The following is a 144,179-nucleotide window of genomic DNA, read 5'->3' on the forward strand; positions in this document are numbered from 1 at the left end:
AGGGGACTTTCTCAACTTGGTAAAGAACATCTACAAGTAACCTACAGCTAATGTTATACTTAATGGTGAAAAACAGAATGCCATTCTCCTAAGATATAATGTTGGTAAAAAGAATCCAGCTGCAAAAGAGCACACACTATAAGATGCCAATTACAAGAACTGCAAAATTAGGCAAAATTGGCCCATAATATTAGATGTCAGGATAGTAGTTACCCTTCTAAGATGCCAGTAGGAATTGGGGGTGGAGCTCATAAGTGGCTTCTGATTTGAATATAGTGTTCTGCTTTGTGAGCTGGTTGCTGATTACACAGGTGTGTTCACTTAATAAAAATAGGTGATGGGGTTGAGGAGTGCACTTGTTGTGATGAGCACCAGCTGATGTATGGAATTGTTGAATCACTATATATTGTATACCTGAAACTATTACACTGTTAACTAACTGGAATTTAAATAAAAACTTCAAAAAAATTCATTGAGCTGTGCTCCTATGATTTGTATGCTTTTCTATGTGTATACGACAATTCAAGAAAATTTACCAAAAGAACCCTATAAAAAGAAAGTCTGAATGAATGGAAATCTGTATCATGTTCAGGATACATTATTGAGGCATTATTTTGTGCTGGAAAACTTTAGAAACTTGAGTTCAAATAGCTAAAATACTGAGTAGAAAGCATTCTTAGTTTGAATTCCTAATAGTGATATTCAGCTAAGAGAATGGATGTGTGTTAATTCTGGAAACATCTAAGAATGAAAACCATTTGTAGCAATATGCACTTGTGAAATATTATTGTTTACTTCCTCTCCTTATGTTTCTTTCTCCCCTTTCCCCTTTTCCAGTAAGAAGCTTCGGTGGGGTGTTGTGGCAGAAATGCTTGCAGTCGTTGAGTCATCCTATTGTCTGTAACTCATTGAATAACTTAAGTGTCCCTGGATGGCATGGGAAAATCTCGGAGGATACTCTTCCATCTCAAGACCTGGGGGTGGCTCCAGGTGGGTCTAGGCAAGCTGGGAAGCCAATTTTGCCAATGATTCACCAACCTAGAGTGTGGGATTGAAAGAATAGAGTCACATAACCAAAAGACATTATACCAGCCAGGGCAATGCTCATCTCTTCTCTAAACTAAACTATGTGGAAAAGATAATTGATAACTGCAGGTGAAGGTACAGGATTTGGTGCTAGATAAACCCAATAATAATGACTCAGATAAGATAGCCTCCAGCTTGGCAGGAATGAGTCTCAGACTTTTTTCAGTTCATTTGAAAGCCTTCTCTTATTGCTTTGACCCCTACAATATGGAATCAAAATATATTTCCCTTTGTTTTTCCACAGCATTTCACTTATTGCTATAGAGGATAGGGTGTATTTCCTACTGTGTGGCTAAGGACCCATTAAACAGCATATGAGTATGTGTACACCATAGTGTGCTGTGTGCTGTGTTTGTGTATGTGTGTGTGTGTGAGAGAGAGAGAAATGTAAATGAATAAATGTTTTAGACTCTATCCTTTTAGGGTTTAAGTGGAAAGGTAAAGGAAGCCAAACAAGTTTAAAATTCTTATAAAATGTTGGTACATTTATATTAATAAATATTTATATCTTTATGTATTAGCATTTCTATTTTATCAATAAACTAATGGTAATGCACATAAATTTTGTCATTCAGTTCTGTTTTATTCCAATAGAGGGTGTTACTGAACCCAGGTTCAGCTGTCTGTCTCTTGAAAGACCGTTACTCAGGGCACCTGGGTGGCTCAGTCGGGGAAGGTCTGCCTTCGGCTCAGATCATGATTCCGGAGTCCTGGGATCAAGCCCCATGTCTGGCTCCCAGCTCAGCGGGGAGTCTGCCTCTCCCTCTCCCTTTGTCCCTACCCTCACTTGTGCTTGCTCTCTCACTCACTCTCTCTCTCAAATAAATAACTAAAATCTTAAAAAAAGAAAGACCATTACTCAAAGGATGAATTTTTGATTGGAAAGGAATCTGAGCTTTATTCAAAGGCCAGCAACCTGGAGAGAAGGTGGATTCTTGTCCAAAAGCCAACTCTGAGGTTTCTGCCTGGCCCGAGGGTTTTTAGAGGAGTTTAGGGTAGTTAATTTGCAAAGGGAGTGCAGGGGCCTGCAACATTTCTTGATTTCATGCAGACTCGATGATGCCAGCTACAAATGTGATCTCAGTGCTCTGGGCTTGTGTGAGGGGGTCCAATTCTTGTTTCATGATGCACAGGAGTACTCTGTTCTTTCTGCAAAGAATGGCAGAGTCTACAAATGCACAAAGGGTGGTTAGTAAAATCATTTGTGTGACCTAAAAAAAGAAAAACATTTAAAAAATATTTTATTTATTTATTCCAGAGAGAGAGAGTGAGTGGGTGGGGGAGGAGCAGAGGGAGAGGAACAAGCAGACTCCGTGCTGAGTGTGGAGCCCAACACAGAACTGGATCTCAGGACCCTGAGATCATGACCTGAGCTGAAACCAAGAGTCAGACACTTAACTGACTGAGCCACCCAGGTGCCCCAGAAAAACATTTTGCTAAAAAATTGCTGGGCTAATCAGAAAGCCAAGGAGGCTTCAAACAGGCTTGCTGGACTCTGTGGCCTGAGAAAATTCTGGTTCTTCACTTCTCAGGCCAGTGGCCTGTAAATCTCAAAAAATGTAAATTAGCTCTATTACAGATCAAGGTCTTAGGTCAGCAAGGAGTGTGTTATCTGGGAGCAAGTTAACCCTTAAGACTGGCTGGAGCACTATTACAAGGGTAAGGTATTGAGAGGGATCGAACACAACATATTCTGATGATTGAGAGTAATACATGGTGTTGCCCTGTTTTACAGATGAGGACAGCAATGGGGGAAAGACCCCAATTCCCAGAGCCTGTGAGAGTTTAGGCACTAGCACCCAAATCTCCTGATTCCCATGCAATAGTTTGTTTGACCAGAAGCTCAATTATTATGCTCGATTCTTTCACACGAACTTCTCATCCAGGTACTTTTGTCTTCTAGGGGCTCAAAGTTATTTATATACACACAGTTTAGTACTTTCTGATGCCAACCTAAAACACAAAATAAATCGGATAGGAAAATACAATGCTTAAATGGTAGGATTACTGAGCAGCATATCAGGAAAAATCACAAAAGTGGTTTCTGCTTTGGATCCACTTCTTTCTTTTGAAAGAAATGGACATTCTTTTGGCTACTAACTAATCTAGCCTCCCTGAACTTGGATTCATTATCTTAAACTGAAGTGGATCAGATAACCTCTGAAACCATTACATTTCTTACAATCATAAAGCAGATGAAGGACCTGGCTACTAAGAAGCTTTTGTCATCTATAAGATAACTGAAAATTTCTTGGTGCTAACAGAGAAGGAACGTTTTGCACTACATATTTGAAGAGATTTGAGGCCTGATTTGACCCTGTAAACTTTCACAATATGGCTCCAGCATTAGCCATGGGCATTTAATCATTTAGACACAGTAAATATAGATGTGTACTAATCATTCATCTAGTCTTAATATGAGAAGGAAGGTGTGAAGTGAGGGGAGAAATGACATCAGTTGAAAGGCCCATGTGGCAAATGCTGTATTGGTCACTTTAAATTGGTTATTTCTTTAGCTACTCATAATAATTCTGATAAAAATCAATGCTCACATTTTACAAATGAGCAAATAGGTACAGAGAGCTTAAGGACATTTTTAAGGCAGCAGGATTAATAAAAGACATAATAGGAATTCTAACTCATGTTTGTCTGACACCCAAGCCAAAACTGTCCCTCTACTGCCCTGTCTCATAGAGTTCATGCAATTAAAATGATTACAAAACTGCTTTTCTCAAGACAATCATCCTACTTTGATACATACCAAAAGCGCTTTATGTTTACTTATTTTATCACACAGGACATAAAAATACATGTTCTCAATAATTGAGCTCTAATAAAGTTAATTTCAGCTACTTTATAGAGGATAGTCTTAAATGAGGTTTGTTGTTGTTTTGCTGAGTATGAGCAGTTGAAGAACTAATGAATGCCAATACAGTTTGGTGCCACGGCTTTGCTTCACACTCAGGTGAGCATCTTTATGATCATTACTTTAAACTTTTTATCAGGCATATTTCTTATCCCTATTTAATTTAGTTATTTTTCTGAGATTTTGTCTTGTTCTTTCCTTTGGAGAATATTCATCTGTCTCCTCATTTTGCTTGACTTTTTCTTCTTTTTTTTTTTTTCCTATGGATTAGGTGGAACAGCTACTGCTCCTAAAGGAGCAGTCTTGTGTATGTTTTACTGTTCCTTGAAGGAACAGTCTTGTGTATGTTCATCCCCTATGTAGACTGTGTGTGCTTGGTGACTTTTGCTGGCTGTCTGGAGCTACGATTGGCATGGCCTCGGCATCATGGGCACTCTGCGCTAGGGCTTCCCTGATGGGATAGCCAGAGATGAAGTGGGCATGAGCTGGGGTGGTCCTGAGGCTCTCTGCGGAGGGCGTACACAACTGAAGTGGGCACAGGTCAGTGTAGTCCCTGGGCTCTCCATGCAGTGATGCCCTGGCAAGACAGATAAAGCTGAAGTGGGTGCATGTTGGTTGTCCCAGTCTTTGCACAGAGGGCACATTGGCAGGGCAGCTGAAGCTGAAGTAGGTGAAAGTCAGGGTTTCCTGGGGCTCTCCATGTAGTAGGCACCCTGTTAGGACAGCTAAAGCTGAAGTGAGTATAGGCCAGTGTGATTCCAGGGTTCTACATGCTGAGGGCACCCTGGCAGGACAGTTGAAGCTGAAGTGGATGCAAGCTGGAAGGTCTCAGGGTTCTATGCACAGAGGACAACTTGGAAGGGTAGCTGAAGCTAAAGTGGGTACAAATCAGGGTGTTCCAGGACTGTCTGCACAGACGGTGCCCTAGGGGGCAGCTGAAGCTGAAGCAAAATAAAGGCTGGGGGTTCCTGGGGTACTCTGTGGAGGGGGTACCTGGCAGGACAGGTATAGCTGAAGTGGGCATGGGCCCGTGTGGTCCCTGGGTTCTCTGCATAAAGTGTGCCCTGCAGGATATCTAAAGCTGAAATGGATGTAAGCCAGGGTATCCTGTGGTTCTCCACACTGAGACACCCTGGAAGGACAGCTGAAGCTGAAGCGGATGAAAGCCAGAGTGTCCTGGTGTGCTCAGTACAGGGGTACCCTCAGGCTACTGGAACTGAGGCTGGTATGGGCAGGGGTGTTCCAAGGTGCTCCATGCAGGGGGTGCCCTTGTAGAATGGCTAGAACCAATGTAGGCAAGGCGTGTGGGTTCCTGGGGCGTTCTGCCCAGGAGGCACTCTGGCAGAATGGCTGGATCTGAAGCAGGTGTCAGCCGGGAGGTCCTGGAACACTCTACATCAGGAGTGCCCTAGCAAACCATCTGAAGTCAAAGTGATGTTGATGCAGGCAGCCCAGGTCCAAGGACCCAGAGGGAGTCCTGCTGGACAAGCCAAGAGGGTCCCTGGCACCACGCAGGATAGAAATCAAATGCAAGCCAGCAGGAGGTGAGAGCAGAGTTTATTGAAAGTGTGGAGAGAGTGCAGGTACAGACAGAGTGTCTGGGAGACTCAGAAAGGAAAGGAGAGAGAGTCTCATCTTTGCTCATGACCTGGGGTTTTCCTGAGCATTGTGGCCTGGTGTACATGTCCTCTCAGGCATCTAGGAACTGGTTAGAAAAAGGACAAGGGGCCAGGTATCCTTTATAAGTCAATTATTCTTTGGAGCTGGGGGTCTTGGCCTCAAGATGTCTAGTATCGGTGGTCTGGAATGGGCATGTGATGACTACGTCTGGCTATTCTCACCTTGTCCTTCCTTAGATGTTATCTATTGTGCTGGGAGACTCCAAAGAAATCATTAACTCCTTATCACTTACAAGGAGCGCATATACTATTTGCACTATGAGACATGTGTAAAGTGGGGGTGCAGGTTCTAGCAAGAATAGAAGCAGGAAAAGAAGCAAAAGCAGATTTGTGTGGAGTCCTTCAGTTACCCTATCTCAGTGTGGGCCTGGAGTGTTTCAAGGTGCTTTGTGCCTGTGTCATCTTGGTGCAAAAGCTGGAGCAAGGTGAGCACTGACTAGAGGTGTCCCTGTGTGCACTGCCCTGTGGCCACCTTGGTGGGACTACTGGGGCTGGTGCGGGCTAGGGGCCCAAGGCTTACTGAGGTGGTAGGCCAGTTAGAGGGTCTAGACTCTGTTCTTATTCATGTTATTAAGGTAGACGGGGAGCATAAATCACGTCTGCCAGCCCCTCCCACCTGAAGAGAATTCTAGCAGCTCCCCAACCTCTGCCTTTTGGCTGAGTTCTAAGACAGACCCTTTTATATACTAGCTGTTCCTTTAAATTGTGGTTTTTTTTTTTCTGTGCCCCAGGACATATGGGGCTTGTGTGGGCTAGGGACCCAGGACTTGCTGAAGTGGCAAACCGTCTATGGTGTCTGGACCCACTCTGGTTTGCTCTTTCAAGATGGAGAGTGAGTGTAAACCATGTCGCTCACCAGCCCCTCTGACCCAGGGGGAGTTCTAGCAGCTCCCCCACCATCTGGCAGAGTTGTAGGGCTGGATCTTTTATAAACTAGTTGCTCTTTTAAACCGTGGCTTTTTTTTCTGTGCTCAAGGACAGACGGATCTGTTCCTAGTCCCTTGGTACTATCTGGGAACTGCAGTTCCCAGCATCTGGGGTGGGAGTTCCCTTTGTTACTATGTCTATTCAGTCAGTCCTTAGTTCTTCTTCAAGAGGAATTGTTCTGTATAAACAGGTGTAACTTGGTGTGTTCCATGGTACCGAGGTGAATTCAGGGTCTTCCTACACCATCTTGGAACCTGATAGCTCTATTTTCAGATCTTGTTTTTGATGTCATGATTAACAACTAACTCCTTGCCTAAGGGTGACTTGGTAGCTTAGTTGGTTAAGCATCCAACTCTTGATTTCCGCTCAGATCATGCTCTTAGGGTTGTGAGATTGAGCCCCATGTTGGGCTCCATGCTGGGCTTGATGCCTGCTTAAGATTCTCTCTCTCCCTCTGCTCCTCCTCCTCTTTCTCCCCCCACCTAAAAAAAAAAAAAAAAAAAAACAGAAAACAAAAGATAAAAAAAACCAACTCTGTGCCTAGACCTAGATCCCAAAGATTTTTCTACTATATTTTTTCTACAAGTTTTATAATTTTAAATTTTATAATTAAGGTTTTGATTCATTATAATTAATTTTTGTATAAAGCTTGAAGTTTAATTAAAGGTTTGTCTTTCATTTATTTTTGCCTATGGATGCCTGATTCCTCCAGTACCATTTGTTGAAATGGCTATCTTTCCTCCATTGAATTGCCTTTGTACCTTAATGAAAAATAAGTTGGACATATTTGTTGTATCTATTTCTGGGTTCTCTCTTCTCTTCAATTGATCTATTTGTCAAACCCTCTGCCGATACCACACTCTTGACTACTGAAGAGTAATCTCAAGGTTTAATTATGTAATTATAACAATATTGACCATGGTTAACTTTCTTGTATAAACACATTGACTTGTTATTCTACCACAGTGATGGAGATTGATGATAACAATAGATTTTTTTTTTTCAAATTGCTGACTCTACAAGAATACTAGTAGTAGACCACTCAGTTTGTGATGCATGCCTTTCTTTTGGAATGTACCCATCAATAATGCTAAAGATTTACTTCATTATTCACAGATTACTAAAGGTTTTTAAATAAAAAATATTACATATTAGCAAATGCATTTTTAGGAACTAGTGAGATTACTTTAATATTTTTTTGGCATGACTTAATATGGTTAGTCACATGTATAGATTTCCTAATATGGAGCCATCCTTGACTTCTTGAGGAGGAAGTCCAGATGCAGATAAGCTACTTAGAGACAAACAGAAACCAAAGGAGGTACTAATTGCTGACAAAGCACTAAAATCTAAGATAAAAACAAAGGGTTTAGAATCTATTAATAATACTGATCAGTTAAAGAGACAAAGACATATAATTTAGCATCATTATGTCCCTAAGTATAGATCTGTTGCTGAAAATATGAGTTAAAAATTTCCTTCCATATCCTCAGAAAACCACCCCCTTCCCTTCCTCTCTTTTTCGTCCACGTCTGTCATCACCATGCCCCTGCCATATTCATTGCAATAATAACAATCATTTAGAGCCTTCAGCATACAAATAAGACAAGAATAAACTGTAGATGTCATCATATATTATGGGAATCCTATTTTTGCAAATGTTGTCAACTATTGCAACTATTGCACCCATAGGGTGCAATCATGACGATGGCTGGATGCAGGAAGAAATTTCTAACATTTAGATTTCAAATGATAGAAATTAAATTAACCTGGTATTAATTTAAATAGAAAAAGAAATTAAAACTGCTTTTTATTGTCCTTCATTTCAACTTTAAGGACTCTCATCAGCATTTCTCATAAAGCAGCTTGGAACTGAATGTTACATTATCTGTTACATATTTTAAAGCATCAATAATTTTCACAATCACCATTGTTTTTGCAACTTTTGTTATCATATGGAGAATGTTTCAATTTGAAATAAACATGAAAAAATATTTAATGGCAATGCAAAGAAGAGTAAGACAACTTTTAGCACTGGAAAAATTCTAATCTCCTACATAAACCACACTCCCTGGCTTACATGGAAATGATACAAAGAACTTCTTCCTTTCCACCAATTCATCATACAATTCCTTCAAACACAGAGATATGACACTAAAGCCCACATGGAATGGAGAGTTGTACATTTCCCTACTTACTACATTTCCAAATGTTTCGCTTTGGTAGTTATGATATTTAGGATAAGTCACAGGCATTTCTTTTTATGAAGGGATTGTAGAGGGTAAGAAGGAAACTAGCATATGTTAAGTGTTTTCCTCTCTTTGCTTACTGCTATGTTGGATTTCTTCACTCCTAACCACAACCCTCTGCTGTATGCATCATCCCTTTATTTAGATAAATTTAGTCAAGCTCAGAGAGGTCAGGTGCATTTTCTAAGGTCACCCTGCTTTTAAGAAGCAGGGCAGAAATTCTAACCCACATTTCTTGGTCTTTTAAACTTGTCTTTTCTCCTGCATCTCTATCACAGCTCAATCTTACATGGTGATCTTCCAAGTTTCAGGAATTTATTGGATAAACAGGGTGTGGTGTGTGTGTGTGTGTGTGTGTGAGAGAGAGAGAGAGAGAGAGAGATCTCATACATGGATATGTGTTATTATTTTGATCCACATGGATATGTTCAGTGGCTCTGGGGCTGAAGGTTAGAAAGGAGATCTTAGAGAAATGGATTGGGGCTGGCACACAATACTCATTCAGTAAATAATTATTAAAATGGGAGAGTAAAAGAGGGGTAAAGACAGGAAGAAGAAAAGAAAATAGAAAGAAAAGAGTAAAGGAAGAAAATTCAGTCATCACCAAATGCAACTGAAGGCATTCTCAGAATTGGGGTCACACTCTGTTTCATGGTCTTCTTTTTAGTTTTTTAGTTTTTAAATTTTATTTATATATTTGAGAGAGAGTACAAGCAGGGGGAGGGGCAGTGGAACAAGCAGACACCCCGCTGAGCAAAGTGCCCAATGAGGGGGGGCAGCAGCACCCACCAATACTAGGACCCTGAGGTCATGACCGGAGCTGAAGTCAGACACTGACTGAGCCACCCAGGCGCCCCATGGCCATCTTTTTAAAAATTAAAGTTCTCTGACTTTTTTCTCTGAAAAACAAAAACTGCCTACATATTGAAATATATCTAGAGAGTTTTAAAATGTAAATAAAGAGAGTGATGTCATCAAGATAGTGGCATAGGTTGTTCTCAACTTCAGTCCCCCTCACAAGACTAACTAGCAACTATCCACAGACAAGACACAATTGTGAAAATCTGAGAACCAGGAATAAGCCTAAAGCAACTTCCTGAACCACAGAAACTGAGAAGGCCTCCATTAGAAGGGTAAGAGGAGTGGCTTCACTTTGTCTGCATTGCCCCTCCCCCAGCCAAACACAACATCCTACCCAAAAAATGCTCCTGGATTTATGGTTTGTCCAGTGGGAAAAAGAGAGACCACTGTGAATATCCAGCCCCCCAGCAATGGGATGCTTCCCAGGAGAACCAATTGGGTCTTGCCCCTTGGGGATCACTGGGAGAATTTGCAGGGCTCAACCACTGGGAATTAGATAGAGACAGAAAAGTGGGAAGGAGCTTACAGCAACCAGCACTCAGATCTTAGTGGACTGCCATTCTGCTTCCATCAGGGCACAAGCAGAGATCCCAGCCAGTGGCTCATGCCCATCTGCAGAGCTGAGTTTGTGTTCCTGTCTGGCCAGGGAGCTTGATTTGGGTCTCTAGCCAAAGGGCTGTACCAGCTGTGGAGCCCATTCTCTGGCCCTGCCTGGGCAGAGAAATTTGAAGTCCCACTCAACTGCTGAGCATAACCTTCAATCCCACCCCACTGGGAAGCCTGGACATACATGCCCAGTAGCCACAGAGCACATTCCCTCCCTCTGGCAGGGAAAAGGCAATTTTGAAGCCCTGTCCAACTGTAGAACATAGCTTCTAGTCCCAACCGATGGGAAAACCTGGCTGCAGATGCCTGGCAGTTGCAGAGCACATCCTAAATAAAGCCTGCTCAACCAGGAAAGCAAGGGATGGAAGAGGGATATGTTTGTCTGTATTGTGTGTGTGTGTGTGTGTGTGTGTGTGTGAGAGAGAGAGAGAGAGAGAGAGAGAGAAAGAGAGGGAGAAAGAGGAGGGAAGAGAGAGAGAAGGCACATTTTAGGTTGCAGACCTTGAGAATTTTAGATGAAGATGGAAAAAATAGCTATATAATAATAAACATCTCTACAATATTTTTATGAATAAATTTATTGAAAGTTTTCCACATGCTGTATTCATTTTATTACATGTAATAAATTCTGGTTATAAGACACATTTTTCGAAAGACATTCTGTTTTGTGTCACTCTCAGCCTATTGATAGTGATGGTACCAGCTAGAAACGCCTGAGGCACTCAGTTGGGGTCTACTACTTGTGGTGAGTTCCCACAGACATTTCCCTGACTGGAGCCAATGTTGTGGATAGACAAGCCCTTGTGGTTCTTATTATGATTGCAAGATGCACCCCAGCAATACCATCAGAGAGCTTTGAAAAAAAAAAACAGAATTTATTAGCAACAGGTTCTGGAAGGTATACAGCACATTCAGAGCCACACAGCAAGGTTTCAGGGAGAGAGAGAGAGAGAGAGAACCTAGGGTTCTGTCTTTATTGGAGGTGAGGGAGGGGTGCATAAGGTTTTGTGGGTTCACTATTGGTGAATTTAAAACATAAGAATGGGAATTAGAACGTGGGAAGGGAAAAGCAAGCTGTCAAAAGTTCGGTTACCTAAGTCAACCGGAGCTTTCTGAAAAGGGGAACTTCATAGGTGGGTCAGCCTGGCTCTTTATCTAGTCGTGTAGCTGGTAATGTGTTTATTTGAGATGGAGGTCTTTGAAGTGCAAGCCTCAGCAATCAAAAGTTTAATGTCAGGAACTTAACATTACAATAAAAAAGTTAATTGGTGCTTACATTACTATATAATAGATATTCGTGTTAATATTTTTCGTGATTTTTTTTTTTTTTTTTTTTTTTTTTTTTTTTTTTTTTTTTAATGAGAGACAGAGAGCATGAGAGGGAGGAGGGTCGGAGGGAGAAGCAGACTCCCTGCTGAGCAGGGAGCCTGATGTGGGACTCGATCCCGGGACTCCAGGATCATGACCTGAGCCGAAGGCAGTCGCTTAACCAACTGAGCCACCCAGGCGCCCCTCGTGTTAATATTTTTCTAGATTTATTTGCACGTGTATTTCTGTGTGTGTATATGTATATGTTATTTGAGAAATCTTTATTTTTTTTAAAGATTTTATTTATTTATTTGACAGAGAGAGACAGAGAGAGAGGGAACACAAACAGGGGGAGGGGGGAGGGAGAAGCAGGGTCCCTGCCTAGCAGGGAGCCCAGAGAAATCTTGAACAATGCAGAACCAACTCCCAATAAAATATTCAAGAGAGTATTTGCAGATTGCCTTATTTTCTCCACTACTGTCTCCTTATCATGATGTTACACTTTGACCACCATTACCAGGGCCAAGGTTCCACTGCCCTGAAGTTAGCCCCCCACCCCCGGTTGTAGCTCTGAACTGTCATTGCCCAGAAACACTGCCACTGCTCTATCTGAGCCCAGCTCACCAGGTCCCAGACAGCAGCTCTGCACCATCATTCCTGGGGCCATACCACCACTATTCTGAGCCCTGCCACGGTCCTAGATCACAGATCTGAATTGTCATTGCCTGAGAGTGCTGCCACTACTCTGACCCAAGCTCCCCAGGTCCTGACATGTGGCTTTAGTAGACTACTCTTCATGTCATGCTGCTGCTGTCCTATGACTGTCCCTAGGGCCAGTCTTGAGACCTTAACCCACCATCCCCAGGCTGTGGTGCTATGGCACCCTGCCCCCTGTGCCCAAATCACCACTGCACCTTGTCAACCCAGGGCCCATGCTGCTGCTGCAAACTTTTCTCCAGTTAGAGTCACTGTGGTAAGCCCCTGAGACCCAGGTCCCAGTTCCACAGAAGAGCAGCACACTCCCATACTTTTGACTCAAGTACTACAGTAGGTGCAAGTGCACTTGTACCTTAGGACCAAGGCACAGTGGTAGTTCCACAGGCAGGTCCACATCCAGGACCCCAGCTCTGCTACTCCTCTGAAGGCCAGCATGCCAGACCAGGCACTGAGAGGGATCCCTTTGGCTAGAACTTTCTCCTAAGGGCAAAGAAAATGGAAAACAGGAAAACCGCAACAGCCTTTGCCTTTGAGGATCCCACAGCTCTACCTTGCACTGCCACCCACAGGACATCTGCAGTCTTGCCCACAGAAAACCCCTGCAGTCTGGCTGCCATCAACCTCTGCTGATAGAGCTGCATGGAGACACACCATTGTACCTTTCCCGGCACCAAATAAGCTGCATAGCACCCAGCGAGTGCCCTCATACCATTTCCAGGTGAGTCTTTCTCCACTGAAGCCAGTCCAGAAAGACTGGAAGAGATGTCTGTGTCCTGAGATGTGCAGACACCAATGCAAAACCATTAGAAATTTAAAAAAGCAAGGAAACATGAAGCCTCCAAAGAAGCGTAGTAATTTATAATAACTGACCCCAGATAAATGCAGATATGTAGTTATCTGAAAGAGAATTCAAAATAATTATTTTCAGAGAGCACAGCAAGATTCAGATAGACAACTCAATGAACTCAGGAAAATAATACATAAACAAAACAAGAAGTTCAACAAAAAGTTAGAAATCATAAAAGAACACCAAAAAAATTGGGGGGACAGAAGAATACAATGAATGAAATGAAAAATGCAATAGAGAGTTTCAACAGCAGGCTCAATCATACAAAAGAAAAACCTGTGAGGTTGAAGGCAGATCTCTTGATATTATCCAGTCAGAGAATAAATAAATTAGAATGGAAAAAAAGTGAAGGAAGTTTACATGGATTATGAAGTACGAATAAGAGGAAAAAAAGAAAAAAGAAAGAAGAAGAAGGAAGGAGAGGAAGGAAGGAAGGAAGAAAGGAAGGAAGGAAGGAAAGAAAAAGAAAGAAGAAAGAAAGAAGAAAGAAGAAAGAAAGGAAGGAAGGAAGAAAGGAAGGAAGAAAGAAAGAAGAAAGAAAGAAAGAAAGAAAGAAAGAAAGAAAGAAAGAAAGAAAGAAAGAAAAGAAAAGAAAAAGAAATCTGCAGAATATTGGCAGTTCTAGAAGGACAAGAGGGGGAGAAAGGAAACTTTATTTAAAGATTGAAAACTTTCCAAATCTGTGGAGTGATATGACCATCCAGGTGCATGAAGCTCAAAGATCCCCAAACAGACTCAACTCAAAGAGTTCTTCACTGAGATCCATTATAATCAAGCTCTCAAAAATCAAAAATAAAGAGAATTATGAAAACAGCAAGAAAAAAAAGACTCATCACATATAAGGGATTCCTGATGAGGCTTTCAGCAGATTTCTCAGCAGAAACCTTGCAGGCCAGAAAAGAGTGGGATAATATATTCAAAGTGTTCAAAAAAACCTAAAAACCTATCAACTAAGAGTATATATTACTCAGCAAAATTGTCATTCAGAAATGAAGGAGATACAAAGACTTTCCCAGACAGACAAAAGTTGAGGGAATTTATCACCTCCAGACCTGCCCTACAAAATGCTAAAGGTAGTTCTTCAAGATGCAATAAAAGGATGCTAATTAATAACATCAAAAACATATGAAAGTATAAAATTCCCTGGTAAAGGTAAATACGTAATCAAATTCAAAATACTCTAATACTGCAGTGATGGTCTGCAAATCACTTTGAACTCCAGCATATAGATTAAGAGACAAAAGTGTTAAAAAAATAACTAAAGCTACAATATTATGTTAATGGACACACTATATAAAAAGATGTAAGTTGGTATATCAAAATAAATTGTGGAGAAGGCAGCAGATAAATCAATAGAACTTTCTTACACAACTGAATTTAAGTTTTTATCAACTTAAATGGTTATAACACAAAATGTATTATGAAAGCCTCATGCTAACCATAGAACAATAATCTATAATGGACACACAAATGATAAAGAGAAAAGAATCAAAACATACTACTACAAAATAATTATCATCTCACAAAGAAATTCAGCAAGAGAAGAAGAAAGGAACTACAAAACAACCAGAAAGCAATTAACAAAATGGTGATATAAATCCTTACCTAACAATAATTACTCTGAAAAGAAATGGTTTAAATTCTTTAATAAAAGATATAGATTCGACAAATGGATAAAAAAGCAAAACCCAAGTATATGCTGCCTACAAAAGATTTGCTTCAATTTTAAGGACACTTACAGGCTAAAAGTGAAGAGATGGAAATAGATATTCCATGCAAATGGAAACCAAAAGAGAACAGGTGTAGCTAACTTATATCAGATAAAATATTCTTTAAGTCAAAAACTGTCACAAGAGACAAAGAAGGTCATTAAATAATGATATTGGGTATAGAAAGAATCTTCCTCAACATGATAAAGGCCTTATAGGACAAGCCCACAGTTAACATCATACTCAGTGGTGAAAGTTAAAAGCTTTTCTCCCAAGATCAGGCACAAGACGAGGATTCCCCCTCTCACCATTTCTATTCAACATAGTACTGGAAGACTTAGCCATAGCAATTAGAAAACATAAATAAATAAAATGCATCTATATCAGTAAGGAAGAAGTTAAGTCATCTCTGTTTGCAGATGGGACAACCCTAGACACCACCACAAAACTCGTTGAACTAAATAAATAAATTCAGTAAAGTTGCAGGATACAGAATCCACATACAGAAATCAGTTGCATTTCTATACACTAACATGGAACTATCTGATAAAGAAATTAAGAAAGAAATCCCATTTATGATAATATTGAAAAATAAAATACTTAGGAAAAAATTTAGCCAAGGAGGTGAAAGACCTGTACACTGGAAAGTATAAGAGATTTATAAAAGAGATTGAAGAAGATACAAATAAATGGAAAGATATCTCATATTCATGGATTGGAACAATGAGTATTACAAAAGAGTCCATGGTACCCAAAGCAATCTACAGATTCAGTGCAATCCCAATCAAAATTCCAATGTCATTTTTCATATAAATAGAAAAATACTATCCTAAATTTTATTTGGAACCACAAAAGACCCTGAATAACCAAAACAATCCTGAGAAAGAGGCACAAAGCTGGAGACACCACACTAGCTAATTTTAAGCTGTATCACAAAGCTATAATAATCCAAACAGTATGGCACTGCCATGAAAACAAGCATGTAGACTAGTGGAACAGAGTAGAGCTCAGAAATAAAGCCATGCATATACTGTCAACTAATTTTTGACCCAGATGCCAAGAACACAGAATGGGGAAAATGCAGTCTCTTCAATAAATGATGCTGGCAAAACTGGATATCCACATGCAAAAGAATGAAACTGGGCCCCTATCTTACACCACACATAAAAACTACCCTATGATCCAGGAATCCCACACCTGGGTATATATCTGAAGAAACTGAAGTAAGTATTTCAAAGAGATATCTGGACATTATGTTCGTTGCAACATTATTCACAATAGCCAAGATACGGAAATAACTTAAATGCCCTTCAGTGGATGAATGGATAGAGAAAATGTGATGTGATATATATATTGAATATTACCCAGCTATAAAAGAGAAGGAAATCTTGCATTTGCAATAACATGGATGAATCTAGAGGGCGTTAGGCTAAGTGAAATCATTCAGATAGAGAAAGGCAAATACTATAAGGTATCACATATATGGGCAATCTGAAAAAAAGGCCAATTTCATAGAAACAGACTAGAATGGTACTTGACAGGGGCTAGGGGGAGAGGGAAAGAGGAAGATGTAGGACAAAGGGCACAAAGTATCAATAATAATAATAAGAAGTACAGCATGATGACTATAGTTAATAATGTGATATTGTATACTTGAAAGTTCTTAAGCATTCTCACCACAAGAAAGTTACCTGTATTAACTATGTGATGTGATGGATATGCTAATTATCTTGATCTTGGTAATCATTCTACAATGTACATGTATATCAAATCATCATGTTGTATACTTCAAATACATATAATGATATTTGTCAGTTATTACTCAGCAAAGTTTTTTAAAAGATTTATTTACTTATTTGAAAGAGAGAGAGAGAGAGACAACATGACTGGGGGGAGGGACAGAGGAAGAGGGAGAGAGAATCCTCAAGCAGACCCCCCCTGAGTGCAGAGCCCTATGTGGGGCTCATCCTACGACCCAGAGATCATGACCTGAGCGAAAATCAAGAGTCAGTCACTTAACTGACTTAGCCACCCATAGGTGCCCTTAAAGTTTTTTTTTTTAAGTAAAAGTACAGCCTCCAGACTGGGAGAAAATATTGCAAATCTTATATATAAGGAATAGTATCTGGAATATATAAATAATTCTTACAATTCAATAATAAAAAGACAATCATTTCTTATTGCTTACATAATTCACTTTAATGGTTGCCTAAAATTCCATTATTCATTTAGGTGTGCCTTAATTAATTTAAGAAATTTCCTATTCTGAATACTTAGTTTCTTTCTATAAACTCCCTGCTTTAACAATACTCTCTTAAACCTTTTTAGAATCAAGTTCTATTAAAAAGAATATGGTTTATTTGTAAGTTGAATGGGCTCAATTAAACTCTGCTTGCCTTCTCTATCCCGCTACAAAATCACGAAACAAAAATCTAATATGAAAATCCATGAATACCTTAATAACAAAAAAATGAGCAATGGACATATGAGCCTGAGCTCCTCCACTGGTGCCACTGTCAGGTGTAGGTACCAGGATATATAATGTGTGACCTCTGGCAGCTCTTAATGACAGTGCAGGTGCCTTGAATAGGGTTTCTCAACCTCTGCACTATTTACACTCTGAATTATATAATTCTTTGTTGTAGGGGCTGTCCCATGCATTGTAGAAAGTTAACAAGTGTCCCTGGCCTCTACCCACTAAATGCTCATAGCACAACTTCCATCCCCATTTGTGACAACCAGAAATGTCTCCAGACATTGCCAAATATCTCCTGGGAATGGAATAAGGATCGGCCTTTGTTTGCAGTCTTCAGTGCTATAACTGTGATTTAGAAATGGTGCCATAAGAGGGGAAGAAACTTATTCAGGTCCTCCAAATCAGTGATGGGTCAGGCACTGGGACAAACACCCCCTAACTTTCCTTCCATTGTCCTTCCCAGCAGACCTGTTATCCTTTTTGTTCTTCTGCTATAACTTATAACCCAATAGCTCAAAAGCAGTTAGAGACATCCAGTTCAGATGTATCTCTGACCTATCCTAAAAGACACGAATTAAAATAAAGTAAAAATAAAACAGGATACATGTCTTTCTCTGATTGACTTATTTCGCTCAGCATAATACCCTCCAGTTCCATTAACATCGTTGCAAAAGGCAAGATTTCACTCCTTTTGATGGCTGCATAATATTCCATTGTATATATTATGACCTCACTGATATGAGGAATTCTTAATCTCAGGAAACAAACTGAGGGTTGCTGGAGTGGTGGGGGTGGGGGAGGGATGGGTGGCTGGGGGATGGACATTGGGGAGGGTATGTGCTATGGTGAGCGCTTTGAATTGTGGTAAGACTATTGAATCACAGACCTGTACCTCTGAAACAAATAATACATGTTAAAAAAAAAAAAAGAAGAAGAAGATAGCAGGAAGGAAAAATGAAGGGGGCGGGAATCAGAGGGGGAGACGAACCATGGGAGACTATGGACTCTGAAAAACAAACCGAGGGTTCTAGAGGGGAGGGGGGTGGGGGGATGGGTTAGCCTGGTGCTGGGTATTAAAGAGGGCACGTTCTGCATGGAGCACTGGGTGTTATATGCAAACAATGAATCATGGAACACTACATCAAAAACTAATGATGTGATGTATGGTGATTAACATAACATAATAAAATAAATAAATAAATAAATAAATAAATAAATAAATAAATAAACAGGAAAGCACATAAAACAATTGGAAGGAATACATTTAATCATGAAGCCTCATGAAAATTTTTCTGGTTTGTTTTAGGTCTTAGTTTCTTCTTTTATAGATTGTGGCTAATAACCTCTGCCACACAGAAGCATTGTGAGAAATGCATGTGGTAACAAATGCAAAGTGGCTGACACAGTAAAAGTAAGTTCCCATGGTTCCTTGAGGGCAGGAATTCTCCAGTCAGATACAAATTGTTATTCAACTAAATGTAACAAATACTTACTGTAGGGGCACCTGGGTGGCTCAGTCAGTTAAGCGGCTGCCTTCAGCTCAGGTCATGGTCCCAGGGTCCTGGGATCGAGCCCCGCATCGGGCTCCCTGCTCGGCGGGAACCCTGCTTCTCCCTCTCCCACCCCCCTGCTTGTGTTCCCTCTCTTGCTGTGTCTCTCTCTGTCAGATAAATAAATTAAAAAAAAAAATACTTACTGTATTATTTGTTTCATCCAATACGGAACTTGATGATATCTGCAGTGTAAGTTAGAAAGTAATTACTTGGAAGTCACTCCTTTTTTTCCCAAGAACCCAAAGTGCTTTCCCAAATGAGATCTCATGAAGCTCCATGAACTCCTTAGATGACAAAGGAGGTCAGTAGAGGAGAAATTATACATTTGACAATAACAGTACAAAGGAGGAAGGTAGGAGCAAAACTGTTTTAGAGTAAGAAATAACAAAAAATGGTAATTCAATCCATAGGAAGAAATGAGGAGAATCAGAAATGGCAATTAAAAAGGCTAACACAACAAACTCATAAATATATATTTTTCTTTCTTCTCTCAGCTTCTTTAAAGACATAAAGTTATACAATTATGATAACTATATTGTCAGGTTTATTATATATATAGGCAATATGCATAACAATAATAACACAAAAAGTAGAGGAGGGAATATAGCAATCCAGGAGTAATGTTTCTATATCTCACTGAAATGAGTATAAATCCAAAGTAGATTCTGATAAGTTGATGTCTATTATAGGCCCTAAATTAACCACTATGTAAGCAACTAAAAAACATAATGACAAAATCATTGGAGGAATTGAAATACTCAGCTAGTGAAATATTTAAACATTGAAAGTACTAGAATACTGAAAATATTCACTTAATGCAAAATAAAACAATAAAGGAGGAAAAGAAAAACAAAAAGACATGAAACATAAATCAAAAAGTAAATTGGCAGACATAAATCCTACCATATTAATAATAACATTAATTGTGAATGGTTTAAGCAATCCAATCAAAAGGACAAGATTGTCAGAGTGGATAAAAAACACAATCCAACAATATGGTGCTTATAGGAAACACAATTCAAATTAAAAAAAAATGAATGTATGTAAGTGGGTAGATAAAGATATACCATGCAAATGGCAACCATAAGAAAGTTGAAGTTACTAGAGATAAAATGGGACATTTTATAATAAGAGGGTCAATATAAGATATAAAAATGATAAACATATGTGCACCCAACAGCAGAGTCCTACAATACATTGTCGTAGGTAGAATAATGGCTCCCCAAAGATGCCCTCATCCTAAAATCCAAAACCTGTGAATGTGTTACCTGATGTGGCAAAATGGACATTTTAGATATGATTAGTTAAGGATTCTGAGATGGGAAGATTATCCTGGATTATCCAGATGTGTCCAATGTAATCACAAGGGTTCTTATGAAAGAAAGGAGGAAAGTCAGAAAAGGAAATGTGACAACAGAAGCAAAGGTTAGAATGATGTGCCCAAAAACCAAGGAATGCGGACAGCCCCTAGAAGCTGGAAAAGGCAAGAAACAGATTCTTTCCTACAGTCCTCAAAAGGAGAAAAGCCCTACCATCACCTTGATTTTAGCCCACTGAAATTGATTTCAGTCATCTGACCTCCAAAACCATAAGATGGTAAACATGTGTTATGTAAGCCACTAAAATTGTGGTGATTTTTTACAGCAGCAGGAGGAAACTAAAACATACATGAAATAAAAATTGGCAAGAATGGGGAGAGAAATAGATAATTATACAGTGATAGTTGGAGACTTCAATACTGCATTTTCCATAATAAATAGAAAAGCTAGGCCTAAGATCAACAAGGAAATGGAGGACCTGAACACAATAATCCGAATATATCAGAAGATATATATGTAAACCTCTGGGCCCAAATAGCCCACAATTCAATAGTAAAGAGTAGGCACTTTCTCCTCATCCCAACTCCATCAGACAACTCATTCTGTAATATTCCATATCACAAAAATGCCCCTGAATCTCTTATAATGTACATTAGTGTGTTTGTTTTCCTTTTAACATTCTCAAACGCTAAGACAAAGTAGTAATATTGAGGTTAAAATAAAATCTCTCTTAGAGAAGAGAAAAGATGGAATGGGAAGAAAGCAAACATTTGCTGCCAGTCTGTATGTTTCAGGTACTCTGCTTGGTATCAGGATTTCCTTTCACAGATTATAACAGTGAGGCTCAGATAGATTACTTACATGTCCCAGGGTCATGCAACACTAACAGAAAGAGCTTGATTCAAAGGCCTTTGTTTGGAACCAGGTACTCTACCTCCTCTTTAGCTGGGCTATGTAGAACAACAGGAACTCCCATATACAACTGGTTGCATTGTGACCTAGTACATCAACTATCCAGAACAATTTGGTTATATCTAGCAGATTGTACCTATTTAATGATACTTCAAATGGACCCATAAATATATATATATGCAGAACCCTTGGCAGATGTGCCCAAGGAGACCTGCAGAAGAAAGGCCTTTGCCCCACTCTTCCAAGAGCACAAATTTGAAAACAATCCAAATGTCTATAAACAGATTTTCTGGATAAGTAGATCAGGGTACAATTTTACAGTGTATTACAATATACCAGTGAAAGTGATTGAACTAGAGCTACAGCAATTAGAATGTAGACGAATCTCAAAGCAAAATGTGTGGAGGAAACTTCAAGTTACCCAATAACACCTAGGTAAACCTATGGAAATATACTGGTAAAGTTCATTTGTTAACCTGACTATGGGGAGTGCAGTTCATTTTTATGTTTGGAATATCTAATAAATCATAATGAAAGCTTTTAGGGTTTGTATTTATGATCACAAATGTAATCCACACTCATCTTTATAAATGTTTAAGGCAGACTAAGGTCCTGAGATGAAAACATAAATCAACAATCTATAATCATTAAAAAAAATAACTGTAGATGTTTTGCTGTAAGCCCTTCTGTTATTATGTATGCTTATATGCAACTGTACTATATATACATTACATACATACTTTATGTGACTATTATCATATATATGTTGTTTTGTGTGTATATATATACATACATATATATAGTTTAGTATTTTTCTTTTGTACCATAAAATCACATAGTATGAGGAAAAAAATCTAATTTTACAGAGAAAACTTTGCAGTTCATCTAGCCCTATTTTTTAACAATAAATCTGACAGAAAACACCATCACATGCATTGCACATATATTCACAATACAGTAAATCCACCCATATTATGCTTCCTTTTGATGATTGGGAAGTCTAATAATAACAATATTGTTAAAATAAGTGAGTCTTTACTGATCATTTACAAAGTATCAGGTACCATACTGAGTCTTTTCCAAGTATTATCTCATTTAATCTTCACTACAGGTATATGGGAGTAAGTACCATATTGATCACCATTTTAGAAATGCTGATATGAGAGCTTCAAACAAAAGGAGGTCTTGCAAAATATGCCTAATGATGCCTAGGTTCAAATTCCAGTTTATTAGCCTCAAAGCCTACACCCTGATTATAGGGTTGTATTGAGTATGACTCTGTGTGAAGGCTGAGGCCAGCACAGGAGAAGCAACTCATCCAAAGTCCTGTGGCCAGTGATGGGTACACTTGGGGCTTTGGGGGCTCAGGTATTCTGACTCCAATCTTCTGTCCAGCCGACCCTTTATTGTTGTTCCCCCTGAATGTCTCTTCTATCTAGTGTTCAATGAAATTCTGCTTTTCTCACATTCAACCTACAAAGTATACAGACCAGGAAAGACACTTAACATGAGATCCACCCTCTTAACGTGCCTAAAAGATTTTTTAAAAAAAAAGAAACAAGGAAAGGATTGCACATGGAATATAAAAAGGGGGGCATAATAATTTTCCTCCATTATCTCAACTCAATCAGGGAATACATCCTAAAACACAGAAATGGCACCAAACTAATATGTGGTATAAAAGTGTGTGTGTTTGACTTCCTGGTGCTACATTCTAGTTGCTATCTATTACTTCTGTGCTTTTTGTTTGGGGTCAAAGTCATCTCTTTCATGAGAAGAAGGAGGCCGGGTGAGGAAAGGACAAGAATTAAGTCCTAGTGTATAGAGCTTAGGCTTTCTAAATTTTAACCTATTCTCTTCACAATATATCCATGAAGAAGGTAACATCATTTCTATTTTATAGATGATGAAACTCAAACTCTGAAAGGCTCATACTCTCCAGGGTCAAACATCTATGGGTGACTAGAATGGGTCTCAACCTACAGCCTACTCCAGAGAACATTCAAGAGCCACAGTTTTATGAATGGGAAGTCATCGGAGAAGGAGAAAAACCATGAGAGACTCAACTATAAGAAACAAATTGAGGGTTGCTGGAGAGGAGGTGGGTAGGGGAATGGGGTAAATGGGTGATGGGCATTAAGGAGGGCACATGATGTGATGAGCACTGGGTGTTATATACAACTGATAAATTGTTGAGCACTACATCAGAAACTAAGTATATACTATATGTTGGCTACCTGAATTTAAATTTAAAAAAAAAAAAGGAGCCACAGTTTTAGACAATGAGCATTCTGGCTTGAGGACTATTAAATTTAAATACCACATTGGTGATGAAGATGACAGTGGAGATGGAATCTTGCCATTTGGAAACATATCTAGGGCCAAGGGATTGTCTGGTTCCTGAGAAACTGTGGGGTTCAGGCACAGACAGAGGTGATGTTCTTTCCTGAAATAAAACTAGGAGAGAGAGAAAAAAGTCACAGGGCTTCTTTAAGCAAGACGTATTTTACATTTTATCTGCCTTAATCTTAACTGCTATTCACACTGCCTATGATTATTCCCATTATTCAGATCCAATTACAGGAGTAAGGAGATGGTTAAGTAAGTACGCTAATCCAGCAATTGCACTACTAGGTATTTACCCAAATAAAGCAAAAATACTAATTCAAAGGGATACATGCATCTGATGTTTATAGCAGCACTATCTACAATAGCCAAATTATGGAAACAGCTCATCAGTGTCCATAGACTGATGAATGGATAAAGAAGATGTGGTATCTATACAATGGAATATTGTTCATTCATAAAAAAGAATGAAATCTTGCCATTTCCAACGACATGGATGGAGCTAGAGAGTATTATGTTAAGTGAAATAAGTCAGTCAGAGAAAGACAAATACCATATGATTTCACTCATATGTGGAATTTAGGAAACAAAACAAACAAGCAAAGGGAAAAAATGAGAGACAAACCAAGAAACAGACTCTTAATTATAGAGAACAATCCGTTGGTTGCCAGAGGAGAGGAGAGGGGGATGGGTTAAGTAGGTGATGGGGATTAAAAAGTGCATTTGTCCAGATGAGCACTGGGTGTTGTATGGAAGTGTTGAATCACTATATTGTACACCTGTAACTAATATCACACTGTATGTTAAATAACTGGAATTTTTAAAAATTTTTTAAAGTAAATCAGGGAAACAGCCCCATAAATGCCAGTGCACGAGTTAAATTTGGAATTGCTCTAAAGCTTTCCCATTGTATTCTGAAGCTGTCAGGGCTCTGAATGCTCTAATCTCCCTGGACAATTGATAATGGCAAGGGTATTGCTCAATTTCTATTACAATGATCTGTATCGCTTTAAAATCAACAACAACAAAAAAATTAAAACACCTCTGTTTAGTAAAATAAGTAACAGTTGGCTGAGAATAGAAGAGAAAATATCTGTAAACAATGTAGAGCTAATATCCATAGTTTATAAAACGTGCTTACTATTAAAGAGAGAGAGGCAACCAGATGATATTAACAGATTATTCATGTGAAGAATAATCAATATTCATACCTAGTAAATAACTTCAAGTATTCCAAAATACATTAGCTAATAAAATGCAAATTAAAATACTGAGAAAATATGCACGAATACATATTCATGTATATGTAAATACAATATGTGAATACATATTCATGTATATGTAAATACAAATTACATTAACATGTACAGAGACAAGGAAAGACACTGGAGAAACACATACCGATCTATAGACAACGGACAACTTTAGTTCAGGAGTGGAGATCAGGCAGGTGGGGGTTACAGGATAATTTTATTTTATAAATATACTTTTCTATATTGCTTTAAATGCTGTAATTAGGAAATAATAATATTCAATAATAAAAATTCAAAACAAAAGATAAAATGCTTTAAAGAGATGTACTCATGAAGTTATTGCTTTAGAAATAAAACAGAATGGCAAAAATTGGCAAGGCAAGAAACAACAAATGTTGGAGAGGTTGTGGAGAAAGGAGAACCCTCTTACACTGTTGGTGGGAATGCAAGTTGGTACAGCCACTTTGGAAAACTGTGGAGGTGCCTCAAAAAATTAAAAATAGAGCTACCCTATGACCCAGCAATTGCACTCCTGGGTATTTACCCCAAAGACACAGATGTAGTGAAAAGAAGGGCCATATGCACCCCAGTGTTCATAGCAGCAATGTCCGAAATACCCAAACTGTGGAAAGAGCCAAGATGCCCTTCAACAGATGAATGGATAAAGAAGATGTGGTCCATATATACAATGGAATATTACTCAGCCATCAGAAAAGATGAATACCCAACTTTTACATCAACATGGATGGGACTGGAGGAGATTATGCTAAGTGAAATAAGTCAAGCAGAGAAAGTCAATTATCATATGGTTTCACTTATTTGTGGAACATAAGGAATAGCATGGAGGACATTAGGAGAAGGAAGGGAAAAAGGAAGGGGGGAAATCAGAGGGGGAGACGAACCATTAGAGACGATGGACTCTGCGAAACAAACTGAGGGTTTTAGAGGGGAAGCGGGTGGGGGGATGGGTTAGCTGGGTGATGGGTATTAAGGAGGGCACGTACTGCATGGAGCAGTGGGTGTTATGCACAAACAATGAATCATGGAACACTACATCAAAAACTAATGATGTAATGTATGGTGATTAACATAACATAATAAAAAAAAGAGGCCATAGAAAACTATCTTTAAAAAAAAAAACTAATGACGTATCATATGGTGACTAACATAACATAATAAAATAAAATTTAAAAAAGAAAGTAAATTTTATGAAGAAGCAAATTTAACAAATTTATCCGAAAACAGATATTTATGTGTGATTATTTATCTTAGTCTGTTTCTATGGTAGAAATTTATCAGTGAATCTCTGGGTGTGTGTAGGTTTCTATGTCTTAAACTGTTTCACTTCAAATATTGTCATGCTCATACATACCACTTTCTCATCAGGGCTATACTTCATGTCTGAGTGAAGTTTCCTAACATACCTTCTTTATATTCCTAAATACATATATATTTTGCTATTGAAAAATAATTGACAATGACAATTGTTATTGCTGACTGCTAAGGCGTGCCACTGCCACTTGGTGTTTTATCGTCGACAGACTCCAGAATATATGGTTTTACGATCTTCTTTTACACCTATCGGTTTTTCAGATAGAACTAGAATCATTCTGTACATAGTTTCAAAGGCTAGGTTTTAAGGGAGGGTATTGTGGGTTTTTGCTCCTTGAATAAACTTTGTAGAGAAGTGTGATGACGAAGGTACATTGTTGCCACCTCGTGACAGAAGCCTGAACTGCAGCCTGAATATCGGGTAACTGGAAGGTGGGAGGGAGGGGCTGTGGCCAAAATTCAGCCAACAGAGTTTTCTAGAAGTCTGGGTGGAAAACGGGGGGCATTGACAGTCTACAGGGATACTGACAGCCTCCAGACAGAAAGTGCAAACTCTTAACTATGCTGAAGAGAAAGCAGTATGTGATAACCAAAAGATCATTTTTATTTTTATCCTTGAGACCTATGGATAAGAAGTTAGAGACCAGGGCGCCTGGGTGGCTCAGTCGGTTAAGTGCCTGACTCCTGATTTCAGCTCAGGTCATGATCTCAGGGTTGTAACTGAGTGTTCATATATGTCCATTAGATCTGGTTGGTTTATACTGTTGTTAAAGTTCTCTATCACTGACCTTTTGTCTACTTGTTCTATCCATTATTAAGACTGGATGTTTGAAATCCTAAGCTATAGTTGTAGAATTGTCTATTTCTTCCATCAGTCCTGTCCGTTTTTAATTCTTATATTTTGGCGTTCTGTGGTTAGGTGTGTACATGTTTATAATTATTGTATCTTTTTTATGGATTGGCCCTTTTATCAGTATACAATGATCTTAGTCTCCTATAACAATTTTTTTTTTTTTTTTACTTAAAGACTACTTTGGTATTAGTATAACCGCTGAAACTCTCTTTTAGTTATTATTTGCATGGAATATCTATTTATATCCTTTCACTTTCAACTTATTTGCATCTTTGGATCTAAAGTGATTCTTATAAACCACATGTATTTGGATCATGTTTTATCAGTTCTTCCAATCTTTGTCTTTAATTGGAAAGTCTAATCCATGTACTATTAATTACTCGTAAGTATTGACTTACTTTTATCATTTTACTATTTGCTTTCAATACGTCGTGGTTTCTTTTTTGTTGTTGTTGTTCCTTGATGCTTCCATTACTGCCTTCTGTAATTAATAGATTTTGTCTAGTGTACCATTTTGATTCCCTTCTCATTTCTTTTTCTGCTTATGTTTTAGTGTTTTCCTTAGAGGTTACCTTGGGGATTACATTATCATCATTATAACATTAAAGTTTGAATTAATACCAATTGAGTTTCAACAGTATACAAAATTTCTGCTTCTTTACAGCTCAATTCCACTATTGTTATTTTAAAAAATAAATTTTTATACGTTTTGTGCCCATTAACATACTCTTATAATTATTGATTTTTGGATTCATCTTTTAAATAATACGGGGAAAATTGAAATGTTGCATCTCAAATATGTAATGCTACTGGCTTTTATGTTTACCTATGTAGTTATGTTACCATTGGTCATCATTGCTTTGTATGCTTTTCAGTTACTGCTTAGTGTTCTCTCATTTCAGTCTTGGAAGACTCCCTTCATCATTTCTTCTAAAGCAGATCTACTAGTGTTGGACTCCCTCAGCTTTTTTTTTCATCATGATAAGTGTATTCTTATTTTTTAAGTTTTTATTCAAATTCTAGTTAGTTAACATACAGTATACTATTAGTCTCAGGTATACAATAGAGAGATTCAACACTTTCATACAACACACTGTGCTCATCATGACAAGTGCCCTCCTTAATCCCCATCACCTATATAAGCCATTCCCCCACCCCTTCCCCTCTGGTAGCCATCAGATTGCTCTATAATTAACTGCCCGTTTCTTGATTTCTCTCTCTCTCTCTCTCTTATTTTTTTTCCCATTGTTTGTTTGTTCTGTTTCTTAAATTCCACATATGAGTGAAATCATATGGTACTTGTCTTTCTCTGACTGACTTATTTCACTTAGCATAATACTTTCTGGCTTGATCCAAGTGATTGCAAATGGCAAGATTTCTTTGTTTTTATGACTGAATAATATTCCATTGTACACACACATACACACACACACACACATGTTCTTTACATATTTAGGATACTAACCCTTCATTGGATATGTTGTTTGTAAATATCTTCTCCCATTTGGTAGGATGCCTTTTAGTTTTGACAGTTTCCTTCACTGTGCTGAAACTTTTTATTTTGATTAGTCTCAATAGTTTATTTTTGCTTTTATTTCCCTTGCCTCAGGAGACATATCTAGACAAATGATGCTACAGCCAATGTCAGAGACATTACTGCCTGTGCTCACTTCTAGGATTTTTATGGTTTCAAGTCTCACATTTAGGTCTTTAATCCATTTCTAGTTTGTTTTTCTGTATGGTGAAAGAAAATGGTCTACTTTTATTTTTTTTAAGTTTTTATTTAAATTCTAGTTAGTTGTGGCGCTTGGGTGACTCAGTCGGTTAAGCGTCCGACTCCTGGCTTTGGCTCAGGTCATGATCTCGCGAATGGGAGATCGAGCCACATATGGGGCTCGCACTCAGCATGGAGTCTGCTTAAGATTCTCTTGCCTTCTGACCCTCCCCCCACTCACACACTCGCGCTCTCTCTCTAAAATAAATAAATAAAATCTTTTAAAAAATAAATAAATTCTAGTTAGTTAACATATAGTGTAATATTGGTTTCAAGAGTAGAATTTAGTGGTTCATCACTTACATATAACACCCCGTGCTCATCACAACAAGTGCCCTCCTTAATTAAAGTATTGTACTTTTTTTTCTTTTGCATGTAGCTCTCCAGTTTTTCCAACACCATTTGTTGTAGAGACTTTTTACCACTATATATTCATTCTTCCTTTTTCAAAGATTAATTGATGATATAATTGTAGGTTTATTTCTGGGTTTTCTATTCTGTTCCCTTGATCCGTCTATTGTTATGCCAATACCATACTGTTTTAATTACTACCACTGTAGTATAACTTGAAATCTGGAATTGCAGTACCTCCAGCTTTGTTTTTTTTGTTTTTTTTTTTTTTTTTCAAGGTTGCTTTGGCCATTTCCCGTCTTTTGTGGTTCCATACAAATTTTAAGATTGTTTGTTCTAGTTCTGTAAAAAATGCTGTTGGTATTTTGATAAGGATTGCATTAAATCTGTAGATTGCTTTGGGTAGTATAGATGTTTAACAATATTTGTTCTTTCAACCAATGAGCATGGCATGTCTTTCCATTTCTTTGTGTCATCTTCAATTTCTTTCATCAGTGTTTTATAGTTTTCAGAGTACAGGTCTTTCACCTCTTTGGTTAAGTTTATTCCTAGAAATTTTGTTTTTGGTGCAATTGTAAATGGAATTGTTTTCTTAATTTCATTTTCTGCTGCTTCATTATTTGTGTATAGGAATGCAACAGATTTCTGTACATTGATTTTGTATATTGTGACTTTACTAAATCCATTTATCAGTTCTAGTCATATTTTGGTGGAGACTTTTGGGTTTTCTATATATATTATCATGTCATCTGCAAATAGTGAAAATTTTACTTCTTCCTTACCAATTTGATTACCTTTATTTCTTTATGTTGTCTAACTGCTCTGGCTAGGAGTTCCAGTACTATGTTGAATAGAAGTGGTGAGAGTGGACATCCTTGTCTTGTTCTTTTTTATAACTTTTTTTTTTAAAGATTTTATTTATTATTTATTTTTATTTGAGAGAGAGAGAACGAGAGAGAGCGAGTACATGAGAGGGGGAAGGGTCAGAGGGAGAAGCAGACTCCCTGCCGAGCAGGGAGCCCGATGCGGGACTCGATCCAGGGACTCCAGGATCATGACCTGAGCCGAAGGCAGTTGCTTAACCAACTGAGCCACCCAGGTGCCCGTCTTGTTCTTAACTTTAGGAGAAAAGCTCTCAGTTTTTCACCATGGAGTATGATGTTGGCTGGGGGTTTTTCATGTAAGACCTTTATATGTTGAGGTATGTTCCCTCTAGACCTACTTTCCAGAGGATTTTTATCATGGATGTTGTACTTTGTCAGATGCTTTTTCTGCATCTATCAAAATGATCATATGGCTTTTTTTTTTATCCTTTTTCTCATTGATGTGATGCATCATGTTGATTGATTTGCACATATTGAACCACTCTTGCATCCAGGGAATAAATCACATATGATCATGGTAAATGATTTTTTAAAATGTATTGTTGGATTCTGTTTGCTAGTATTTTGTTGAGGATTTTTGCATCTATGTTCATCAGAGATATTGGCCTGTAGTTCTCTTTTTGTGGTGTCTACCCTCTTTTGATATCAGGGTAATACTGGCCTAATAGAATGAACTGAAGTTTTCCTTCCTTTTCTATTTTTTGGAAAAGTTGAGAAGAATAGGTATTAACTTTTCTTTCTTTCTTTCTTTCTTTCTTTCTTTCTTTCTTTCTTTCTTTCTTTCTTTCTTTCTTACTATGTTCAACTAGCCAACATATAGTACTCTTCTTTAAATGTTTGGTTGAGTTCACCTGTGAATCTCCTGGACTTTTGTTTGTTGGAAATATTTTGATTACTGATTCAACCTCCTTTTCAATCAGTCTGTTCAAATTTTCTATTTTTTCCTGCTTTAGTTTTGGTCACTTATGTATTTCTAAGAATATCCATTGCTTCTAAGTTGTCCAATTTGTTGGCATACAGTTTTTCGTAATACTCTGTTGAAATTGTTCCTATTTCTATGCTGTTAACTGTTCTCCTTTTTCATTAATGATTTTGTTTATTTGAGTTCGTTCTCCCTCTCTGTCTGTCTCTGAATCTGGTTACAGGTATACCAATTTTGTTGATCTTCTCAAAGAACCAGCTCCTGGTTTCATTGATCTGTTCTATTGTGTTTTTTAGTTTCTATGTCATTTATTTCTATTCTAATATTTATTATTTCCTTCCTTCTGCTGGGTTTGGGTTTTGTTCTTTTTCCAGCTCCCTTGTGTGTAAGGTTAGGTTGTTTGAGATTTTTCTTGCTTCTTGAGGTAGGCCTATATTGCTAGAGATTTCCCCCCTAGAACCACTTTTCTTGTATCCCAAATGTTTTGAACCATTGTGTTTTCATTTTCATTTGTTTCCATGTAATTTTTTATTTCTTCTTTGATTTCGTGGTTGACCCATTCATTGTTTAGTAGCATGTTATTTAACCTCCATGTGTTTGTGGTCTTTCCAGATTTTTTATTGTGGTTGATTTCGAGTTTCATAGCATTGTGCTCAGAAAACATGCATGGTATGATTTTGATCTTTTTGAATTTGTTGAGACTTGTTTTGTGGACAAGTGATCCACAGATCACAATATGTGATCTATTTTGGAGAATGTTCTATGTGTACTTGAAAATAATGTGTATTCTGCTGTTTTAGAATGGAATGTTCAGAATATGTTTGTTAAATCAATCTGGTCCAGGGTGTTATTCAAAGTCACTGTGCTTCTTGAATTTCTGTTTGGATGATCTGTCCAATGATGTAAGTTGGATGGTAATGTCCCCCTACTATTATTGTATTACTATCAATAACTTCCTTTATGTTTGTTATTAGCTGCTTTATGTATTTGGATGCTCCCATGTTGGGTACATAAATATTTACAATTGTTATAACTTCTTGTTGGATTTTTCCCTTTATGATTATATAGTGTTCTTCTTTATCTCTTGTTATATTCCCCTATTATTATTGTATTACTATCAATTATTTCCATTATGTTTGTTATTAACTGTTTGGACTCTTTCAGCTCTTGTTTATCTGGTAATATCTTAATTTGTCCTGCATTTTTTAAGGGCAACTTTGCTGGGCATAGAATTCCTGGTTTACTTTTTTTTTTCTTTCAGCCCTTTAAAAATGTCTTCCCATTGACTTCTGGCAACATGACTTCTGATATGTAATTGGCTGTTAATCATATTCAGTAGCCCATATATACAAGAAGTCATTTCCCTCTTACTGATTTCAAGGTTCTTTTTCTTTTGACAATTTGACTCTAATGTACCTCAATGTGAATCTCTTTGGATTTATTCTTCTTAGGGTTTATTCAGCTTCTTGGCAATATAAATTCATATCATTCATCAAATTGGAAAGGTTTCAGCCATTATTCTTTCAATTATTCTCTCTTCCCCTATCTCTCATCTCCCTCAGATTCTCATATGTGTGCTTGATGGTGTCCCATGGGCCTCTTCAGCTCTGTTCATTTTTTTCCCATTCCTTTCTTCTTCTGCTCCTAAACCTGGATAATTTCAAATGTCATATCTTCAAGCTTGCTGATTCTTTCTTCTGACTGAAGAACTGATGAACCAATCTAGCCTTTTTTCATTTCAATCGTATTTTTCAGCTCCAGAATTGGTATTTTACTCCTTGTTGAAATTTTTGTCTTATTGTTGATATTCCCTATTTGGTGAGACATTTGGTTCCTGATTTACTTTAGTGTGTGTGTGTGTGTGTGTGTGTGTGTGTGTGTGTGTGTGTGTTTCAATTTTTTAACTTAAATTTTAGTTAGTTAACATATAGTGTAATATTCATTTCAGGAGCAAAATTCAGTGATTCCTCACTTTCATATAACATCCCATGCTTAACACAAGTGCCCTCCTTAATACCCATCACTCATTTAGCCAACACCGCCACCACCTCCCCTCCAGTAACCTTCAGTTTGTTCTTGATAGTTAAGTGTCTCTTATGGTTTCCCTCCCTCTTTTTTTCCCCTTTCCCCTATGTTCATCTGTTTTGTTTCTTAAATTTTACATATGAGTGAAATTATATGGTATTTGTCCTTCACAGACAGTTATTTCACTTACCATAATACACTCTAGCTCCATACATGTCATTGCAAATGGCAAGATTTCATTCTTTTTGAAGGCTGAGTAATATTCCACTATATATACATATAAAGGTATAGTTGTATATATGTATATACAACTTCTTTATCCATTCATCTGTCGATGAACATCTGGACTCTTTTCATATTGTGGCTAGTGTGGACATTGTTGCTATAAACAGCGAGGTGCATGTGCCCCTTCAAATCACTGTTTGTATCCTTTGGGGTAAATACCTAGTAGTGCAATTGCTGGGACATAGGGTAGCTCTATTTTTAACTTTTTGACAAACCTCCATACTGCTTTCCAGAGTGGCTGCACCAGTTTGCATCCCACCAACAATGTAAGAAGGCTCCCCTTTCTCTGCATCCTTGCCAACATCTGTTGTTTACTGACATGTTAATTTTAGCCATTCTGACCAGTGTGAGGTGGTATCTCGTTATGGTTTTGATTTGTATTCCCTTGATGCTGAGTGATGAACATTTTTTCATGTATCTGTTAACCATTTGTATGTCTTATTTGGAGAAATGTCTGTTCATGTCTTCTGCTCATTTCTTGACTGGATTTTTTTGTTTCTGTTTTTTGGGTGTTGAGTTTGATAAGTTCTTATAGATTTTGGAAACTAGCTCTTTATTGGATAAGACATTTGCAAATATCTTCTCCCAATCTGGAGGTTGCCTTTTAGTTTTGTTGACTGTTTCCTTTGCTGTGTAAAAACTTTTTTTTTTATTATGTTCTGTTAATCACCATACATTACATCATTAGTTTTTGATGTAGTGTTCCATGATTCATTGTTTGCATATAACACCCAGTGCTCCATGCAGTACATGCCCTCTTTAATAATCATCACCAGGCTAACCCATCCCCCCACCCCCCTCCCCTCTAGAACCCTCAGTTTGTTTCTCAGAGCTGTGTAAAAGCTTTTTATCTTGATGAAATCCCTATAGTTCATTTTGCTTTTGTTCCTCTGGCCTTTGGAGACGTGTCTAACAAGAACTTGCTGTTGCCTAGGTCAAAGAGGTTGCTGCCTGTGTTCTCCTCTAGGATTTTTATGGATTTCTGTCTCATATTTAGGTCTTTCATCCATTTTGAGTCTATTTTTGTGTATGGTGTAAGAAAATGGTCTAGTTTCATTCTTCTGCGTGTGGCTGTCCAATTTTCCCAACACCATTTGTGGAAGAGACGGTCTTTTTTCCATTGGATATTCTTTCCTGCTTTGTCGAAGATTAGTTGACCATAGAGTTGAGGGTCCATTTCTGGGTTCTCTGGAATTCTGTTACATTGATCTGTGTGTCTGTTTTTGTGCCAGTACCATACTGTCTTGATGATTACAGCTTTGTAATACAACTTGAAGTCCAACATTGTGATGCCACCAGGTTTGGTTTTCTTTTTCAACATTACTTTGGCTATTTGGAGTCTTTTGTGGCTCCATACAAATTGGAGGATAGTTTGCTCCAGCTCTGTAATAAATGTTGATGGTGTTTTTATATGGATTGCATTGAATGTGTAGATTGCTTTGGGTAGCATAGGCATTTTAATATTTATTCTTCAATCCATGAGCATGGAATATTTTTCCATTTCTTTGTGTCTTCCTCAATTTCTTTCATAAGTGTTTTATACTTTTCAGAGTACAAATCCTTTACGTCTTTGGTTAGGTTTATTCTTAGGTATCTCATGGTTTTTGGTGCAACTGCAAATGGGATTGATTCCTTGATTTCTCTTTCTTCTGCCTCATTGTTAGTGTATAGAAATGCAACTGACTTCTGTGCATTGATTTTATACCCTGCGACTTTGCTGAATTCCTGTATGAGTTCTAGCAATTTGGGGGTTGGGTCTTTTGGGTTTTTTACATAGTGTCATGTCATCTGTGAAGACTGAAAGTTTGATTTCTTCCTTCCGCTTTTGGATGTCTTTTATTTCTTTTTGCTCTCTGATTGCTGAGGCTAGGACTTCTAGTACTATGTTGAACAACAGTGGTGAGATTGGACATCCCTGTCATGTTCTTGACCTTAGGGGAAAAGCTCTCAGTTTTTCCCCATTGAGCATAATATTCGCTGTGGGTATTTCTTATATATGGCTTTTATGATATTGAGGCAGTTCCCTCTATCCCTACATGGTGGAGAGTGTTTATCAAGAAAGGATGCTGTATTTTGTCAAATGCTTTTTCTGCATCAATTGACGGAGAGAGAAAGAGCACAAGTAGGCAGAGCAGTAGGCAGAAGGAGAAGCAGGTTCCCTGCTGATCAGAGAGCCCTATGCGGGGCTTGATCCCAGGACCCTGGGATCATGACCTGAGCCGAAGGCAGATGCTTAACTGACTGAGCCACCCAGGCACCCCATTTCTGCAACAATTGAGAGGATCATTTGGTTCTTGTCCTTTCTTTTATTAATGTGATGTATCACTTTGATTGATTTGGAGATGTTGAACCACGCTTGCAGCCTAGGCATAAATCCCACTTGGTCGTGGTAAATAATCCATTTAATGTACTGTTGGCTCATAGCAGCTAGAAAGATTCATGCGACATTAGGGCTTCTAAGGCTTGAGCTGCTTGATATATATGGTCTTCCAGAAGTCATGACATTTTATGGGTGGCCTCTATGAATTGAGTTTGTGCTAACAAATCGTAAATACCTAGATTTGTGCCTGTTACACTAAAGATTGTAATGAGTCCCAATATAATAGGTAAAAAGATAGTTTCGTGCTTTTTTGTGTGGGAAAACTAGATAAGAAAAGTGGATTTTCTAGTTGGATGTAGGGAGACCTGAGTACTAAATATGCATACAAAAAGGTTAATTTGTATAGGGTAGGAGGGGAGGATTGGAAGAGTAGAGTATGTGGCCCTGCTGAATGAGAGTGGTACCACAGCAGAACAAGTAGCCCAAGGGGGCTTGGAGGGTAAAATTTCTGGTGGGAAAATTTAGATCAATTCAGACATGTGAGGGCCAATAGTCTTTCTTTTTTATTTTTTATTGTTATGTTAATCACCATACATCACATCATTAGTTTTTGATGTAGTGTTCCATGATTCATTGTTTGTGTATAACACCCAGTGCTCCATGCAGAACATGCCCTCTTTAATACCCATCACCAGGCCAACCCATCCTCCCACCCCCCTCCCCTCTAGAACCCTCAGTTTCTTTTTCAGAGTCCATCATCTCTCATGGTTCATCTCCCCCTCTGATTTCCCCCCCTTCATTCTTCCCCTCCTGCTATCTTCTTCTTTTTTTTTAAAGATATATTGTATTATTTGTTTCAGAGGTACAGATCTGTGATTCAACAGTCTTGCACAATTCACAGTGCTCACCATAGCACATACCCTCCCCAGTGTCTATCACCCAGCCACCCCATCCCTCCCACCCCCCACCACTCCAGCAACCCTCAGTTTGTTTCCTGAGATTAAGTATTCCTCATATCAGTGAGGTCATATGATACATGTCTTTCTCTGATTGACTTATTTCGCTCAGCATAACACCCTCCAGTTCCATCCACGTCGTTGCAAATGGCAAGATCTCATTCCTTTTGATGGCTGCATAATATTCCATTCTATATATATACCACATCTTCTTTATCCATTCATCTGTCGATGGACATCTTGTCTCTTTCCATAGTTTGGCTATTGTGGACATTGCTGCTATAAACATCAGGGTGCACATACCCCTTCAGATCCCTACATTTGTATCTTTGGGGTAAATACCCAGTAGTGCAATTGCTGGATCATAGGGTAGCTCTGTTTTTAACTTTTTGAGGAACCTCCATACTGTTTTCCAGAGAGGCTGCACCAGCTTGCATTCCCACCAACAGTGAAGGACGGTTCTCCTTTCTCTGCATCCCCATCAACATCTGTCATTTCCTGACTTGTTAATTTTAGCTATTCTGACTGGTGTGTTCCTAGACACAGCAATCAGACAACAAAGAGAAATAAAAGGCATCCAAATCGGCAAAGAAGAAGTCAAACTCTCACTCTTTGCAGATGATATGATACTTTATGTGGAAAACCCAAAAGACTCCACCCCAAAACTGCTAGAACTCATACAGGAATTCAGTAAAGTGGCAAGATATAAAATCAATGTACAGAAAATCAGTGGCACTCCTATACACCAACAACAAGACAGAAGAAAGAGAAATTAAGGAGTCGATCCCATTTACAATTGCACCCAAAACCATAAGATACCTAGGAATAAATCTAACCAAAGAGGCAAAGAATCTGTACTCAGAAAACTATAAAATACTCTTGAAAGAAATTGAGGAAGACACAAAGAAATGGAAAAACGTTCCATGCTCATGGATTGGAAGAACAAATATTGTGAAAATGTCTATGCTACCTAGAGCAATCTACACATTTAATGCAATCCCTATCAAAATACCATCCACTTTTTTCAAAGAAATAGAACAAATAATCCTAAAATTTGTATGGAATCAGAAAAGACCCCAAATAGCCAGGGGAATGTTGAAAAAGAAAAGCAAAGCTGGCGGCATCACAATTCCAGACTTCAAGCTCTATTACAAATCTGTCATCATCAAGACAGTATGGTACTGGCACAAAAACAGACACATAGATCGATGGAACAGAATAGAGAGCCCAGAAATGGACCCTCAACTGTATGGCCAACTAATCTTTGACAAAGCAGGAAAGAATGTCCAATGGAAAAAAGACAGTCTCTTCAACAAATGGTGTTGCGAAAATTGGACAGCCACATGCAGAAGAATGAAACTGGACCATTTCCTTACACCACACACAAAAATAGATTCAAAATGGTTGAAAGACCTAAATGTGAGACAGGAGTCCATCAAAATCCTAAAGGAGAACGCAGGCAGTAACCTCTTCAACCTCAGCCACAGCAACTTCTTCCTAGAAACATTGTCAAAGGCAAGGGAAGCAAGGGCAAAAATGAACTATTGCAACTTCATCAAGATAAAAAGCTTTTGCACAGCAAAGGAAACAGTCAACAAAACCAAAAGACAACTGACAGAATGGGAGAAGATGTTTGCAAATGACATATGAGATAAAGGGCTAGTATCCAAAATCTATAAAGAACTTCTTAAACTCAACACCCGAAGAACAAATGATCCAATCAAGAAATGGGCAGAAGACATGAACAGACATTTTTCCAAAGAAGACATCCAAATGGCCAACAGACACATGAAAAAGTGCTCAACATCGCTCAACATCAGGGGAATCCAAATCAAAACCTCAATGAGATATCACCTCACACCAGTCAGAGGGCCAAATAGTCTTAATGAAGGGACAAGGCTGTGTATAATATTGAATGATGGTGGGAGGCAGGAAAGGTGTGGGGTCCATGAAAAGAATGGTAATAAGGGAAAGAGAATGTTGGAAAGAGATGCAAAGATAAGAGTGGGAGAGGATGATGAGTAGTCATTTTGGATATCAAACATCTCCAAGAGGACAAGAATTAGTTGCATAAGTAGTTGTCCAGGCTGGAGCACTAGGTAGCAGGCCCACCATTGCTAGAGGTTTAGCTCTTAGGTGACATGCTATTACATAGATATTGTCCAGCAGATCTGAAAACATAGAAAGTGGAGATGATAACTGGGGAATAGTGGACAGTGACATGCAGGTTGTTGGACAAGGGAAAATCATAGTTACTGCAGTCATGGCAGTCACAATGGGAAGTGATATGGGGGCAGTTATAGGGATGGTTTCATGGCTAGGTCCCAATTATTAAGCATAGTAGGGGTTGGAGTCTTGGACTTTTGTGAAAGGTAAATTTCCCCTCATGTACCCAAGAGGGGAAATTAAATGGTGTGGGGCATCAGTTGGAGTAAATCAGTTAACTGATAGGCTGCTAACTTGCACCAAGAGGGCATGCATGATGGGAAAGAGTGGGTCAAGAACAAATCTAAATAATCTACCTAGAATTCCTTGGTGCATCAGGGATAGATAATGGAGACTGCCAATAAGCTTTAGTTCCCTGCAAGATGTCCTTATATTGTATAAGAGAGAATCTGAAATCACAGAGATGTAGATAAACAAGATGGGTGGGATCTTCAGTTAAGCAGTCGACAATAACCATGGTGGCATTAGCATTAGGTAGGTAGGGAACAGAGGCCTGAATTGATAGAAATTGAGGGATAAGGTAGCAGGAGAGAGAAAAGAGGGCAGTTGGGAAAATTATAGGGCATCCAGGTAGACATATAAGCGAGGTGAAAGAGCCAAGGTAAAATGGGGGGCGGGATTGGAGGGAGAGATGAACCATGAGAGACTATGGACTCAGAAACAAACAGGGTTTTAGAGGGGAGGGGGGAGGGGGGATTGGTTAGCCCGGTGATGGGTATTAAGGAGGGCATGTACTGCATGGAGCGCTGGGTGATATACAAAAACAATGGATCATGGATCACCACATCAAAAACCAATGATGTATGGGTGCCTGGGTGGCTCAGTTGGTTAAGCAACTGTCTTCGGCTCAGGTCATGATCCTGGAGTCCTGGGATCGAGTCCCGCATCAGGCTCCCTGCTCAGCGGGGAGTCTGCTTCTCCCTCTACACCTGCCCCCTATCCTGCTCTCTCTCTCTCTCAAATAAATAAATAAACAAATCTTTAAAAAAAAAAAACCAATGATGTATTGTATGGTGACTAACATAACATAATAAAATTAAAAAAAAAAAAAGAAAGAGCCAAGGTTAAGTTTGGGAACAGAGAAGAGGTTAGAATCTTTATTTGGTGGGTTTTGGCACAGGATTGTAGGGGCAGGACATCTTAGGGCATCAGTGTCAAGGTTTGAACTGCCAAGTTGTGCTGAGATCATTATTTGAGATATGTTTATCTACTAGGTAAAGGTCATCATCTTTAAAGTGTTGGACTGCTGGGCTAAGGCTGTTACTCTTGAGATGACAGTACTTGTTTATGTCATTGTCTGTTATCGGCTTGTGTATGATACTTACAAGGACTCTACTGTGGTAGGGGCTGGGAACTCTTCACATGAATCCGGAGCTAGATTCAAGACCTTGAGACAAAGTTCTACATTTGAAAAATTGTTACAAAAGTGGCTGAGTATTTGCCTTTTGCGCCCCGGGAGTTATGGAGTAATTTTTCTTTTTTTTTTTTTTTTTTATGGAGAAACTGTGAACTACTTGAACACTCCAAACAAGTAGGATAAAAAAGAGACCAAGTATTGTGGCTTTGAGTTGAAGTGGTAGAATCCCAGATCCAAGCCACAAGTTAAATAAGGTACAGCAAAGACAAGCCTAACCAGAATGCTCACATTTGGGGGCATTTGGCATATAGTCTCTGGTGTGCTAGGGGTGCCTGTTTATTATTATGGGAGTCACATGCATTGTCATCTTGGATCCTATAGTGCCTCCTCATTTGATATCACTGTAATGAGGTGGATCCAGAGATGATATCTTACTTAATAATGCTGACTCTGAGAACTAATTTAAGATCTTTTCTTCTTCAGTGGAAGATCCATACAGTTGTCAGTATGGTATCAGGTGTAAAGACCTCTACTTCCTACAAAGAGGAAACTTCAGTTAACCAAACTTTAAAACTATGACATTGGGGGAAGGACAGCAAACTTTGGCAGAAAGCTTTCTTGTGGCATATAGAATAAATATTGGGGATAGGGGCAGGTTCTCAATTTTCAGTGAACTACATTCTATTATTTGCCCTTCATGGGACCTCTTTCCGTTGTTTGCTAGATACCAATCTAGCATGCTTTATGCTAAGATAGAAAAGGGATAGTAGAATGGGGAGATGTCATTAAGTTGAAGGTAATGTTACATTTGGGTATTGTACATCTAGACCTATAAGTGAGAAGTGCCTGTTTGTGGCTAGAAAGGGGATGATGAGAGGTTAAGGAACAAAATACAAAGCTCAAAAAGAGATCTTGTGTATAGAAATACTTAATAAAAACCTGACCTCAAACTTCTTGCCAATTCCATGATAATTGACCAGAGTTCTGTATTTTCCATGAGCACTTTTCTCATCTGTGAAATAGAAATGGAAATACACACCATATAAGTGTAGTGATGAGTAAAAGAAAGAATGCACATAACTTAAGCAGTGTTGTTCTTGGCATTTAACAAATTATCAGTATATGTTAAATGAATACATTGTTACTTGTTTTCCTCCCAGCCAACAAAAGGAGAATAAAGATTAGTGGTTGGAAACTGGGGAATTTTAATGCATTTTGTCCAATCCAGTACCCTCCCTCTGGCACTGTTATACGAACAGACCCATATAGATCCTTGGCTGGGAAATGGGTGGTCTGGGAAGTTCCTTGGTGGCTTAAGTAAAACTGGCCAGCTCTGTTTGTAAGTAGCTGACATTCTGGCCTCCACTGCTTAGTCTGCATCCAGGCCACTGTCCTAGGGTCCCTAAATCCCTGCACTCTGTAGTTTCTTTGCTCTGACTGCAGGCCTTTGACATCCACCAGCCCTATCAGGACCATGTGATAATGTAGCCACTCAGTAAATGTGAAAGTGTATTATTTGTATTCATAATAATAATTTGACAGGAAAAATGTTATCACTGAATATGGCTATTAATTATGTTTTTTCTATACCTTTTCACAATCTATATTTAAAATAGATTGTAACAGATACTGTTTTTAGTCATAGTTCAGTGCCATCTGGTGAAGAAATCCAAAATTGCAACCTGGACATCACATAGCAGGTAACAGGGAGTTGAGAGGACATGAGGGGATTTTATGTGGTATAGAATAATCAGGCAGAGCACTCAAACACCAAATCACATGACAAAAAGTATCCTTCAGCCCCTTTCTCAGCTAAGAAAGGTATGGGGGGTGTGAAAGAGAGATAGAGAAAATGAGAGAGAAAAAGAGAGAGATCAGAAGTGTTCAGGAGCTAGAGACATACTAAGAAAATATATGGCATTGTATATTATATTACTGAAAAATATATACATTGTATATAAACACCATAAATATACTATGATATATGATTGAACCAAAAGCGCAGTCCTTTTGTAAAAGGTGCTTATAACCTCACTTTTTTGTTAATAATATATATTTAACATCTTTGAATGTAAAGGAAATACATTTACACGAAATCATTTTTCCATTTTAATTAAAAACCCCATTTATTTTTTTAAGATTTTATTTATGTATTTATTTATTTATTTGAGAGAGAGAAAGAGAGAGCACACAGGGGGAGGGGCAGCGGAGGAGGGAGAAGGTCAAGCAGACTCTGTGCTGAGCTGGAGCCTGACTTAGGGCTCAATGCCACGACCCTGAGATCATGACCTGAGCCAAACCCAAGAACCAGACACTCAACCGAATGAGCCACCCAGATGCCTCTAAAAACCCCATTTATCTTATGTTTTAAAATTTTGTATCAGTTTCTTCTCCTGATGACCAAACTAACAAATTTAGGGCAAAAAATATATTTAGGGCAGATATATTTCTCTGTATAAGAGGAAATTTTTAATTTTGCTGCCTGTCACTTTGCCATATCACAAGATAAATCAATACCAATATTTAGATGTATCGTCTCTGGATTAGTGTGTGTGTGTGTGTGTGTGTGTGTGTGTGTGTCTATCCCAGGAAATGTAAGTTACCTTCTGTGACTCAAGGATTGCCCATCTTCAAAATGGGAGCAAAGAAACCTTCCTTATATGATCTTTGGGAGGAGAAAATGAGAAAACCTAAGCAGGTTTGTCACATTGGGCCCTTTCAGAAACTGGCCTCACCCTGCCTTCTCCCTCAACATAAAAAGGTTACTTTGATACTTACCATTCCAGTTATGTATTGTTGTGTAACAAACCATCATAGAACTTAGTGGCAATTAACAATTGTTCTTCTCACCAACACTGTGGGTCAGGAATTTGGATAGGGAAGAGCAGAGACAGATTTTCTTTGTTCCATAATATCTAAAACCTCAGCTGGAAAAACTCAGAGGTTCAGGATGACTTCATGGCTAGGGCTGATATCATTTGAAGCTATCTAGTTGATGCTAGTTATGGGCTGGGTCCTCAGCAGAAACTGCTAACCAGACATCTGCATGTGATATCGCCACTGGCCTGGGCTTCCTCACAACATGGTGATTAGGTTCCAAGTGCAAATAACACAAGAGAAAGGAAATAGAAGCTGCAGTTTCTCAATGCTTATGCCCAGAAACTGCCAAAGCATCACTTTGACATATTCTAATGGTTAAAGATAGGTCATAAGCATGCCCGGGTTCAAGGGGAAAGACCATATACCCTACCTCTTGATGGGAGTGTCAAAAAGTTTGTGGACATGGTTTAAAATCACCATGCTTTCTTTTGGTTCCTTTTATCCTACGAAATTTTCACAATAAGTACCAACAAGTCATATTATTTTTAAATTGTTGTTGTTGTTTATCTTTAAGTGCCCACTGGGGTTTTCAAGGATTGAAGAAGGTTTACATGGTCCTCATACTCTGAAAAACCCAGGGAATTCTGCATGTCTTCTGTGTGCCAGGCACTGTGCTTGCTCCTCGACATAAATTACCCCAGTTATCCCATACAACATACCTGTGATGTAGAGTATTAGCAACTGCATTTACTAAATGAGGTCTTGGGTAACAGAGTCACTGAATGAAAAGATTGATATTGTAACCCAGGTCCTAATGACGTTATAGTCAATGTTATTGCCTTTAACATCGGAGCTGTTTTTGAAAAGAACCCCTGAAGTAAGATCAATAAAAATACGAAAATTGACTCCATAAGTTCTATGTCCTATAAGCTTAAATGTCTACTATGGCAATATATTAATAGAGGAAGATCCATGGAGACACAGTGTTTTATAAATTATATGGGTTCCACAAATGAGAAATATAGTTTGAATATGTGTTGAAAAAACAGTTGGAAAAAAAAAGGTTGAGTGTATTGGCTATGTTTTTATGATCCTGGTGCTCTTAGGTGGATCACACACTGGTTGTCTTGGGATCAGTGTCTTGATCAACGACAACTTCATTGCATAGGTATATGTTCTCATGGGAATGGAGCCTATATGGAAGAGCAGTCCTGGTTTGCATTTTAAATTCTAGTGTTGGTGAGGAAGGACAGAAATGTATCTCATTACTTCATTGCTACTGGAATGGAGAAACAGGCCTCAGTTGAAAGAAGGAAGACATCATATATAATCTAGGAGGGAAGCTGGCAGCTCTTAAGGCAATGGACACATGTTGTTCAATGGGGAATTGTGTGGACTCTCACTGGATACAATGCTAAACTGGATTCCATTTTTGTAGCAAAATGATCAATAATAACTTTAATTCAGGGTACATTAAAGCACTTTCACATCTTTTTCATAAAGCTGGGACCTCCTACCCAGGGCTACTGAACTCAAGGCCTCTGCTCTTGTTAGTAATTGGCCCCCATCTGTCTGTTGATGCCACCATGCTTTAATATCATGAGCCAGAAGGCAATTAATTAAAATAATTCATCTAATCTTCACATTCTTCTCCTGCATTTTCCTGGATGTTTGAGAAGCATGGCAGGTGAAATTCAAGCTGATAGGTGAGGTAAAGAAGAGAGGTGAAGGGATTTATGCAAGGTTATTATAGAATTACTGGGTTAAATCTGGTACCAGGACCCAGAGAGGTCTCCTGAATTTACTACAGCGGCCTCTCCAGCAACCAAACTACTGGCTTTATTCCTTTGCTAAGTGGTATCTCATCTTTCAAGGAATCAATTCAAGGAATCAATTTCTCTCTCTCTCTCTCTCTCTCTCTCTCTCCCCCCCCCCCGTATGTGTGTGTGGAGAGAGAGACAGACAGATGGACATACATATCACATTGTTTTCAAGATTCAGTGGTTATAGGATGAAGAAAAAAATAATAGCTTTATCATTTTCCTTTATGTTCATGTATTTTCTTAACTCTTGATTTTATTGTATAGTATGATTTAAGAGAAAATTTCCCAATGAGCCCCAAAATGAAAAGATGGTACAGAGGGACAGAGCATAATAGTGGTACTGCTAGACAGAGAAATAAATTCAGGAGACCCATCCTATTGGGCCCATGCATAACTTACATCCTTTCCATTAATGGTTACTCCTTTCAAGTGACCATTTTGCTGGCACTATAATAATGGGAACTGATTGAGGTCAATTGGCTGGATTGTTCTATCTACCTGATTGTTTAGTACCTTTTTCCATGCTCTCTAGTGGGCGTTAACATGCATACGAAGGTGTTCACTTTTTGCCTACTCCCAGGAGTCCATCCACATGCCTCCTCACAGACATTTTTGTACTGGATTTTCTCATCTTTCACCTTTCAGAACCCTGAACAAACTGACAATCCATTTTCCACTGCCTGTGAATTCATATATATCCTCACCTTGGGCCAATTTTCTTTGAACCAAGGTGAATGAACAGATGTTATGCACACTGGGAAGCTTTACCCTCAAAATGGGTGTCTTTCAGCCATGGACAGACATTTCTCCAAACAAGACATACAGGTGGCCAACAGACACATAAAAAGATGCTCACCATCACTTATCATCAGGGAAATGCAAATCAAAACTACAATGAGATATTACACCTGTCATAATGGCTGAAATTAACAACAGAAGAAACAACAGGTGTTGGTGAGAATGTGGAGAAAAAGGAACACTCGTGCACTGTTGGTGGAAATGTGAACTGGTGCAGCCACTCTGGAAAACAGTATGGACGTTCCTCAAAAAGTTAAAAATATAACTTATGATCTAGTAATAGCTTATGATCTAGTATGATCTAGTAATTGCACTACTGGGTAGTTACCCAAAGAGTACAAGAACACTAATCCAAATGGACACGTGAGCCCTGATGTTTATAGCAGCATTACTTAACAATAACCAAATTATGGAAACAGCCCAAGTGTCCACTGATTGATGAATGGGTAAAGATGTGGTTTATATATACAATGGAATATTATTCAGCCATAAAAAAGAAGGAAATCTTGCCCTTTGAAACATGGATGGAGCTAGAGAGCATAATACTAAGTGAAATAAGTCAGAGAAAGACAAATACCATATGATTTCACTCATATGTGGAATTTAGGAAACAAAACAAACAAGCAAAGGGAAAAAATGAGAGACAAACCAAGAAAGAGACTCTTAATTATAGAGAACAATCTGATGATTACCAGAGGAGAGGAGAGAGGGGGATGGGTTAAGTAGGTGATGGGGATTAAGGAGTGCACTTGTCCAGATGAGCACTGGGTGTTGTATAGAAGTGCTGAATCACTGTATTGTACACCTGAAACTAATATAACAGTATATGTTAAATAACAAATTAAAATAGAATTTTTTTTTTTTTTTTTTTAAAGATTTTATTTATTTATTTGAGAGAGAGAATGAGATAGAGAGAGAGCATGAGAGGGGGGAGGGTCAGAGGGAGAAGCAGACTCCCTGGTGAGCAGGGAGCCCGATGCGGGACTCGATCCTGGGACTCCAGGATCATGACCTGAGCTGAAGGCAGTCGCTTAACCAACTGAGCCACCCAGGCGCCCTAAAATAGAATTTTTTTTTTAAAAAAAGCATCCTTCTGGCTCTTTGTTGAGACTACACTGAAAGAAGGCAAGTATAAAAGTAGGTAAATTATATAAAGCTATCGGAATAATATAGACAAGACTTAGGTCTCTCATGTCAGCATGGTAGCATTAGAGGCCATGATAAATGAATGAATTCTGAACAACTTAACAAGTCTCAATTCATTTAAGCAGATTTAAATCATACAAAGACCGTTCTCCGACCACAGTGTAATTAAATTAGAAATCAATAACAAAAAGATAACTGAAAACTCTCCAAATATTTGGAAACTCAGTAACAAATTTCAAAATAACCCATAGACTGAAGAAGAAAGAAAAAAGTGAAACTATAAAGATTTTAGGATGGAATTAAAATAAAAATAAAACATACCAAACATGTGGCATGCAGCTAAAGCAGTAAAGAGGGGGGGAAAAAGAAGGAAAACAGAAACAGACTCATAAATACAGACAAGAAACTGGTGGTAGTTGGAGGGGAAAGGATTAGAAGAATGGGAAAACTAAAGGAATAGGATTAAGAGGTAAAAACTTCCAGTTATAAAATAAGTAAGTATCAAGGATGAAAATTATAGCACAAAGAATACAGTTCATGATATTTTAATATTGTTTATAGTGACAGATGTTAACTACATTTATCATGGTGAGCAATGAGTAATGAACTGTTCAATCACTAATCTTGTACACCTAAAGCTAACACTGTATGTCAACTATAATGCAATAATAAAACTTAAAAAAATACAGCAATAGATGCTTATGTTAAAGATTTTATTTATTTATTTGGCAGAGAGAGACACAGCGAGAGAGGGAACACCAGCAAGGGTAGTAGGAGAGGGAGAAGCAGACTTGCCACTGAGCAGAGAGCCCGATGTGGGCTGGATCCCAGGACTCTGGGATCATAACCTGAGCCGAAGGCAGACGCTTAATGACTGAGCCACCCAGGCACCGATCCTTATGTTAAAGAAAAAGAATGACCTCAGGGGATGGGTGAGTAAGTGGAGATTAAGAAAAAAAAAATGGATATCTTTCAGGGCTACCTCTGAATGAGGCTTATTGCAGCAGCATTCCATTTTCAACTTGCACCCACATACTGGGCCAACCCATCCACGAATGAGGCTCAGGCCATTTCTTTCTCAGTCAGCTGCTCATAAGGGATCTCTCATGGCCATAAATGTGAGTTGAGACCTGAAGCTGTGATGTAAAAGGTTTTCTTTTTTTCTTTTTTAAGGATTTTATTTATTTGTCAGAGAGAGAGAGAGAGGAAGAAAGAAAGAGAGAGCAAGTGAGTGTACAAGCAGGGGGAGCTGCAGGCAGAGGGAGAAGCAGGCTTCCCACTGAGCAAGGAGCCCGATGTGGAACTTGATCCCAGGACCCTGGGATTATGACCTGAGCCGATGGCAGACGCTTAACCAACTGAGCCACCCAGGCGCCCCTAAAAGTTTTGATAATTGGGCTACCCACTCTAATAGTTTAATTGTGCTTTCTGAACGTTCCCATGCCAAAACTCAGCCATGTTGCTTCTTATTTATTTACTTAGTTATTTATTTTTATTATGTTCTTCTAATTTACAATGAATTGTTGCTGGGTCCAATCAAACTCATGATTTTGTGGGTCTGACAGTATCCAGCTCATGATGGGAAACTCTGGCTATATGTTCGCTTGGTGTTGAAGGATCAGGTTTTCTGCCTCTGTCAAGGCCCAATAACATGCCAGGGGCTCTTTTTTGAATGGTGTCTAATTCTTCATTTTAAATGGTATGGCCTTCCTCCAGAATATCAGAGAGTATGTTGTAAATCTCCTATTGATGCTTGCTATTAATTCTACATTTAATCTATTCTTCTCCATGTACCTCTGATACCATAAGATCTGTTAGGTCATATGGCCCAAGCAGAGGGCTGCTTATATCCCACTGGACCTGCTGCAGGGCATTTTCCTACTCAGGCCACACTCAAAGTTGTTACCTTTGCATACCACTTGGTAAATGGGTCAAAACAGTATTCCCAAGTATTCCCAGTATTCCCAATTTGGAATATGCTGCCTCCACAGTCTGTCAGATTTGTCATCTACCCCACCTGATGGAAGGATGAAAATGCTGTAATGTGTCCTGTGTTTTCATAAGGTTGTCTCACTATGCCCAAGCCGCTAGACCCCTAAAAATTTCACTGATATGAATTTGTAATGGTTTTATCTCCCACTCTCTGAAGCATATATGTTTTACTAAAGACTTGAATGTACTTTGAGTTCTTTCTCATCTGATCCAATTAACATGATGCCATCTATATAGCAAACCAAAAGGATGTTCTGCAGAATGTCCACATGTTCCACATCTCTTGAGACTATATTGTAACAGAATTTGAGTATTAACATATCCCTGGGACAAAGCCACAAATTAATATGTTGTTTAAATCATGGGAATGTAAACTGCACCTGGACATTCTTCATGTTAGGATGGAAAAGAACGTATTTGTTAGATTAGTGGCCACATAGCATGTACTTGAAGCCATGTTAATTTGCTCTAGCAAAGATATCACTTTCAACACAGCAGATGCAATTGGAGCTAATACTTGTTTGAGTTTGTGATAGTTTACTCTCTTCTTTCATAATCCCTCTGGTCCAGACTGATGAATTAAATGGGAAAATGATGGGCATCATTATTTAAGTCCTGCATCCGTTAAGTCTTTAAGGGTGGCAACAAATTTCTACCAATCCCCATAGGATTTCATATTCTTTCTTTTTTTTTTTTAGTGTCTTGACTAAAGTGTAGAGCTTCAGAGGATTCCACTTGGATTTCCCCAGAATGATAATGTTTTCCTCACAGGCTAAGGAACCAATGTGGAGGTTCTGCCGCCTATCATATATATCCATTCTAATTATATATTTGTGGATCAGGGAGATGACAAGCAGATGATTTCATGGACTCTTTAGAACAACAATCAGCCAGACATGGACAAACTCATTAGAATCACAGTGAGTCAGCCTGGGCTAATTCATATGCTCCCTCTCCAACAGAAGACCATGAAAATGTTTCAGGTCTTCAGGCATCAATGTCAACAAGAGTCCTATGTCCAAAAACAAAAAATGCTCCCAGTGTACAATTAGCTAAGGACATGTCCAAAGGTCCCTTTGGAAAAAGACTAAGAACCATTAATATATAATCTTGCTATAGAATTGCAACATCCTTCTTTCTGTGTACCTGATATCTGTGTTGTCCCTTTATGCTGATAAGACAATATACTCAGGGGAGTTGGTCTGTTGGATTAAGTGCTAAAGTGAGAGTCAGCAGGCATGTGTCCCATAATCTGACCCATCAGTCTTTGTAGCATATGAGGTAGACCACATCCTCTCTCACCATGTTCAGTGCCCAGTAAATGCCAACTCTTATTTTATAATGAACTAAATGTCCTGTGGTGCTTTTGAGTAATTTTGGAATACAAGGCCCTACAAAAATATTCAGACCCACATCCAAACATTCTAGAATGGAGGTTTTTATTTTATTTTTTACAAAAATGTTTATTTCTTTTAATTTTAATGCCAATATAGCTAACAAAGAGCATATTAGTTTCAGGTGTACAATACAATGATTCAACAATTCAATGCATGACCCAGTGCTCATCACAACAAGTGCACTCCTTAATCCCCATCACCTATTTAACCCATCCCTCCATGCACTTCCCCTCTGGTAAACATCAGTTTGTTTTCTATAGTCAAGAGTACATTTCTGGGTTTGTCTTTCTCTCTCTCTTTTTTTTCCTTTGCTCATTTGTTATGTGTCTTAAATTCCACATATGAACAAAATTTTGTGGTATTTGTTTTTCTGTGACTGACTTTTTTCATTTAGCATTATACTCTCTAGCTCCATGTATGTTGTTGCAAATGGCTAGATTTCATTCTTTTTATGGCTGAAAAATTTTCCATTATATAGACATAGATGATATATAGATATAGAGATATAGATAGGTATAGATATAGATGATAGATAGATAGATAGATAGATAGATAGATAGATAGATAGATAGATATAGATCTGTCTATTGCCTTTTCTTTATCTATTCATCTATCAATAGACACATGGGCTGTTTCCATAATTTGGCTGTTATAGATAATGCTGCTATAAACATCTGGATTCATGTATCCCCTTGAATTACTATTTTTGTATTCTTTGCGTAAATATCTACTAGTGCAATTGCTGGATCATAGGGTAGTTCTATTTTTAAATTTTGAGGAACCCCCATACTGTTTTCCACAGTGGCTGCACCAGTTTGCATTCCCACCAACAGTGCATGAGGGTTTCTTTTCCTCCGTATCCTTGACAACACTTGTTGTTTCTTGTGTTTTTGATTTTAGCCATTCTTAGGTGGTATCTCGTAGTTTTGGTTTGCATTTCCCTGATGCTGAGGGTTGTTGAGCACCTTTAATGTATCTGTTGAACATCTGGATGTCTTCTTTTGAGAAATGTCCATTCAAGCCTTCTGCCCATTTTTAACTGGATTGTTTTTTGGGTGTTGAGTTGTATACATTTTTTTTATATTTTGAATACTAACCCTTTATTGAATATGTCATTGCAAATATCTTCACCCATTCTGTAGGTTGCCTTTTAGTTTTGTTGATTGTTTCCTTTGATGTGCAGAGCTTTTTATTTTGATGTAGTCTCAATAGTTTATTTTTGCTTTTATTTCCCTTGCCTCAAGAGATATATGTAGAAGAATGATGCTACAGCCAATATAAGAGACATTACTGCCTGTGCTCTCTTCTAGGATTTTTATGGTTTCAGGTCTCACATTTAGGTTTTTCTTCCATTTTGAATTTATTTTTGTGGATGGTATAAGAAACTGATTTTTTTTCATTCTTTTGCACGTAGCTGACCAGTTTCCCCAACACCATTTGTTAAAGAGGCTGTCTTTTTCCCATTGGATGTTCTTTCCTGCTTTGCCAAAGATTAATTGGCCATGTAATTGTGAGTTTATTTTTGAGTTTTCTATTCTGTTCCATTGATCTGTGTGTCTATTTTTATGCCAGTACTTCACTGTTTTGATTACTATAACTTTGTAATAAAACTTGAAGTCTGGAGTTGTGATAACTCCAACTTCGTTTTTCTTTTTTTTTTTTTTTTTTACTCCCAGGCTTTATTTTATTTACTTTTGCATTTAAATGGGTTTTTTTTAGTTTTTATTGTTATGTTAATCACCATACATTACATCATTAGTTTTAGATGTAGTGTTCCATGATTCATTGTTTGCGTATAACACCCAGTGCTCCATGCAGAACGTGCCCTCTTTAATACCCATCACCAGGCTAACCCATCCTCCCACCCCCCTCCCCTCTAGAACCCTCAGTTGGTTTTTCAGAGTCCATCATCTCTCATGGTTCATCTCCCCCTCCGATTTCCCCCCCTTCATTCTTCCCCTCCTGCTATCTTCTTCTTTTTTTTTCTTAACATATATTGCATTATTTGTTTCAGAGGTACAGATCTGAGATTCAACAGTCTTGCACAATTCACAGTGCTTACCAGAGCACATACCCTCCCCAGTGTCTATCACCCAGTCACCCCATTCCTCCCACCCCACGCCCCACTCCAGCAACCCTCAGTTTGTTTCCTGAGATTAAGAATTCCTCATATCAGTGAGGTCATATGATACAGTATGTCTTTCTCTGTTTGACTTATTTCGCTCAGCATAATACCCTCCAGTTCCATCCACATCGTTGCAAACGGCAAGATCTCATTCCTTTTGATGGCTGCATAGTATTCCATTGTATATATATACCACATCTTCTTTATCCATTCATCTGTCGATGGACATCTTGGCTCTTTCCACAGTTTGGCTATTGTGGACATTGCTGCTATAAACATCGGGGTGCACATACCCCTTCGGATCCCTACATTTGTATCTTTGGGGTAAATACCCAGTAGTGCAATTGCTGGATCGTGTGGTAGCTCTATTTTCAACTTTCTGAGGAACCTCCATACTGTTTTCCAGAGTGGCTGCACCAGCTTGCATTCCCACCAACAGTGTAGGAGGGTTCCCCTTTCTCTGCATCCCCGCCAACATCTGTCATTTCCTGACTTGTTAATTTTAGCCATTCTAACTGGTGTGAGGTCATATCTCATTGAGGTTTTGATTTGGATTTCCCTGATGCCGAGCGATGTTGAGCACTTTTTCATGTGTCTGTTGGCCATTTGGATGTCTTCTTTGGAAAAATGTCTGTTCATGTCTTCTGCCCATTTCTTGATTGGATCATTTGTTCTTCGGGTGTTGAGTTTAAGAAGTTCTTTATAGATTTTGGATACTAGCCCTTTATCTCATATGTCATTTGCAAATATCTTCTCCCATTCTGTCGGTTGTCTTTTGGTTTTGTTGACTGTTTCCTTTGCTGTGCAAAAGCTTTTTATCTTGATGAAGTTGCAATAGTTCATTTTTGCCCTTGCTTCCCTTGCCTTTGGCAATGTTTCTAGGAAGAAGTTGCTGTGGCTGAGGTCGAAGAGGTTGCTGCCTGTGTTCTCCTTTAGGATTTTGATGGACTCCTGTCTCACATTGAGGTCTTTCAACCATTTTGAGTCTATTTTTGTGTGTGGTGTAAGGAAATGGTCCAGTTTCATTCTTCTGCATGTGGCTGTCCAATTTTCGCAACACCATTTGTTGAAGAGACTGTCTTTTTTCCATTGGACATTCTTTCCTGCTTTGTCAAAGATGAGTTAACCATAGAGTTGAGGGTCCATTTCTGGGCTCTCTATTCTGTTCCATTGATCTATGTGTCTGTTTTTGTGCCAGTACCATGCTGTCTTGAGGATGACAGCTTTGTAATAGAGCTTGAAGTCTGGAATTGTGATGCTGCCAGCTTTGCTTTTCTTTTTCAACATTCCTCTGGCTATTCAGGGTCTTTTCTGGTTCCATACAAATTTTAGGATTATTTGTGCCATTTCTTTGAAAAAAGTGGATGGTATTTTGATGGGGATTGCATTGAATGTGTAGATTGCTCTAGGTAGCATTGACATCTTCACAATATTTGTTCTTCCAATCCATGAGCATGGAACGTTTTTCCATTTCTTTTTTTTTTTTTTTTTTTTTAAAGATTTTTATTTATTTATTTGAGACAGAGAGAATGAGAGAGAGCGAGCACATGAGAGGGGGGAGGGTCAGAGGGAGAAGCAAACTCCCCGCCGAGCAGGGAGCCCGATGCGGGACTCGATCCAGGGACTCCAGGATCATGACCTGAGCCGAAGGCAGTCGCTTAACCAACTGAGCCACCCAGGCGCCCCGTTTTTCCATTTCTTTGTGTCTTCCTCAATTTCTTTCATGAGTATTTTATAGTTTTCTGAGTACAGATTCTTTGCCTCTTTGGTTAGATTTATCCCTAGGTATCTTATGGTTTTGGGTGCAATTGTAAATGGGATCGACTCCTTAATTTCTCTTTCTTCTGTCTTGTTGTTGGTGTATAGGAATGCCACTGATTTCTGTGCATTGAGTTTTATATCCTGCCACATTACTGAATTCCTGTATGAGTTCTAGCAGTTTTGGGGTAGAGTCTTTTGGGTTTTCCACATAAAGTATCATATCATCTGCAAAGAGTGAGAGTTTGACTTCTTCTTTGCTGATTTGGATGACTTTGATTTCTTTTTGTTGTCTGATTGCTGTGGCTAGGACTTCTAATACTATGTTGAATATCAGCGGTGACAGTGGACATCCCTGCCGCATTCCTGACCTTAGGGGGAAAGTTCTCAGTTTTTCCCAATTGAGAATGATATTTGCTGTAGGTTTTTCATAGATGGCTTTTATGATATTGAGGTATGTACCCTGTATGCCTATACTCTGAAGAGTTTTGATCAAGAAAGGATGCTGTACTTTGTCAAATGCTTTTTCTGCATCTATTGAGAGGATCATGGATACAAAAATTCTCACCAAAATACTAGCCAATAGGCTCCAACAGTACATTAAAAGGATTATTCACCACGACCAAGTGGGATTTATCCCTGGGCTGCAAGGTTGGTTCAACATCCGCAAATCAATCAACGTGATACAATACATTAACAAAAGAAAGAACAAGAATCATATGATCCTCTCAATAGATGTTTTTCTTTTTCAACATTGCATTGGGTATTCAGTCTTTTGTGCTCCCATACAAATTTGAGAATTGTTTGCTTTATATGTGTGAAAAATTCTGTTGGTATTTTGATAGGGATTACATTGAATGTGGAAATTGCTTTGGGTGGTATAGATATTTTAACAATATTTGTTCTTCCAATGCATGAGCATGGTTGTCTTTCCATTTCTTTGTGTCATTTTCAATCTCTTTCATAAGCATTCTATACTTTTCACAGTACAGGTCTTTGGTTAAGTTTATTCCTAGGTACCTTATTATTTTTGATGCAATTACAAATAGGATTGTTTTCTTAATTTCTCTTTCTACTGCTTCATTTTTAATGTATAGAAATGCAACAGATTTCTGCACATTTATTTTGTGTCCTATGACTTTACTGAATTCATTTATCAGTTCTAGTAGTTTTTTGGTGGAATCTCTCAGGTTTTCTATATATAGTATCATGTCATCTGAAAATAGTGAGAGTTTGACTTCTTCCTTATCATTGGGGATGACTTTTATTCCTTTTTGTTGTCTGCTTGCTGTAGGTAGGACTTCTGGTACTATGTTGAATAAAAGAGGTGAGAGTGGACATCCTTGTCTTGTTCTGACCTTGGATGGAAAGCTCTGTTTTTCCTCATTGAATATGACATTCACTGTGGGTTTTTCATATATAGCCTTTATTATGTTGAGGTATGTTCCCTCTAAACCTACTTTCTTGAGGGTTTTTATCATGAATGGATGCTATACTTTTTCCAATGCTTTTTCTGCATCTATTGAAATGATCGTATGTTTTTTGTCCTTTCTCTTATTGATGTGATGTATCATGTTGATTGATTTGTGAATACTGAACCACCCTTGCATACTGGGAGTAAATCCTACTTGAGCATGGTGAATGTTTTTTTAAATGTAATGTTCGATTCAGTTTGCTAATATTCTGTCGAGAATTTTTGCATCTATGTTCATCAGAGATACTGGCCTGTAGTTCTCTTTTCTTGTGGCATCTTTATCTGCTTTTGGTATCAGGTTAACACCACCCTCATAGAAGGAATTTGAAAGTTTTCCTTATTCTTCAATTTTTTGGAATAGTTTGAGAAGATTAACTATTAACTCTCCTTTAAGTGTTTGGTAGAATTCCCCTGTGAAGCTGACTGATCCTGGACCTTTGCTTATTGGGATTTTTTTGATTACTGATTCAATCTCTTTGCTGATAATGAATCTGTTCAAATTTTCTATTTCTTCCTGCTTCAGTTTTGGTAGGTTATATGTTTCTAGAAATTTATCCATTTCTTCTAGGTTGTCTAATTTGTTGGCATATAGTTTTTCATATTTCTGTGGTGATGATTACTATTTCTCCTCTTTCATTTGTGATTCTATTATTTGAGTCCTTTCTCTTTTCTTGAGGACTCTGGTTAGAGTTTTATCAATTTTGTTGATCTTTTCAAAGAAACCACTCCTGGTTTCATTGATCTGTTCTACTGTTTTTTTAGTTTCTATATCATTTATTTCTGCTCTAATCTTTATTATTTCCTTCCTTCTGCTTGTTTTGGTTTTTTTGTTCTTTTCCTAGCTCCTTTAGGTATATGTTTATGTTATTTACTTGAAATTTTTCTTGCTTCTTGAAGTAGGCCTGTACTGCTATAAACTTCCCTCTTAAAACCGCTTTTGCCTCATCCCAAAGGTTTTGGACTGCTGTGTTTTCATTTTTGCTTGTTTTTGTGTACCTTTTGATTTCTTCTTTGATTTCTTGGTTGACCCATTCATTGTCTAGTAGCATGTGTTTTAACCCCCATGTATTTGTGGCCTTTCCAGATTTTTTCTTGTGGTTGATTTCTAGCTTCATAGCATTGTAGTCACAAAAGATGCATGGTATTGGTATGTATTCATTCTTTTTTAATTTGTTGAAGTTTCTTTTGTGGCCTCATGTGTGAACTACTCTGGAGAATGTTCCATGTGCACATGATAATAATGTGTATTCTGCTGTTTTAGAATGGAATGTTTTGAATATATCAGTTAAATCCATCTTATCCAGTGTACTGTATAAAGCCACTGTTTCCTCGTTGATTTTCTGTTTGCATGATCTGTCCATTAACATAAGTGGGGTGTTAATGTCCCCTACTATTATTGTATTACTATTGATTAGTTCCCTTATCTTTGTTATTTTTTAAATTTATTTAATTTTATTATGTTATGTTAGTCACCATACAATACATCATTAGTTTTTGATGTAGTGATCCACGATTCATTGTTTTCATATAACACCCAGTGCTCCATGCAGTACGTGCCCTCCTTAATAACCATCACCAGGCTAATCGATCCCCCACCCCCCTCTCCTCTAAAACCCTCAGTTTGTTTCTCAGAGTACATAGTCTCTCATGGTTTGTCTCTCCTTCCGATTTCCCCCTCCTTCATTTTTCCCTTCCTTCTCCTAATGTCCTCCAGCTATTCCTTATTTCCACAAATAAGTGAAACCATATGATAATTGACTTTCTCTGCTTGACTTATTTCACTTAGCATAATCTCCTCCAGTCCCATCCATGTTGATGTAAAAGTTGGGTATTCATCCTTTCTGATGGCTGAGTAATATACCATTGTATATATGGACCACATCTTCTTTAGCTATTCATCTGTTGAAGGCCATCTCGGCTCTTTCCACAGTTTGGGTATTATAGACACTGCTACTATGAACATTGGGGTGCATATGGCCCTTCTTTTCACTACGTCTGTGTCTTTGGGGTAAATACCCGGGAGTGCAATTGCTGGGTCATAGGGTAGCTCTATTTTTAACTTTTTGAGGAAACTCCCCACTGTTTTCCAAAGTGGCTGTACCAACTTGCATTCCCACCAACAGTGTAAGAGGGTTCCCCTTTCTCCACAACCTCTCCAACATTTGTTGTTTCTTTCCCTGTCCATTTTTGCCATTCTAACTGGTGTAAGGTGGTATCTCATGTGGTTTTGATTTGAATTTCCCTGATGGTTAATGATGATGAACATTTTTTCATGTGTCTGTTAGCCATTTGTATGTCTTCTTAGGAGAAGTGTCTGTTCATGTCTTCTAACACATTTTTTGACTTGATTATTTGTTTTTTGGGTGTTGAGTTTGAGAAGTTCTTTATAGATCTTGGAAATCAGCGCTTTGTCTGTAGTGTCATTTGCAAGTATCTTCTCCCATTCTGTGGGTTGCTTCTTTGTTTGGTTGACTGTTTCCTTTGCTGTGCAGAAGCTTTTTATCTTGATGAAGTCCCAAAAGTTCATTTTTGCTTTTGTTTCACTAGCCTTTGGAGATGTATGTTGAAAGACATTGCTGTGGCCGATGTTGAAGAGGTTACTGCCTATGTTCTCCTCTAGGATTTTGATGGATTCCTGTCTCACATTGAGGTCTTTCATCCATTTTGAGCTTATCTTTGTGTATGTTGTTAGAGAATGGTCGAGTTTCATTCTTCTGTATATAGCTGTCCAATTTTCCCAGCACCATTTATCAAAGAGACTGTCTTTTTTCCATTGCATATTTTTTCCTGCTTTGTCAAAGATTATTTGACCATAGAGTGGAGGGTTCATATCTGGGCTCTCTATTCTGTTCCATTGGTCTATATGTCTGTTTTTGTGCCAGTACCATGCTGTCTTGGTGATCACTGCTTTGTAATATAGCTTGAAATCTGGCAATGTGATGCCCCCAGCTTTGTTTTTCTTTTTCAACATTCCCTTGGTGATTTGGGGTCTTTTCTGATTCCAAACAAATTTTAGGATTGTTTGTTTCAGTACTTTGAAAAATGTCATTGGAACTTTGATCAGGATGGCGTTGAAGGTATAGATTGCTCTGGGTAGCATAGACATTTAAACAGTGTTTATTCTTCGGATCCATGAGCATGGAATATTTTTGCATCTTTTTTGTCATCTTCAATTTCTTTCATGAGTGTTCTGTAGTTCCTAGAGTATAGATCCTTTACCTCTTTGGTTAGGTTTATTCCAAGGTATCTTATGGTTTTTGGTGCTATTGTAAATGGAATCATTTCTCTGATTTCTCTTTCTACACTTACATTGTTAGTGTATAAGAAAGCAACTGATTTCTGTGCATTGATTTTGTATCCTGCCACATTACTGAATTGCTATATGAGTTCTAGTAATTTGGGGGTGGAGTCTTTTGGATTTTCCACATAAAGTATCACGTCACCTGTGAAGAGAGAGAGTTTGACTTCTTCTTTGCCAGTTTGAATACGTTTTATTTCTTTTTGTTGTCTGGTTGCTATTGCCAGGACTTCTAGTACTATGTTGAACAATAGTGGTGAGAGTGGGCATCCTTGTCGTATTCCTGATCTTAAGGGAAAGGCTCTCAGCTTTCCCCCATTGAGGATGATATTCGCTGTGGGTTTTTCAATAGATGGATTTTATGAACTTGAGGATTTTTCCTTCTATCCCTATACTCTGAAGAGTTTTAATCAAGAAAGGATGTTGTATTTTGTCAAATGCTTTTTCTGCATCAATTGAGAGGACCATATGGTTCTTCTCTCTCCTCTTATTAATGTGTTCTATCACATTGATTGATTTGTGAATGTTGAACCATCCTTGCATTCTGGGGATAAATCCCACTTGGTCATGGTGGATGATCCTTTTAATGTATTGTTGGATCCTATTAGCTAGGATTTTGCTGAGGATTTTGGAATCCATATTCATCAGGGATATCGGTCTGAAATTCTCCTTTTTGATGGGGTCTTCACCTGGTTTGGGGATTAAGGTAATGCTGGCCTCATAGAATGAGTCTGGAAACTTTCCTTCTCTTTCTATTTTTAAGAAACAGCTTCAGGAGAATAGGTATTATTTCTTCTTTGAATGTTTGGTAGAATTCCCCAGGGAATCCATCAGGCCTTGGACTCTTGTTTTTTGGGAGGATTTTGATCACTGCTTCAATCTCATTACTGGTTATTAGCCTATTCAAGTTGTCAATTTCTTCCTGTTTCAGTCTTGGGAGTTTATAGGTTTCCCAGAAGGCGTCCATTTCTTCCCGGTTGTTTAATTTATTGGCATATAGTTGTTGATAATAATTTCTAATAATTGTTTCTATTTCCTAAGTGTTAGTCATGATCTCTCCCCTTTCATTCATAATTTTATTAATTTGGGTCCTTTCTCTTTTCTTTTGGATAAGTTGGACAGTGGTTTATCGATCTTATTAATTCTTTCAAATAACCAGCTTCTAGTTTTGTTGATCTGATCTACCATGTTTCTGGTTTCTAATTCATTGATCTCTGCTCTAATCTTAATTATTTCTCTTCTAATGCATGCCTTAGGCATCATTTGTTGCTTTTTGTCTAGTCCTTTAAGGTGTAAAGTTAGTTGGTGAATTCGGGATTTTTCTATTTTTTTGAGTGAGGCTTGGATGGCTATGTATTTCCCCTTAGGACTGCCTATACAGTCTCCCATAGGTTTTGGACTGATGTGTTTTCGTTCTCATTGGTTTCCATCAATTGTTTAAGTTCTTTCCTGGTTGACCCAAACATTCTTGAGCAGAGTGGTCTTTAGCTTCCAAGTGTTTGAATTTCTGCCAAATTTTTTCTTGCAATTGAGTTCCAGTTTTAAAGCATTATGGTCTGAGAATGTGCAGGGAATAATTTCAGTCTTTTGGTATCAGTTGAGAACTGATTTGTGACCCAGTATGTGGTCTATTCTGGAGAAAGTTCCATGTGTGCTTGAGAAGAATGAGTATTCTGTTGTTTTAGGGTGGAATGTTCTGTATATATCTATGAGGTCCATCTGGACCAGTGTGTCATTCAAAGCTCTTGTTTCTTTGTTGATTTTCTGCTTAGATGATCTGTCTATTGTTGAGAGTGGAGTATTGAGGTCTCCTACAATTAATGTATTGTTATCAATATGACTCTTTATTTTGGTTAACAGTTGGCTTATGTAGATGGCTGCTCCCATGCTGGGGGCATAGATATTTACAATTGTTAGATCTTCTTCTTGGATAGACACTTTAAGAATGATATAGTGTCCTTCTGTGTCTCTAACTACAGTCTTTAGCTTAAAATCTAATTTGTCTGATATAAGAATTGCTACCCCAGCTTTCTTTTGAGGTCAGCTAGCGTGGAAGATGGATCTCCATCCCTTCCCTCTCAGTCTGGATGTATCTTCAGGTTCAAAATGAGTCTCTTGTAAACAGCATATGGATGGGTCCTGTCTTTTTATCCAATCTGCAACCCTGTGCCATTTTATGGGAGCACTTAAGCCATTCATGTTGAGAGTGATTATTGAAAGATATGAATTTATTTTCATCATGTTGCCTGTGAAGACCTTGTTTCTATAGATCGTCTATGCAAATTTCTATCCTATATCACTCTTGGGGTCTTTCTCCTTTTATAGAACCTCCCTTCATATTTCTTGCAGGGCCGGCTTAGTGGTCACATATTCTTTCAGTTTCTGTCAGTCCTGGAAACTTTGCATCTCTCCATCCATTCTAAATGACAGCCTTGCCGGATAAAGTATCCTTGGCTGCATGTTCTTCTCGTTTATTACCCTGAATATGTCTTGCCAGCCCTGTCTGGCTTGCCAGGTCTCTGTGGATAGGTCTTACATTATTCTGATGTTCCTCCCTCTGTATCTAAGGAATCTCTGTATAATCTCCTTTTCACACATATATATATATATATATATCATGTCAATAAAATATATTACTGACAACTTTTCATGTCAATAAAAATATACTTCCAAAACATCAGTTGCCGGTCAGATACATCTTATGCTATCATACTTTTATCATAACTATTACTGCTTAAATAATGGAGAAATATATAAATCATCTCATATTTTCATCATAACCCTGATTTGCCATATGCTCTCTACTCTTAGTATTTTTTAATATATTCTCCAGATATATTTTATGTGTGTTTGAATATAATTTAAATGCTATATATTCATATGTAAATATGTTTATTTAAAACTAAGTAACATTAGGGGCACCTGGGTGGCTCAGTCAGTTAAGCATCCAACTCCCCTTTTTTTGGCTCAGGTCATGATCTCAGGGTCATGAGCTTGAGCCCTGCGTCAGGCTCCGGACTCCATGGGGAGTCTGCTTCTCTTTCTCTCTCTCTCCCTCTCCCTCTGCCCCTCCTGCCACTCGTGCTTTCTCTCTAATAAATAAATAAATCCTTTAAAAAATAAATAAAACTAAGTAACATTATATATACTATTTTATGCATTTCTTATTTGTATATCACAATCTATTTGCTTTTCTTTAACTTCTTTGTTGTTGAACAACTTTGGATGTTTGATTGCCATTTTTTTCACCTTTGATTTATTTGTTCATAAAACTGAACATAACTGTTCTACTTAGATTCGTTTTTATGTCAGTTATATTACTTATATGCCACTAAATTATGTTTTAATTATTTCTTTCATTTTCTGATGGCTTTAAGTGTATTGTGTTTGGTGATATTAAAATTTTAATTTCCCCATATTATTCCAAACAAAGTATATCATATTTCACTGTAAAAATAGTGAAAGGAGCACTGGTATACCTTTTTTTTTTTTTACTGCTTTCTCAAATATGCAGATATATTCCTTCATTTCTTTTTGGTATCTCTGACCTCCACCTTAACCTTTTACACGTGCCCTCACCTGCATTTTCTTTCTATGATTTGGCGAGTTGGTAATTAAAGCTTAGTTGAGGCAATACAGTGTCCTCCCTGTAGCCCAGTGATGTAAACAGATTATTTCAATCACTAAATTAAAATCCAGGGAATAGTTAGTGACATCAACAAGGTTCAGTTTACATTCTTTAAATGGGATTAATGAGCCCAATATAACATCACTGTTGTGAGAAGACAAAAATTATGGAAAACGTCTAGCCCATGGCAGGGTTTTGTCAATTGTTACTTTCTGCCACATCCCACTTCCTCTCTCCTGTGAAAGAAATTACTTTGGCATTCACTTAGTAGCATTACTGTCATAGAGGCAATGATAAGTGTAAAAGGAAGAAAGGAAAGTATGTGCTCATTATCATAATGTATGACTGAGATTTGGTGGCATTTTTTTGTGTTATGACACATCACCAAATGGAGCTGTGGAATGCAGAGAAAATTAACTACTTTCTTTTATTTCATGCATTATCCTCTTCCCCTTTTTACTGTTTGATTGAACAGCAGGCACATAATTTTCCATGGAGCTTAAGAGGGCAGAATTAATTCCATAATTTAATAAATATTTGTTGGTGCACTGTTGGGGAGAATGCAAACTGGTGCAGACACTGTGGAAAACAGTATGAAGGTTCCCCAGAAAGTTAAAAATAGAACTACCTTATGATCCAGGAATCGCACTACTGGGTATTTACCCAAAGAATACAAGAATACTAATTTAAAGGGATACATGCACCCTTATGTTTATAGCAGCATTATTTACAATATCCAAATATGGAAGGACCCCCAAGTGTCCACTGATGGAGGAATGGATAGAGAATATGTAGTATATATACAATGGAATACTTGGCCATAAAAAAATAATGAAATCTTGCCATTTGCAATGACATGGATAGAGCTAGAGAGTATAATGCTAAGCAAAATAAGTCCTTCAGAGAAAGACAAATACCATGTGAATTCACTCATATGTGGAATTTAAGACACAAAACAAAACAAGCAAAGGGAAAAAATAAGAAAGAGAGAGAGAGGCAAATCAAGAAAAAGACTCTTAACTATACAGAAGAAACTGATGATTACCAAAGGGGAGGTGGGTGGGGAGATGGGTTAAATAGGTGATGGGAATTAAGGAGTACACTTGTTGTGATGAGCACAGGAAGTGTTGAATCACTATATTGTACATCTAAACATATATAATGTATGATAAGTAACTAGAATAACAATAAAAACTTAATATTTATTGAATGCTATAGTCCAAAGACAGGAAATTATAACTACCACACAGAGGTCAGGGGACTGCAGAAAACTATTGTTAATCTTATATGTCCTCCAGAGCCTTTGGGTATAAGACTTGTGAAGAATGAATGCTAAAGTCACCACAAAAATTCATGTTTTATATCTTTTGGAATCCATATAAAGAATGGCTTTTATCCCCATTCTATTTTAAAATGTCATACAAATGTATATCATCAGTAGGACCTAAACCATATTCAGAATCCTGCTGGCCAAGAAATCTGAGAAATGTAATTCATAGGCTTCCAGCTTCTGCAATACAGGGGAGTGCACAGAAGGGGTACAAAGGCTTCCCAGTGCTGGCTGACAATATCTGAAAAAGTCCTCTGAGTTTTATTCCTCTAACATTTCTGATGATTTTTTAGCATACCAGATTTCCTATATTAAATATTTTCTGTTTAAAATACCTAGTGCAACTGGGTATTTACCCCAAAGATACAAATGTAGGGATCCGAAGGGGTATGTGCACCCCGATGTTTATAGCAGCAATGTCCACAATAGCCAAACTGTGGAAAGAGCCAAGATGTCCATCGACAGATGAATGGATAAAGAAGATGTGGTATACATATACAATGGAATATTATGCAGCCATCAAAAAGAATGAGATCTTGCCATTTGCAATGACGTGGATGGAACAGGAGGGTGTTATGCCGAGCGAAATAAGTCAATCAGAGAAAGACATGTATCATATGACCTCACTAATATGAGGAATTCTTAATCTCAGGAAACAAACTGAGGGTTGCTGGAGTGGTGGGGGGTGGGAGGGATGGGGTGGCTGGGTAATAGAGATTGGGGAGGGTATGTGCTATGGTGAGCGCTGTGAATTGTGCAAGACTGTTGAATCACAGATCTGTACCTCTGAAAGAAATAATACATTATATGTTAAAAAAAAAAAAAAGAAGAAGAAGAAGAAGATAGCAAAAGGGGAAGAATGAAAGGGGGGAAATCGGAGGGGGAGACGAACCATGAGAGACGATGGACTCTGAAAAACCAACTGAGGGTTCTAGAGGGGAGGGGGGTGGGAGGATGGGTTAGGCTGGTGATGGGTATTAAAGAGGGCACGTTCTGCATGGAGCACTAGGTGTTATATGCAAATAATGAATCATGGAACACTACATCAAAAAGTAATGATGTAATGTATGGTGATTAACATAACATAATAAAAAAATAAAAATAAATAAAAAAATAAAATACCTAGTGCAGTTTCTCTTCTGCTGACTAAACCCTGAGTGATGTACACTCCCCAAAGATTTTGATTGAATGGTTTTTATACAAGAGGATGGCGATTCATATTTTGAGAAGCAATGTTTTTGAGGGATTTCCTCCCCCCTGCACACAATATTGGAAGGGATAAAATTACATTCCCTCTTTAGGCTTACCTTGTCCTATTGGCTATTTCAGTGGAATATTTCTTGTGTGTGATCTATCCAGTAATTTCTTTGATGAGTAAACATTGCACTAACTTCCAGAAGGACAGGATAGAAAATTAGAGAAACCATTCAACACCTCAGGTAATCTTGGGTAAATTACTGAACCACAAAACGGAAAAGACATGTTCCTGAGAGCCCAGCATTCCAAGTCTTCAGATTTGGTAGTCAGAAATGCACAGCCAATACTGCCAAATTTTCAGTGCTTTTAAGAAACTTTTTCTTGGCATGAAATGACCCTTTCAAATATTGACAAGGAAGTAATAAACAATTTTACTGTTAATCAAAACATATCTGTGTGCCAGACCTAGGGACTTAGGGACCTAGCCCTAGGAACCACTGGTTCATGACCTTGGCTCTAGGACTTTACTGTGCTGGAGCAGAAGGATTCAAGAAAAAAACGAATTGTCTTTTGTATCAAAATGTTCCCAGGCTATGGAGAAGAAAGGCACACAAAACTAATATGCACAGGATATAGGGGCAGCACAGAGGAGGGTGGAATTAAGTCTAAGTAGGACAAAACAGGTTACTGGAGGAAGTGATGTATTATCTGGGTTTCAAGGGGTGTATAAGGGCTCATTAGACATGTGCCTAATGTGGGGAAAAGGGCATTTCAGGAAGAGGGAACAATATATACAACATTGCATAATGAAATGACGGTCTTCATAGGAATCTGTAATTAATTTAATATTGCTGAATCATAAAATAAGAGTGGTGATGTGGGGGCAGTGGAAGGGATTCAGATCAGAGGAAAGGAGACCAGTAAGAAGCCATAGTTCTGACAAGAGATGATGACTTGAAATAGAGTAATGGAAATGAGACTGGAAAGGAGAGCATACCCAAGAGAAACTTTTGCACAGAAGCACCAGGACACATATCCATCAACAGGGAAATGAATGGGATATTATACAGCATTAAAAGTGAATGAACTACTGCTACATGGATGAATCTTAGAAACAAAATGTTTAGCAAAAGAAAAACGTCCCAAAATGCTACCTAGAAAAAGATACAAAATGTTGCGAAATTTAAAACAAAAGTAAAAAACATTGTTTAGGCATACATGTATGTGGTAAGAATATACGTAACAAGAGCATGGAAATAATAAATATAAATCAGGATATTGGTTTCTTTAGGAGGGCAGTTGGGGGAAAATGTTGAGAAGTTTTAAATTATCAGTAATATTCTAGTTCTTTGGGTACCAGATTCACAGGTTTTTACTGTAATTTAAATAGGTAGATGTATATATAAGTAGTCGTTTACGGCCCCATGACGAAAGTCATGACCGAGTATTCTGTTTATTTCTGTTCTCTGTACAAGAAAGAGATATTTTGGGGGTGAAATCAGTTGGTTTCCAGACATTTTTTTTAACCTTAAATTGGTTTTAGATCAACTCCTCCAAAGGAAGAGGCCTCACTGTGTGAGGCCCACGTGCTTTTACATCCCGCGCTTTTTGCCCTTTGCCCTTGGCCATCATCGCTTCCCCTCCAAAGGGAAACGGGTGACGCCAAGCAGTGGGGGAGGGGGGAAGGGCAGCCCGCGGGTCTAAAGCGTTCCTATTGGTGGGGAGAAGGAGCGAGAACGAAGCTCGAGCTGAGGCGTGGAAAAGAGGGGCGAAGGGGGCGGGGCTAAACGGGGGGGGCGGGGCTAAAACGGCTTAACGGGAGCGAGGCGCAAGTGCAATTGTCCGCGCCTCGCTGCGATGGCGGCGGCGCCGAGCACAGTCGCACCGCTGGCGGCGGAGTCTTCCCCTCAGGAAGCTACCGTCTCTGCCGCCTCCTCCTCCTACACCGCCTGCGCGGCGGCGGCGGTGGCGGCGGCAGTGATTGTGCCTGCCTCCTCCGCCACCTCCACCCCTGCCAGCCCGCCTGCCGGTGGCTGTGGCGACGGCGGCGGCGGCTTTGGCGGCTCCACTATGGCGGCGGCGGGGAGGGGGGGCAGTAGTTTTAAAGTAGACACCCGCCCTTGCCTCAGAGAAGGTGAGTTCCCGTCCCGGGGTGTGGGGGCGGCCCCATCTCCTTCGCTGCCTCTCTTCAGCCCGTCCGGGATCGGGCTGGGCGCGGTTCGTCACCGCCCCACCCCCCACCTGCTGTGGCGCAGTAAAGGCCAAGCTCGCCCCGCCCCGCCCTGCCGTAGTAGCCCCGAGTGTGCAAGACGGACCGAAGCAGAGAGGGGCTTCCCTACTTCTACCCCCCCAAAAGGATGGAGGGGTCCCAGGAAAAGAAGCTGCAGGTATTCACAAGGCAGGAGTTTAAAGGGAAGAAGAATACCACATAGTTTTTCTCCCAGCCAGGGTGCCTCAGGATGGTCTACGAAGCTGAGGTGTGAGTTGGTAAAAAGAGAGGGGGCAAGGTAGAAGTGCTGTGGAGCTGGAGGGTCAGGGAAAGGGAAGGGGGACTGATGGAGAAAGGGGGCAGAGATAAAAAAAAAAAAAGAAAAGGCCGAAGAAACAAGTAAGAGGGAGGAAACCCCGTTTGGTGAAATTCAGCATCCTGCAGTGTAGAAACTTGCAGTAGGATATTTAAAGAGAGAGGAGGTTAGGAATTTGGGGAGGTTAGAATGTATACTTGAGCTTTAAAGTAGGAGCTGTTAGATTTTAGGATCATAGGGTCTGGTGGAGGGGGTTGTACAAAGAAAAGAATAAAGGAAGGGAGTGTGGTAGAAGCACAGATTTCAGAAATCACTTTGGAGAGTTTTCTTTGGCTATTTGAGGGTGTGACCTTGTAGAGCAAGGTTTAGGGGCCCATCTTTGAGATGGTTTTGATTTTAATAAGTGCTGTTGTACCTACCAACACATACTACTCCTAACATAAAAAAGATACTTCTTGACGATTTCAGTAATAAGTGGTTTCTAGTTCACACAAAATACTATATACTAGTAAACAGCCTACTAATAGCAGACTGTAAAATTTGCCATTGAAATGTGTTTTAAAGCAGTGTTTGGAAATGCTTCTTAGATTGTTAAGACCGATTCCACTACAGAAGAGCTCAGTAAAGCATTTTGCCATCGTCAATTTCGTAATTAATTTCCAGTATTTGTGTGTTACCTTATGTTGCTAACTTGCCTCCAAAGTGAAAGACGTGGACACCAAAATGGAGTAGAATAATTTAAGTTCCTTTTTCTTAGGAGGACACCCCATTAAAATTACCTCATAAAAATGATTTTCTCTTCACATTTTTAAGTGGCACATCCCTCTGTGGTATTTCATAACTTTTCACACCTTTCACTTTGGAGGAATGGCAAAGCAGTAAAAAAAAAAAATCCTTTACAATATTGGTCATAGGCACATTACATAAATGCCACTTACTAAATATGGAAGTTAGAAATACACTGTGATATGGTGATGTCTTTTTATTTATTAACTCTCTTACTGAAGGCAACCTTTGAAAGACTGTAGTGTCTTTAGTCAGCCTGGATTTGTACAGTTGTTTCAGGATGAAAATATGAAATCTGGATTTTTTTGTTATTATACCAAACTATGTATAACTAGAAAGAAGGAGAGAACAGTTTTTAGAGGTGGTCGAGATCACAGTTCAATCTCGCTGTCATGGCCTTTCCACAGTAAGCTTTAGGACCAGTATCTCATGGGTATCTCATGGAGCAAATGGCTTTTTGCCTGTCTCTGTGACTGGCTTGGTTATAGTATCTTTGAATTTATGTAGGTATTGAAGGCTTTAAGAGATAGAAATTCATAAAGTAGTAGCAATACCCTGTATATACTATTACTAGCCGGCAAAATGAGGAGAGCTCTAGCATAGGAGTCTGGTGCAGTGAACTTAGGTTCTGTTGTTTATCTACTAGATTTTGTGACCCTGAACAGATCACAAACTTCCTGGATTTGGGTTTTGACATTTCTGAAATAGAGGTATTGGACCAGCCATACTCCAAGGTTGATTTCAGATCTGAAAGTATGAACCATGATTTTGCAGTTCTGCATTGATACTCTCGATGGCATTTCCATGGCTGTGCATTAGGACAGTAATTCATAAGCCATGAGAAACTTTGGCCATAGTTATCATTTGACATTCAGTGAGTGATGAAATCTGTGTTGTTAGTGTTGAGACCATTTACTAGGATATGAAACCAAATATAATTGCTACCTAAAAATTATCTCTTACCATTTCATTTTAGGTAAATATCCTTCATTAACTGTTCACTCCAAACCATAACTCTCTTCTTACCTTTCCACTTAACAAAAGATAAATATGTGATACAGTACACTGTCCAAAACATTATTAGGTCACAAAAATATTTTTGTTTAAATATTTATAAAGACTATAAATGGTTGCCAGTTGTATGATAGTAGATAAAGGAGAAGAGAGAAAAATGTTGCTTTATGGTGTGCCAGTATCTTTTGCTTGTTTGTTTTTTAAGCCCTGGTTAGAAAATCCGTCTAAATAGTGACAAAGAATTGTCAAGATTCCAGTTATTACAAGTCCACTCCAGATAGGACCATTAAAAGTGGTTTGATCAAGTATTTGCTGAACTATTTTCAACTATAGCCAACATCTTTCTTGGGGTTGGTAATGAGCAGATGTCAGTGGAGATTAGAAATTGCCAAGCAGGGGAGATTAGAAGCTTTTGAGGTTATAAATGGCAAATTGGGTAATAAAAACAAAACAACAAACAAAAGAAATGCCAAATAAATGGACATATGACAAAACACATACCTACCCAGAATTCATGGAAAGGAGAGTCATGAGATTTTGTAGGACACTTCATATTTCATTCAGTAACATTTTCAAAAATGTTTAATGGCTCAAAAATGAATTTTCACCCAGTATTAAGGTTCCAGTGTAATCATAGTAAAAATCAAAACAAAAACAAATCCCTTTTATTTACCTCTTCTTTTTAAGAAAAAATAGATTAAGTGGATTCTGTTTTAGATTGGAGGATTGCTGGCTTTTTATTTAGTTACTTATCCATTTGCATAGCAATTACCTAACAATTACCTTTGTCTCCATATTATTCGGTAGTTTCAAGTCCACCATAAGAAAACCTAGTTAATGGCCTTTCCTTCATTTACTCAGGAATCATTTATTGAACATCTGTATGTGTGTGTGCCAGGCACTATGCTCAGTGATGAGGATATAGATGAATTAGACACAGCTATATTAAAGAGCTCAATAGTAGTGCTTGGTAGTAAAAGTATAAAATGAACAAATAAATAGGAAAAATACAATTTTAAATATCACTTGTCGAACTCTTAAACTATCAGGACTGCCCCATTGTTTATTATAAACCTGTATTCTACCCATGGTGTCTTATAGACTACAGGCACACTAAAACACATTATATTATAAATGTGGTATCTAGGAAGGAATAATTAGCAAACTGTTAGAATTAATTTTTAATTCTTTACATTTGGCAGGGTGGGGATGTCTGGAGAGAGGTTAATGACCACTGGTTAGTTTCTGACTCTCTGTCTTTAATTAGGTGTCAATATGTGATAATATTGACTAAGCATGCCCCTTCCTATATTCATCACCTATCTGTTAGGGTAGGAACTTTGATTCTTTTCCACCTGAAACCAGTCTTGTAGATCCATTCACATTTACTAACCTGTTGGAATGAATGGCATGGTGGCTTTCTGACACCAAGTAGGTATGGGATCAAGTAAATTATTGGATATACACAGTACTTGAATTCATTTTATAACTTCACAAGCAGACAGGACTCCAGAGCTAACTAGCCACAGAGTGCTTATATTATGAGGTCAGGGACTTAGTTTAAATAAAGACAAGGTAAATATTAAACATATAACTAGTACTCCCAGTTATTTTATTAATTACATTGTATTTTGTAATTGTTAATATGCTATAGGAAAGCCTTCATTATTTTTTTTTTGTAAGAATCTGTGTAAAATAGCCAAAACTTGCCAAACTTATAGGTCAGGTACTAATTTTATAAACTGAGAAAGTAAGGATACTAGATAGCATTATAACTGAGTGTTCATAACGTTCACGGGTACAAATCTGCATTTCTGGCACAAATAATATTTCTGAAAATTCCTTAAATGGGTTGTGACATTTAGGGGGAAAAAAGAGTTAAAACACCTTGGCAAGGTTAACATGATCCATTTTCCACTATAACTTAGTGTTGAGCTCTGTTTATCTTTCCTTTATATGATGGCATTAAAAAATTGCAAAGGTCAAGTCAGCTATTAAAAAATCCTTTTAAATCAAAATGTTTGAGGGAGGCTATCTCAAAAGGTGTAATCATGGAGAATACAGCACATATGCTCTTTGCAGAATTAAGATGATGATTTTTCTGGTTTATTAACTTGACTTTATATTAACCTGACTTTATATCTGTGACTGGTTTATTGACTTGACTTTATATTAACCTGACTTTAAATCTGTGACTAAGAGTGAGATTTATGTTTATATGATTGCAGCCAACTCTTCTAAGGTTTGCTCCATTCTTGTCACTTCATTAAAATAGGATGCAGAGTTTTTTTAGAATGCTATTTTTTTTTTGCAACAAGATCAGTTGGACTGTGAAATTCCCACTTCAACAAAGCATTAAAACAATTAATAGCTAGTTATTGCTGTAAACATCTGATGGGTTGTCTTGAGGAAGAAAGTTGGTCTTTTGTACAACTAAATCTAATTGTCATGCAACAAATGGAAGTAAGATTCATTTTGTTAATTATAGCCATTTATATATAGAATCATCTACTTTGAATAAGCTTAAACTTCTTATCAAGATAACCGAAAAACATTTAATTGGAGTGAACAGAGAAAGTTCTCATACTTAGAACTGAAGGGATGTTACAATCTTCCTTTCCTCAGAGATCCTGTATGGTTGTTTTTTGGGGGTTTGTTTTTGAGAGAGAGAGAGCCCGTGCATGCATGGTGCCTGGGGAGGGGGGTAGAGGGAGAGTGAGGGAGAGAATCTTAAGGAGGCAACCCTGCCCAGTGCAGAGCCCAACACAGGGTTCGATCTCAGGACCCTGAGATCATGACCTGAGCCAAAATCAAGAGGCAGACACTTAACCAACTGAGCCATGCAGGCACCCCAGATCCTGTATGGTTTTTAATTTCATTAGTGAGAGTGGACCAAATTGTAGGCATAGATTCATTATTTTTTTTCTGACTCATGCCATAAATGTTTTTCTTTTATCACAAAAATCTATTTTATCCTAAATTGTCTGGTGTTATCTAGTAGTATTAGAAGAAAGTTTCAAATAGGATAATTTGGATTTCACACTCAATTGCATTTTTGGATACAGAAGTTAATGGTATTTTACTTTAGCATAATAATGCAGCTATTTGGAGTAGGTACAATCCAACAAGGGTCTCTAAAAACGAGTTTCTGAGAAGTGAATCCTCTTTGCTTTTTATATCATCAAAGGCAGATACTCAAACAAGCTGAATTGAATATTTTTATATCAACATAAGGGATTCTAATCCACAGAATGTTAATTATTTGTACTCACATTTGTATTTCACTTACTTAAGAACATCCCTCAGCTATTACTAATGCCTCTCCTCAGACTTCGGAACTTTTTCATAGTCCAAATCCACCTGAATCTGGAATGATATATTTTAACTTCCCCACTCCTTTGTTTCCTATGACCTCTTTGGACTTTAGCTTCCTTATTTTGAAATGAGAACATTAGACTAAATCAGTTATAAACTAGAAGCAATTTTGCCCCACAAGGGACATGTGTCAATGTTTGGAGATATTTTTGTTTGTCACAACTGGGGAGTGCCGCCAACTTCTAGCTGGTAGAGTGCTGCTAAATGTCTTACCATGCATAGAATATCCCCTCACAACAATGAATTATCTGGCCCAAAGTGACAATAGTGCTAAGATTCAGAAACATTGGACTAAATGATCTCTAAAATTACTCTGATCTGATAAAAAGTTATTATATATAATATTAAGTAAAACTTTCAGCTACTGAATTAGTAAACAAGCACACTTTATCAAGCGATTATGTGTGTTAAACATTTTTTTAAAATTTTGTTTCATTTAATAGCATGTTCTGGGAGAGACATTGTGTTTCTGTACTTTTTAGATAAAAAAACTGGCTCAGAGTGGTTAAATAATTTGCTCAAGGGTATAATAGAGGTAGAGAGAGGATTTGAATCTGTTTGACCAACTCAAAAGCTTATTATTTTTTCCTACTACCCAGTGCTGTAGGTCATGATTTTTCCCCCATTCCAAATTATTATGAAAGCTTTGCTTTCTCAAGTCATGTAAACACTCCTGTAGGAAAGAAAGAAAAAGACTAAACACTTGGGACACCTGGGTGGTTCAGTCGGTGAAGCTTCCGCCTTCGGTCAGGTCATGATCCTAGGGTCCTGGGATCGAGTCCCACATCGGGCTCCTTGCTCAGTGGGGAGCCTGCTTCTCCCTCTGCCTGCTGCTCCCCCCTGCTTGTGCGCTCTCTCTCTCTCTCTCTCTGACTAGTAAATAAATAAAATTTTTAAAAAGACTAAACACTTTCATTAATAGAAAATTAATTGATTCTTTCTCTCACCAATGGCTAACGCCACACAAAAATATAATCAAATTGTAGGAGCACCAAATACATGAACTTTCTTATCAGATCCCATTTATGGTTTGTCACAAAACCACTCTTTCATTTAAAATAACCCTTATGAAAATTAACCCTTATAATTGTTATTCAAGAGAGGATCACTTATGTGATAATAGCAAAACAAAGGTTTATTACTTGCTCATGCATTTTCCTCTAAGTGATAAGTTGACTGCAGGGGAACTGCCTGCCCTTCATGCTGTGGTTGAGGGAGAAGAAGGTGCTTTTGTCTTTTATTTTAACTTTTTTCAGTATTTTATTACATTTTTTATTGTGGCCAAATATACACAACATAAAACTGCCATTTTAAGCATTTTTAAGTGTGCAACTCAGTGGCATTAAGTACATCCACGTTGTTAGGCAACCTTCACCACTATCCATCTCCAGAAATTTTTCATTTTCCCAAACTGGAACTCTGTACCTGTAGGTCATAGTTTTGTTATATGACCATATTTCTCCAATCTAAAGAACTTTCTGATGTGTCTAATATCTGGAAAATAAAATATTTAAAAGTTATGCTTAATTTGTTAACAGTTGGCAATAAAAGTGTACTGTTTATTGTGACCACAGAGGACAGTCTTGCAAAGCAGTTTTACTCTTTTAATACTCTGAATGTAAACAGGACCATGCATGAAACATGGTTTTATTTCATCTGTTCCATTTCCTTTAAGCTGTAACTCCATTATCAGCCTTAGGTCTCTGACAATTTGAATCTAGTTTTTGATAGTGCTTTCTTATTTCCCATTGCTTTTTTTAGGTTAAAATGCAAAGAAATGTTATCATCGTGAGAAACTCCTGTATGTTTCAAAGACAGTATATCCCAGTCTTTATTTGAGAGGACACCATTGTATCACTAAGATCTCGCTATCAAGCTACACTAAGATGGGCTTTGATTCTGAGTATAAAATCTTGCTCCCCTATCCATATCTCTTTTCCAAGTTTATGATGGCATATAAAATTCAAATATGTCAGAGAATGAAGAACAGTTGAGAAGTACTATGCTACTATGCTAGGAATATTAAAGCAACATGTCTTAAGATCGACTGGGAGATATTTACCTTCCCATGTTCAAAGAACTTTATTTGCTGCAGGTGAGGGATGAAGTCACACTTACTTATTTTTATTTATTTATTTATCATTATTTTGTCATTTGATATTCTAATATGTAATCTACTTATATTTTTAACCCTAGCTCTCCTAACTTCTAACTAAATTAGATTGGAAGATGCAGGACCATCTGCCATGAATTTGGTGTATTCATTGTTGGAAAAGAAAACTCAGCCACTTATACCTAAATTATAACTAAAATAATACCCTAATTTGCTAAAAAAAAAAATTGTTGACACCAGCTATAATGACCAAAACATTATATTTAGTAATTGAAATGCTGTGTATGTTTTTGCAAAGAAATAACTTGGAGAGAACCAATTTTAGGGTTAGGACATAGATAAGGAAATGCAGATAATGGAGGAGTAGGGGAAGAAATATTGGGACCTTTTGAATTTTTAGGCCCTAAAGTCTGTGCAACTGTATAGCTGCTTAAAACTTCAAACCATCTTTTGTGTTTCCTGATAGACTTATTATTTGGAAGGAGCTAAGATATTTGGATCCTTCTATAAGTACCCCACCAAAATTTTGCTTCTCTATGTATTTCTATCTAAAATACAACCTTTTCTTATTGATAACTATCAACCCATATATGGTCAAGTACAAAGAAACTTTAGAAATGGAAATATGAAAGATTGTGTTATGTTCTTAGTCAGATAGCTAGTTAATAGCAGGGTAAAGGTTAATGCAGTCTCTCATTCTAGTGCTTTTTACAACTCTTAACTCCTTTTGGAATTAAGAATCATTGTGAGCCCATATTAACAACCAACCAATAAAAATAACATTTGTTTCAAATTCTAACCAGTTTATAAAGAGCAAAGATGTGAAGAGAGTATAAAGAAGAAAAGGAAAAAGAGGAAGAAACAAATTGCCAAGTTTCTTCAGCTATTCATTCCTACCAGAACCAGTTCCAAAGCCCCAGTTCTTTGTGAGCACACTTATTTTCGTTCCTGGCATATAGTGAGTCCACAATAAACATTAGTTCCTGTTCCAGCCATCTTCCTCACAGCCAACATCATTTACTCACATGACCCCTAATTTAACATCTATTCCCTGAAGTTGGTCTGCCCTCTAGGTCTTCCCCCTGAGACAGGCTGGAAAACGCACTATATATCACCAATTTTCTCTCCCACTTTTAGAATTGGCAATAGGCCATTTACTTCTGGGAGTCCAAAAATCATGTCTCAAATAGTGGGGGTAGGGGTATAGTAGGGTCTAAAGGAACATTTTTTAGCATCTCTTGTGAATCAGACATGTATTTCTTATATATGCCAAACCTAGAGAAGAAGTTTCTCATTCAAGACTTTGGCCTTTTTAAGAACTAGCTCTCGGAAATCTTGGGCAGACTTAGGCACTTACTAACTATGGAACTTTTAGACAAATTGCTTGACCTTTCCAAGCCTCAGGTATAACCTTTAGAAAGTAGCAATCATTACATTCAGGTCAAATTTAGGGGAAATGCAGTTTGAAGAAAATTTGGCAGTGTGGGGTGCCCTCTGAAAAACAATACTCCATCATGTATGATTGTTCTCAGTAAAAAGCCAGCTTCCACAAGCCTCCTGTCTACAGATTCAGGATCTAAAAGGCCAGAATTATTGGTAGAATCTAACAAAGGAGAACTTAAATGAGACAAATACAAGTGTATATTGGGTCTTTTTGAGAGCCATAAACATTTCTATCTATATAACTATGTCCTGCAGCACAGACTTTGGCTCCAGGTGAAAAAGGTTGTATTTTAGTCAAAAGTTAGCCTAGCATGAGTCAATAGTATGATGTGCCCACCAAAAAAATAGTGAAGCTATCTTGGGCTATATTAATAGGAGAGAAATATTCAAAACAAAGAGGTGAATGTACTTAACACTACTGAACTGTACATTTAAAAATGGTTAGGGTGGTAAATTTTATATTATACATTTTTACTACAATAAAAAAATGAGTTGATGATCTCATTTTACTAGCTTGTTGTTATTGTGACCCCATTAGGGTGATTGTGCTTATGTTACACTTTATGAATGGCAGGGATTTAGGTAAACTAGTGAGAGGACTAGAAATCGTACTGCATGACAGAACTGGGATCAGTTCACAAAAAGGCTAGGGTGGGAGGGGCAATAAAGATGTAACGATTCTCTTAAAATATTTGAGGATTGCCATTTTAGGAGAGGGATTATATTCACAATGACTTTGAGGAATAGAACTAGGACCAGTGGAAGCTCTGAGACACTATGAGACTGAACAGTGATGCATCAGCATCACCAGGGAACTTGTAAAAAATTGTACGTTCTTGGTCCGCCACCCCAGAACTACTGAATAAGAAGTTCTGGGAATGGGACCCAATAATTAATTAATCTTTTAACAAGTTTCCAGGTTATTCTGATGCACACTAAAGTTTGCGACCCCCCTTCTCCAGGAAAACAGATTTTCAGTTCAACAGATTCAGCAACAGATCACCTGGAAAGCTTTTAAAAACAAGACAAACAAACAAGAACCTATGGTGTGGACCCACTCCCGAGATTCTGGTTAATTGGTCTGGGGTGGAGTCTAGGTATTGGTATGTTTTAAAAATAACCTAGTGACTTCAGTGTGCAGCCAGGGTTGAGAACTACCTTTGCGAAAGGTTGAACTAGCATCACTAGGTAGGCTGTTTAAGAGATTACTTGGGGACCCTATTTAACAACACAGATTCTTGGGCTTCAACTCTGGAGATTTATATAGATTTGAGGTAGTGTCAAGGAATACTTTTTTTCTTTCTCTTTTTTCCTTTCTTTTTTTCAAAAATCATTTCAGGTTATACTAAAGCACAGTTAGCTTGATAAGTATCGTAGATGACAAAACCTGTATATCAATCAGCTTAGTCACCAAATAGATATTGGACAGCCGTTATGTGTAAGGATCTGAGCCTGTCCTGTAGGGCAGTGATTCCCAACATGGTTGATTATCAGAATCACTTGTGGTTGGATTGGACCACCCACAGAGATTTTTAGTTCAGCATGTATGATTTTGAAAAACTGTGCATGTGAATTTGATGTGATACCTAATTGAGAATAATATTTACATGAACTTTTTTATCTGAAATTTTGAACGTAGATTTAATCATATTTGAATTGATTAGGAAAGCATGCTATTTAAAGAAAATTAGGGTCAATCCTCCTAAGTACATTTTAATGTGCATCAACATTCCAGTATCTTTTTTAATTACAGATTTTTGTATATTTTAGTTTTTTATTCACTGAAGTCAAAACATGAGCACATTCATTATATTATAATCACAAAGAATATCCCATTGACAAGTAATTGTAAGTGAATTTATTTGATCTAAGGTCAAAGTTCCACTTTTTGCATCAGGAATAACATTGTGTAAGCTTAAATGTGATAGATCTAAAAGCTTATCATATTCGTAGCAAATTCTAAGCTCCGGATTTAATGCCCCCTGGTTTTGATAGTTACATCTCTTCTATCCATTCCTTCTTTTCTGTGCCTGCTGCCCCTCCTTTGGTTCAAGCCTCAGTGACCTCCTGCCTGCAATTGATTCCTAACTCCTATCCCCATTTTGAGCTACTTCTTTTCCCTTTTTGAATGCAGAATTCAATCCAAATGCCCTAGTGAAGACAGCTATGATTTGGCCTCATTCCAACCTTTCAATTATCGTCCTTCATATACTTGCCTCTCCCCAAATATGTTTATTCCACTTTTTTATCTGAATTTTACACATCTTTTAAATCTTAGTTCAAAACCTGTTCTCTAGAAAGATTTTCTCAAACTCCTCAGCAGGAACACATTGTACCTCGTGTCTTTTATCACTTATGACATTTGATTTTGGGATCATCGTTTTTTCTATACACTTACTAAAATTACTAAATTGTAAATTCCTTGAGATTAGGAATTCATCATTTCTAACATGTGGGACAGTAATGTATATAATGGAAAGAGAGATAAAGTTTAAGTTTTAGCTCCACCAAATAACACATGTGACCAGTAATTTTGATTGTACCGAATCCCTATTTTCTAATCTTCAGAATATGTGAAATGCCACTTACCTTGCATATTTGTTTTAAGGACTAAAGGGGTAAGCTGTTGTTTTGTTTGACACATAGAAGGCCTTCAATAGATGCTCATTCTTTTTCCTTATCTCTTTCCAAAATGTCTACCATAGTACTTTGAAGCTAACTTCAATAAATATCATAAAGCTAAATGATGCCTAAAGGCACTGATGGCCTGAACTAGAGTGGTGTTATGGGAAGTGAAAAGGAAGAGATGGATATGAAATGACATTATAAGCTAGAATTGACATGAAATAGTGATTTTCTGGGGAGAAGAATGGCTGAGACTTTGAGCCTGAAATATTGTGCCATTTAATAAAGAAAAAAGACCAAGAGCTTGTTTGAGGAAATGAGTCAAAGGCAGTAAGTCTAGGCAATACCATTCTAAAGAAAAAGTTACAGGGGTGCCAGTAACTTCATGGGCTTCCTGGAAATGATGTGGGGTACCAGTAATGAAAGGCTGGGTTAAAATACTCATTCTTTTTTTTTTTTTTTTTTCAATGTAGCACTGGGTGTTATACGCAAATAATGAATCATGGAACACTACATCAAAAACTAATGATGTAATGAATGGTGATGAACATAACATAATAATTTAAAAAATTGAAAATAAATAAATAAATAAATAAATAAATAAATAAATAAATTACTCGTCCTTGGTATTTCCCAACTTGAGTTGGGAAACATTGAGTTTCAAACATTGAGTATTTAGACCTGGGGAAATCTGGAATTAAAGATTGATTTAAGAGAGAAATGAGTGTTATATTTTAGGAATTATTGAACCTCTAAATTAGTAGTTTCTTTTGTCTTCTTAAAGGAAGCTTTCCTTTGGTAATAAGTTATATTGCTAACAAATTATAATATTTACTATTTAAAGATTTTAAAGGGAAATTCAAAATCTTACCAGTATGCTCAAATTGCATATAATAGTTAATTCTGAAACAAGGGAAGTCCTGAAATACATTTTAACCTCTTTACCTTGCTGATTTTAGAGTCAAAGATAAATCATATATTCTAAAACAATCTAAAAAAATAATTCAGAGGGGATACTATCGATATATTATAGGGATAAATTTTTAAGTGTCAAGGCATTTCTGACATGTTCCTAATTACAGTTATTCTTTCTTTTTATTAAACTATAATTAACATATAGTATTATATTAGTTGCAGATGTATTATATAATGATTCAACAATTCTGTTTTTCAGTGCTCATCAAGATAAGTGTACTCTTTGTTTTGTTTTGTTTTGTTTTGTTGGCTTTTTTTATTGTTACGTTAATCACCATACATTACATCATTAGTTTTTGATGTAGTTTTCCATGATTCATGGTTTGCGTATAACACCCAGTGCTCCATTCAGTACGTGCCCTCTTTAATACCCATCACCAGGCTAATCCATCCCCCCATCCCCCTCCCTTCTAGAACCTTCTGTTTGTTTCTGAGTCCATAGTCTCTCAAGATAAGTGTGCTCTTAATGCTTTTATCTATTTCACCACTTCACCCACCTACCTCCCCTCTGGAAACCACCAGGTTTTTATCTGTATTTAAGAATCTGCTTTTTGGGTTTGCCTCTTTTTTACTTTGTTCATTTGTTTTGTTTCTTAAATTCCATATATGAGTAAAATGGTATGGTGTTTGTCTTTTCTCTGACTGACTTACTTAAGTTGGCATTCTAACCTCTAGATCCATCCATGTTGTAGCAAATGGCAAGATTTCATTTTTTATGGCTGAGTAATATTCCATTGTGTGTATATGTGTGTGTGTGTGTTTGTGTGTGTGTGTGTATACACATCACATCTTCTTTATCCATTTGTCTATGGTTAGACACTTGGGTTGCTTCTACATCTTGGCTATTGTAAATAATGCTGCAATAAACATAGGGGTGCAATAAACATAGTGTTTTCATTTTCTTTGGGTAAATACCCAGTAGTGGAATTACTAGATCATATGATAATTCTATTTTTAAGTTTTGAGGAAGCTCCATACTGTTTTCCACAGTGGGTGCACCAATGTTGCATTCTCAACAGTGTATGAGGGTTCCTTTTTCTCCACATCTTCACCAACACTTGTTAATTTTTGTGTTTTTGATTTTAGCCGTTCTCACAGGTGTAAAGTGATACCTCATTGTGGTTTTAATTTGCATTGCCCTGATGATTAGTGATGTTAATTATAGTTATTCTTATCTTGGACAGGCAATTTTTTAAGAAAGCCTTTTTAGTGCATACAGTGATACTGAAAATTAAGCTTAGTTGAAGATATCTGACATAACTTTTAAAATGAGTATCTTTAGGTGTGCCTGGGTGGTGCAGTCAGTTAAGTGGCTGGCTCATGATTTTGGCTCAGGTCATGATCTCAGGGTCCTGGGATTGAGCCCCCTGCATTGGGCTCCACACTCAGTGGGGAGTCTGCTTGAGGATTCTTTCTGTCTCTCCCTCTCCCTGTGCCCCTCCCCCTGCTCATACACTCTCTCTCTCTCTAAAATAAATAAATCTTAATAAAATAAATATCTTTAAAAGTTTTTAAATAGAAAGTTTTACATGTGTTTTGCAAAAATTAAAACAAGATAACTATAAAGAATAAAATGTTAAAGTTTCTCCCTTTGTTCCTTTTCTAGCCCCATTTCCCAGAGTTAACCACTTTTAAATTTAACTTATTTCTTTCCATATTTTTTCTATGTGGTGTATAATTAATTTTTGTTAGTGTTGGGAACTGGATGTGTTATATTTTTTCTTCTACAACAGAAACTTAACTTAGGTAATAAGTTATATTGCCAACAAACTATAATATTTACTAAAGATTTTAAAGGGAAATTCAAAATCTTACCAGTATGCTCAGCTTATTAATTTAATGTATCATTGGCATTGCTCCATAAATATGTGGTATCAACTTATTCATTTAAATAGCCAAGTAGTGAGCAAAATTTTGATGTTTTGTGATTTGAAACTTATAGATAAACTAATAAACTTTGGCAGAATACATTGCACCTGTTAAGAATCTTAGGTAGAAGTGTGGACCTCAAGTGTAAATGCAGAAAGTTTCAGTATGTGTTATTACTACAGTGAGAAACACTATAGCATAATTTCTAGATGTTATTACATGAACATAACTTTATAGCTTTGAGGGGCTTGTGTGAGACATGTTTTGCCAGATGGGTATGCTAGTCTTTTTACAATAATGGAGGATGTTTGCCCACCATGACCAAAGTTTCTTTGTGGTTCCAAATGATTTTTAGATAACATTATAGCCATAGCTCTAGATAAGTGACAGTCTTAAAACAATGCTTTTCTTAGGATTATCTCTTGTAAAACAAAATTCCAAGGCTGGATTTTTTAATCCTGCCTTTCATTATTGGTGCCCTAGATCATCCCATGAAGCTCATGAAGTTACTGATAACCCCATAACTTTTCCTTTGGAATGATATTGCCTAGACTTATCATACTAAATAAGTAACTCTTACTATATCAGACATTAGAAGCATACTTAATATACCCATATTAAATTGCAACCTCGATAAGCAAAAAGTTATTACTGTAGCCTCACAGGCACTCAGATTTGAGGTGACATATGAAGTAATAGAGAGTTGAAGAATGAAAATGATACTTCTAAATATTCATTAATGTGATATACAGTCTCACCTTCCTTTATTTTATTCATAGATATGACTTGGAGTGAAGAGGAGAAGACTGAACTTTATACAGATAACTTTTGTAATATTTGTGGAGTGGTGCTACAGTTTGAATCACAAAGGATTTCACATTATGAGGTAGGTTAAAAATAATGGGAATAGAGTCTATAGGAGGTTTTTATTTTATTTCATTTTTTATGATTTAATGTATACATATATTTATTTATATATTTGTTTATCCTCCAAACTCATTTAAAGGTTTTTAAATGTAGCAGATAAACTTCATATTTTATCATTTTTGATTCTTATGAAAATCCTGTGAAAGAGGTGATAGTATTTCCCTTTGATGGATGAGGAGACTGGCTCAGAGAGGGACAGCAACTTATTAGCTTAAGTTTGGGGAATTTGGGTTTAAAATCGGTCTTTTTGACTCCAAAGCTTCTTTCCTTTTCTTCACACCATTCTGCCTCCCTTTGTATTCATCAAGCCACTATATCCTTCATGTCCTCATAGTAAATATAAGGCAGGCATTATAAAGCTTGAGTACGAAACTATTAATGTGAATAAAGGGATATTATAGAACTCCAGAGTCTTCCTTTATAGCAAATGAAGACTGTAAAAACAAAATAAACCAGTCTTGCCTTTGACTTAGCCAACATCTTTTTAATCACAGAACCATAGAATTCTAAAGCTAGGAGAGAGAATGTTTAATGTTCTTACACCTTTGGTTTATTGATTTAAAAACTGAGACCCAGAGGGATCATGATTATTCATAGCATCATTGGCATGACTAAACTTAAAAATGATTTCTTCTGATTTCATGTCCAGTGTTCTTTTCTTTCATTTGGTGTTGCCCCTCCCCATTTCTATATCATATGATTAGCTATTGATTTCTTTCATATCTAGTGTCTAGGTTACCAAAAGTACTAGATAAATTCGCTTTAAAAAATACAATGCCAACTTTACTTTTTTAAACACACCTCGTTTTGCCCATTGCTAATGTTATTGGCAGCTATATTTCAGTTCTTATGTTGACTGGGATTCAGTTACTATAATTACAGATAGGGAAATTTTGTTGGCTTTGGATTGAGAAGACCTGCATTCAAGCTTTAACTCCATCATTGTTGTGTAACCCTAGGCAAGTCACTTTACTTCTCTGAGCATGTTTCTTGAACCTGCAAAATAGGGGTGGTAAAATCTCACTTACTGAGCTCATGAGAATTAAGTGAAATCAAATATGTGACAGTGCTGAGTACATCCTCAGACCCCATAGTTCAAAGATTTAGAGTTAGTAAAGAGAGACACACAATCAGGGGGCTCTGTGATAACTGTGGTTCGAACCATTTGAATTTAAATTTGAGAAAATAGCTTTTTGTGGGCTTATGAAGTACTATTCAGTGTAGAAAATATACAAAAATATGAGAAAATCACATTCAGTTATAATGCTGTCACTTGTAGGTAACCATCATTTAACTTCTCTTTTGCTGATATGATTCCAGTATGCTTTCTGCACGCGCATGTGCACACACACACACTTTAACAAAAGATCATTGTATATGTTGTTTTTTACTTCTTTTTTCATATCAGAGCATATTCTGGACACCTGTCCTATCATTACATCTTTTTATTTTTCTGTAATATTTTAATGGCAATAATATTTTAATGGCAACAAAGCATTATGTAATGTTATAGCATTTTTTTATTAACAAATACTTATTGAGAACTTACAATACTTCAGAACTTCGATAGTTATAAGGATTGAATTATAAATAATACAGTGTCCTTATCTTCACAGAACTCTGCAAATAATGCAGGCAATAAAAATACATTGCAAAAAAAATTTATATTAAAAAGCAAACAGATAAGTTTACACATCGTATAATTACAAAATGTTTGCTACTAGCCTACAATTAAAAAGTTGGCACTTTATAAAATGAAATTGGTATTTACAGCATTGTCAACTCTAGTACTTTGAAAGGTTATACATTTTCAGAAAGACTGGGTTTTAAAAATGTTTTATAGAATTCTGAACCTTTGAAAAGCTATTCTGCTCTGGGAAAATTTGGGGAGAGCAAAGCTAGATTTCCTAAGAGTCAGGTTTGCTGTTCACTGTATTATGAAATAAGTACTTTTAAACTGAATTGTTTGAATTCCAAAATACATTTTTGAAAAGCAATATGGTTTTAATAAGAATAGAAAATGGGCTGTACATGTCTCTTAAAATTCCATTTCTTACCGATTTTATTATAGATTTTATAGGTTACCATTTTTTTCTCTTATTCAAATTTTTATTTAATTCCAGTTAGTTAACATACAGTGCAATATTAGTTTTAGGTGAACAATATAGTGATTCAACACTTACATATGACACCTGGTGCTCATCACAAGTGCATTCCTCAGTCCCCATTACCTATTTAACCCATCCCCCACCTACCTCCCCTCTGGTAACCATCACTTTGTTTTCTGTAGTTGATTCTATTTCTTGGTTTACCTCTCTCTCTCTCTCTTTTTTCCACTTTGCTCATTTGTTTTGTTTCTTAAATTCCACATGTGAGTGAAATTATATGGTATCTGTCTTTCTCTAATTGACTTATTTCACTTAGCATTATACTCTCTAGCTCCATCCATGTCATTGCAGATGGCAAGATTTCATTCTTTCCTATGGCTGAGTAATATTCCATTGTTTATATATACAACATCTTTATCCATTCATCAGTTGATGGACATTTGGGCTCCTTCCATAATTTGGCTATTGTTGATAATGTAGCATATTTTTAAATTTAAATTTCAGTGCCATCTGGAAGTTTGGTGTTTATGGTTATTAAATCATCAAATCAAAACTATATATAACTTTCCATATATTTGAAAGCATTTCCATACAAATACTGTACTTGAAAAGGTGATTTTTTTTCCTCTTTAGTATACAGCTTGGTTAATACTATCAGACGATCTCAGTATATAGTATTTATTGCACATGTCAAATAGAACAGTACTGTAGAAGTTTTGAATGTTTCTTAAGTTATTTAAGTTCTTAACAGTTAGTTAACATACAGTGTAATATTAGTTTCAGGTGTACAATATAGTGATTCAACACTTCCATACAACACCCAATGCTCATCACAACAAGTGCACTCCTTAATCCCCATCACCTATTTAACCCATCTCCCCACTCACCTCCCCTCTGGTAAACATCAGTTTTTTCTCTATAGTTAAGAGTCTTTTTCTTGGTTTGCCTCACTCTCTCTTTTTTCCCTTTGCTCATTTGTTTTCTTAAATTCCACATATGAGTAAAATCATATGGTATTAGTCTTTTTCTGACTTATTTTCCTTAGCATTATACTCTCCCTCTCCTGCTCCATCCATGTCATTGCAAATGGCAAGATTTCATTCTTTTTTTTAAAGATTTTATTTATTTGTCAGAGAGAGAGAGGGAGGGAGGGAGAGGGCAAGCACAAGCAGGGGGAGCGGCAGGCAGAACAGGCAGAGGGAGAAGCAGACTCCCCACTGAGCAGGGAGCCCGACGTGGGACTCGATCCTAGGACCCTGGGATCATGACCTGAGCCGAAGGCAGACACTTAACCAGCTGAGCCACCCAGACGTCCCAGATTTCATTCATTTTGATGGCTGAGTAATATTCCATGGTGTGTGTGTGTGTGTGTGTGTGTGTGTGTGAGACACACACACACACCTTTATCCATTCATCAGTCAATGGACACTTGGGCTGTTTCCATGATTTGGCTATTGAGATAATGCTGCTATAAACATAGGTGTTCATGCATCCCTTTGAATTAGTATTTTTGTATTCTTTGGGTAAATACCTAGTAGTGCAATTGCTGGATCATAGGGTAGTTTTACTTTCAACTTTCTGAGAAACTTCCATACAGTTTTCCAGAGTGACTGAACCAGTTTGCATTTCCACCATCAGTGCAAGAGTGTTTCCCTTTCTCCACATCCTTGCCAATACCTATTGTTTCTTGTCTTGTTGATTTTAGCCATTCTGACAGGTATAAGGTGATACCACATTGTAGTTTCAATTTGTATTTCCCTGATGATGAGTGACATTGAGCATCTTTTCATGTGTCTGTTAGCCATCTGGATGTCTTCTTTGGAACAATGTCTATTCATGTCTTCTGCCCATTTTTTAACTGAATTATTCATTTTTTGGGTGTTGAGTTTGATAAGTTATTTATATATTTTGGATACTAACGCTTTATCAGGTATGTCATTTGCAGATATCTTCTCCCATTCTGTAGGTTGCCTTTTTGTTGTGTTGACTGTTTCCTTCACTGTGCAGAAGCTTTTTATTTTGATGAAGTCTCAATAGTGTATTTTTCCTTTTGTTTCCCTTGCCTTAGGAGACATATCTAGAAAGAATTTGCTACAGCTGGTGTCAAAGAGGAGGTTATTGCCTGTGTTCTCTAGAATTTTTATGGTTTCAGTTCTCGCATTTAGGTCTTTAATCCATTTTGAATTTATTTTTGTGCATGGTGTAAGAAAGTAGTCCAGTTTCATTCTTTTCCATGTTGCTGTCTAGTTTCCCCAAACAACTCCAACAAAAAACTACTAGAACTGATAAATGAATTCAGTAAAGTCTCAGGATACATAATCCACGTACAGAAATCTGTTACATTTCTATACACCGGTAATGAAGCAGCAGAAAGAGAGGTTTAAGGAATCAATCCCATTTACAACTGCACCAAAACCAATAAGATACCTAGGAATAAACCTAATCAAAGAGGGGAAAGACCTATACTCTGAAAACTATAAAACACTGATGAAAGGAATTAAAGAGGACACAAAGAAATGGAAAGACATTCCATGCTCCTGGATTGGAAGAACAAATATTGTTAATATGTGTATACTACCCAAAGCAATCTACACATTTAATGCAATCCTTATCAAAATACCACCAGCATTTTTCACAGAGCTAGAACAAACAATCCTAAAAATTATATGGAACCACAAAACACCTGGAATAGCGAAAGCAACCTTGAAACAGAAAAGCAAAGCTGGAGGCATCACAATTCTGGACTTCAAGCTCTATTACAAAGCTGTAGTGATAAAACAGTATGCCACTGGCACTTAGATCAATGGAACAGAATAGAAAATCCAAAAATGAACCCACAACTATAGGGTCAATTAATTTTTGACAAAGAAGTTTTGAGTTTTAAGGGTGTTGCACTTATTAATATTTCCCTTTGTGTTTATACTTATATGTTTAAGCAACCATTTTTTGCACTTTTGTCATATAGATATTTCCCTCTATTTTCTAAAAGTTCTGTTTCTCATATTAATGTATTTACTCCATTTCGTATTGAATTTTGCATATGGAGGAGGGTGTTTTATGACTTTTTTTCATACAGATAGCCAGGTGTCCCAGCACTGTTATATTTCACAGTCCATTCTTGCTACATGGATTTGTAGTGGCACTTCTGTCATATACTAAATTTCATATATATGTTTTGAGGCTATTATTCTGTATTATTATATTGCTTTGTTTGCCTTTCTGTACAATAGTTTCACCTCATTGCTATAGCTTTAAAATAAAGATATGTGGTGGCGAAATTTTACATTTAAAAAATCATCATTAAGTTAAAAGACAAACCACATATTGAGTGGTATTTATAACAAGAGATAGGATCATATATATAAAACTTTACCTCTTTTAAAAAAGATCTGAAAGAAAGATAGCAAAATATTAACATCTGTTAAAACTGGGTGGTGGATATGGGCTTCAGCTATATTATTTCCTGTACTTTTCTGTAAGATGGATATATTTCATAATTTAAAATTCTATAGATAATGATTGTATCATAGCATGTGCTCAGAAATGTGAGTTTCCCTTCTACCTACATGAGTATTTTTGTTATTATTTATTTTGTACACATTTTTTAGAGATTTTTCTAATATGCTTAACCTGGAAGGGTTAAAATCTTCACATAAAAGAATATGAGAGGTAGGCAGTGCAGGGCTGGTATGACAGTTCCATGACATCATCAGGAACCTAGGCATCTTCTGTCTTTCTGTTCTGCTGAGCTAGTTTTTGTCCTCAAGATCCCCTATAGTCCCAGATGACTGTTAGAACTGTGACCTTTCCATCTTAATTCCAGAAACAGAAGGGAAGAAGGTTAGAAGGGCTCATCCCTCAGCCTGTTAAAGAGATTTCGCAGAAGTTCCACCCAGTAGTTCAGATTATATCTTATTGGCCAGAATCTAGTCACATGATTACATTTTGCTGAAAGGGAGGCTGAAACATGCAGGCTTTTAGCTGGGTATATTGCCCAAGACATGTAACTTAGAAGAAGAAATTTGATATTGGGAAGCAACCAGGAGTCTCTGTCAAAAACAAGAAAATAAAAGTTATTGACCTCTAAATTATAGCATTTCATTTCAACTGAGAGTTAGAGATTTGAAAAAGCATGTGAAGCTCTTTCATAAACTTGGTACACACCACATATATTACAACTCACAAGTGCTATCCTCAAATTCAAAGAGGTGTAAACTCAGAGTGTCTCTGTTGTTGCATAAACAAAGTCATATTATATCTTTTTTCAGAGTGAAAAACATGCTCAAAATGTTAGGTTTTATTTTCAAATGCATGGGGAACAAAATGAAGTGCCTGGTAAGAAAATGAAGATGGATGTTAGGAATTTTCAGGTAAGTGGCCTATATTGATGTCGCAATTCTAAACTTTGAGTTATCAAATCATTCTAACAAGATTGTGCTTATTTCAGGTCCACAGGAGTGAAGTAGCGGACAGAAACAAATTTTGTGATCTCTGCAACATGATATTTAGCTCCCCAGTTGTTGCTCAGTCTCACTATGTGGGAAAAGTCCATGCTAAAAAACTGAAGCAATTAATGGAGGAGAATGATCAGGTATCTCCATCAGGATTTCAGCCAGAGATGGGTAAGATTACATTCACCTCTTTAGCTTCAATACAGGGTCTCCTTACCATTTTTTGTCCAACTTTGCTATCCATTTTTTTATTGGAGAGACTTTCATTCTGGAGTAATAACTTGATTATTCTTCTTCTGCCCAGTTAATCTCTTTCTGTATCTTTGTCGTTTAATATAGAGATTATAATTACTAGCTAAATTTTAAGAAATGTTATGACCTTTCCTTTTTAGTTTATTAAATACAAATGAAAGCAGGTGATTTGCTATGCTGCTATAAAGAAACAACAAAAAGCAGCCTGAGCTCTCCATTTTCTAATCAGATCATAAAATCTTACTTAGCTCCTTCTTCTTTCCCTTGCCATCTATCTCATTTTTTCTTCTTTAGTACTTTCTAGAACATTATCTCACATGTGTGTTCACACCAGTATTTTTACCATAATATAGTTATGGTGTAGCGTTTTCTGACTATAACTACAAGCAAAAAAAAATAGTAAGTTACAGAATCTCCTTCTACCCTGATAGTTCATTTCTTTCTTCTGATAAAGTACCACCAACATCATCAATCAGTAATGGGTACTTATTTTATGCTAGATCCCAAAGATACAGAGAACCGTAAAACATTGCCTCTTTCCTCCTTCCAGTGATGTTGAGTCACCAGCACATGAGAAATCTAACCTAAAGATCTCACTTCTGGCCTAAGATGGCAGAGTACACCCTGGAAAATCAAACTTGTATTTTGAAAAATTTGTGTGCCAGAAGAAAAAACGAGATGATTAATCCTCTGGAATAAATAATTTACCACATTCTCACTAGCTTCAACACTTTAGGAATAAGGCATGACTAGTATGGAAAATTTACCAACGTTAATTTCCAATCCATACTGTAGGCCTCATCCAAACTTAAAATATACTGTTTTCTTAATAATGATGAGCACTGGGTGTTATACGCAACTAATGAATCATTGAATACTACATCAAAAACTAATGATGTACTATACAGTGGCTAACTGAACATAAATAAAGAAAGAAAGAAAGAAAGAAAGAAAGAATACTATGAATGATAATACTGTGAACAATAATAAAAAATTAAACCAGAATTATTTTTAAACTTATTCTAGTCTCTCTAATTTTTGTATATTTGTTTTTCTTTCTGTCATCTAAGGAGGGTTAGAATCCATATGCCCTACAATAGAAAGCATCTTGTAAAGTCTTATTTTCAGTCCCCCAAATTCATCAATTTGAGCTCAGGTAGGATACTAAATGTAAGAGCTCTGAAATAACTATAATTGTGGAAACATATAACTTTATAGCCTTAAACAACTGCATAAATTTTATTTTGATACAAACACCACACATCTGGACTGGATAGACTTACTGGGGTACTCAAGAAAGACACCAGCTTAAAAGTTGGTACCATCTGTTTTACCCTCACTGATTTTAAGAACCATCCTAAGCTCTCGTGCTTTCATCGATTTTTCCAGTGAATATAATTAGCCAATGCCTGATGCTGAATATTCCTCCCTGTACCTTTGTTGAAGAAACTTGGTGACAGACTTGTATTCAAATTTCTATTCTCACAGAAGGAAATTCTTTTTAACCTGAGTACCTTTATCCAACAGCCCTGTGTGGAAAAAAAGTCCAAAGATAGCAGTTTTCAAAGAATTCTGAATTCCCCTAGTACTTTGTAATGAATGCAACTCTAATAGCTGAATATATGTTGATCACTTCTCATTACAACTATTTCAGCAGGTGTGCCTCTTACTACTTCTGCAGAATCAACTTTTCTGAAGCCCCTTGCCGTCAAGCCTCCTCCAGGTGGGATTAAAGACAAGACTATGCCTTCCTCTTCCAGCAGTGCTTTGGATTTGAATAATCCAAACAAGTATTGCAAGCTCTGTCCTGCTTCCTTTAATAGTCCATTAATGGCCCAACAGCATTATGTTGGGAAAAAACACAAAAGAAATGAAGCTAGGAAGAAGTTTGTAGACAACATAAGAGAGAAACCTCTTCCAGCAAAATCAGATGCAAATGGTAAACAGTAAAAATATCCCAAAATTCTTTCATAGGAAGTTGATATTTTATAAAACATACTGGTTTATGTATATATCAATTTGCTGTAGTTTGATAGCAGTGATGGGATTATACAATTTTAGATGAGTAAGGACTTCAGAGTCCATCTAGTTCTTTCTGTTGGTTTTCTAGAAAATGAGACTCAGAAAGTTTAGATGACCTTTATGAATTATAGAATCAAATATAGGTATTCCCGTGGTTCCATGTTATATCATAGGTACATAAGGAAGTATTTTTAACTAGTGTCATGTGGTTACATTATTCAGTCACTAAGTATGGCTTAAGTGTCTCTAAGGTGCTAGGCTAGTCATTGTTGGGAATACAAATGAGGATATACCATTTTCCCTGAAGGAGCAAGTGTCTAAACTAGTTGGGTTAATAACACTTCATTGCAAGAGGCTACAGACATGAATTTTTATGTACATATTTTTGATAACTAGAGGAGTGAAACATCATGGTTCAGAAAACCTTCATAGAGGATGTATATGATTTAGATTGGTGGAAGTGGGAAGGAGAGAGAATTAACAAAGGAGCTAGAAAGACTGGCAAGAATTCAGGCACAATAAAGATTCTGATCCTGACTGGAATAATCCACTTGCTCTTCTAACCATTTTTTTTTTCATTTTTCCCCCACAGGCACCTTCTCACTACTAGTGTATTTTATTCCTTTTTCATATTCTCTCTTCTTCCCACTTCTTTTCCTCCACTCACTGTTATTTTTCAATTCTTTTCTTACTAGACCTTTCTGCTTCATGTGAAAATGTTCATTACTCCCACCTTGAAGCCCTATTCTTTGTCATATGTAACTCCTTATGCTCTGGTTCTTCTTCTGTGTTTCTGTTTCTTTTCTGTTTTCTTTGGGGGCTCTTTTTTAATTCATTACCTAAATGTAGGTGTTCCTGTGGCTCCATTCTTGGCCTTACTCTACAAACATGATCTAAGCTGTTCCCCTGATTTCATCTCTTACCTGTATGCTTATAACCTTTCTGTCAAGCTTTGGACTCATATCCAACTGGCAGCTACTGCTTTACCTGGATACCTCATATCCATTTCAATTCCACTCAGTTATTCAGAGTAGAAACCTGTAGTTAACTGTGAATCCCCCAACACTACCTTCTTCACTTTTTATATCTAATGAAACACCAAGCCATGACTGTTTTACCTGGTCCCTTATCTGCAGCCCTACTCTTCCCATACTAGGTCAGGCCCTCAACATCTTTCCTAGAGCTTTGGTACTCAAAGTGTGGTTTGTGGCCAGCATCATCAGCATCACTTGGAGCTTGTTAGAAAAAAGAATCTCAAGCCTCACTGCAGACCTGCTGGAACAGAAACTGCATTTTGACAAGATCCCTAGGGGATTTGTACTCACATTAAATTTTGAGAAGCATTGTTCTAGAATATTGCCACAGCCTCCTAACTACTATCCCTGCCATCAGTTTTCTCTCTCCAAATCTACCCTCAATTTAACCACTAGAGTGTTTCACCTAAAGTGCACATCCTTCCAGGTCATTCCCTACTTTAAAATCCTCACTTGTTTCTCCTTTTTCTGAGGATAAAAATCTAAGCTTCATAACTCTTTACCATCATTCCCTGCCTATATTCTCCAGGCTTATCCCTTCTTACTTCCTGCCATGATCTGTATAGGTCAGAACCTGCAAACTGCTTATGGTTTCCAGAAACCATTACCCTATTTCTTGTCTCTGTGCCCTTTTTCATGCTGCCATTTTACCTGGAACATCTCCATGTTCCTCTTCTTTATCTAATTCCTAACTCATTCTTTAACATACTACTTCCCGAGAAGCCTTTTCACTCCCTTCAAGACTTATCTTCTGTGCTTCCTTAGCCTGCATGTCTAATTTTCTCTCTGTGTGTCTTTATCTCCCACTAGAATGTGTAAGGTCTTTGAGGGAAGGGATTTCACCTAACTCATCTGTATTTCCGGTGCTAGAGATAGAAACTGGCACAGAGTAGGCCTACCTCAATAGCGATTAGTTTAATATAGAATCAGTGAACTACTAATCTTGATATATTGAGTGCTAACCCTGCATTGGTACTATTTAAGTTTCCTAATTAATGTGATTCAACATATCCCAAAAAGTTACATAGAGATCTGTGTTTTTATCTAGGAATTTGAAGAATGTTGATTTAGGCAAGTGTAGAAATAAAAGTGGTAGGGCTTCTGAAAGTAGTAGATGTTTGGAGAAATGACAAACTTTAACTTGTTAGGATATTTTTCCTATTGCTGGGGTGAGGATATCTGAAATAAGTACCTTCTAGTTTAATGGACAGCATTAGGTAAAATTGGAACTGAGTCAGCTATGAGAAGTGTACATACTCTGGTCACTTCTAAAGGGAGAGTCATGTTAGCATTCTGAAGTTTCAAGGTTATTAGAATAAGAGAAGGAGAATTTTGGTGAAATTTTCATCTGGCCAGGGAGGGAGTGCTGACCATTAGCATAATAGAGCTCAAAGAACAAATTTTCAGCCCTGCTTTTAACTGTCCCATTTTAAGAACAGTAAACATTTGAGGATTAAAAAATAGCTGGAGAATTTAAATTAGCTAATGAGAATTTCAAAGAACAGAACAGCAGAAGCCCATATTATAAGCGAGCAAGTGGTAAGACAGAAACCATTTGATACATGACACCTTAACTATTTCATTCATCACCCCATTTTCTCCCTTCTTTCTGTCTCTGCCTTTTTTCCATCTGTTTTGTTTATATATGTTCCTACTATACCTAATCTCTCTTTCTTCATCATTCTCACTGCTTTCTTCATGTCCCTCATCCAGGCCAGATCTTATTAGCACAGGAATGGCTACCATAACGATATGGAACTAAAGTATGTATGTATTTTTTTATTTATTGTATTTGTTTTGTTTATCTTACTAATTTCTAGCCTCATTATTGCACTTAGATATCTCACCTTCACCTGTGACTCAACATACCTAAAATTGAATTAATAATCTTCTCTAAAACCAACTTGAATTTCCCAAGATTCCTGTCTTTGCCAACTGTACCACTATTTATTAGTCACCTACATTTGAATCTTTGAGGGCATCTTCAACTACTCAATTTTCCTATATCCTGTCCATCAGCAAGTCTTATCAAGTCTTATTAGAACTATTTTTCCTTTCCATTACATTTCCACTACCATCATTTCACACTTCAATGTTGTAACAACCTTCTGGAAGGCTTTACATATACCTCATTGTTATTCTCTCACTCCTTAGTAGCAAGATTTCAACCCTGAATAAATTCCACAGTCCACCTTTTCTACTTTTACATTCAGGATACTGGGTGACGCTATGGAAAATTATGTAAAGCTAGAGATTGGGTACCTCAACGGAGTCTTGGGATCCAATCTCTGTGGGCTTGTAGTCCTATTTAATCCTTTACCTTTTCCTTCACTTTCCTCTCAGCCGTGATTTTAAAACCCACACCACTCTCCAGGACTCTCTTCCACTCTTCTACACTTCCCCTTCTCACACCCTTCAGGTAAACTTATCTCCCACATTCAATCAGTTACCAAGTTTTGCCAGTTTTTATTTTTTTTTTAGTTTTGCCAGTTTTAATGGTATATTTCACCAGTCTCCTTGCTCCTCTCTATCCCTACTGTGTTCTAGCTCATGCCCTCCTTATCTCTTGGCTCATCTAGTTATTTACATACATGTGGTCTCCTTACTTTGAGGCTTGTTCCTCTCAAATTTATCCTCCATATTGCAGCTAGAGGAGAGACTTCTCTCAAACACACAGCTGACCATGTCACTTACTACTTAAAACATTTCAAGGTTTCCCAATACACAGGATAAAAAGTCTAGGCTCTGTAGCATAACCTATACATCTCTCTGATCTGACACCTTTTTGCTTCTTCCATCTTATCCTGTTATATTTTATTCCACAACAATTCCAAATTTTAAGAAGTTCTTATAAACACTTCTATGCTTCTATCATGCTAGTCCCTCTCCGTACAATACTCTTCTCAACTCTTTTTGTCAAGTTAACTATTGTTCATCCTTCCAAGTTTAAGGCATCATCTCTTCCAGTAGCCTTCTTCAGACCCCCATACTCTGCTTCTTTGAGCTTCCATACCCCTTAAGCACACCTCTTACCTTTTATCAAATGAGATTGAAATTCATTGTTTATATATGTTTCTCACTTGGATTTGTGAGCAACCTGCCCATTTTATTCATCTTGTAACCCTAGAATCTAGCATAATGCTAGATTAGCTAACGCTAAGGTGCTTAGCGTTTATTGAACAGATTATTTGAAGTCAACACATCATGCTCATTTCTGTCTCTCCCATATCTGATACTGTTTTCATCCCCGGGAATGCCCTTATCTGCCTTCCTTACAATTCAAATCCTTCTTGTCCTCCAAGATCCATCATAACTTCCCTCACTGCTCTAGCTGCTGGTATTCTCCCCCTCCTCTGATTCCTCATAGACTTCACTTTTTCGTTGACAATTGCATTAATTTTAGCCCCTTAACTGAATTAGCCTCCTTGAGACAAGGGATTATATTTTATTCTGCAATATCCATCTCAGCACTTTATATGGTAATAAGTACATAGTTTTTCTCAGTATTTGCTAATTGTTTATTGAGAGGCGGTGTCATGTAGAAGGATAAACATAGATTGGGAGATATGTTTCAAGTCACTTACCCGGTTGTACCTCAGATTCCTCAGGTGTAAAGTAAAAATAAGGCTACTTCACAGTATTGTCAAAGGATGAAATGAAGCAGTACAGTATCCATCACAGAATAGGTCCTTAACAAATGTTACTTTTTTTAAAATGTTTTTTTCTCCTGCCGTAACTTAAAAACAGGTAAATTAGACTTTTTCTACTTTACTTCATAAAGTAAATCCCACATTAAGTTGCATTTTTGCTTATATGTAGCTCTCAATTGATTATTTTCCATTTAAGCTATTAGACTGATGGTTCTCACCTTGACTACATGTTAGAAACATACAGGGAGCTTTTAGAAATCTCAATGCTCAGGCCATCCCTCAAATCAATTAAATTAGAATCCATAAGACCTACACATTAGTGTTTTGTTTTCTCTTTTTTAACTCCCCAATTGATTAGGATATAGAGCTAAGATTGAGGACCACAACGTTAGACTATAAAGACATGTACTTCCCCAATCTGTGCTTTGAAAACAAAGATCTTAGTCTGGGGAGTTATAAGATAGAGCTGTGATTAGGAGAAAAATGGGCACCACAAGTGTTAGGTTATAGAAGATTCTGAAAGCTATGAGATGCAAAGAAGCTTGAGCTTCTGAATGAAGTGTAAGAAGCATAGTGGATTAAAGAGATTTAGAGTATACTTATCTTGGTGAGCACTAAATAATGTATAAAATTGTTGAATCATTATATTGTACACCTGGAACTAATGTAACACTATTAATTATATTTCAATTAAAAAAGGAAAAGAAAAAGAAACATAGTGGAGGCAGGTTACAGAAGGATTAGACCAGGAATTCTGAACTTGGAGCCAATAAATAGACTTCATATCTTCACAGAAATTGTTTACACCATTTTTATATATTATTTTCTGAGATGTCTATATCTAGAAAAAGATAAAGAATATCAGTGTATGAAAAAGACAAGGGCTAAGGTAATAGTAATCAGACCAGAGTTCCAGAACTGCCTCTGGACCTTTTATATGTGACCTGCAGCTTCTCTAAACCCCTATATTAACTATATTACAATCTTCCAATATAATTTGTAAAGAAACAAAGGAGGAACTGAGGAGAATATTATGTATACTATATACTTTATAAGCACTAAACAAATATGTAAAACCCCTGAAATATAATCTAAGTTTATAATCATAATGAAGATCATTGGCTTGATATTAGGGCAGTGGTGCTCAACAATGGCTGTATAAAAAAAAAAATCATCTAAAAACGCTTTCAAAAAGTAAGAAAGCCTGGTTCAATTCCTAGAGATTCTGATTTAAGTGGGCCGACGTGGACCTGTAACATGAATATTTTTAAAGTTTTCCCCATGGTTCTAATGTGTAGCTAGCATTGAGAACCACTAACCTAGAGGAAACCAGGTGTCCTGCTTATCTTGCATAACTTGGGTGCTCTCAAAATGTATGGTGTTGGCCAAGCAAATCTGAGTCTTAATTTTCGCACTTGTTAAATAAGGATATTAATTTTTTGAAAAGGTTTGTTGTGAGCATGCATGGTCCTGGATTTAGTCCTGAGCTTTGCAGGAAGTCCAGAATCTTCACGGTAGATCAGCCTCAAATCAGGGACTGACCAGACCACAAACAAACTTGGCAAACACTTATAAATAATCAAGGAACTAGAAAGGTATTCCCTTAGTGTATTTCCCACATGTTCTCTAAGAATAATTACCTGTGGTATTGTTAAAATACAAATTCCCTCTCCTAGAGAGAGCGGATCATGTTCTCCAAGGGAGGAGCTTGGGGATCTATATTTAAGTAATGCTCCAAGTAACTCTTATCAGAGAAGTCTGGGAAACATTGTAATTTAAGTTAATACATTATCATTCTGATATTGATTTATGGTAGGAGAAGATATATATTTTTTCAGTTCTCAGGGTTTTTAAAACTTGGATCTATCATCCAGGGTATCCCTTTTTTGGGATCAAAGAATATGGGAAACCAAATTATAATCAGAAAGTGACTTGGTGAGCATGAAATCAGAGCACTGGGAGAGAGGATAGTTATGAGGAACCATTCATTCAGTCTTTGACATAACCTGCTGAGCTCTCCTGGGCCCACTAGAGTATCTGTCAGTAGTAAGCAGAGGCCTCATGTTCTTCCAAGTTAGCATCTTTCTTTCCCCTTGACAATATTCTCTTGTTTCTATGAATAATCTTTGCTTGGACAAGACCCATACACTCGATAATGATTAATTTAGCATCCTTTGAATGATGAAGGTGCTGTTTGATTCAAAAGATGACCTCGCTTGACCCTAAAATTACTGCAGCCACCAATTTATTGCCCCTTCTTTAGGGTGGGATTTTTTATATTTGGCTTATGAAATTTATTAATTTGCTACTTCTGACCAAAGAGAAAGTGGAAGAATAATGAGGTTAAGAAAATAAAGATTAATTTATCCCCTGCTTTCAATTCTACCTAAGAAGCAGAATAGAGAGGTAGCTGGTATGCCTATTCTATAGTTCTTGACTCTTTTGAAGTGGTAACTAGTAGTTTTTAGAATTTTGCTTTCAGCTTTTATCCTGAGAGTGGGGCTCACTGAACCTCTCTCCTTTCTAAAATCTGTCTGTGGAAATTACTTTTGGTAAACTAATGCACTACAGTGATTTCAGGTAAGAGAGTAAAAATTTGCTTTTGTTTGATCTTTTGGGAACTTTCAGGTTTTTATTGGGTGGAAAGAGAATTAGGAGCAAGCAAAAAGGTTGGTTAAGGGATTAAGAGGCAATCGTTGGTTGGATGTACTAAATTTGAAGTGCCTGCTACACTTTCATGTAGAAACAATAGGCAGGCAGATAGCAGTTTCTTAGGAAAGAGGCCAAGCCTAGAGAAGCAGTGTGGTGTAGTGTAAAGAATTCTGGGCTCTAAATTAAGAAGTATGGGCGCTGAGAGGTTATCTCTATTACTAACTGGCTCTTTGACTTTGACCAAGTCATTTGACCTCTCTGGGCCTTATCTTTAAATTGGGAAATTTCAATAGATGATCTCAGTAAATTCCTGTCCAGCTTTGTGATTCTAAGTGTGTCCATATTGACCTCCTTAACTTGGACTCTCTATTTTTTCAGCATTTAGTATGAGAACCTACGTTTGCCATATTTGTAATATCACCTTTACATCTTTAGAAATGTTCCGATCCCATATGCAAGGAAGTGAACACCAAATTAAGTAAGTATTTTTTTTACCAAAATCCTCCTGTGACACCAAAGAGCAGGGCTTCTGTCAAATACCCTTGCATGTACTTTACAAACTTTCTAGGCATTCATTTCCCTATGAGTTGATACTGCTATAGGTGATGGTATTTGTAGGTGATGGTATTTGATACTGCTAGAGGTGATGGTATTTGAATCCCCTAGGGACTTTTCTAGCCATGATAGTATACTGGCAGAGCTGGATAATTGGCACCCCTCCTGACCAGACAGCATTGTCCTTCTCTGGGGAGATGCTAAAGGATCATTCTCATTGAGCCATACAAACTCAATTAAGTCCTGGAAGGTTCTTAGTTCCAGGAGATAAAAGTGATCTGGTCATCATCCTTCCAGCGAGGTACAGTAGTTAAGAAAAAAGGTCTTGCTGTTGGACAGACCTGGATTGGAATATCAGATCTGTCTTTCTAACAAGTGTATAACTTTGGATAGCTCCAATATGAAGTTGTTATAATGAAATATTAAAAATTTGTGTGGGGTGCCTGGCCTGGCATATAATAGGAGCTCGATAAATATTCCATTCTATTTTATTGTTTTAAGGAGGAGAGGATTAAGTGGACAATTAAGGACTGGACAAGTCAGGTAGCAGGACAGAGGGGCACTTAACTATTGTATTTTTCATTTGTTGCTTTAAAAATCAAAGCATAGTGTTTCTGTTACATTATTTTATTCTGGTAGAAAATATATCTACTTTGAGTCTGAATACTTAGGAGCTAAACTGATTCACCAAATTAATCTTCAGACTCTTTTTTTTTTTAATCTCAGAGTTCCAGAATAAATAGCCATTATATTTATAGATCTATACAAGGAACTAATTAAAACTTTTAAAACAATGTGACATTCAGATCAGACCATCTTTGGGGCATTAAATATTATTGGTCCTTTCCCGCATATCCCAACATGCCTTACATTTTAAGTACTAAGACAGTAGCAGCTATGTCTGCATCTTCCCTTTTATCTCAGCCCTGAAAATTTTTTGTGTGTAAAAAATTGTGAGGTACATGGGAAATATCTGACTATCCCTGCTGCTTCTTTTTGGCATAAAAAGTGATGATTTATAGCTTTTATATTGCAGTAGGTTTTTAAAATTTGTTTGGGCTTTTGTTGTTTTTGTTTTTCCAAACTAATCTTTTTGAAAGCAAAGAAAATATTCAGAATAAAATAACCTAGTAACAAGAACTTTCTACTGTCTTCTTTGCAGAGAATCCATTGTTATCAACCTAGTGAAGAATTCAAAGAAGACACAAGACTCTTATCAAGATGAATGTGCAGATTACATCAAAGTGCAGAAAGCCAGAGGATCAGAGTCCAAGACTTGCTTCAGAAAGATGGAAGAGGGTTCTTTGGAAACCCGTGGGTACAGGGAAGTAGTTGATTCCAGGTCCAGATATAGAATGTTTGAACAAAGACTCCCATGTGAGTCTTTCCGGACATACCCAAGATCATACAATATTTCACAAACGGGAGAAAACCAATTACCTCATTGCTCACCAGCTCGTTCAAAGAGGACCTATGACTCTTTCCAAGATGAACTGGAAGATTACATCAAAGTGCAGAAAGCCAGAGGACTAGATCCAAAGATTTGTTTCAGAAAGATAAGAGAGAACTCTATGGAAACCCGTCGGTACAGAGAAGTTGATTCTCGACCCAGACAAAGAATATTTGAGCAAAGATTTTCACTTGAGACTTCCCAGACCTACCGACAACCATATAATATTTCACCAGTGGAAAGCCAATTACATCACCGGTTACCAGCTCATTCAAAGAGGACTTATGATTCTTTCCAAGATGAACTTGAAGATTACATCAAAGTGCAGAAAGCCAGAGGACTAGAGCCAAAGACTTGTTTTAGAAAGATTAGTAATAGCTCTACGGAAACCCGTAAGTACAAAGAAATGGTTGATTCCAGACCCAAACATAGAATATTTGAGCAAAAACTCCCATTTGAGACTTCCCAGACCTATACAGGATCATACAGTATTTCACAAGCAGTAGAAAACCAGTTACCTCATTGCTTACCAACTAAGGACAGCAAACAGAGACTAGACTCCATGACCTCTTGTCAACCCATCAGAGACTATTTCCCAGAAAAACCAGTACCCCTGAGCCTTAGTCAGCAAGAAAATAACTCTGGCCCATACAGTGTAGAATCTGAAGTTTACAAGCACCTCTCCTCAGAAAACAGTACCAGTGACCATCAAGCAGATCATAAACGGAAACATCAGAAAAGAAGAAGACACCTGGAGGAAAGTGAAGAAAGGCCAGAGAAAGAGCAGTCCAAGCATAAAAGGAAAAAGAGTTATGAGGATACTGATCTAGATAAGGACAAGAGCATCCAACAAAGGAAAAGAGAGGGAGATAAAGTCAGTGTCAGTTCAGGAAAGCTTAAACATCGAAAAAAGAAAAAAAGCCATGGTGTACCCACTGAGAAAGAAGAACGTAAGCACAAGAAAGAGAAAAAGAAATCTGTTGAAGAAAAGACAGAAGAGGAAATGCTTTGGGATGAATCTATTCTTGGATTTTGAGCTTTTAGTTTTGTTTACCCAAGGATGAATTGAAGAAATCAGTTAAGAACATGGATTTAGACAAACAGGAACATCTAGTGAAGAGAAGGAGCAGTGGATACAGTCAATGTCAGTTCAGGAAAGCTTAGTTTTTGTGTGTATAAATTGAAATTGAATTGAAAGAAGAAACAAACAAGCTTAGACCTACCCTCTGAGAAAGAATGTAAGAAAAACATAAAAACACAACAAGAACATAAGAGAAAAGGAAACCTGTTGAAGAAAAGACGAGAGTCAATGTTTTGGGAGGAGTCTGTTCTAAGAATTTGAACATTTCATTTTGTTTACCTAAGGATGAATTGAAGAAATCAGTTTAGAAAATGGATTTAGACAAAAAACAAAAACATCCAATGAAGAAGAGAAGAGGTGAATATGGTTATTGTCAATTCAGGAAAGCTTAGTTTTTTGGGGGGGTATAAAAATTGAAAATGAATTGAAAGAAGAAACAAGCATAAACCTAGCCTCTGAGAAAGAAGAACATAAGAACACAAGAATAGAAAAGAAAAGTAAACCTGTTGAAGAAAGATAATGATTTGGGATGAGTCTACTCTTGGATTTTGAACTTTTTACTTTTGTTCCCTTAAGGTTGAATTGAAGAAATAAGTTGAAGAGTTTGGTTTCATGAAATTGTTGTTATTTGAATTTTCCTAAGTGAACAATTAACTTTAACCTCTAACAAAAGCCAAGTGAAGTAAAAGTATTCAATATGCCTTTTCCTTAAGTTACTTTTCCTCATTTTCTTAAAAAAAAGGAAAGAAAAATTACGTTTCTTACATATAATGTAATTTTGCTTAGTGAGGTTGTCTCTACTTCTATTCATCAAATTGCTGTGGTGGTGAATTATTTACCCATGGGAGATAATTTATTTTAAATGAGAGAATTACCAGGCATTAGAGAATCCATTCCTTGTTTGGGTTTGTGATAGTGTTGGTATTTTATTATTGTTGTTGTGTGTTTATTTGTTTCTTGGTTTTCTCCAAGAAAAATGTATGAAGCGATTTAGACTGATTTTTTTGTTTGTTAAATCTAATTTGCAGTGTATTTTTATATTTTCTAGTTCTGAAAGTGAAAATGAAACAGTCTATAATAAGTTTAGATGATATATAGTTTTAAAAAGCTCTCAAAATGTACTGATACAAAATCAGTCTATATTCTGGAAATGTTTATATTATATTAAAGTGTTTTAATTTCTATATATTGTTTTGTGTAACCAATCATTTCCCAGCCAAAGATGATTTTATTTTGGGAATGAGAGGGGAAACAATTATACAGTTTGCACCTCTTGGGAGATCACAATGTAAGGTTGTAATAATTTCATTTATTTCACATCTTGCTTAGTAGAAGAAGCAGACTTGAGTTCACTTTTAAGTTAAAAAAATTGACCAACTAAATAACTTGAAACTGGAGAAGGAAGAATTTTCTAAGTGGGAGAGGGCTGTGAAGAGTACATTACCTTTATTTTTTTTATAATAAAAAATTCTTTTGAGTTTTTTTTTTTTCCATGCAGAACGTGCCCTCTTTAATACCCATCACCAGGCCAACCCATCTTCCCACCCCTCTTCCCTCTAGAACCCTCAGTTTGTTTTTCAGAGTCCATCATCTCTCATGGTTCGTCTCCCCCTCCGATTCCCCCTCTTCATTCTTCCCCTCCTGCTATCTTCTTTTCTTTTTTTTAACATATATTGTATTATTTGTTTCAGAGGTACAGATCTGCAATTCAACAGTCCTGCACAATTCACAGTGCTCACCATAGCACATACCCTCCCCAATCTCTATCACCCAGCCACCCCATCCCTCCCACCCTCCACCACTCCAGCACCCTCAGTTTGTTTCCTGAGATTAAGAATTCCTCATATCAGTGAGGTCATATGATACATGTCTTTCTCTGATTGACTTATTTCGCTCAGTGTAACACCCTCCTGTTCCACGTCGTTGCAAATGCCAAGATTTCATTCCTTTTGATGGCTGCATAATATTCCATTGTGTATCACATCTTCTTTATTCATCTGTCGATGGACATCTTGGCTCTTTCCACAGTTTGGCTATTGTGGACATTGCTGCTATAAACATCGGGGTGCACATACCCCTTCGGATCCCTACTTTTGTATCTTTGGGGTAAATACCCAGTAGTGCAATTGCTGGATCGTATGGTAGCTCTATTTTCAACTTTTTGAGGAACCTCCATACTGTTTTCCAGAGTGGCTGCACCAGCCTGCATTCCCAGAGTACATTACCTTTAAATTGTCGCATCTTGATAATTTTTTTTACACTGGTGCTCCTCTTTTTAATGATTAGCACCTCGTAAGTATTTGAACATCACCATGGTACCGTAGAAAATCCTGGGAATCCAAATCCCAGGATTCTGGTCTCAGTTGTACCATCAAGTTGCCATGTGACTGTGTGGGAATGTTATCAGAATCCAACCTGGAGTCATCAGGAATAGGAAAAATAGGCTATAGTATTCCCTTGATGTGTTAAACTTATCAAAAAGGTAAATAAATTTATGGGGCACCTGGGTGGCTCAGTTGGTTAAGCATCTGCCTTCGGCTCAGGTCATGATCCCAGGGTCCTGGGATCTAGCCCCACGTGGGGCTCCCTGCTCAGCGGAGAGCCTGCATTTCCCTCTCCCTCTGCCTGCCGCTCTGCCTACTTGTGCTCTCTCTCTATGTCTCTGTCAAAATCTTTTTTAAAAAGGTAAATAAGATGGTGATGTATCTGCATGTAGGCAACACACTTAACAGTGGTTTTTCCTTGAGATTTTGTTGAAATGGTAAATATGAGTTGAAGCATAATATGATTGGGTTTATACCAGGTTTAATGAATAGTCTGAAAGGGAGTTAGATAGTTCCCAAATTAACCTTTCTTCCACAAGACTGTTAGTATAAGATTATTTGGTACTACAATACTACTTCTCTTCTTTTTAACACATCTGGTATATTGGTGAAAGGAGGGGGAAAAGAACCAGAACAGAGCAAATAGACTGTGAATTACCCACACAAATGGCAAAATCTCTTTTCTGAACTTGGCAAAAAATGCAGCTTTTTTCCACAGAAAGTGCAAGACAAGATTATTGAATTGTAAGCATTTTTAGAATTGATAAATTCTTTTGCAGAAGTCCATTTTTTGTTGAAAGGTGGAGGGTAGGAATTCAAAACTATACATCATCAGAATATTCACTAAGACACCAAATTGTTATGATCTTTTCCAAATAACTGAAATAGATCAATGATTTATTAAAATTAGCACACAATTTCATCAATATTGTGTAAATCATACAAAATTTTAACCTTAAAATCATCTAAATTAGGTGGGGTGGCAAGTTGGGGGAGGGATAAGGGTGTGCTATTGACTACATTCTTGGGGAAGTTACCAGTGACTTGCTCTAAAAAGTGGTTTTGAAAATTTCTATGACAAAAACTTTTGACAAAAATAAACTTTGTTAACTCTATCATAAAATTAATTTTCTATTAACCAGAAAATATTTTCTGGTTGAAGCTGGGGACAAGAACCTGGAGTCTGACTTTGGCACATTTGCCCCGCTCCCAACTTCTGCCTCTGAGCACTAGGAGGTTACAGTAAAAGTCAAGATATTTAAATATATATGCAGGATCCAAAATTATCTCTACTTCTGGAGTTGAGGCTGAATCTAATAAGATGAAATTTAGTAGTATAACTATTAAATCCTGCATTTGGCTATAGAAGACAATACAAAAATATATTTGAGGAGGCATAGTTTTAAGATATTGCATGTGAAAACAGCATTGAGATTTTTATTACATGCTTAGTTTGAAAGACTAATATGCTCATTCAGACATAAGATCACATATGATCTAAGACAAATGGTATTCAGACAAGTAAATTAATAGCACCTAGCTCCATAGATACATACTCAATATATATTGGGTATTATTATGGGGGGGCAAATTTTGGCTGAATTTGGAAAATAATTTTCAATAATTGTAGCTATAGGGAAAAAATGGAATTGACTGCCTTGTCATATGCATGCCTTAAACAAATAATAAGAGCTGACTGTCAGCATTGAGCCAGGAAGGAACCTGAGGGAAAAAATGAAGAGCATAGGTTCTCTTCCACAAACAGCTCACACTCAACAGAGTAAATGGACCAATAAATAGGAAATTGCAATATAAATTTGATAAAGGCTACAATAGGAGTGCTGAAGGTGCTGTGGATAGAAGGGTAACAAGCTTAATGGAATGGGAAGTGGACATTCAGGAAAGGCTTCCCAAAGGAAGTGACATCTAAGCAGACCTTTTCCTCTCAGTTCAAAGACATTTCTTTGATACATCCACTTGGCTATCTAATAGGTACCTCAAACAATATAGCTAGCTACATAGAGTGCCTGCTTCTGCCATTACCAACCATTTCACCTCCCAGTTTCCCCCATTTCTGTAAAACTGTCCAATTGCTCAAGCCAAAAACCATTTTTGAGAACCTCTTCACTTTACATTAGTCCATAAGCAATTCTCCTTGATCATATCACCAAAATATCTCTCTTAATGTTCACTTCTCTTCATCCTCACTGCCACCACTATAAACTGAGATACCATTTCTTGATTGAACTAGAAAAATAGATTTGAGAGCAACTGAAACATTCATAGAAGCCATCAGAGGTTCTGAATTACGGTGAGTGGAAAAAAACTACACAGAATCAGCAAGAGATTAAAGAGTGCTGTAGTGAAGTAGGCCCTTGAGGATTTCAGAACTATCCAGCATAGTGTTTCCTACAGAACAAATCCACATACAAAAAGAAAACTGCTAGTTTCAGAAATCAAATCGAACAGGACAGAAACACTGTGGGTAAGGGGAAAGGAAAGTTCAGATAGTAGTGGATAAGGGAAGATTCCAGAGAAAGCAGATCTCAGGAAGTATTATGACAGCAAAATAAACTTCTGAAAGTGAGAATAGCACTTTGGAAGGCCAGACCTAGTAGAATGTGAACACACCAGAGAAATGCAGCAGACACAAAGTAAATGAAAACTAACCTGACCCAGTATTTTAAAATGAGCTGAAAGAAAGAACATGTAAGAGCTTTGATACACAGCAAAAATTCAGAAAGAGAACCCAGAAATAGACAACAGAAAGATGTAAAACAAAAAGTGACAGAATTAAGTAAATAAATTTTAAAAACTGGAGATTAAACTGCCAGGAATACAAGAGAGAAGAGACACTATGTTAAAGACAGGGAAATAAAGAATAGAAAAAAGGAAAATAAAGACAAATTTCTGAAATTATATAGATTGATAGAACAAATAAAAGACAGCCAGTGGGAGATAAATTTGTTGTAATGGAACTGTATTTGTGCTGCCCAGAACCACCCCTGCCCCAACATCTCAGGACAAAGGCACTCATTTCTCCAACTTTTGGGGGAATTGGCCTTGTCTGAAGAGAACTGTGTCTTGTAAGATCATGCCCTCTCCTGGGGGCAACCTGTATCCTTTGGTGGGATAATGTAGGTATATACAAATGCCAAGGTCTCCTGTTTCAATTTTGGGCACTTCTAAAAGGCCATCTTAGTTCCAGAGCTCCCTATGGGATCAGTCGAGATCTTTGCTGTAACTGTACCACGGTTCAATTTCTCTGCTAATCCTGCTTCCCTTACTACCTCACAGTGTTGTTCTTCTGAACATGCGCCTATAAACTACCTACAAACAAATCTCCATTTCATCATTATTTTCCCCCAGAACCTTACCTAAGACCGGTGGTATCAGGAGTAGTCCTAGGAAACAGACTCCAAAAATGGGATTTGGGGAGCGGGAAGTGAGGATCCTGTCAATCATGGTAGTGGGTAAAATACTGGTAATAAGTAGTCCGTGGTGTGCTACAACAGTACAATTGTTAAAACTTTCACCAGTGATACTAGTGAAAAGAAATGTATGTGCAAATATAATATCTCAAGCAGTTGAGAGGATTGGGGGAAACAGCAATTATATAGAATCTGCTGACTCTTGCTGAGTGCCATTCATGTACCGGAGAGAGAAAATGAAAGGTTTAGAGAATTAATTACCAATTTAAAGCAAAATATGAAAGCCAGCAGGCATCTTTGGTAGCATATAAAGGGATTTCCAGCTCTTTCTTGAAATCTCATCTCCCATGAGCCCTCTATCTTGAAAAAGTGGACCAATTCTAGGATTGCCAGAAAAATATACAGAATGCCCAGTTAAATTTGAAGTTCAGAAAAAGAGCTATTTTTGAGTATAACTATGTCCAATGCAGTATTTGGGACACAATTACACTAAAACAAAATTTCATCGTTTATCTGAACTTCAAATTTAACTGGATTTTTTGTATTTATTTTTTTGTTAAATCTGACAATCCTACCTATTTCTCCCAATTGGTTGTTAGCATTGAAGATGATATTTAGCCCTCTGCCTTGCCAAACTTGTCCCCTCCTCTAGCATCTATCCCCATGACTCCTGCTGGCCACCAGACCAATAACTATAATCAAATCACAACTTAACCTGGCTTGAGAAGTGTTGGTCTGATCAGGGTAAAAGGGATCTATGTGCACTCTAAAGGAAGGAAAGTCCTAGGAGGAGGCTTTCTGGGACTGAGCTCAGAGGCCAGAAAATGTGTGGCCAGACTGTAAGAGGGCTAGGTGTTTCCAGGAAGAGCCCCATAATGCAGGGAGGTTAGAGATAAAGATGGAGAAAGCAGCCCACTTGAGGGTATGTAAGAGAGAATATGCACAGGGAGAGTAGGGTAGACCTGAAAGGCCTTGACAGAGAGGGTTATAGTCTTTGCCTGTTAAGTAACAGGGGTCATTGAGGATTTCTAAGCAGAAAATGAGAAGGAGTTGGACTGGATGGTCTTAAATGAGTCTAATGTGTTCATTCAAAAAAGAGTGTTAGTGTGAAGTTGGAAGGGTGGACAGGGAAGAAGACAGACACAGAATCTGTATGGTAATCCAAATGTGATATCAGGGACTAGGGTGATGTCAGAGAAAACTGGGATTAAGAGACAGAAAAAGACTATGAATTTCTCTTGTAAAGACTCTGAAAGAGTAGGGCTGGGTCGTAGATGTCCGAGAGAAAACTTAATTTCAGACAGGCTAATTTCACAATGACTGATACCAAGAAAGTCAATCTAATGTCATGATGCCATGAAAGGAAAGAGATAGCCTTCAGGTTGAAAGAAGCCTAATAATATAACTACAGGCTCAAGTTTCTTGGGACTTTTTAATCAAGTCCAGGGAGGATTAAAAACTTTAAGTATGTAAAAATTGACCCATGGGACTTGTCAGTGTAACTTCACTGTGTACCTCAATTTAAGATAAGCACTCAGAAAACAAATGTTTGGGAGTAGCAATAATTAATCATATTCTGGAAAGTTAGAAAAGGATTTTCCACAGGTCTGCTATTCTAAAAACAAAATAAAACTATTAGTATAACCTTGCTAAATATTTGACTATTCATGTCTCCTTCCTTTTGTTTTTGTATAATTTTTAGGTATATTATAACAAGATTGAAGAGGGAGAATTCATGAAATCTTTAATTGGCTCACTGAGGATAGAACAGTGTGTCAGGGAAATCTGTGTAATTCTTTTCAAAAGATTAGCTGTACATCTATCTTACTGCACCCGTAATATATACAGGTCAAGGAGATTTGTTAGAAAAAGGAAGTGTATCTGGTACTCCCCAAGGAGATAGAAAAACAGGAAGTATGCAAATACTCTTTCCCTTTAGTTTAAGAAATGCTCTAAGCAAGAGGTTTATTTGGTTCTTGGAATTTTCAACCACCATAAAATGGGTGAATCTATAAATTCTATAAAGGGACATTTATGGGGAGAAGTGAGAGCCATGGCTTATCAAGCTCTCATTTATCCTGAAATACTGCATGAAGTAGCCAAGAAAGTAATCCGCATTATGGTTTTCTTTTCCATAGCTGATAGCACCTTTAAGAGGTTAGGTGGAGCTGGGCTCATTCCCATCCCAGAAAAGAAGAAAATTCTGGCTTTATAGATTTCTTCAATGCACATCCAGTGAAGTCAGGAGGTGATTCCTTATGTTTTCTCTGAATTCACTTCAGTGTAATATCTGTTATTCAATAACTGGCAGAAACCTATCAAATGCACAGGTAGCTTTTAGTGCGGTAGGAGAAGAAAAAATCCTATACATTATGGTGAAATGACATGGAGTATTGCGGGCATTGTATTCAGATTCAGAAGACCTGGGTTTGATAGACCACTTGCCACACTCATTTGCTTTAAGGTAACTGGAAGGAGGTCATTTAGCCTCTTGCAACCTTACTTTTCCTCATCTATAAAATGGAGATTTTAAAGAAACTCATCTCACAAGGTTATTTGAGGATGAAATTGAAATAAGATAATGTGTCAGCGCAGTTTTGACAGATACTGAACTCTCAATACATATTGATTAAATTAGAATATCACGTAGAGAGTAACAGTTGGGAGACAATTACTAAATGCTACATTACAAGGCGGTGACCCCAAGAAGAAGTCTTTTCCAATGGTCATAGCTGTCCAAAGGTAAACTGGCTTATCTCAAGAGGCAATGAATACTGGCAGGGGTCAAAGGCAGACTAATTATTAGACCAGGTTATGTGGGGAGCTCTGAAGCATTACATGTAGGGTTCAATATCAAACTTACTCTCATTATCCCTCATAACTTCACTCTTATTTTTTCTACCTAACTTTATCTACAATTTCATTTAAAAAAATCCTGTCATCAAGTCTCTATCTTTGTGAGCTGCCTTGACAATATTTTGAAATAAAGCTTGACATAAACAAATAAGCAAATAAATTTCACAACAATCATAAGTGGAATTGAATCTAGGAATTAACATTTTTTGTGGTTTCATTTTTTGTACTAGGAGTGATTTTGTAGGGAAAGTGTGCCTTCAGGGAAAGTGAGAATTAACTATGAATCACAAATTCCTTCTATTGTCATAGTTTTTAGGTAATTGCTTTGTGAGTAGGCATTTTGCCATCAGCTATGACTTTATAATAGTGGATTTATAAATTAATAATTATACTGCCACCCATTGGTTAAGTTCAAGTTTTTATTTTATTTTTAAAAATTTTTTTATTAACATATAATTTATTATTTGTTTCAGGGGTACAGGTCTGTGATTTATCAGTCTTACACAATTCACAGCACTCACCATAGTACTTACCCTCCCCAATGTCCATCACCCAGCCACTCTATCCCTCTCACCACCCTCCACTCCAGCAACCCTCAGTTTGTTTCCTGAGATTAAGAGTCTCTTACGGTTTGTCTCCCTCTCTGGTTTCGTCTTGTTTCATTTTTCCCTCCCTTCCCCTATGATCCTCTGTCTTGTTTCTCAAATTCCGCATATCATTGAGATCATATGATTCTTGTCTTTCTCTGACTGACTTATTTCGCTTAGCATAATGCCCTCTAGTTCCATCCACATTGTTGCAAATGGCAAGATTTCATTTTTTATGGCTGCATAATATTCCACTGTGCACATACCACATCTTCTTTATCCATTCATCTGTTGATGGACATCTAGGCTCTTTCCGTAGTTTGGCTGTTGTGGACATTGCTGCTATAAACATCGGGGTGCATATGCCCCTTCGGATCACTACATTTGTATCTTTGGGGTAAATACCCAGTAGCGCAATTGCTGGGTCATAGGGTAGCTCTATTTCCAACTTTTTGAGGAACCTCCATACTGTTTTCCAGAGTGGCTGCACCAGCTTGCATTCCCACCAACAGTGTAGGAGGGTTCCCCTTTCTCCGCATCCCCGCCAACATCTGTCATTTCCTGACTTGTTAACTTTAACCATTCTGACTGGTGTGAGGTGGTATCTCATTGAGGTTTCGATTTGGATTTCCCTGATGCCGAGCGATGTTGAGCACTTTTTCATGTGTCTGTTGGCCATTTGGATGTCTTCTTTGGAAAAATGTCTGTTCATGTCTTCTGCCCATTTCTTGATTGGATTATTTGTTCTTTGGGTGTTGAGTTTGATAAGTTCTTTACAGATTTTGGATACTAGCCCTTTATTTCATATGTCATTTGCAAATATCTTCTCCCATTCTGTCGGTTGCCTTTTGGTTTTGTCAACTGTTACCTTTGCTGTGCAAAAGCTTTTTATCTTGATGAAGTCCCAATAGTTCATTTTTGCCCTTGCTTCCCTTGCCTTTGGCGATGTTTCTAGGAAGAATTTGTCGTGGCTGGGGTCGAAGAGGTTGCTGCCTGTGTTCTCCTCAAGGATTTTGATGGACTCCTATCTCACATTGAGGTCTTTCAACCATTTTGAGTCTATTTTTGTGTGTGGTGTAAGGAAATGGTCCAGTTTCATTCTTCTGCATGTGGCTGTCCAATTTTCCCAACACCATTTGTTGAAGAGACTGTCTTTTTTCCATTGGACATTCTTTCCTGCTTTGTCAAAGATGAGTTGACCATAGAGTTGAGAGTCCATTTCTGGGTTCTCTATTCTGTTCCATCGATCTAAGTGTCTGATTTTGTGCCAGTACCATACTGTTTCGATGATGACAGCTTTGTAATAGAGCTTGAAGTCTGGAATTGTAATGTAACTGGCTTTGCTTTTCTTTTTCAACATTCCTCTGGCTATTCGGGGTCTTTTCTGGTTCCATACAAATTTTAAGATTATTTGTTCCATTTCTTTGAAAAAAGTGGATGGTATTTTGATAGGGATTGCATTAAATGTGCACATTGCTCTAGGTAGCATAGACATTTTCACAATATTTGTTCTTCCAATCCATGAGCATCCATTTCTTTGACTCTTCCTCAATTTCTTTCATGAGTATTCTATAGTTTTCTGAGTACAGATCCTTTGCCTCTTTGGTTAGATTTATTCCTAGGTATCTTACGGTTTTGGGTGCAATTGTAAATGGGATCTACTCCTTAAGTTCTCTTTCTTCTCTCTTATTGTTGGTGTATAGAAATGCAACTGATTTCTGTGCATTGATTTTATATCCTGCCACTTTACTGAATTCCTGTATGAGTCTAGCAGTTTTGGGGTGGAGTCTTTTGGGTTTTCCACATAAAGTATCATATCATCTGCAAAGAGTGAGAGTTTGACCTTTTCTTTGCCAATTTAGATGTCTTTATTTCTTTTTGTTGTCTGATTGCTGAGGCTAGGACTTCTAGTACTATGTTGAATAGCAGTGGTGATAGTGGACATCCCTGCTGTGTTCCTAACCTTAGGGGAAAATTTCTCAGTTTTTCCCCATTGAGTATGATATTTGCTGTGGGTTTTTCATAGATGGCTTTTATGATATTTAGGTATATACCCTCTATCCTTACACTGTGAAGAGTTTTAATCATCAAGAAAGGATGCTGTGCTGTGAATTGTGTAAGACTGTTGAATCACAGACCTGTACCTCTGAAACAAATAATACATTGTATGTTAAAAAAAAAAGAAGAAGAAGAAGATAGTAAGAAGGGAGAAATGAAGGGGGGAAATCAGTGGGGGAGACGAACCGCGAGTGACTATGGACTCTGAGAAACAAACTGAGGGTTCTAGAGGGGAAAGGGGTAGGGGGATGGGTTAGCCTGGTGATGGGTATTAAAAGGGCACATACTGAATGGAGCACTGGGTGCTATATGCAAGCAATGAATCATGGAACACTACATCAAAAACTAATGATGTAATGTATGGTGATTAACATAACATAATAAAATTTAAAAAAAGAAAGGATGCTGTACTTTGTCAAATGCTTTTTCTGCATCTATTGAGAGGATCATATGGTTCTTGTTCTTTCTTTTATTAATGTAGTGTATCACATTGATTGATTTGCGGATGTTGAACCAAGCTTGCAGCCCAGGAATAAATCCCACTTGGTCGTGGTGAATAATCCTTTTAATGTACTGTTGAATCCTATTGGTTAGTATTTTAGTGATAATTTTTGCATCCATGTTCATCAGGGATATTGGTCTGTAATTCTCCATTTTGATGGGATCTTTGTCTGGTTTTTGGATCAAGGTAATGCTGCCCTCATAAAATGAGTTTGGAAATTTTCCCTCCATTTCTATTCTTTGAAACAGCTTCAGAAGAATAGGTACTAATTCTTCTTTAAATGTTTGGTAGAATTCCCCTGGGAAGCCATCTGGCCCTGGGCTCTTGTTTGTTGGGAGATTTTTGATTATTGCTTCAATTTCCTTACTGGTTATGGGTCTCTTCAAGTTTTCTATTTCTTCCTGGTTCAGTTTTGGTAGTTGATACATCTCTAGGAATGCATTCATTTCTTCCAGATTATCTAATTTGCTGGCATATAGTTACTCATAATATGTTCTTATAATTGTTTGTATTTCTTTGGTGTTGGTTGTGATCTCTCCTCTTTCATTCATGATTTTATTTATTTGGGTCATTTCTCTTTTCTTTTTGATAAGTCTAGCCGGGGGTTTATCAATCTTATTGATTCTTTCAAAGAACCAACTCCTAATTTCATTGATCTGTTCTACTGTTCTTTTTGTTTCTATTTCATTGATTTCTGCTCTGATCTTTATTATTTCTCTTCTCCTGCTGGGTTTAGGCTTTATTTGCTGTTCTTTCTCCAGCTCCTTTAGGTGTAGGGTTAGGTTGTGTTTTCGAGACCTGTCTTGTTTCTTGAGAAAGGCTTGTAATGCTATATACTTTCCTCTTAGGACCACCTGTGCTGCATCCCAAAGATTTTGAGCAGTTGTGTTCTCATTTTACTTTGTTTCCATGAATTTTTAAAATTCTTCTTTAATTTCTTGGTTGACCCATTCATTCTTTAGTAGGATGCTCTTTAGCTTCCATGTATTTGAGTTCTTTCCGACTTTCCTCTTGTGATTGAGTTCTAGTTTCAAAGCACTGTGGTCCGAAAATATGCAGGGAATGATCCCAATCTTTTGGTACCAGTTGAGACCTGATCTGTGACCCAGGATGTGATCTATTCTGGAGAATGTTCCATGGGCACTAGAGAAGAATGTATATTCTGTTCCTTTGGGATGGAATGTTCTGAATATATCTGTGAAGTCCTTCTGGTCTAGTATGTCCTTTAAAGCCTTTATTTCCCTGTTGATCTTTTGCCTAGATGATCTGTCCATTTCAGTGAGGGGGGTGTTAAAGTTCCCTACTATTATTGTATTATTATTAATGTGTTTCTTTGATTTTGTTATTAATTGGCTTATATAATTGGCTGCTCCCATGTTAGGGGCATAGATATTTAAAATTGTTAGATCTTCTTGTTGGATAGACCCTTTTAAGTATCATGTGGTTTCCTTCCTCATCTCTTATTATAGCCTTTGGTTTAAAATCTAATTTGTCTGATATAAGGATTGCCACCCCAGCTTTCTTTTGATGTCCATTAGCATAGTAAATGGTTTTCCATCCCCTCACTTTAAACCTGGAGGTGTCTCTAGGTCTAAAATGAGTCTCTTGCAGACAGCCTATTGATGGGTCTTGTTTTTTTTATCCAATCTGACACCCTGTGTCTTTTGGTTGGGGCATTTAGCCCATTTACATTCAGGGTAACTATTGAAAGATATGAATTTAGTGCCATTGTATTGCCTATAAGGTGACTGTTACTGTATATTGTCTCTGCTCCTTTCTGGTCTATGTTACTTTTAAGCTCTTTCTTTGCTTAGAGGACCCCTTTCAATATTTCTTGTAGGGCTGGTTTGGTGTTTGCAAATTCTTTTAGTTTTTGTTTGTCCTGGAAGATTTTTCTCTCTCCTTCTATTTTCAATGACAGCCTAGCTGGATATAGTATTCTTGGCTGCATATTTTTCTCATTTAGTGCTCTGAATATATCATGCCAGTCCCTTCTGCCCTGCCAGGTCTCTGTGGATAGGTCTGCTGCCAATCTAATGTTTCTACTGTTGTAGGTTACAGACCTTTTGTCCCGAGCTGCTTTCAGGATTTTCTCTTTGTCTCTGAGACTCGTGAGTTTTACTATTAGATGTTGGGGTGTTGACCTATTTTTATTGATTTTGAGGGGGGTTCTCTGTGCTTCCTGGATTTTGATGCCTGTTTCCTTCCCCAAATTAGGGAAGTTCTCTGCTATAATTTGCTCCAATATACCTCCTGCCCCTCTCTCTCTTTCTTCTTCTTCTGGGATCCCAATTTTTCTAATGTTGTTTCACTTTATGGTATCACTTATCTCTCGAATTCTGCCCTGGTGATCCAGTAGTTGTTCATCTCTCTTTTTCTCAGCTTCTTTATTTTCCATCATTTGGTCTTCTATATCACTAATTCTCTCTTCTGCCTCATTTATCCTAGCAGTTAGAGCCTCCATTTTTTATTGCACCTCATTAATAGCCTTTTTGATTTCGACTTGGTTAGATTTTAGTTCTTTTATTTCTCCAGAAAGGGATTCTCTATTATCTTCTATGCTTTTTTCAAGCTGAGCTAGTATCTTTATAATCGTCATTCTGAACTCTATTTCCGACATCTTACTAATGTCTGTGTTGATTAGGTCCCTGGCAGTTGGTACTGCCTCTTGGTTTTTTTTTTGAGGTGAGTTTTTCTGTCTTGTCATTTTGTCCTGAGGAGAATAGATGAAAGAGAGAACAAAATGCTAAAAAAATACTGAAAAGGTAACAACGACCCCAGAAAAATATACACTAAACAAATCAGAAGAGGCCCGCAACCAGGGGGAAAGAAAGGGAAAAAAAAAGAATATGATCAAGCTGGTGAAACTAACAGAGCCACACACTATATTTTGGGTGTATTTTGGTCTGTTAGAAGAAACTGCCTCCCAAAATTTTAAAGAAAGGAAAACTTATATATATACAAAAATAAGGGTAAATACGATGAAGGGATGGAATATGACTGTAAAGATGAAAATTAAAAAAGATTTTAAAAAGTAATTGATAAGATAAGAAGTTGGTTGAAAAAAGAATGAAAAAATTTAAAAAAAGAGAGAATGTGATCAGGCAGGAGACTAGGACAATGTCATACACTCAATTTAGGGTATATTTTGGTCTGTTAGAAGAAACTGTATCCCAAAATTTTAAAAGAAAAAAACTTATATGTACAATAAATAAGGTTAGCTACAATGAAGAGATAGAATATGAGTGTAAACATGAAAAAATTAAAAAATATTTTAAAAAAGGAATTGATAAGATGTTGGTTGAAAAAGAAGAAAGCTTCAACTAAAAAAATAGAAAAAGAAAAAAAGAAAATTGAAAAAATTAACTTTGAAAGACTAAAGAATCATGGTAAAAAAGCCATGAATTCTATGTGCATTATTCCCCTAGCGCTGGCATTCTCACTGATCGGTAAACCTGGTCTTGGCTGGCTGTTCTCGCTGATCTTCTGGGGGAGGGGCCTGTTGCCGTGGTTCCCAAATGTCTTTGCTGGAGGCAGAATTGCTCCGCCCTTGCCGACCGGCTAAGTAATCTGCTCAGGTTTGCTCTCCAGAGCTTTTGTTCCCTGCACGCTTTCCGTACAGCTTTGGAGGCGGAGAGTGAAAATGGTGGCCTCCCAATCTCCACCCCGGAGGAGCCGAGAACTCGGGGCCCCACCCCTCACTGCGCCCCCAGAGAAAAGCAGTCAGTCACTCCCGTCTCCCCGGTCTCCGGCCGCACTCCGTGCTCACCTGGCCTGTGACGGAGCATTTCTATCTCTGGCACACAACCCCGTGTGGAGTCTCCAAACCCAGCAGATCCCTGCGGTGCGCTCCCGCGCCGCTCCTCCCGGGGGAGGAAGGTGAGTCTCCCCAGATCTGCCGCTTGTTGGGTCCCTGCTGGAGGAGCAGTGGCCCGACTGTGCCGCGGATCACGGTCTATGGCAACCCCGAGCTGAGAGCCCGCGCCTCGGCTCCGTCTCTGCAGCCGGCTTCCCTGCTCCGATACCTGGGAGCTCTGCCGCACTCAGGCACCCCCGGGCTTTCTGTGACCCCAAGGGTCCCGAGACAACACTGTCCTGTGAGGGTTCCACCCCCTGCTTAGCCACTGGAGCGACATCCCTCAGCGGAGCCGACTTCTGAAAGTTCCGATTTTGTGCTCCGCGACTCTATCACTTGCCAGAAGCGGCTGACAGAGGCCCCCTCCCCTGCCGTCTATCCTCCCAAATATCGCCTCGGATTCACTTCTCCGCACGTCCTACCTTCCAGAAAGTGGTTGCTTTTCTGTTCAGAGAGTTGCTGCTATTCTTTTCTTCGATCTCCTGTTGAGTTTGTAGGTGTTCAGAATGGTTTGATCCCTATCCAGCTGAATTCCTGGGACCAGATGAAATTTAGGTCTCCTGCTCCTCCACCATCTTGCTCCTCCCCAGTTCAAGTTTTTAAAATGTTTTCACATCCCCCCTTCATTATCCCAAGTTCACAGATGAGCAAAGTAAGGTTTTGAGTGATGTGCCTCAAATCATACAACTCCCTACCTGTAGGCAGTTAATATCTGTAAATCCACTGTATTGTGTCTGATTTGTCAAACATCATATCCTTTGAGGAAGAAGGCACCACTCTGCAAGAGTGGAACGCCATCATCTACCAGAGATCTTCCCTCACCAAAAGCACATGCCAATGCCCAAAGTATCTGGAGAGAGGAGAGAAATAGTCTTTCTAAAGTGTTCTTCTCCCAGAAGGAACAGACTTTCAATTCCATCAAAAAAGTTTTAAATCCAATGGGCTAAAGACTGTCCTTTGTGAGAATGCAAACACTACTCAAGGGGTAATTTATGCAGCCATTACCAGGCACTAATTTCCCCCGTGGAAAAGTGGCAAGAGAGAAAATAGAAAGCTCAAGGAAAATTTCAGGATGAGAGAGAATTGGAATGAGATTTGAGTACTAGTATTGGGCTAGGCACTTTCACATTTGTTATCTCTTTGAATTCTTAAATTAGTTCTGAGAACCAAGTGGGGAAAAGAGGGAAAATGAATCTCAGAGTAGTTAAGTCCATTGGCCAAGATCACAGAGTTAGGGGCATAGCTGGGAATTGAATCACCCTTTTTCTGACCTCTGAAGCTGATCTGTGCCAGGAAGTTTATTATCCCTGGAGAAGTGCTGACCCAGAATGCCTCTGGGTACAAAGACCTTAGATAGGCCCTGGGTGATCTTATCCATTAAGCACAGTAGGCACAATGCCTAGGTATCCTGTTACTTTTAGGAGTCCATAAAGATGGTTTAATTTAAGGAGGTGATGCCACTCAAAATGGCAGAGTAGCAAACTCCAGGGCCCGGCCCATCTACAAAAGCAACTAAGCTGGCAAAAACTGTTAGACTCAATTTTCCCAGAATTCTGGAATCTAGTCAAAATCTTAGAACAACCAGGGGAAAGCTTAATGAAGAAAGAAGCTGCAGCATATTAGCAAGAGAGAGGGGCGGCATTTTAAGCACCTCTCTTACCCTTCCCATTCCCTGAATCAGCAGCAGCCATGAAGACTCCTGGTGCAGGTTACTAAGTACCAGAGGGAACAGTACAGACCTTATTCTCAAAGAATGGTGGTTGTGTGTTTCGGCTCCACTGGCAGCTCCTTGAAAGACCATCTCAAGGGCTTTCCATTGTTCCTTTTGACTTGGAGAGTTCCCAGGGCTGGAGTGACTTCCCAGGCCGCATTTGCTGAAAGCATTTGTGATGGCTCATTTTATCTACAAACTTGGCTGAGCCATGGTGCCCAGATATTTGGTCACCCATTATTCTGGATGTTTCTATGAAGATTTTGGGGGTGAAAATAACATTTAAATCAGTGAATTTTGAGTAAGGCAAAAACCCCTCTATATGGGTGGGCCTCATCCAACCAGTTCATGGCTTTAATGGAAGAAAGGCTAACCACCCTGAGCAAGAAGGAATTCTGCCAGTAAACTGACTTTGGATGCAAACTGGGTCCTCAGCCTGAAAGCCTATCCTGCAGATTTTTTACATACCAAGCTCCCGCAACCATGTGACCTAATTTCTTAAGACAAACTAATAAATAAACATCCTGCTGGTTCTGTTTCTCTGGAGAATCCCAATACAAATGTTGGTACTGAGAAGTGAGGTACTACCTTAAGAAATGCCTAAAATGTGGAAGTGGCTTTGGAATTGGGAATGGGTAGAGGCTGGAAGAGTTTTGAGATGCATGCTAGAAAAAGTCTGGATTGCCATGAAGAGACTGTTGGTAGAAATGTGGACATTCAAGGTGATTCTGGTGAGACTTTAAAGAGAAAAGAGGAACATATTATAGGAAACTGGAGGAAAGGTGATCCTTGTTACAAAGGGGCAAAGAACTTGGCCAAATTGTGTTCTAGAATTTTGTGCAAAGTAGAAATTGTAAGTGATGAATCTGGATATTTATCATAGGAGATTTTGAGCAAAATGTTGAAGACATTGCCTGGTTTCTCTTTACTGCTTATCATAAAATATAAGAAGAGAGAGGTAAATTGGAGCAGGAATCATTAAGCAAAAAACACCAGAACATTATGATTGGAAAATTCTGTCTGTCCATATTGCAAAAAAACGAGAAAGCATGTTCTGGAGAGAACAACAAAGGTGTGATTGGACAGTCACTCCAGAAAGTAGATGATGGGCATGACTCATAGTGTAACCAACAATCTCAGCAGAAGCCAGAGACAGAGATGGAGTTATACCAGCAGGAACACTGCGAGCTTTGCCCGAAGAAGACAAAGATGAGACGAAATGAAGAAAAGCTATTGGACTTCTGGGATTCTACAGGACAGAACAATAGACCTGTCCAGCTGTGAATATGTATTACCCTTCAAGAAAAATTAAGAATGACCCCAAAATGGGGCAGTATCTTCCTGGGTTTAAGAGGGCAGGGCCGCCTCTTTGGTTTCAGAGCACAAGGCCTAGGGTCTTGGGAGTGGAGCTGCCACCCAGAGACAAGGTGGTGAGGCTGCCATCTCAGTGGGCTCAGAAAGTGGAAATTCTACTCCTGTGGGCCTGGGGGACAGAGAATTGAGCCAAAGAGAACTATTTCTTGGGGCTTCAAATCAAATGGAATTTTCCCGCTACGTTTTAGACTTATTTGTAATCTGTGATTCCTTTCTTCTTTCCGATCTTGTCCCTTTTGGAATGAGGATCTGTATCCTATGTCTATCCTACCATTGTATTTTGGAAGCAGATTAACTTATCTGATTTCACAGGTTCACAACTGGACAGGAATTTTGCCTCAAGATGAATCATCTCTTGAGTCTCACCCATACATGATTTAGATATTTAGGTGAGATTTGGGACTTAGAGTTAATGCTGGAATAGGTTAAGACTTGGGCTGTTGAGATAGGGGTGAATGTATTTTGCATATGAGAAGGACATGAATTTTGGGTATCCAGAGTGTGGATTGTTATGGCCTGAATTATGTGCCCTCAAAATGCATATGTTGAAATCCTAATACCCAGGGCCTCAGATTGTGACTATATTTGGAAATAGGGTCTTTAAAGAGGTGATTAGACTAAAAATAAATAAATTAAAAAAATAAAATGTATCTTGTGGCAATAAAATAAAATAAAGAGGTGATTAAGTTAAAATGTGACTTTTATGATGGGCCCTAAACCGATTTGGCTTGTGTCCTTACAAGAGGAGGAAATTCGGACACACACAAGAGATACCAGGTATCTGTGCACGCGGAGTAAAGACCATACGAGGACAGAGCAAAAAGTGGCCATCTGCAAGTCAGGAAAAGAGGCCTCAGAAGACACCTTGATCTTGGACTTCTAGGTTCCAGAACTGTGAAAAAAATAAATTCTTATTCTTTTTTTTAAGATTTTATTTATTCCTTTGAGACACAGAGATACAGAGAGAGAGAGCATGAGCAGGGGGAGAGGCAGAGGGAGAGGGAGAAGCAGGCTCCCCGCTGAGCAAGGAGCCCGATGCAGGCTCGATCCCAGGACCCTAGGATCATGACCCGAGCCGAAGGCAGACGCTCAACCATCTGAGCCACCCAGGTGCCCCTAAATTCCTGTTATTTAGGTCACCCAGTCTGTGGTATTTTGTTATGGCAGCCTGAGCAGACTAATACAGCATTCAAAAGTGAAAGTATTGACTACATCAGCCTAGAGCAAAGGGCAAAAGTCAGGACAAGCAACAGACAAACTGATAAGCTTGGGAGAAAAAGAGGTTGGGAAAAAAATATGTGGGGAAATAAGGGCTTTTAAAAGCTCCTGTGTATAGCAAGGAATCCAGAAGTTCTCCTAATGCCACTGGCATCAGCGCTGTATTTTTTTCTTTCAGCTGAAAAAGGGCCAGTTAATATAACCTAACATATTACTACAGGGCCATAGCTTCCCACAACCTATTGAAAGTTCAAGAGATTTATTTAGTATCTACATTAAAAGAAAGACTCTCCTACAGACATTTCACATTTCATGCTTTATGCTTGTCTGCTAATTTTTCAGGTAATATACAGTGATGCTTTCATAATTACCTGATAAGTTAATCAATTAAAAGGAAAAAGTAGCCTTATCACCACTTCCTCAACCCTTCTGTTAGACCACTGTCACTCTCACAAATATACTACTCCCTCCTTACTATTGAAGGTCTATTTGTGTAGATGTTTCACATAGACCCCTGTATTGAAAACTGAGATTGATCCACATGACTCCTGGGTTCCTAGAAAGGGACTGGAAAACCATGTTCCCATCCATATATATTAGGGAGTTGTGACTCCATTGAAATAGGAGTTCACAAATTAGCAGCACAACAAGATCTCATATTGGCATATATTTATTGGAAAATTTCTTGTGAAATTACCTAGAGTGGCAAGAAAGTTATGAGAGGAAGATTTTTTTTTTAGCATAAGTCAGACATAAGGTTACATCTATCATACAACAAACACCATCCCTGGCACAGAATACATGCCTAAAGATCCTGAGATTCCTTAGAAGTGAGAACATGTCATTACAATCTTGCCATGCATTTTAGAAATTTAATTAATTCACTCAACAACTATTTTTTGAGCACCTTCTAAGTGCAGATACTATTATAGGCATTGAGGATACAGTAGTTAACAAAAAAAGACAGAAACCTCTGTTTTTATAAGTGAGGGAGATAGAAAATAAATTAAGTACAATATTAGTAGGACAGAGAGTGATAAATGCTAAGGAGAAAAACAAGGAAGGAGGATAGTGAGAGTGGGGGTCAGGGAATGAATAGGTAATAGGGAAGTAATGAATAGGGGATATGAATAAGGAAGCTAGGGAAGGCCTCAGTGATAAAACGATTTTGAAGCAAATATTCTAAGAAGGTCCCAGAGAGAGTCTAGGGGGTATTTTGGGAATAGTATTCCAGGTAGAGAGAATAGCAAATGCAAAGGTCCAGAGGACACAGCATAATTGGCATATTCACGAAACCACACAGAGGCCAGCTTGGCTGGAAAAAAGTGAGGGAAAGGAAGCATAAAAAGAATGAAAGTCAAGAAGGAAACTGGGGATGAGATCATGTTGAACAGCGTTAAAGGTGCTGACCTGAAATCATATCCTAGCACTTCAACCAGTTTCCTTCCAGTTTCCTCCATTTCCTCACCTCATCCTCCTTGTCTGAATCAGTGATCAGAATTCCCGTACAACTATGTGCTCTTTGTAACAGGAAAACTTGGAAGCAACGATTTCTTCCAGGTAAATTTCCAGAAATGGTATGGTCGAAGGGGCTATACATTTAAAATGGTTAAATGGAATAATATCCTCCATATTTTAGGGTACGATAATTTTCCCAATACAAAAAACAATCTTCCAATCTTGTAAGCACGTGATTTACAGCCAAATGAGTATGTTACAGAGACAAGAACAGTGGTTTGGGTTCAGAAGGACCTCAATTCCCATATGATTTTCTAGATTACAGCTGAATTTGGTGGTGTCCTCGGGGGGAATAAGGGGTTGGCAATCAGAAAGGCATTTGCTACCACCTCTGTTTTTCTTTTCAGTGGCTGTATGACCCTAGACAATATGCTTCTTGTTTCTGTTTCCTCATCTAGAGAATGGGGATGATGATTATCTTCCTCCTAGGAATAAATGAGATAACCTATATGGGGCACATGGTCAGACTTTCCTGGGTTCCCTACAGGGCAGCAATTTAACTAGGGAACCCACCTGCAAGAAACTTTGTGCCAGTGGACGTTTAAACAGCAATAGCAGGCTTACGCTGGGCCCTCGACTGCTTCTGCGGACCTGAGGCTGGAGCCGGTGGGGAGGGGCGCGGGGGGCGGGGAGGGGCGCCGGGGGCGGGGAGCGCAGAGGAGGGCGGAGGCAGCGGCAGCGCGTGTGTGGCTGGCGGGAGGCTGGCAGCCGGCTGGTAAGTACACTGCGATGCTGCCTCGGGTCCGCCGGACGGCGTGCCGCCGCCGCCGCCGCCGCCGCCACCCCACGCCCTAGCGCCTCGGCGCCAGCCTCGTGCGCCCTCGCCGCCTCCCCGCGGCCCCCCGCCTGCGCCCCTCGGGGTCCCGCGGCTGACCCGCGCGGGATGTGACCTCTTACCGCTGCCCGGCCTCCCCTGCCCCCCCCCGGGGGGCCCGCCTTTGCTTGCTTTTGGGGGTGGGGGGTGGGGAGCGGCGCGCGGGTCACGGCATTGCAGTTGCCGGGCTTGCAGCTGCCGCCGCCGCCTCATCCGCGCACCCCGAGCGCCTCTGCTTCCCGGAGCAGCAGCCGAGAAGGCGAAGCGGCCGGCTGGGGCGAGGCAGGTGGGGCTCAAGGCGCGCAGGGCGGCGGGGGTGGCCGGCGGCGGCGGCGGCGGGGCCGCTAACCCGGCCGGAGGGGACGCGGCGGCGGCCGGCGACAAGGAGATTTGGAAAGTGGGGCTGGCGCCCGGCGACGTGAACCAAGTCACCTTGGCGCTCGGGGCCGGAGCTTTCAAAGACGGGACCCTGCTGCTGGAGGGCAGCGGCCGCGACGAGGGGCTGCGGAGGACCCCGCAGGGCATCGGGCTCCTGGCCAAGACCCCCTGAGCCGCCCTGTCACGAGGAACAACGCCAAGTCCCCGCGCATCCAAACTTTGATCTACGACGCCCTCGAGAGACCGCGGGGCTGGGCGCTGCTCTACCAAGCTACTCTTGGAGCTCCCTAAGAGGCAGAACTGGGATCCCGCAGGGGTGTTCCACCTATGTCCTAGTGCTGTCTTCACCATGTCACTGTTGTCCCCAATGGCAGACGATGCAGAAAAAGGTAACAGAGACTGAAATTCTACCTTCTTGGGTGAAAGGCTTTGTACAGCTGCTTTTCTGAAAAGTCCCCAGGGGAGGGGCGTCTGGCTGGCCCAGTCAGTAGAGCATGAGACTCTTCTAGTTACAAGGTGAGTAAGTTCTGGGGATTTACTGCATAGCATGGTGACTATAGTTAATAGTACTATATTGTATATTTGAAAGTTGCTGAGAGAGTAGTTCTTAAAAGTTCTCATCACACGTACATACACAGAGGTAACTATGTGAGGTGCTAGATGTGTTTATGAAGCATATGTGATAGTCATTTCATATATATGTGTATCAAATCATGACATTGTACATCTTAAACTTACACGATGTTGTATGTCAATTATATCTCAGTAAAGGTGGAAAAAACATGAATTCATGATTCTTGATTGGATCCCAGATTGAAAAAATAAATAACAATAAAGGAAAAACTAAATAGCAATCGTATTGATAGGAGTGAATTACTAGATCAAGTCCCTAAAAGTGTGTAAATTTTAATTACTGGTATAAACTTAGGCTAAAATTTTAATATTTCTGTAAAAAGAGGAAAATGTAAAGAAGCAAATAAAAGTCATTATAAGTACCTCCAATTAAAGGTAATTAATTTTTTTGAACTATTAAGATTGTAAGCTTGACAATAGATGTTACTTATTGCCTACTAACTATGGCATCGTGCATGAGTCTTTACAAAAACTACATAATCAACTCAATAGAAGCAGAAAAAGCACTGGACAAAATCCAACACCCATTCAGGATAAAATCAAACTAGAAATAGCAAGGAACTTCCTCAACCTGATAAAGTGCCACCTCTATCAGAAAATCCTAAAACTAATATCCTGGGGTGCCTGGGTGGCTCAGTCTGTTAAGCATCTGGTCTGCCTTCGGTTCAGGTCATGATCCCAGGGTCCTGGGATCAGAGCCCCTAGTCGTGGGCTCCCTGCTCAGGGTCCTGGGATCAGCCCCGCATTGGGCTCCCGTGGGAAGCCTGCTTCTCCCTCTCCCACTCCCCCTGCTTGTGTTCCCTCTCTCAGGGTGTCTCTCTCTATCAAATAAATAAGTAAAATATTAAAAAATATATGAAAAAGAAATGGAAGGCATATAGATTGCAAAGGAATAAATAAAACTATCTTTATTTGCAGGTAACATGATCATGTGTGTGGAAAATCCTAAGAAATCTATAAAAGAAATACTAGTAGTATTACATAAATTTTGAAAGATCAATAATGTCTATTTACTAGAAATGAGCAATCAGAAAATGAAATTAAGAAATCAATTCCTAAAGTAGTGTAAAATAGGATAAAATGCTTAGAAATAAATTTAGCAAAATAAGTGCAAGGCCTATTCACTGAAAATTATAAAAGATAGCTGAGGGTAATTAAAGATCTAAATTAATAGATATATCATATTTAACAATTGGAGGACTGGCCTGTTCTCTCTCGCTCCTTCTGGGATTCCAGTTAAATGTGTTATTCACTGTATTATCTTTAATTCTTGCCCCCTCTCTCAGTCTGTCCCAGCATTTTTTCTCCCCAGGCTTCATTCTGGATATATTTTCTTCAGACTATCTTTCATTTTTTTCAGGTGGAGGACTCACTATGACCTTTAAAATCTAACACCACACAGAGGAGCTTGAATTGTCCACCTAGAGCACGGGAGGGAGGTGAGGGTTACAGACATTAATGAACTCATTCCAGGTCACCCAGCCTGAACACATCAGAGCAGGGATAATGCCTCACAATGGACCCTCTGTCCAAGTCCTTCCTGCTGTGCTTGCTCTCTCCTGGGCGGTGAATTCTGCCTACTTCTCATCTCCCAGGAGGTACAGTGCAGCCTCCCAGTCTTCTGTGCTATATTTCTTTTTCAATTATAAAAATCAGTGATATTTCTTCATTAGCCAGGACAGCATCCCAGGATTTTGTTCTTGGTATTTGGTGTTTTCTACTCTGTGTTTTATTTTGTGTTGTCCTTTTACATTTATTCATTTTTTTTCTGTGTTTTTTCCAATTTCAGACCATGATACCGCATTAGCTTCTTTCAAAGAACAAGATGCTGGGGTGCTTCCCGTGGGAGGTGTGATACATGGTCTGAACAAAGCAGTTCTGGGATTCATTCTTCACCCCTCTAGGAGCAAGATGGAGTTGCAGCCATGGATGACGCCCGTGAGGGCCCCTGGATAAGATCGTAAGTGACCGAAGTGTGCAGGGATAGGTGTGAGTTGGGAAGATTAAGGGAGTGAATAATGGAAATTTGCAGGTAATTTGTTTTGCTTCTTTATTTCACTCATTATCACATGTAACACTTCGGTCTCAGCACATATAACCCAGCTAGTTGTTTTTGAACAGGTGTGCATTACTTCTATGAATTTCATGAACCTGTTCCTTTATTCTCAGTTTCCTCATCTAGAGATACGTAGGTACCAGGATTTTTTTCCCCATGACACACTGCCACAGAGCTCATTCTACTGCATATGATGCAGTGAATGTGGAGGCATGTTTCTGTCTCATAGATCAGGAAATGGCACTGTGCTGTCAGAGTAGCTCTACTTTGATCCTAGTGGATGTTGCCTTTTCTTCCTCCACCCCAGATACCTTCATGACAACCGCTTGGCCTACACCAGAGCCTTATAGTTCTTGCTGTGCCCAAGATAAGATTTGGGAATTTAGGCCAAGTGAAAAGGGTGAGACTCAGGGCTCCAGGCTTTGCTGATCTCCCAACTCCCTCCCTTCACTCCCTCCACGTTGTGATCAAGGTCCCAGAAAAGGCCTTCATGAAGCTATTCGTGATCCTGAAACCTAAAACTCTGAAAGGAGACATTGGTCTTGTCATCTTCCCAATCCTGATCTTTCTTCTCTGGCCTGCAATTGAGGTGAGAGGCCCAGCTCACCCAAGAAACCAAAGGTTATCTGGTAAGGGTGACACTCATTCACCCAAATGACTGGTTTTTCTCTGTTTTTGTTCCACCCAGTATCCCTGATTCTTTTGATAACAAAGAATCCCATTGCATGTTCTGTCAAATCCCTGCAAAATCCATTCGAGGCAGGTATTATGTTCACTGGTCCACTGAGGAGGAAAGGGAAGGTCAGAGGGTCAGCAACTCTTGGGGAACAGTGGAGTAGAGACTCAAATCCTGGAGCTCCCCCCCAGCAAGCCCAGGCTGTGTATGCTCCCCAGGGCCATGTGGCTGCTGAGATGGGGAATGTTCTATTACTCTGATAAACCTGGGGGGTGGTGTTCTGTGCCCCTAGTATATTAGTCAAATGTTTTTATACAGAGAACAATATAAATTCTCAGCCATACAAATCTATGCAAATTTGGAAACAACCCCTTTGGGGAAAGACAGTATTAAAGAGCACATGGCGGGGCGCCTGGGTGGCTCAGTCGTTAAGCGTCTGCCTTCGGCTCAGGTCATGATCCCAGGGTCCTGGGATCGAGCCCCGCGTCGGGCTCCCTGCTCCGCGGGAAGCCTGCTTCTCCCTCTCCCACTCCCCCTGCTTGTGTTCCCTCTCTCTCGCTGTGCCTGTCAAATAAATAAAATCTTTAAAAAAAAAAAAAAAAAAAAAAAAAAAAAAATAAAGAGCACATGGCAAGATGATGAGATGGGAAGAAAAAAAATGCCACATATATATGCCTGATATAGGATTAATATCCTTGATATATAAAAAATCAGTAGAGAGAAGGGAGACTGATATCAACCTAGAATTCTTATTAAAAGCAGTAGTAATTACCAGCAAGAAAAGCTGTACAAGGTATGAGATAAAAAATATATATGTATAACATATAATAATTAAATATATATTATAATTTAACATATATATCATAATTAAATATATATATTTCATTCCTAATCTTTTTTTATTATGTTCAGTTAGCCACCATACAGGACATCATAAGTTTTTGATGTAGTGTTCCATGATTCATTAGTTGCGTATAACACCCAGTGCTCATCACAGCACGTGCCCCCCTTAATGCCCATCACCCGGCTACCCCATCCCCCCACCCCCCTCCCTTCTGAAACCCTCAGTTTGTTTCCCAGAGTCTCTCATGGCTTGTCTACCTCTCTGGTTTCCCCCCCTTCAGTTTTCCCTTCCTTCCCCTATGGTCTTCAGTGGAATATTACTCAGCCATCAGAAAGGATGAACACCCACAATGCGCACCGACATGGATGGAACTGGAGGGGATTATGCTGAGTCAAATAAGTCAAGCAGAGAAAGACAATTATCATATGGTTTCTTTCATGCCTAATCTTACCACCCAGCCAATAACGTTTTCCTGAACTTAAAAATTACTAGGAAAAAATTACTGTAGTAATTTTATCAGTGAGGGTGGTACATTCAAATTGTTTTCTGAACAAGTTTGTTTTTAAAAACATAAATCTGTTTCACTGAAATTCAGTTTATTTCTGAGAAACACTAGGTGAAAGAAGGAAACTGCTCCCAGCTGAATACCTAAGAACACACAAAAGGGTACACATATACCCCAAACATGGACCAGCTCCCTCAGTTCACGGTGCTTGCTATGAGCCATACCCATCCACGTCAGGTGTTAGAACATTCTGTCTGATTCAGGTGACCCCTCTTCCACCACTTCAGGGAAACTGACAAATTGTAACCCTTTAGACACCCACTTTTTTTATTAACATATATAATGTATTATATGTTTCAGGAGTACAGGTCTATGATTCATCAGTCTTACACAATTCACAGCGCTCACCATAGTACCTACCCTCCCCAATGTCCATCCCCCAGCCACCCCACCCCTCCCACCCCCCTCCACTTCAGCAATCCTCAGTTTGTTTCCTGAGATTAAGAGTCTCTTATGGTTTGTCTGCCTCTCTGATTTCATCTTGTTTCATTTTTCCCTCCCTTCCCCTATGATCCTCTGTCTTGTTTCTCAAATTCCTCATATCAGTGAGATCATATGCTTCTTGTCTTTCTCTGATTGACTTATTTCGCTTAGCATAATACCCTCTAGTACCATCCATGTCGTTGCAAATGGCAAGGTTTCATTTTTGATGGTTGCATAATATTCCATTGTATATATACACCACATATTCTTTATCCATTCATCTGTCGATGGACATCTTGGCTCTTTCCATAGTTTGGTTATTGTGGACATTGCTGCTATAAACATTGGGGTGCATGTGCCCCTTTGGATCACTACACTTGTATCTTTGGGGTAAATACCCAGTAGTGCAATTGCTGGGTCATACAGTAGCTCTATTTTAAACTTTTTGAGGAAACTCCATACTGTTTTCAAGAGTGGCTGCACCAGGGGTGCCTGGGTGGCTCAGTCGGTTCAGCAGCTGCCTTTGGCTCAGGTCATGATCCTGGGGTCCCGGGATTGAGCCCCATGTCCAGTTCCCTGCTCAGTGGAGAGCCTGCTTCTCCCTCTCCCTCTGCCTACTTGTGCTCTCTATCTCTCTGTCAAATAAATAAATAAAATCTTAAAAAAAAAAAAAAAAAAAAGAGTGGCTGCACCAGCTTGCATTCCCACCAACAGTGTAGGAGGGTTCCCCTTTCTCCGCATCCCCACCAGCATCTGTCGTTTCCTGACTTGTTAATTTTATCCATTCTGACTGGTGTGAGGTGGTATCTCATTGAGGTTTTGATTTGGATTTCCCTGATGCTGAGTGATATTGAACACTTTTTCATGTGTCTGTTGGCCATTTGGATGTCTTCTTTGGAGAAATGTCTGTTCATGTCTTCTGCCCATTTCTTGATTGGTTTATTTGTTCTCTGGGTGTTGAGTTTGATAAGTTCCTTATAGATTTTGTATACTAACCCTTAATCTGATATGTCATTTGCAAATATCTTCTCCCATTCTGTCGGTTGTCTTTTGCTTTTTTTGACTGTTTCTTTTGTTGTGCAAAAGCTTTTTATCTTGGTGAAGTGCCAATAGTTCATTTTGCCCTTGCTTCCCTTGCATCTGGCAATGTTTTTAGGAAGAAGTTGCTGCAGCTGAGATCGAAGAGGTTGCTGCCTGTGTTCTCCTTTAGGATTTTGATGGATTCCTGTCTCACATTTAGGTCTTTCATCCATTTGGAGTCTATTTTTGTGTGTGGTGTAAGGAAATGGTCCAGTTTCATTCTTCTGCATGTAGACACCGACTTTTACAAGCAAACTTCACATTTTTATCAAGTAAACGTCCATAAATATTGTAGTATTTACACAAGTAATTATTTAACAGGTCTGAAACAACACTACCATTTTTATTAGGTTCCTGTTTTATTTTTAATGAATCAGTATTCAAAAATCTCCCAACAAAGCCCAGGTCCAGATGCCTTCGCTGTTGAATTCTCTCAAACATTTAAAGAATTAGGGTGATGGACACTGGGGAGGGTATGTGTTCTGGTAAGCGCTGTGAATTGTGCAAGACTGTTGAATCTCAGATCTGTACCTCTGAAACAAATAATGCAATATATGTTAAGAAAGAAAAAAAAGAAGAAGAATGTAGCAGGAGGGGAAGAATGAAGGGGGAGAAATCGGAGGGGGAGAAGAACCATGAGAGACAATGGACTCTGAAAAACAAACTGAGGGTTCTAGAGGGGAGGGGGTTGGGAGGATGGGTTAGCCTGGTGATGGGTATTGAGGAGGGCACGTTCTGCATGGAGCACTGGGTGTTATGCACAAACAATGAATCATGGAACACTATATCTAAAACTAATGATGTAATGTATGGGGATTAACATAACAATAAAAAAATTAAAAAAAAAAACATTTAAAGAATTAGTACCAATCCTTCTCAAACGCTTCCAAAAAGTAGAAGAGGAGGGAACACTTCCTAACTCCTCCTATGAGGTTAGCGTTACCCACATACCAGTGCCAGACTGACAGTACAAGAAAACTACACACCAATCTCTCTTATATATATATATAGATGCAAAAATCCTCAACAAAGTACTAACAAACTGAATCCAACAGCATATTAAGAAGACTATACGTCATGACCAGTTGGGATTTATGCACAAAGATGGTTCAACATTAGAAAATCAATGTATTAAGGAGGGCACGGGATGTGATGAGCACTGGGTGTGATATGCAACTGATGAATTACTGAACTCTACCTCTGAAACTAATGATGTACTAGATGTTGGCTAATTGAATTTAAATAAAAAATTATAAAAAACTAAAAAAATTTTATTCTGTAGGCAAATAAATAAATAAATTTATTTTATTCTTTAGGCAAAAAAAAGAAAGAAAGAAAATCAATGTAATACACCATAGTACCAAAATGAAAAACATCTTTCCATCCTTGGAATAAACCCTACTTGGTCATGGTGTATAATTTTTTATATATTGCTGAATACTATTTGCTAATATGTTGTTAAGGATTTTTGCGTCAGTACTCATGGGGGATATGTAGGGTGTTTTTTTTTCTTTTCTTCCATCTTTCTTCCTTCCTTATTTCCTCCCTTTCTTTCCTTCCTTATTTCTTCCCTTTCTTTCTTTCTTTCTTCATTCCCTCTTTCCTTCCTTCTTTCATTCCTTCCTTCCTTCTTTCCTTCCTTCCTTCCTTCCTTCCTTCCTTTGGTTTGGGTATTAGGTTATTACTAGTTTCATAAAATGAATTGAGAAATATTCCCTTCTTTTTTATTTTCTGGGTGGAGATTTTGTAGAATTGATCTTAATTCTCCCCTTACCATTGGATTCTCCAGTAGTAGCCTATGGGCCTGGATTTTTGGGAGAGTTGTTAAATTACAACCTCAATTCTTTTAATAGATGACTTTTCAAATGATCTATTTCATATAGGGTGAGTTATAGTAGATTGTGTTTTGTAAGGAATTGGTCCCTTTTATCTAGGTTGTCAAACTGATGTGTGTAGAGTTACCCATAGTATAATATACTCTGATTATATTTGTTATGTCTGCAGAATCTGTAGTGACATCCTCTTTAAACCATGATTTTGGTCATTTATCTTTTTTCTCTCTTTTTTTAGCGGTCTTGCTGGAGGTTTGGCAATTTTATTGATCTTTTCAAAGAAGCAGGTGCTCATTTCATTCATTTCCTCTGTTATTTTTCTCTTAAATTTCTTCAATTTCTACTCTTTATTACTGTCTACCTTATTCTGGTCTTGGTTCCTTTTGCTGTTCTTTTTCTATATTCTTGAAGTAGAAGCTTGGATTATTGATTTGAAACATTTTTGTTTTTTCTAATGTATGCATTTAGTGGTATAAATTCGCTCTCAGTGCTGCTGAATCCCACAAATTTTGATATTGAATTTTCATTTCCATTCAGATTAAATTTTTTAAATTTCCCTTGAGACTTCTACTTTGACCCATGAGTGAGTGAGTGAGCTCTTTATTTATTTACAGGAGAAATCAAATTTAATAGATGTACGTATGAGGAATCCATAGTCTTGTAAATCTCAAAGGCAATCAGGCAGAATGAGATATATATGTCATTCTGAACCAAGGAGAACGGAGTAGCGGTCTGGGATGTCAGAGGAAAGGAATGCACTTCACACGGTGGTAACAGGAGCAGATGTTTGGCAATAAGAGGTTTGACCTACCATATAGATGCATCACTCAGATAAAATTTATCTCTGTTAATAACTCTTATTCTGGGAAAGACCCCCAATTTAGATTTTTCTGTGTGCTTAAAGGAGGGACAAAACTTTCTCTTGAGTCTGCAGGTTCTCTAGTGCCTTCAGCTCAAAATAATGCACATGTCAAAGTGGCCATATTCTGAGGTGGGGGCTGTCCTGAACCCCTTCAGGTCCCACCACGAATACTTCCTTGGGAGTATCACATATTAAATACGGAGCAGGTGGATTGTTTCATCTTGTTGGTCCCGTCTCTTAGTCCCAGCAATAGGTCGGTTTAGTCAAACTAATTTCAGGAGGCAGGATTGCAGGTATTATTCTCAAAGTTACACGTATGTTTCAAGTAATCGGGTATTAAATAAAAGGCATTTCTATGGAAACAAAAGAAAAACAAAGGTTCATGTTTGGATCAAACGTTAAGCCAGTTTCTGAGCTCTGAGGGTAGCCAGTTGATGAGACTTGTAGATGTCCGACTTAAAGCCTCTTTAGATAGAGTGAGGGCAGGTAGTGGCAATCTAACAGATCTTTCTGGTTTGCAGTTCGAATGTCTTTGGTGCTCTTTTTGAGTGGCCCACAGAGCAGTAAGCACAAAGAGTGTCTGTTTTTTTTTTTAAAGATTTTATTTATTTATTTGAGACAGAGAGAATGAGAGAGAGAGAGCACATGAGAGGGGGGAGGGTCAGAGGGAGAAGCAGGCTCCCTGCCGAGCAGGGAGCCCGATGCGGGACTCGATCCAGGGACTCCAGGATCATGACCTGAGCCGAAGGCAGTCGCTTAACCAACTGAGCCACCCAGGCGCCCCAAGAGTGTCTATTAATGAGCTATTATGGGGATTTCTTTACATCAAGTCATTTATATTTAGTTTGCAGGACTTCAGGAAAAGGGAAGTTTTCGTTCATAAATGATTCCAAGTCAGAAAGGTGGGAGAAAAATCAGAATGGTAGTTTCGAGGGTTGTAGCCTGGCACTGGAGGACCCTAGGAGGAACCAGGACCTAGTCCAGTTTACAGCAAATAGTGTTAAAATCTAACATCTACAAAGATGTGTTATTGAAACATATTTTGTCTCTATAATCACCCTAATTTTTACCAAATATAACCAATAATCTGTTTGCAAAATAAGTCTAGACTTATTACCAAAGATAAACAATAATTTTTTTGCAAAATAAGTCTTGCTTGGTTTTCAAGAACCACTGACCCCATCTCTAACTCTGCAGCTGACCATAAACAAACGATATGTAGTCTCCCAGCAATCTCTTAACATCCAGAGGGTCCTCTTTGCCCCTGGTATGCCTACAGCAGTAATTCTGGGGCAGCTGAGGGCAGAGGGGCCTGTCTGGGAAGGAGACTTAGGGACGGTAACGTGGGGGAGGGGTTGGTGCTGGGGCTCTGCCAGCCGGGCCTCTCGCAGCCTTCCGATTCCCTCCTCTCGGCTTCTCGGAGACTTGATCACCCATGATATTGAAATGGTACCAAATCCTAGGAACAGCATGGCTGCCTCCCTGCAGACCCGTGAAAAGAACATGCCCGAGGTGAGGACTCAGTCCCAGTGCTGAGACTGATGCTGAAGGTGGGAGAGATTAGGTAGAAGAGGCAGATTGGTCTCAGATATCCCCTGTTGCGGTCCTCACTCTAACTTTTTCTTCATCATAGCTTTTGCCCTCGAGCCCGAGCACCAAGACCCCCTGCCAGCTGGATGGCTTGTCCAACACTCTGCAGAATGCCGCCAGCATCGAGAGCTTGACCCTCTCCAGCAGTGAGGTGAGGTGTGGTACCCAGATCCTGCTTTGAAAGGAAGTTGGGAGTGCTCACAGGATGGTGACAAGAGTCAGGGGAGTGGATTTGTTGGAGAAGGGAAGGACCGGGGCTGCAGGGTCATCCTGGCCATCTCTCTCTGCTCCACGTGTTTCCTCCCCATAATTATAGGTGAAGTCTGCAGGGGAGTCGGACGAGGGCAAAAGTCTGCAGCCAGAAGAGATGAGTGCCGATAGAAGCCCCCTGTGCACCACCTTCCCTGATAAATCAACCAACATAAGGTCAGTTGTACACTGTGTCACCCCGTGGGACTCTGAACTATGCCTGACGGTGCCTGTTTGGAGGAGGCAGCAGCTCTGTTCCTTTGGGGGGACCGGAGACCCTATGCTCTCTTCTCTGTGTCCCTCGCCTATGCTTAGACATCTCCTTCCCTTCCTCTGACCTGCTCACCAGTTTGTCTGGTCTGAGGTCCGTTTGCAGGTTGTCTGCACCCAGCCTTCTCTAGCGTGCCAACCCCAAAGTGTGATCTACGAAGCAGGGCTCCCCTTCCTCACTAGGACCAGAGTGACCACCTTGAGCCCGGTGCTGGTGCCCTGGACTGAGAGGGGCCCTCCAGCCCAGGGCCTCATGCTGAGATGGGCCTTTCTGCCTCCCTGCCGAGACAGGGCTTCCCTCCCTTTTCTGAGAGGGACCCTCTTTTCCTTGAACCAAATGTATCCCCCCTCCAGTTCCAGGCTGCCTTGGTGGCTTTCCTGCCCCATGCTGAGGGCCGAGGTCCTGGGGGACTGCCATCATGACATCCGTTCCTCTGACCCCCTGCCAGGAGCTGGGCCCTCCTTGGGAGAAACCAGGGTTCCCTGAGTCAGGGGGCCGGAAGTGGGTGACTGCCAGTGAGCAGAGGGCTTCCTGAGGCAGGAATGGAAGGCAGAGGGCAGAGGTGCTTGAGAGGACAGAAGGACAGGCCTCTCAGAGGCACTGCCCCCTCCCCTCCCTCCGCATGTCACATCATCCAGACTGGTCCTTCAGAGGAGCCCTGGGTAGCCCAACATGCGTATAATCCCTCAGGCAAGGAACCAACTGGGACAGGCACAGGTGCACTGGGGTCATCAGGAGGGAAGGTGGTGATCATAAGAGGGGACCACAGACCCTCAGCTCCATGCTGACCTGGGCTTGACCCTCTGCTCCCTCTGGGGTAGGTCTCCTGCCCCTGTGGCTGCTTCATTCCCCATGCTTGGCTCAGACTGAGCTCACACAAGTGACAGAGTTTCAGCCAGTGTGCAATGGGTCCCCAGCCCAACACCTGCGTGTTTTCCATTCCTACATCAGATGCCAGGGCCAGCCAGGGCAGATGAAGGAAGGGACTGCAGGCAGAGAGCCATTTCCCCCTTCTCCTCTCTTCCTCCCTGACCCCCAGCACCATGGTAGAGCTTCTTTCCCTTCCCTTTGCTTTGCCTTCTCTCCCTCCTTTGTCTCTACTCCCCTATGTCTCTCTCACCTCTCCCTTCCTACCTTCAACCCCTCTTCTGTCTTCATCCCCCTCCCTCTCCCCCCCTGCCTCCTGGTTCCTGCCTCACTCACCTCCTTGCCCCAGCATCCCGGGCCACCCCTGTGGGGTGTCATGGTCCTGCAGCATGCTGGACCCCTAGTGAGGTAGCAGAGCCCTTGGCTCCCACCCCATTCCCTCTTCTCTCTGGAGCCTTTGGTGGAGACCTGAAGGAAGGAAAGGAGGCAGGAAGGAGAAGGCAGCCCTGGAGCCTGGGCTCCAAATGTTGCTTCTGGTGGCACTGGACACGGGAGTCAGGACAGTCTAGGTGGGATCCACCCAGGGGAAAGAGAGGGAGGAGGGGGTGGGGTGGAGGAATGGAATCAGAGAGAGGAGGGGGAAGAGAGTGTGTGCTTTCCGTCTAGGTCCATCCACAAGGGAGGTGCCAAGGGCCCTGGAAGCCTAGGACAGTGCAGTGTAGGTGGGACGTACTGGGCTGTGTGTCAGGTGTAAGTGTGCTTGTTCCCATGATGAAGGACACCTGCAAAGTTTCACTGACTTTTCTGTTTTGTCTGGATTTCTGCAGCTCCATCCTGGAATTTTTCCCAAGTTACTAAGCCTGGTAGGTGTATTCCTTGATCATTGACTCCTCTGCTGGCGCTGATGCTGCCCCAAACCTGCCCTGAAGCCATTTAGGTCTTGCAGAAGTTACAATTTTCATGACCCTTCAATCTCATGGAGGTCCAGATCCATGTGGGAACCCAACAAGGGCTCCAGATTGCCTTCAACCACGTTCTCCAGGGGCATCAGGGACCCCAAGACAGTGATCCCAAATGTAGTCTTGCCCATGTAATTTCCAGGGCCCTTTTGCACCTGGCCTCTGACCCTCACCCTCTCCGGGGCCCATCCTTTCCCTGATTGTTCAGCACCAGCTCCTGGTCCACACTGCCCACTCCCTCTTCCTTTCCCCAGGACAGCCAGGAGTCACCTTCACCAACCAGTATTGGTATTGCAGCCCACAAGAGGTTACCAACCTGCAAGGTGAGGAGGGCGGGTCAAGCCGGGTTTGGGGCGGTGCGTGAGGAGGGGTTATCAGCCGTGGTCCTGAGGACTGTTGTGATTTCAGGGAAGCTTCTTTGGATCTGATGCACTGAAGAGTCTAGTCCTGCAATTCCTGCAGCAGTAAGTACTCCTGGGAATCTGGGGAAAGGGATGGCTAGGATGGGTGAGGCCACCCAAGCTCAGGACTGCTGACTGGGTCTGGAAATCTCATCTGAGGTCCAGACCACAGAGATAGACTGTCCTCATTACTCTCCCACAGGTACTACTTGATCTACGACTCTGGAGACCGTCAGGGTCTCCTCAGTGCCTACCACGATGAGGCCTGCTTCTCCCTGGCCATTCCCTTCCACCCCGAGGAGTCAGCCCCGTGAGTAGCAAAGCTCCGACTCTGCTCCTGGGCCCTGTGGCTCCCCAGTGGATACAGGGCAGCTCCTGGAAACACCCACACTGGCCAGACCACCACCTCCTGTTCCTCTTTCTCTCCTAGAAGCAGCTTGTGCGAGTACTTCAAGGAAAGCAGGAATATGAAGAAGCTCAAGGACGCCTGTGCGTGTGTGATGGGGAAGACTGGGCAGGGAAAGGGGTGTGAAGTGGTAATTATAGGGCCTAGGGTGTGGCAACCCCTGACCTTCGCTTGTTTCTCCTCCCCCCATAGCCCTGCGTGTTCAGCCGCTGAAGCATACAAAATGTGACATCATGCGCTCCCTCTGTGTGCTGCCCAAAACTCAGCATGACCTCAGCTCCTTCATGGTGGACATGTGGTTCCAGACGGTGAGCACCGGCTTCCTCCCTCAGGCAGCCCCAGAAAGCCGTGGGTGAGTAGGAAGTTTAGGTGACTTAGCACCTGGGCCCTTCCCTTTCAGGAGACGATGCTCTGCTTCTCTGTCAACGGGGTGTTCAAGGAAGGTGCGTGTGTGTAGAACCTCCTCCCAGATGCTCCTCTGCTCTCTCCCTGCTGGCTGGGCTCCCTCTCAGAACTCTCCCAGCTTCCCTGGTGCCTTCCCTTCTCTTCCTATTCCCGTTATGTTCTCCCATTTCCACGCTGCCCTCAAATCATCCTGGTCTGAACTAGGTCTATGCCGGTCTGCCCCACACAGCTTGGGCATTAGGGACACAGTCTCAGGAGTTGGACAGCTCTCACCCTAGATCCTTACTCTGTGACCTTGGGCTCTTAACCTGGAAGTTTCCTCATTTGCTAATGGAACTAATAATGTGCATCTCTTGGGCATCTGTGAAAAATGCATCAAATGAACTAATGAAGTGGTTGTCACAGGACCTGGCACATAGGAGGGCCCTTGTCACTGGGAGCAGATGGCTCCTATTGTTGCCATCCCCATACCGGACACCCTGACCTCCAGAGAACAATTGTCCCCTTCAGCATGAATATCAAGTCAGACCCTGACTGAAGAATGCTGTGTGAGCGTGTGAAGCATGTATGACTCTAAGGGAGTCCTGTTGTTTGTTATTTGCTGTTGAAGTGGGAGGAATGTCTCAGTTCTGTGTTCACCTAAACCTTCGCTGCTACGCCTGGGAGCAATTCCAGGTGAGTGCTGTCTTGTGGGTAGAACTCCCAGCCCAGCCTGGGCTCAAGGGCCATGGGAACGTGGTTATGCAGTCCTCAGGATTTTCTCAATATTGTAGAAAGCAAACAGGTAGACCCGAAGTGTCTAGCTTAGTGGTCAAGGGCATGGGGTCTGGAATCAAAATGTGGGTTATCTTCCTGACCCCACCATTCACCAGGGGTATTACCTTGGTTAAGTCACATGACCTCTGTGTGACTCAGTATCTTCTTCTGAAAATGAAGATTAGACTGCCCATTCCTTGGGCTGTTGTACAGAGTAAATGCAGGTATAAAATTGTCCTTGATTTGGGGGCGACTGAGTGGCTCAGTTGGTTAGGCATCCCACTCTTGATTTCGGCTCAGGTCGTGAGATCGAGCCTGGCATTGCAATGGCTCTGTGCTCAGCGGGGAGTCTGCTTCTCTCCCTCTCACTCTCTCTCTGCCCTTCACTCCTCCCCACTCTCTCTCTCTAAAATAAATAAATAAATCTTTTTAAAAAATAAAATAAAATAAAATTGTCCTTGGTTTGGGTATAAACCTATAAATGTAGGGAAGGTGGCAGACAATCTCCAAAGGCTGGCTCTGTGGGAGGTCTACAGGTACCAGCCAAGGAGTCTGGGAAGCAGACATAGTAGGGGTATGGAAGGAGTCTGGTTACTGAGTGGCAGTGGAAACAGGGTTATTATTGGGGGTGGGGTTATCCTTCTGTCAGTGCTTGATAACCTTTTGAAATGGATTTCTTTCACTTAGCATAATTCCCCTGAGAGCCATCCAAGTTGTTAAGTGTATTGATAAACCGTTCCTTTTTATCGCCAAATAGTATTCCATGGTATGGATTTACCACCGTTTCTTTAACCATTCACCTATTGAAGGACATCTGGGCTGTTTCTACTTTTTAACTATTATGAATAAAACTGTTAGGAACATTCAAGTACAGGTTTTCATGTGAACACAAATTTTCATTTCTCTGGGTAAATTGCCTTGAGTGCAACTGCTGTACTATCCAGTTATTACATGTTTAGTTTGGGGGGAAAAAACGCCAAATTGTTTTCCAGAGTGCCTGTAACATTTTGCATTCTCACTAGCGATGTCTGAGTGATTCAGTTTATCCATAGATTTCATTGCATTTGGTATTTTCACTATTTTTTAGCCATTCTGATAAGTGTGTTTATATTTTATTGTGCATTTCCATGATGATTAAAGATGTTAAATATATTTTCATATGCTTATTTTCCATTAGTAAAATCTCTGGTTCTTGTGTTTTGTGCATTTCTTAATTGGACTAAGAGGTTAGAAGGTAGCTTCTGAGTCCTGGCTCAGGCTAACAGGCAGAATCAGAGAGGGTGAAGCTCCTCAAGACTTAACTTTTCTCGGCAAGGAGGGCCGGAAGTGGGGCTGAAGCTGCTTAATGTGCCCTAAATTAAGATGGATCTTGGATTTGTAATAGGATGAAGAGGAGGGAGAATCTCTGGGTCCATCTGTGGGGATCTGGCTAGAACAGAAAAAAAAGGGAGCTGTGGGGTGGAAAAAAGCAGTGGAGGAAGAGAGATATGGGGTGGGAGGAAATGCCTTCTACATGATGCTAGATCCAATATTTTCAACCTCCCTATAGGATGCAAAACATTATTCTCTTAGACTTGTGGTTTTCAACTCCGGATGTACAGTAAAATCCCCTCCAATGCCCAGACTCGAGAAACTGAATCAGAATCTCTAAGGGTAGATCTAGTCATCAGTATTTTTAAGGCTCCTCAATTGATTCTCATGAGCTGTCAAAATAGAAAGCCTTATCTAATGGTATATTAGTTTTCTAGGGCAAAGATACCACAGACTGAGTGGATTCAACAACAGAAATTTATTTCTCGCAGTTCTGAAAACTAGAAAGCCAAGATCCAAGTATTTATAGCATTGATTTCTTCTGAGGCCTCTGTTCTTGCCTTGCAGGTGGTCACCCTCTTGCTCCTTCTTCACATGGTCATCCTTCTGTGCACACACACCCTTGGTATCTCTCTGTATTTCCTAAACTCCTCTTATAGGTACTCTAATCAGATTGGATTAGGGCCTACCCTAATGGCCTCTTTTTAACTTGATTACCTCTTTAAAGGCCCTGTCTTCAAATCCAGCCATGTTCTGAGGTACAGGGGGTTAGAGCTTCAACATATGAATTTGGGTGGGACACAGTTCAGTCCACAACAGATGGTGTAAGTAATATCTTGGTCTGAGAAGTTCAGCTGCCTTTCAGCTCTCTTCCTCTAACTACCACACAACACTTTTACAATCACCTTGTTGGGCAGAAGTTGGTCATGTGACCACACGTAGCTGCAAAGGAAGCTACAGATGTGGTCTTTTACTGGAAACACTACTGTCCCAAATAAATGTGGAATTCTATTTTTTTTTTTTAAGATTTTATTTATTTATTTGACACAGTGAGGGGAGAGAGCAAGCCCAAGCAGTGGGGAGAGGCAGAGGCAGAGGGAGAAGCAGGCTCCCTGCTGAGCAAGGAGCTGGATGTGGGGCTCGATCCCAGGACCATGGAATCACGACCCGAGCCAAAGGCAGCCACTTAACTGACTGAGCCACCCAGGTGCCCTGGGATTCTATTATTAAGAAAGAAGGATAATTGGTATAGAATATATGTTACACTTTTATACCCAAGGCAGCTAGAAGTACTCAGAAGTACTGAACCTTGGGCGCCTGGGTGGCTCAGTCGTTAAGCGTCTGCCTTCGGCTCAGGTCATGATCTGAGTGTCCTGGGATCGAGCCCCACATCGGGCTCCCTGCTCTGCGGGAAGCCTGCTTCTCCCTCTCCCACTCCCCCTGCTTGTGTTCCTGCTCTCGCTATGTCTCTCTCTGTCAAATAAATAAATAAAATCTTTAAAAAAAGAAAAAAGAAGTAGTACTGAACCTGCTGATGAAGTCCATGTTTGTGGTGAGGGATAGAAAGGAACCAAGTGTATCTTTTGGAATGTGGATCTTTGCAACTGGGTTAGGGTGGTTTTCTTAGATGAGGAATTGAGTGGAGGGTCAGGTTTAGTGCAATGCCAGGAAATTGACAGTTCTGTTTTGGTCATGTTGTTTGTGGAGCCTATGAAAAAATCTGGGTGGGGCCATGTTGTTGGATATATGTCTGGAGCTCCTGATGATATTCTTGGCTATAGCAAAAACAAAACAAAACAACTATACAATTTAACAGAATAATTCAATCAGGAAATACTTGATTCCACATATGAGCAGGACTCAGCTCTAGATTCTGGAAGGGATATGAAGACATTTTTTTGTTTTAATCTTGTAAACATTTTTTTTAAAATTATTTATTTATTTTTTGATGCAGTGTTCCATGATACATTGTTTGCCTATAACACCCAGTGCTCCATGCGATATGTGCCCTCTTTAATACCCATCACCAGGCTAACCCATCCCCCCACCCCCTCCCCTCTAGAACCCTCAGTTGGTTTCTCAGAGTCCATAGTCTCTCATGGTTCATCTCCTCCTCCGATTTCGCCCCCTTCACTTTTCCCTTCCTACTATCTTCTTTATTTTTTTTTTTTAACATATAATGTATTATTTGTTTCAGAGGTAAGGTCTGTGATTCAACAGTCTTACACAATTCACAGCACTCACCATAGCACATACCCTCCCCAATGTCTATCACCCAGCCACCCCATCCCTCCCACCCCCACCACTCCAGCAACCCTCAGTTTGTTTCCTGAGATTCAGAATTCCTCATCACAGTGAGATCATATGATACATGTCTTTCTCTGATTGACTTATTTCGCTTAGCATAATACCCTCTAGTTCCATCCACGTCATTGCAAATGGCAAGATTTGGGTTTTTTTTAATGGCTGCATAATATTCCATTGTATGTATATACCAGATCTTCTTTATCCATTCATCTGTTGATGGACATCTTGGCTCTTTCCATAGTTTGGCTGTTGTGGACATTGCTGCTATAAACATTGGGGTGCACGTGCCCCTTCGGATCACTACATTTGTATCTTTGGGGTAAATACCCAGTAGTGCAATTGCTGGGTCATAGGGTAGCTCTTTTTTCAACTTTTTGAGGAACCTCCATACTGTTTTCCAGAGTGGCTGCACCAGCTTGCATTCCCATCAACAGTGTAGGAGGGTTCCCCTTTCTCTGCATCCTTGCCAACATCTGTCATTTCCTGACTTGTTAATTTTAGCCATTCTGACTGGGGTGAGGTGGTATCTCATTGAGGTTTTGATTTGGATTTCCCTGATGCCGAGCGATGTTGAGCACTTTTTCATGTGTCTGTTGGCCATTTGGATGTCTTCTTTGGAAAAATGTCTGTTCATGTCTTCTGCCCATTTCTTGATTGGATTCTTTGTTTTTTGGGTGTTGAGTTTGATAAGTTCTTTATAGATTTTGGATACTAGCCCTTTATCTGATATGTCATTTGCAAATATCTTCTCCCATTCTGTCTGTTGCCTTTTGGTTTTGTTGACTGTTTCCTTTTCTGTGCAAAAGCTTTTTATCTTGATGAAGTCCCAATAGTTCATTTTTGCCCTTGCTTCCCTTGCCTTTGGCGATGTTTCTAGGAAGAAGTTGCTGCGGCTGAGGTTGAAGAGGTTGCTGCCTGTGTTCTCCTCTAGGATTTTGATGGACTCCTGTCTCACATTTAGGTCTTTCCTCCATTTTGAGTCTATTTTTGTGTGTGGTGTAAGGAAATGGTCCAGTTTCATTCTTCTGCATGTGGCTGTCCAATTTACCCAACACCATTTGTTGAAGAGACTGTCTTTTTTCCATTGGACATTTTTCCTGCTTTGTCGAAGATTAGTTGACCATAAAGTTGAGGGTCCATTTCTGGGCTCTCTATTCTGTTCCACTGATCTATGTGTCTGTTTTTGTGCCAGTACCACACTGTCTTGATGAGGACAGCTTTGTAATAGAGCTTGAAGTCCGGAATTGTGATGCCCCCAGCTTTGCCTTTCTTTTTCAACATTCCTCTGGCTATTTGGGGTCTTTTCTGGTTCCATACAAATTTTAGGATTATACGAAGACATTTTAAAAATCAACTTTACTGAGCTA

The 144,179-nt window shown here is 38.9% G+C and overlaps 2 protein-coding genes across 8 annotated transcripts in view; both read left to right on the forward strand.

The window, feature by feature from the left end:
* Positions 1 to 66,623: 66,623 nt before the first annotated feature.
* ZMAT1 (zinc finger matrin-type 1) lies at positions 66,624 to 102,876 on the forward strand. 7 transcript variants are annotated; one of them, XM_036095430.2, is made up of 7 exons: positions 66,624 to 66,919; positions 82,290 to 82,396; positions 88,814 to 88,915; positions 88,993 to 89,167; positions 90,903 to 91,187; positions 98,985 to 99,084; positions 100,324 to 102,876. In XM_036095430.2, the coding sequence occupies exons 1-7, from the start codon at positions 66,643 to 66,645 to the stop codon at positions 101,645 to 101,647; spliced, it is 2,370 nt and encodes a 789-aa protein (XP_035951323.2). In that variant the 5' UTR covers positions 66,624 to 66,642; the 3' UTR covers positions 101,648 to 102,876. The 7 variants fall into 7 exon arrangements, with proteins under 7 accessions (XP_035951323.2, XP_035951381.2, XP_035951342.2 ...); XM_036095488.2 differs by having other exon boundaries at positions 90,903 to 90,971; XM_036095449.2 differs by having other exon boundaries at positions 90,906 to 91,187.
* Positions 102,877 to 135,292: 32,416 nt separating this feature from the next.
* Positions 135,293 to 144,179, forward strand: part of LOC118542429 (nuclear RNA export factor 3-like) — an 18,396-nt gene continuing 9,509 nt past the window's right edge. Inside the window, exons 1-9 of the mRNA XM_036102631.2 lie at positions 135,293 to 135,306; positions 137,095 to 137,130; positions 137,481 to 137,549; positions 137,635 to 137,690; positions 137,830 to 137,937; positions 138,058 to 138,116; positions 138,226 to 138,341; positions 138,434 to 138,476; positions 139,049 to 139,113. Of these exons, the coding sequence (XP_035958524.1) occupies positions 138,095 to 138,116; positions 138,226 to 138,341; positions 138,434 to 138,476; positions 139,049 to 139,113 (246 nt within the window). The 5' untranslated portion in view covers positions 135,293 to 135,306; positions 137,095 to 137,130; positions 137,481 to 137,549; ... (1 more) ...; positions 137,830 to 137,937; positions 138,058 to 138,094. The remainder of the gene's footprint in view (positions 135,307 to 137,094; positions 137,131 to 137,480; positions 137,550 to 137,634; positions 137,691 to 137,829; positions 137,938 to 138,057; positions 138,117 to 138,225; positions 138,342 to 138,433; positions 138,477 to 139,048; positions 139,114 to 144,179) is intronic.

Source organism: Halichoerus grypus, chromosome X (genome assembly GCF_964656455.1).
Source record: "Halichoerus grypus chromosome X, mHalGry1.hap1.1, whole genome shotgun sequence".
NCBI classification, from domain to species: Eukaryota; Metazoa; Chordata; class Mammalia; order Carnivora; family Phocidae; genus Halichoerus; species Halichoerus grypus.

What these genes read in the sequence shown, in the direction of transcription:
- ZMAT1 (XM_036095430.2), top strand. Translation starts at nt 66,643, where the DNA reads ATGGCGGCGGCGCCGAGCACAGTCGCACCGCTGGCGGCGGAGTCTTCC. An exon ending in AAAGGATTTCACATTATGAG is followed by an intron (nt 82,397 to 88,813) that starts GTAGGTTAAAAA and finishes ATCTTTTTTCAG; the next exon opens with AGTGAAAAACATGCTCAAAA. An exon ending in AGCAAAATCAGATGCAAATG is followed by an intron (nt 91,188 to 98,984) that starts GTAAACAGTAAA and finishes CTATTTTTTCAG; the next exon opens with CATTTAGTATGAGAACCTAC.